This window comes from Sorex fumeus, unplaced genomic scaffold, assembly GCF_029834395.1.
Source record: "Sorex fumeus unplaced genomic scaffold, SorFum_2.1 ptg000008l, whole genome shotgun sequence".
Taxonomy (NCBI): domain Eukaryota; kingdom Metazoa; phylum Chordata; class Mammalia; order Eulipotyphla; family Soricidae; genus Sorex; species Sorex fumeus.
This window is the reverse complement of record NW_026606065.1, coordinates 89483974-89591197: the sequence shown is the minus strand read 5'-3', so window position 1 is coordinate 89591197 and position 107224 is coordinate 89483974. Positions and strand designations below refer to the sequence as shown.

The 107224-nt window shown below is 41.9% G+C and overlaps 1 protein-coding gene across 1 annotated transcript; it reads right to left on the bottom strand.

Annotated features, from left to right (window-relative positions):
• Nucleotides 1-263: 263 nt before the first annotated feature.
• SOHLH2 (spermatogenesis and oogenesis specific basic helix-loop-helix 2) lies at nt 264-50383 on the bottom strand. Its single transcript, XM_056109814.1, has 11 exons — nt 50301-50383; nt 35250-35464; nt 23639-23700; nt 23459-23563; nt 21735-21834; nt 18417-18527; nt 9033-9180; nt 7691-7782; nt 6935-7056; nt 1400-1656; nt 264-664 (listed from the first exon to the last, which is right to left on the bottom strand). Exons 1-11 carry the CDS (start codon nt 50346-50348, stop codon nt 644-646), a joined length of 1281 nt encoding a protein of 426 aa, XP_055965789.1. The 5' UTR covers nt 50349-50383; the 3' UTR covers nt 264-643.
• Nucleotides 50384-107224: the final 56841 nt, after the last annotated feature.

Genomic DNA, 107224 nt, shown 5'->3' with positions numbered 1-107224 from the left:
TAAGTAAATGTTCAGGAAAAAATTACCTCTTAGATATCCTTTCACTCAAGGTATTGTGAAATGCAAAAACAAACGCAATTAACAAATTTTATTAATTTGTCATCAAGTGATCATCACAAACTAAGTTATCTTAGTGTTACGCTGAATAACAATGGAATTCTGTAAAATGTTGAATCTGGGGGGGAAAAAAAACACCTAAAATTAAGTGACAGCAATTCACAATTATACTAAAACTTAAAGAATTAAAATGCATGATGCCAGAATTATCAATGTTCCTCCCCAATCTCATCACTTTGTCAAGTATAGTATATTTTTATAGTGATATTCCTTATAGCAAACAGTTTCATAAGCTGGAATAACTTTTGAGCAGAGTCTGTATCTAGCCATTAGTTCTTATTTCTTTGTGGCGGGGGCAGACCATTGGATGTATGAAAACAAGCGAAAGCTGTGTGGCTAATGTTCCCAATCTTTATCTTTCTACCTGCAGAAACTTTCAACCCGTTTACAGAAACCATATATTGCAGACTCTTACAATACTGAATCTCTGGATGTAGTTTTCAGAATCATTCTTTATTCCATTCTTCCTGTAATTTCAAACTGTTCCCTATAGGTGGTCTAGAGTGTGAGTTTCAAACATGTGCTATTAATATGCCCAAAACTGTGGCTGCAAAAAGAAAAAAAAGCATTACTTGAATTCTAGTGTATTTTACTCATAATATTACAAATATAATTTCTGTGTTCAAACGTGATATAAAATAATTTGCAAAACTATCTCCTTGATGCCTGCAGATGAATACACCTACAGGTTTTAAGGAATGTAATATTTACTGATGTTAAAACTGCTTTATTAAAACAATTTTACCACAGGGCTATAACCAATGGATAATAGTACAGAGATGTTTATAACTAGTTTATTAATAAACATCTCGAAAGGGTGGAAATTGTACTCCTAAAGTCTCCATTGAGAAATAAGACAAAACAACATATAGTGAGTACATCTCAATCTGGAACTGGGCAGGCTGCTGGTGAAAGAACAGGTTTCCAAGTAGTGTGACTACTGCCATCTAGGAGTCAGTTATGTGGTCTACTGGGGGGAATGATGGTGGAAGGGGACATGGAACCATAGGAGCAGAGACCCTAGTGGGAAGGAAGGGGCCCAAGAGAATATCAGGTTTCCCATCTAGACACTGAAGATTAGCCCAGCTGAGTCAAGACCAGAGACACTGATCTGGGATCTCTAGATTCTGCTCCTATGATAGAGGAAATGAGAAACTGGACAGGACCAGAGTTCAACCTAAGATACTTTCTGTTCCTAACATCAACAACAAACTGCAAGTCAGAGACACCTGCCAGCTGGAATAAAAGTGTCCCATCCGATCCAAGACCCCAGAATACTTACCAGACAATTGGGATGTGCTGTGCATGTCTGGCCCAACACAGAATTGCAGTGCTGAGGAAGAAACTTTGAGGTTCTGGGCATGGCTGATGGAAAATGAATAGACATGTTCTGATTTGTTACTGCAGCTGCATCGTAAGAAGGGATGCCTTTAGAATAGGAACTGACAGAATGGAAGGAACTGAGAGACAGAGCTGGGCTGGGGATGAGTGTTTTAGACATATCTCCAACAGAAGTCTCTGCAGTGGAGCTGGACTGAGCTTTAACAAAAAAAAAAAAAAAAAAAGAAAACATCTGTCAGCATACACAAATCTGCAACCGAGCTACTAAATGCACGTGCAATCAATGGCTCTCTACTCCATCCCCTCCTACTATGAACTTACACTCATACTGCTGGAAAACAAAGCACAGTTTTCTGCAGTGTTCTTATTACTCTGCAGGCTGGGAGTGGATAGATCTTATACCATGAGAAGACAGAGTATTTAGAGGAGTATCAGATCTCTGTGCAGCTGGCATGGGTGGTTTGTTGTGTTGCTTTCTTGGGTCATACCCAGAGATGTTCAGGGCGACTCCTGACTCTGTACTCGGAATTACTCCTGGTGGTGCTTGGGGGACCATATAGGATGCCAGGGATCCAACCTGAATCAACCGCATGCAAGGCTAATCCCTACGCGCTGTACTATTGCTCTGGCCCTGGGCACGTGTATTTTTGATCATAATTAAAACAGGGATCAGCCTGACAAAGCAAGAAATATTATAAAAAAGGTTTTTCAGTCACAATAAGGTTAGCTGATCAATAAAGTGCCTCATATTATTACACATCTACACTCTGCAGAATAACCAGAAAATTTTTAAATATATAATCTTTATATATTTTTTTCTTTTTTTATAATTTATTTATTTATTGAATCACTGTGGGAAAAGTTACAGAGCTTTCGGGTTTAGGTCTCAGTCATGTAGATACCAAACACATTTCCCTTTACCAATACTCATTTTTAACCCCGAACCCCAATAGACCCCCACCTCCCACCCCTCCCAATTCTTGTGAGGCAGATGAGTTCTAGTTAATACTCTATCTACTTTGACTAGATAGATTATTTCGATAGAAGATGCACAATTATTGTTTAGAGTTTAGGACCCACCCACCCCCCCCCAATCAGACATGCTGAAACAGCGTTGTGAAATGATTTGCTTTCTACAACGTGGTTTAAGAATAAAATGATGTCGCGCGGCCGCTATCGCGGCCGCGCGGTTTTGAATTTCTGCTATTTTCCTTATTGACCCTGGAAGAATTTCTATTAAAAGTTAGCTAGTTAAGAGATTGGTTTCTGTGCCCTGGAGTCGTGGCCGTGCCGGAGAGCCGCTCGTGGGGGGCAGCTGGCGACCTCGGTGGGGCGTGGGGGACGGCCCACAAAGCCCCCCTTCCCATGAGGTCCCCGCCGCTCCCCTGAGCCCGGCTCAAGCCTGCTTTCCACAAGGCTCCCGTGCGGCCGCCATCTTTCTTTCCAGAGAGGAGCGGGCGGGCTGGTCAACGCCCTTCCCCCTCCGGGCAGGCTTGGTGGCGCGGATCAACACAAGTCCATTTGCTTTTCTGCTCCAAGCGGCTGGTTCTCTGTGCTAAGTCCTTGTGCCTCCGGGGCCGTGGCCGTGCCGGAGAGCCGCTCGTGGGGGGCAGCTGGCGACCTCGGTGGGGCGTGGGGGACGGCCCACAAAGCCCCCCTTCCCATGAGGTCCCCGCCGCTCCCCCGAGCCCGGCTCAAGCCTGCTTTCCACAAGGCTCCCGTGCGACCAGCCCGCCCGCTCCTCTCTGGAAAGAAAGATGGCGGCCGCACGGGAGCCTTGTGGAAAGCAGGCTTGAGCCGGGCTCGGGGGAGCGGCGGGGACCTCATGGGAAGGGGGGCTTTGTGGGCCGTCCCCCACGCCCCACCGAGGTCGCCAGCTGCCCCCCACGAGCGGCTCTCCGGCACGGCCACGGCCCCGGAGGCACAAGGACTTAGCACAGAGAACCAGCCGCTTGGAGCAGAAAAGCAAATGGACTTGTATATAATCTTTATAAATATGAATATTTATAATGTAATCTCAAATAACACAGCAAATTCTTTCTGTACATTAGTAAGAATGAAAACATCATTTGTTCCTTTGTGGTAGGGCCCATACCCAGCAGTGCCCAGTGGCCATTCCTTGCTTTGTGCTCAGCGTGACTGCTGGCCAGTGCTCAGGTGACCATATGTGGTGCAAGACTGGGAAACCAACCAGGACCAAGGTGAAGGAGCTGCTTAGAAGGCAAGTGCTTGCCTTACGAACTAGCCCAAACATAGCACAAGTATTACCCTACTTAAATATATCCCTATTATTTGTGAAAAATATTTTCACAAATGCACAGTGCACAGCAATTTATAAAAAAAAAAAAAGAAATGGGAAGGCAATACAATGACATCGTAACAAGGACTGCTTCGTACAGGCTGACTTCAGCACAGAAACCTGGGGGCTGTTTAACTTCTCCAGTCTTCAATTTACTAATATAGGTGATGAAAGTGTAATATCCAACACATGATTTGAACTGCTCCAGTCTTTCAAACACAATACAGCAACATACATTAGAAGAATTCACATTCTCTAACTTACTTGTTGCATACTTCAAGTATCTGACCCCCCAAAAAATCCAAAAAATAAAGTGAAAAATATCTATTACTACAGAATCACTCTTTCTACAAAACTGGAAATACAGAGACTGGCAAAGAAAACAATTCTATAAAATATCTGACACACTACTGACAACAGTGAAATGATGGTATGGCAGCTGCTCAGTAAAAATTGAAAGTCACTGTCACTGTCCTCCTGCTGTTCATCGATTTGCTCGAGCGGGCCCAGTGACGTCTCCATTGTCACAATCGTTACTCTGTTTGGCATATCGAATACGTCACGGGGAGCTTGCCAGGCTTTGCCATGCAGGCGAGATCCTCTCGGTAGCTTGCCGGGCTCTCTGAGAGCGCCGGAGGAATCGAACTCGGGTTGGCCATATTGGCCACTTGCAAGGCAAACGTGCTACTCGCTGTGCTATTGCTCCAGCCCTGAGATAAAATGCAGGAGGCAAACTTGGCTGTCCAATATAATTCTACTACTGTAGCAAAGCACACACACACAAAAGCCTGAAGACAACATATAAAAACTGAAGTTGTCATTTTAGCTGAATTAATAACAGACTAATACTGCTTTTCAAGTACAAACAAAAGTGTCTATGAATAAAGTGAAAATAAGTGTTTGGACCTCCAAGGCATCCTTCGGTCTGCAGAGGCTCTGTGGTCCTCAGAAACCCGTGTCTCCCCAAGAACAATCCCTTTAGGTGCTGCAATACCAAGAGAGACAGGGGCAGCGTCCTGAATTCACTACCATGAAGAGAGATCACAGTTTCTGCAGAACGTAAATGGCGAGAATGCACAAGCATTGCATTTAAAATGAGCAATATGGACAGGCAGATATATACCTGTAGCTGGGTTTCCATCTAATTTCATCTGGGTGGAGCTGGTCAACCCCCATGACATACAGTCACAGCTAACTGAGGATATTAACCACGATGGCTACTTTTCCTCCTATCCATCCGAAGCCAGAAGAAACATTTAAACTGATGTATGAAAACGTCCCAAGGCTGTGTTTGTTTTATGAGCAAGAAGGCCAAACTCTTTTTGCACTTCTTCCATTTTAACTTCAGAATGCCTTCCTCGGTAACTTCACACATGCCCACAGCTTCCACTATAAATCCACGACATACCTGGCATCTCTCAAAATACTGCAGTAACTGTAGTATGCTTTAGGACTCTAGATTGAAAACTTCCCTAAGAATATGAACTGTGTCTCATTTGTTATGTGTCCTCATCTTTGCAGCAAGGGCACTTAAGCTGAGAACTCAAGAACGAGCTGGAAGTTAAGCGGGACCATCTTGAGAAAGTGCTGGGCTGAGAGTAGAAGTCCCCCAAGAAGTCAGCAGAGGGAGAGGGAGGTGACCTGTCGTGTAGCATCCAGCATATCGGTCAGCAACCCCCAGCGGGTTTCTCGGCACAGTGGCCTTAGGAAATACTGGGAGTACATACTGGGAGCTCATCCTTTTTACTGTTTGCATCTTCTATTTCTAGAAGTTCTAGGGCACGCTTAGACATTAACATGAGTAATAAAAACGCTTCACACTGGGTGAACACTGGCTTTACAATGAAGTCGTATGATGAAGGTTTCCTTTCAGTTTTGGGGCTTGGGTGCCAGGAATTGACTGAACCCAGGTAGTCACACATTCGCAGCAGGTGCATCCCCATGCACCACATGGTTAACCCCATAAATCTTTCTTGATAACCTATGTGTGGTACTAGAAATACAGTAATGAACAGGCAAAAAAAAAATAAGAGTTCACAGGCTAGTTGATGGGTGATAACATTTGCAAATAAAGAATGATAGATGGTAATAAGTGCTGTGAAGAAAAATACAGAAGAAAGGGAAAGTTTGTGCCGCTGGGAAGGAATATGCAGTCTTAATTGGGTGGCTAAAACTTGATGAGTCTTTTTAAAAATTTTTTATTAGTGAAACACCATGAGGTACAGTTGTAGACTTACACAAATTTTTGTGCTTGGGTTTCAGTGATACAATGATCCAGTACCCATCCCTCCACCAGGGCCCATTCTCCATCATTTACATTTTTTTCTAAATTTTTGTTAGTGAAACACCATGAGGTACAGTTGTAGACTTACAAATTTTTGTGCTTGGGTTTCAGTTATACAATGATTGAGTACCCATCCCTCCACCAGTGCCCATTCTCCATCATTTACATTTTTTAAAAAATTTTTTTAGTGAAACACCATGAGGTACAGTTGTAGATTTACAGATTTTTGTGTTTTCAGTTATACAATGATCAAACACCCATCCCTCCACCAGTGCCCATTTTCCATCATCACGGGTCCCAGTATCCCTCCCCCCCAACCCCCCCCATCTCACCCTGCCTCTTTGGCATTTTAAACAAATTTTAAAATTTTATTTTCATAAAGTTGTTCAGAAACTTGATGAGTCTTGAGCAAAAACATGATGAAAGCAAAGAGACTGATCTGTGAAGTGCTCTGAGCACAGTACTGAGTCAACATGAATATTCCCCTTCCCTTCAGATCCTCTCCATACAATAAAGTCACCAGTATGCTTCCTGTCCATAAGGAGAGCCTCTGGTAATGTAGACCAATTCGGAGTCCACTTTGACTTGGGGCTCTGTGCTCAGGGATCACGCCTGGTGGGCTCATGGGACCATATGGGGTACTGGGAATCAAACTCAGGTCTGCTGTGGGCAATGTAAACCTCCGCGCAAGCCCCCACTTTTAGGGATAAACTATTTCAATGCCTATGGCCACTTGAGAATGTCCAGCTGATGGCACCAGGGCTCCGGGAGCTATGTCGCAGCAGTGCTCTCTCGCTGGGCACAGGAGCCGGGGGGGGGGGGGGGGCAGAGGGAGGGGGGCACTGGCACATGGGCCCAGACACACGACACAGCATGTGCAGTGGGGTGCTCACCTCTCACATCTTCCTCCAAGGGGTCCCCTGAGGCAGGAGCAGAGAATTTGTTCAAGCAATTCTCAGCCAGGAATCTGACCCCTCTCGCAGGCGACGGAGAGCTTGTCAACACACTGTCCTCTCTTAAGAGGAAAGAAAAAAATGCACATTTCTCAAGGACGATAATACGAGCACTGTGGGATTCAACTGGTCTTCTACCATTCAAGCTTTAAAAATGAACAGGGCTGAAATTGCATTCTTTAAGTATATGGTTGCTCAAAATGACAGACTAAGTGATGATGGAAGGAAATTCATGATTATTCTTTAGGACTGATTGCTTTTCTGTTCTAAGTCTATCTTTGCTTATATAGTCTAATAAATTGAGATAAGGGTACATTTCTGTGGCATGTTCTAATTTAATGATTTCCTTAAGAATGCTGAACTGAAACAGGCTGGAATGCTGTAGGGCTTGTGACCTCATGATGGAAATTGCTAGAGTCCTCTGTGCCCCCATGGATGGCCACAATCTAGTCAGCACCAGAAAAAGCCCCATTTGAAGATCCTCCAAAACCACAAAAGAAAAGACGATCAATGAAAGAAGGATCATGGGGCCTGAGGACATTACCTTTTTATTACTATATAAAATGATGCATACTGGCAGAGGGAAGCAGCTCACCGGTTCTCTAACAAATACCAATGTTTTTCGTATGTGGTCTGGAGCCTGTCTACACATCCAGAACAGACTGGGAAGAAGCAGCGGCTGACTTCTGTCCGTACCTTCGTGCCACAATCCTGCTGGCCAGAGAGCGCTGCCCGGGAGCCTGCTGTTTCTTACAGAACCTTAGACTGCTCTGAAGCGCTTCTGTAATCTTAGAAACAGAAGATCTAGCTATAATTTGCTTTAATCTTTGCGAACACACATAGAGTTCCAAGACAAAAAGTAGCAATGAGAAATGTAGCTTTAAAGTGTGTTTCTTAAGAGTGGCCGAGATTAGAACCAGGAATTTTGCTCCATGGCTTGGAGGCCAGCCACACATGCTAGGGGAAAAGGGAGGTCAGACAGAAAGGGAGCACCAAATAAAGGGTGTTGGGAGGATCCTCCCAGGATGGAAGAAGCATGCTGAAAGTAGACTATAGACCAAACATGATTGCCACCCATTGCCTCTTTTGCAAACCACAACACCCAAAAGCAGAGAGAGAACAAAAGGGAATGCCCTGCCACAGAGGCAGGGTTGGGTAGGGAAAGATGGGGGAGTGGGAGGGATACTGGGATCATTGGTGGTGGAGAATGGGCGCTGGTGGAGGGATGGGTACTCGATCATTATATAACTGAAACCCAAGCACAAAAATTTGTAAGTCTACAACTGTACCTCATGGTGTTTCACTAATAAAAAATAAATAAATAATAAAAATACTATAAACAACTACGTGAGCATTCTAATGTCTTTTCAATAAGTACATCAAAATACTGATATCTAATGACGAATTTAATATGTTTAAATTTATTAAAAATTGTCAAAGTATTTCCCACAGAAAGTACACTATTATATATTCACACTAAAATATTTTTATGTTACACTTTATCATGTGTTAGTAATAATCCTTGTGTTTTATTTTTTTATGCTAAATAAGAACTTCTCATTTTTGTTGAAGAACACCAGGTAGCTAAGTTCCTGATGACAATGTTTGAAATTGAGTCTCTAGAAAATGGGAACTTTATGATCTTAGTAATACACCTTCCTGATTTATTTTCTTCCTTTCTTAGGCTTGTGTCAAATAAAATATAGTCACTAAAAGAAAAAAAAATTATCCTCAATGTCCACATTAACAGCAAAACTAAATAAGTAGCTTATTTAGGGGGCTTGAAATGTTAAAAAAAAATCTTACCCAATCTTTTACTTACTAAATATTAAACTTAGCAATCAAATACAGGTTTGCCTGATTCTAAAGTCTTTTCTCTTGACAATATGTTCTCCTAAAGTACTTGCAAACAGCTTTTATCCCTGTTAGTAAGATGAACGTTAAACAGCCTTCCATATAATTTTTTTTCTTGCTTAGTGAAAAAAAAAATAAAGTGTGTTTGATAAGGATAAAATCCAGGGGCACAAGGGTTCCATACCTGCTCCATGAGGGCTGGAGGGGTTTTGTCCCGGACGTACTTTACATACTCAACTGTTGCCTCCAGGATGGACGCCATGTCATTTTTTCTCCCTTTTACATATGGCAACAGATTGCGCAGCTGTTCATAGCAATACTTGATACGTTCTCTGAGAAGAAAATTTTCATAAGGAACAACCAGTTTCATCTGATGTCCTGTACCATCCTGGGTTTATGTAGAAACCCCCCCCCACACACACACACACACACTCCATCTAGTCACCTCCTTAGAGGAAGGTGGGGTCCCCCAAAGTTTGTACCTCCCAGTGTCTGGAAGCAGTTTCCTGGTGTGTCTGCACACAGTGCAGCCAAGGACAGTGCTGACAGCCCTACGTCACTGTCCCCAGGCCTGTCCAGGGTGCAGGATACAGCTATGGCAGAGAGCAAAGATCCCAGCAGCCTGCAGACACAGCTTCAGCTGAGAGGATCAGGCACACGCTTGAGCACGCTCTCTCACTCTCTCTCTCTCTCTCTCTCTCTCTCTTCCTTGCTCGCTCTTTCTTGCTTTCTCTCTCTCCCCCTCTCTTCCTTCTCCTGTCTCTCATGTATCTCTCAGTATATATAAATATGTATACATTTTGGATAATGTATATAAGAGAATACAAGCAAGTATGTTAAAACCAAAAACAACATTATCCATCCCTCTCGGAGAGCCCGGCAAACTACTGAGAGTAAACACACGGCAGAGCCTGGCAAGCTCCCCGTGGCATATTCGACATGTCCAAAACAGTAACAACATGGGTCTCACTCCCCTAACCCTGAAAGAGCCTCCAATATGGCAGTGTTGGGAAAGACGGGTAAAGAGAGGCTTCTAAAATCTCAGGGCCGGGATGAATGGAGACATTACCTGCACCTGCTCGAGCAAATCAATGAACAATGGAATGACAGTGGTACAGTGATACATTTTGGACACTGGTGCTCAAGAGGTTGGAGAATGCAGTTCTACTCAGAGCCTCCAGCGCTGGGGATTACGCAGAATGCCTAGCAGGCAAAGAGCAGTCAGGATATTCATCATGACCTGAATCCTTTTTCCAATAACTGACTAGTGAGCATCTTGGCATACATGGGCACCCATAATTGTGCGTTCTGAATCACAGGAAACCCAGAGACTGCCTCTTTACATGAGATAGGTATGGGTAGGAAAAAAGAAACCAAACAATGTCCTGCCTACTTTCAGGGAAAAACAGCAACTTAAAGTCTTTTATAATTTTAATGGAAACACATAGGAAATATATAAATATATATTGATCTAAGCCTTTGGTTTAGCTAAGCCTTCATTTACCTTTGTGGGTCTTTAATAAACATGACTGAGCACCTGTCTTGTGCTGAAAACTGTCTTGGCATATAGAAGTTCACAGCATTCTGCAAATACTAGTTACTAATCTCTTCAAGTCCCATATTGGTAAAGGAATAAAATGATGATTAAAAGTTTGCTATATGCCACTAAGTAACTGAACTATTCAAAGTAGAGTTATCAATGGGATGTGTGGAACTCTGGAGATTCTGTTGAGATGTCTCATAGACTATTGTGGGGAAAAGAAATGGAAGAAATAAACTCTAAGTATAAAGGGCTTTGAAGCTTTTCCCACCTTTTGAAATACTTCTTCCAAGGATATAAAAATATATCCAGTTCATTAGTTAGATATAAAAACAATCTAAACACAGAGTGGATACTTTACTATACATAGCTCAGAATAATATATCATGTCCTAGTAGAAATGAGCTAGTATCAACTCTTATGGAAAAAAAAGCGTAATATTTTTCTAGGATATAACTACAATTTTATCAATCATTACACGAAGTAAAAGTAAATTTTAAAAAATTATTTATATTTTTTATTGATGGTTACTGCTGATGGTTGAGCTAAGGATATTATTTCCATTGCTAATTTTCTATTTTTTCCAAATATCTCTTGCTAACAGTCACATTTATAATGATATATCACATTAAACCTTTTCCAATGTTAATTAGAAAAATGTCAAAAAGAACACTGAACAATGTAGAAAAGTCCTTAATTTCCTCTGGGGGAATGGGGACGGAATTTGGGTTAAACTCAGCACGCTCAGGGGGACTGTGCAATGCTGGGAATCGAATCTGGACCTTTAGCTTGCAAAGTGTCACTCTAGCCTGCTGAGGTATCTCTCCAGCCCAAGAACTCTAAATTCTTAAACAATGAAAGAACAACTACATAGGAACACCCATATATTTACAACCTAGAGTCCTTCGCAAACATTAATGGTATTTGTCCCAGATGATCATCCCACTGGTCATGACAGAATGAATATCCTTACTTTGTTCCAGATCTTTTCAAGGCACTGATAGCTACAATTTCATCTTTAAATGTGTCGGATACATGTTTTTCCCAGATGTTCTTATCTAATTTGCTGGAAGGTTGCATTTTATACTGCCTAATAATTTTTCAGATTTGTTCATTACAAGTGAACGTTAAAGATGTTTGACCTCTTTATTTGATGTAGTGTAGAAAATAATATTCATTTATCAAGCAATGAATTTCTAGATTAAACTGGTAAGGCTGTGATGCATTATATCTTTATACATTACTTGATTCAATTTACTATCTCTTCAGTCCATCTCTTATATTTAAATGCTTACAAGAATCCGAGATAACAATTCCTCTTTTGTTTTTACGATATTCTTAAAATATTTTCAGTCTCTGGCCTATCTGCTCCTCTTCTTCTATTCATCCCAGACCACACTGTTTGCTGTCTTCTTAGGATGAGCCCGGGTGGCACTGACTTCCAGGTCTTTCAATGTTTTTGATATAACCACTTAAAGCCACATTATTTCCCCTAGGATTTGCTTTAGTTGCCTCTCACATTTTTAAATACTCCATTTCATAACCACTCAGTTTGAAACATTTTCTATTGTTTTTGTGTATTATTTTTACCTATGAATTACTTAGAAATGTGTATTTTAATTTCAAAATGTCTTATTTTTCTTTCATATCTAATTTTGCTGGTTTCTAATTTAATTCTGTTGGATTAAAAAAGATATTCCTTTTGAATACGACTTTTAAATATACTGAAACATATCGCATCATCTAGCATGCAACTTAAGTGAACACGCACTGTACCCTGGTTAAAAAAAAAAAGAGTATTATTCTGAAGTATTATTCTATAAATACCTTCAAAATCAAGGTGGTGATTAGTGTTCACATCTATATCTGACTGATTTCTGGGTGCCTTTCTGTTTCATCAGATGCTGCAAGAGGAATGCTAACTCTTTAACATTGCAGATATTTTTAATTGTGTGAGACTTAATTTGGTCCTTTTGCTTGGAATAAATAACCACAATCTATCTGTAATTGTTTTATCATTCTGATAAGTTGACACTTTCATCATTATGAAATACTACTGATTACTTCGAGTGATACTGTCTGTTCTAAGGTCTATTTGAAAAGAAGACAGTCAATCAGGTATTCTTATACTTACTTTTCCATATATATGTACATGTAAAATTAAATATATACAGCTCTGCATTGATTTTCATTGCCATGTATTTGTATTTAAAGTTGGCCTCATATAAGCAGCAGATAACTGTCTGTTTTATTATTTTCTTTAATCATTCTGGTAATTCCCGTCTACAAATTGAATATAGTTAAAGTCCTACCATATTTGTTGTTTTGGGGCCACACATGCTGGTGCTCAAGGATTACTCCTGGCCCTGTGCTCAGGGATCACTTCTAGCAGGACTCAAGGGACCACATGCCAGGTATTGAACCCGGGTCGACCCTATGTAAGGCGAGTACCCCACCAGCTATATTATTGCTCTGGCCCAAAGTTCTACCATTTTCAAGTAATCTCCTTGATTTTTTTTGGTTTTCCCTTTCCTATTTTCTTTTAGAATAGTTTTGATTCGTGGGACCACTTTTGGCTATTTTCAGGCCTTACTCCTAGTTCTGTGCTCAGGGAGCACTTCTGGTGGGTTTGGGACATCATATGGTTGCCAGGAATCAAATACAGCCATCTATGTGCAAGGTAAAGTGCTTACCCAATGTACATTTCTCCTGAATAATTTTTAACATTTGGTTTTGTCTATTAATTCTGCCTACTGACTGGTTACAACTGTTGCCTACCTTTTATCATTAATCTAGGAATTACAACCTCTATCTGTAACTTTTTACTGTCTATTTAGATTTCATATTTTAAGAAATAACCTATAATATAAATGCTGCATCATAAAAGAACATTTATCTCATTCATACTTCATGTTACAGTTGACATATGTATTACATTTGTGCAGATAATTACAAACTCCACAATTCAACATTATAAACTTTGATGAAAGATGGTTGAGGCATTTTAAATGAAAGAAAGGGTAAAATGTTTGTTCTGAACCTGTATACTACTTTTGATGCTAACCAGTCTTTTCTTGAGACAAGAAGTCTCATTTGTTCTTATTTTCCTTCGGTATAGAGAGTTTCCTTACCCTTTAGGTCTGCTGGTGTCAAAATATCTATGATGTCTTTCATCTAAAAATGTCTATATTTAAATGTTTGCTGTTGGGAAATCATAACTGATGTAAACATAAGTTGCACAACGCTTAGGGCACCAGACATGATAAATATGGTGATATATACAAAATGGTTTCCTAATTTGTTGGCATCTTAAAAAAAAATCAATAGTGTGTATCAATCTGATAGACCTGGAATGGTTGTGTCTGCCGCTAAGGTCGCCTCTACAGGAATAAAGGTAGAGAGTCCCCACACTTTCTGTTTGGTTGGGACAGACAAGACTGAATGGATGGGAATGGAAGAAAACTAGAAATACTCATCAAACATAGAAAGATCATTTCTGCAACCCAGAAATAGCAGTGAGCAATGAAAAGTCAATTTTCCTTACAATATTAAATGAAATAAAAATAATACAGATCAAAATTACTAATCCTTATTCATAATTTCTTTCCTGAAGAGATAAGGGTCCATTTCCACTTATTTTGAATCTCTGCTGGCCTGTGCCTGCTTTGGGTAAAAGCTTTCAGAAGAGCCTCTACAGAAGTTATACTCAAGAAGAGGTCACTTCAGTGTTAGGGTCCTGAAATCCTGAGCTGTAATATCAAAGGTCTGTCCAGTTTGCTGGAAAGATGACTCCACTCGCAAAGAAAACAAAAGCAGCAATAACAAATGAAACTACACCAAACTAAACAGATTCTGAAGAGTGAAGAAAAGATGCCCCAAATAAAAGGACACTGCTAACAAATAGGAGAAAATGTTCACACACCACATGCCAGACAAAGGATACATAAAACATTCACAAACTTCAACAAAAACAATTCAAGCAATCCTATCAATGGGAAGACAAGTAGGACAGATACCTCTTAGTGATGTGACGTGGAGAAGATGGGCACACTTTATAAGGCTTGATGGGAAGAGGAGCAGGACAGACACTTCTCAATGATGACTAAAGCTTGATAAACAAGCATTTGAGAGAGTGCACATCATTACTGAGCATCAAGGAAATGCAAACCAAAACGATGAGCTGCCACCTTACATCAGTGAAAATGCCCAGCAGAAAGAAGACCGAAAACAGCTCGTGTTGGTGGAGATGTGGTGACAAAAGGATTCTCGTTCACTGCTGTTGGGATTGTAAAGGTTCAGCCTTTACAGAAGACAGAGACTTCTCAAATATCAAAAATCTTTTACTTGCTAGTATCTCTCAAGAAAAACTCTAAAGGTCCTCGTAATAGTTTTCACTTTTGGAAAAGAAATATTTCTAGATCTTTAATGCCACAGGGATAGAGTGGCCTTCTGATTTTACATTTTTCTCAACTATTAAAACTAAAAAATCAAAACCTGAAATCTTATGATTCCAGAAAAAATGGCCGACATTAGATCTGAACATGAAAAGTAATGAAAGAAAGCTACTATTTTCCAATACCACTCTGTGATAACTATTTACTAATACCACTGTAATTTTAGCACAAAATAAATTACAGAGAACATAATCATTTTTTGTACTTTGTTTTCAGAAGAACTATTTTTATTTCCAACAAATCCTTGTAAGGTGTGCCCACTATCTACATTTTATATATTAATAAAAACAGATGATAAATGGAGTCATGCAGTCCAAACTCAATGCACTAAAGGCACAGGCCAAGATGAATACCGGGACGTCTTTGATCTGAGCCTAAGACGTTTTGAAAGAACCTAATCTTAGAGCATAAACTGTATAATTATAGCTTCTCTTACTCATCAAATCTTAGCTCATCAAATCTGTGGGATAACACATTTCCTTTGGACAAAACCCATGAATGAAGGTATGTTGACCAGACTAGCCCATCTTCTAGCACCTTTTGCCAAGTTCCACAAACCCACCATCTTCCAGCTAATCTTCAGCAGATGATGGAGACCATTTGGCAGAACTTGCTCAATTTTTTTCCCCTCACTGAGTTCCATTCAAAGGGCTCAACTTTCTAACCACATTTAGATTCTGATCCTCTGCATGTTGGTGGACATGATATTCTTGCGTCTAGTTCTAAATTCCATGGCCTCTGCCTCCTCAGAAATGGCTATATCTGTCACCAACCCTTTCAACAGCTGTAGGGAATTAACATTCCTGGACATTCATCTCACTGAGGTGGGGTCCGCGCACACTCCCACTGGATCTGATTAGTCTCTGACTGCTTTGACCAACAACATATGGCAGAAGTGGCTCTTGGCCAGATTCCGGTCCTAGGTCTTAGGAGGCTGAAAGCTTCTTTTCTGTACCTCAGGGAGCCTTATCTCTAGCAGCTCTGGGCTACCTGGTTAAGAAAAAGTTCAACCCCAGGATGACTACACTAGAGAAGTACCAGTTGACAGTCCAGTCCCATCTGAGCTCGGCCTTCCAGTCATCCATGTGCTTCAGACATAATACCTTGGATCTTTCTGGTTGGACTGTCACTGAATATTAGCAAGAAATGTCAAGCAGGAAAAACTGCTGAGCCAAGCCCAGCCCAAAATGTGAAAGCATAAAAAAACCCTAGGTTAATACTGGTACTTTATAAATTTTAATTTGGAAATTTGCCAAGTTGAATTTTTTGTTTTGTTTTGGGGCAACACCTACAATGCTCAGGGGTTACTACTGGATTTGTATTCAGTAATCATTCCTACAGTGCTCTGGGGACCATATGGGATGTTACAGATTACACCAGCTGGCCATGTATAAAGAAAGAGCCTTACTATGTCTCTAGTTCCCACTAAGTTGAATGTCAAAAATTAAATACAACTGTTACAAAGTTCAACTTAAGTTGTTAATATTTAAAATACAATATAAATAAAACCATGTGTGTATCTTCAAGACTCCTCCCTTCCTTGAGGTTGGAGTGATAGTTCAGTGAGTAGGGTGCTTGCCTTGCATGCACTGGCCCAGGTTCAATATCCAGCATCCCATATGGCCCTCTGAACCCACCAGGAGTGATTCCTGAGCATAGAGCCAGGAGTTATCCCTAGAAACCACTCGATGTGACCCCCAAAGAAATACAACCAAAAACAAACAAGAAACCAACAGCAACAAAAAGACTTTTCTCTTTCAGCTTGTTTTCTCTTCAAATATAAAGATGAATATTCAAATCTGGCCTCGTCTCATCAAGATGTCTAATTTTTCTCTAACCCCCCCTTCACATGGCATACATCTTCTCCTTTTCATCTATCTCCCATATTTGTCATTTTTATCAACTTTTGGCAATAGGGAGCTTTCCCTTAAAAGTTCAAATGAAATTACTTTTGACAAGATCAGCAAGGTTCAGGTTTTGCTATACACAAATACTTTATTATTTGCTAATACCTTATTTGATCTCTGTGTCACTCTTTGAGACTCATCCCTTTAGAAGTTTCTCTATCCCCATCTCCCCCATACACTCCCTCAAGATTTTCTTCTTATCTTCCTCAAAACGTTTTCTTCTGATCTCTCTTCTGTTCCCTGTTGCCTAAATGTTGAGATTTCCTTTCGGGCAGTTTGATCCAATTGTATCTTCTCTACTTTTTTTCAGGTATTGCATCTAACCCTACAGTCACTGTGTCAGGTAGATGCTATGTTCTGATAGTTCTAAATCTAGATTAGATCTTTCTCTAGAATCTATGGGTAAACTCCTCCTCAGGCAGCTCCATCTAAACCTACAGATATTCAAATTCAACAAGAGCAGAAATATTTCCCACTACAAGATTATCATTTCATTCCACATCATAGGTAGTCCTGGTTCCACCACCTACTTGGAAATTATACTCAACTCCTGCTTCAACCATATTCTACCAATTCCACCTACTAAAATTATCTAGAGCAGGCTTATTTCTCGCCGTCCCATTAACACCTGTCACTGTCACTGTCCTCCCGTTGATCATCAATTTGCTCAAGCGGGCCCAGTAACGACTCCATTGGAGACTTTGTTGTTACTGTGTTTGGCATATTGAATACCGCAAGGGTAGCTTGCCAGGCTCTGCCGTGCGGGCGAGATACTCTCCCATGTCTCACAATTTCATTGCAGACTCCACTGGTCTCCAGGTTCAATTCACTCTCTTATTATCCTGCCCTGGTCTTCAGTTTAAAGTAAAATATGGTCCTATCACACCTTTGCTAAATCCTGCAGTGCTTCCCTAGAAATTCAGGCTGAATTTCAAATTACTTAACATAATATACCCTGTCCTTACCAACTATCTCCCATCTAAGAGCCAAGTTAATTATCTGCAGTTCCACAAGTTCACTGTTTTCTTGTGTTGTTTTTGTTTGTTTTGGGCCATACTTAGTGGTGCTCAGGGATCACTCCAGGTAGAGCTCAGCGGACCATATGTGGTACCATGGATTGAACCCAGACCAGCCATATGCAAGGTAACTACTCCACCTGTATTTTTCCAGGCCCTGTTTTCTTATGTTATCAGGCTTTGTACCTATTAGTCTCACCATATGAAATATAAATAGGTTCCCTGACTTCCAAATCAAATTAATTGTGACTTTTTTGTTTAAACTGCAATTTAGCTATCCAATGAAATTTCTCAGAAAACCTCCTATTCCCTCATTATGTCTTAAACAACTTTCCAGGTGGTACTGTGTTCTTCAGCACCATAAAATTTATCAAAAACGTATTTTTATTTAATATCATATTTATAAAGAGTCTGGGTATTAGAATAAGATTCTTGAAAACAAGGATTTCTTTCTTAGGTTTTCTTTGTATTCTGGTGCATTACAGACATACATAGTTCTTTTAATTAAATAAGTGAATGGCATATATTTAATTTCCATATTTCTAATTTCACATAAACCTTTAATAATATTTAAAAATGCTATGACATTAATGAAAGTAATTTCTTCCTGTAAAAGAATAATTCTAGAAAGGGGCTTGTATCAATATTCACCTCCTTTGCTTTTCCTTGCTTGAATGAAGAAGAGAAATCTTTTTGCTTTTCTCAAAATCTGATAGTGGAGCCTGTAATTCCAAACCAGTGCCAGTTTTTGGAGATTCAGAACTAGAATCAAGAGGGAAAATCACACAATAAAGAGATAGGCAATTCTAAGACTGCTCTAAGTACCAATATACTCATAAAAATATGCTTCTCAAAGTTTCTTGTACCAACAAAGGACTGGTATATATTTGTTAATTCATATGGCTTTATGATTTCAATTGAGGATGCTTTATTTCAAACAGTTTTTATCATATTGCCATAAACTCTATCACTGAAAAAAATCCCAAATATACAAATTCTGTTCATATCAATTGTGACAATTCCAAATCACATGATTCTATCTTATGGTGCATTATAACAGGAAAGATACAAAGGATTAAAAAGGCTAAGTTACACTATTCCATCTTGGTCAGCAGAGGGAAATTTCCAGTACTTAATAAAAAAAAATTTTCTGGCTCCAACATTTTTTATTTTTATTTTGTTTTGTTTGGGGGCCAAACCCAGTGATACTTAGAACTCTGCACTCAGGGATCATTCCTGATGGGGCTCAGGAGACTATGGGATGCTAGAGACTCAACCCAGGTCACCTGTGCACAAGGCAAGCATCCTACCTGCTGTACTATAGCTCTGGCTCCCTCTACCAATTAAAAAAAACTTCTATGCATATTTTGAATACTTAAAATAATATTTCCCGAAGAATCTTACAAAATAATAGTATTTCCTTATCCCATAAGCTATAATTTGATTTGAAGTTTTATTTTTACTTATAGTGGTAAAAACTACCACTTTGTTTTTGAAGACAACTAAATTTTAATCAGTAGATCTTTAAAAGCAGGTACAAATAATACCAAAAAATTTACAAAGCCTTCCAAACCCTATCTAACCTCTTATCCCACAGAAAACTTAATAAGTTTTTTTATGTTAAATGTTATATGAGGTCAAGGATGCAGGTATCTCCATACTGCTTCAATGAATGTATATTTGATTTAACCACATTTGTTAGTTGCCAAGTCTCTTTCTTGTTCAAAATTGTATATGGTCACATTTCCACAAACAGGTGATGGTTACAAGGTACAAATTCTGGAAGTGACAGACTCAAATTGTCACAGAGGTCCTCATTTAAATCTGTTTTTTCTATAATTTATTCTAAATTTCCTTAAATATCAGCCCAAATTGAAGGGAATAATTTATAGAAATGAAATTTTTCAAAACATATGATATAGTAATCAAAGGATATGACCTCTAGTTGTTCAAATGTCTATTTTGAATGCCAGTTCTAAAATCTCAGTGAAGTCAGAAGAAAAAATATCAGATGATCTTATCTGCCTCGGATATACAAAATAAACAGATACGGGAATGCCAGATATCAAGTGTGTGTAGGGGGTAGAGGGCACTTAGATGACCTTGACCCTGGATTCTAGAAATGAGGACAGGAAAGGAAATAAATCAGGAGCAAAGACGCGGCAGACAAGAGGCAACAGAGGCAGGAATCAGAGACCTTGGCCCCCCCATGGTGGTAGATGTATCTATCGAAATCACAGAGTCCTGCAAGTGTGATTCCTAAATAACAATAACCAAACTTAAAAATATGCCTGTTAAAGAGGTGTATGGGGAGGGGGTAAAGCTGGGGACACTGGTGGAGGGACCTGACACTGGAGTGGCTTGTTGCTGGGCAACGTTTGCATGAAGCTCAAACAAGAGTAATTTTCAAAACAACAGTGTTTCAAAGTAGACTACAGACCGAACATGACTGCCACTCAATGCCTCTTTTGCAAACCACAGCACCCAAAAGGAGAGAGAGAACAGAAGGGAATGCCCTGCCACAGAGGCAGAGTGGGATGGGGGGATGGGGGTGGGAGGGATGCTGGGACCCGTGGTGGTGGGAAATGGGCACTGGTGGAGGGATGGGTACTCAAACACTGTCTAATTGAAACCCAAGCACAAAAATTTGTAAGTCTACAACTGTACCTCATGGTGTTTCACTAATCACGGTCACAGTAACGGTCCTCCCGTTGTTCATCGATTTGCTCGAGCAGGCCCAGTAACGTCTCCATCGTGAGACTTCTTGTTACTGTGTTTGGCATATCGAGTACATCACGGGTAGCTTGCCAGGCTCTGCCGTGCGGGCAAGATACTCTCGGTAGCTTCCCGGGCTCTCCGAAAGGGGCAGAGGAATTTAACTCGGGTTGGCCATGTTGGCTGCATGCAAGGCAAACGCCCTACCGCTGTGCTATCGCTCAGCCCACAGCAGTAGGGCGTTTGCCTTGCAAGCGGCCAACATGGCCAACCCAAGTTTCACTAATAAAAATTTAAAAATAAAAAAAAATAAAAAATAAATGTTTCAATAAAAATTAATATAAAAAAATAAAATCTTCAAAAGACACTGTCCACTGTCACTGTCCTCCCATTGTTCATCGATTTCCTCAAGCGGGCCCAGTAACGTCTCCATTGTGAGACTTCTTGTTACTGTGTTTGGGATACTGAATACTCTCGGTAGCTTGCCAGGCTCTCCAAGAGGGGAGGAGGAATCGAACCTGGCTCGGCCAGGCTGGCTGTGCGCAAGGCAAATGCCCTACCACTGTGCTATCGCACCAGCGAAAAAATTAAAAAAATAAAAAATAAATGTTTCAATAAAAATATAATAAAATCTTCAAAAGAGACAAAAATATTTTATAAGGTATTATAAACAACTGTCAAGGAACCAGTTCACTGATTCAAAAACAGGCCTCAGGAGAAGCTTAGTGGCAACGGGTAAGAGCTGAAGTGTTGTTTAAATATTGGGAGATTATATAAAGGTTTCTGTTCAAAGAAAAACTCCAGTGTTTTTTTTTTAGTTTGGGGGTCACACTTGGTGGTGCTCAGAGCTTACTCATGACCCTTTACTCATATCACTCCTGGAAGGGTGCAGGAAGATACATGCAGTGCCACAGCCTGAATCCAGACTCAATTGTTTTTAAAAAGTTTGAATATATTATCTAGTTTTGATTAGCAGTAACCCAGACTCTAACGCATCCAGTGTTGGGGACTTTTATCTTGTAAGCTTACCTACTTCTCCATAGTACACTATGATTATTATTAAATTCTTCATAATAAGTTGAATGCTTCTATAATGTATTTCTGCTGTCCATACCCAGGATTTTGAAATGCAGAAAAAAAATTATATCCCTCTTCCATAAAGAAAACTTATTTTAAGTGTTCTATGCAATAAAGTGTTCATAATATTTACTATAATGTACTACCAAAAAATGCTATAATGAAAAAAAAACTAACCAAGTAAATAGATCAGTAGAAAAATGTCCCAGGTGGTCACTGCACGACTTCTGCAAGGGCAAACCAAGTTCTTCAAGGTTTAGAGAATTTTCATTCTTAACTGCAAGTTTTCAAATAGAGACCATTATCACTGGGAAGGATGACACTCATTCACATGGATTAGTCTTAATCAAGTCACACATATTAGTCAAAAGCAGTTGTCACTTTTTACTGAGTAGATTTTATAAAGCAGTACATATTTTTAAAAAGAAGATAATTTCAATCAGTGAAGCAGGAAACAGGCCACATTAGAAAGCAAAACTAAAATATTATTTTCCCAGGACATCCTCTTCCAGCCATATTTTAGTAACTTAAGAGATGGGTGTGCTGAAAACATATTCAATGGAGTTTCTTATTAAGTTCTATTAAGTTCTTATTTAAGGTAAATGTCAGTCAGTGATAGAGAGAGAAAATCTGAATCTTCAGTAGGCAGCTGTGATGTCAAAACATTGGCATCAAAACATGGGCTTGCTGGGCCTTTTTTTTTTTTTTTTTGGCAGCTGCTTAGCTGATGACTAGAAGCAAACAAGACTGTGACCAACAAGACAGGATGGGTCCTAGACAGGTGGCCATAACCACTGAGATCCAAACAAGAAGATGTAAAAAGGACTCTGGTCACCATGGCTAGTCATTTCCAGAAAAACTCTAAAAACCGCAGAGGCTGGGAGTCAATAAAATGTTTCAAAACAGACTCATGAATATTCCCTGAATATCTTAAAAGACTTTTAAGGGGAGATGGGCACCTTCCAGGGGTAGGGTGCAAACACTTTGTATGACACCATAAACATGAACACTATTGTAACCATGTTAAACTATAATAAAAACAAATATTGAAGGAGGTATGTACAGAACTACATGTGGAACGTGTTTGAAGAGGACACACATGACTTAGAAAAACCAGGAGTTGTTACTGACCAACAATGATTCCAGCAGAATTTAATTTAAAAATTGTAGCCTGTCCTTTCATAAGACATATTAAACTACTGTTAATTTGCTTACTTAGGTGCCAATGATATGAAAAAAACAATACAGGTGACGAGTTTAAAAATGTCAGGTCTAACTGAAGCACTGATACTAATAATCTAAGTCTAAAAATCTGAAATGGAAAGGAAAACCACTTTATTAATTTGAAGAAGTAAAATAATTTATAGGCAAGCACTTGGGAAAGCAGAAAGTACAAAAACGGGGTGGGGCACACCAAGTGCTGCTCAGAGCTCACTCCTGTCTCTGCACCCAGAAATCACTCCTGGCAGGACTTAGCAGGTGATATGGGAAGCCAGGAAGCTGAAGCCTGGTTGCTCGCAGGTAAGATAAGCACCCAACTCACTTCTTCCTTTCCAGCCTCTCAGTCCATTTTAATGACTAAGAAAAAAGGTAGACTACCAAAAGCAAAATCTCTGAATTTATCAGTGCATCGTACTCATCTCTGTGAGATATTTTATAAACCCTAACAAGTGAAAATTTCCCTTCAAAGATAGAGAACATGTTTTCCTTTGTTTTATTTATATTTACTTCTTTGGGCTATGATTAATACAGACATGTTCTTATTGTACACAGCATACACTATAATCTTTAGGAAGCAAAAAGAACAAATGTAAAACCAACTTAAAATTTTACAAATATAGCATGCTAAAAAGAATTTTAATTAAAATTTTCAAATCTTTGGAAATCTGTTTTCTACTCACCAGTATTTGAGAAATATGCTATCCAGTATTTCACCACAATATTTATTTTTTCCATGGTCATTGGTTCAGTTAAAGTAATATCAGCTCCATAACCTGAAACACAACCTAAGAATCTCTGTATTAAATATTGATCTTACTATTTCAACTTGGAAAAATGTAATCTAACCAGCAGGCACATACCTTTAAAATTTTCAGGGATTATAGAAACAAACAGCAATTGTGAATTTTTCATCTTGCCAAACCTGAAAGGAATAAAGTAAAAATGAAGAAAAATGTTCAATGGAAAAATTGCAATTTACCCATTCTGTTTTTTTAAGAACTATAGTATTTTCTTTATTTAGAATTTAAAATGGTGGCATTGGGCTTGAGTGATAGCACAGAGGGTAGGGCATTTGCCTTGCATGTGGATGACCCGGGTTCGATTCCCAGTATCCCATACGGTTCCCTAAGTACCACCAGGAGTAATTCCTGAGTGCATGAGCCAGGAGTAATGCCTATGCATCGCCAGGCATTACTAAATTTATGTGACCCAAAAAGCAAAAAATTAAAAAATTAAAATTAAATGGTGGGATAACATATAAATTTAGAGTAAACAGCATCTGAAATTAGTAAGTCAAAAGAGAACATTTATTCATACTTTTTTTTAAAGAGTTTAAATCTTATCCAAAGACTAGATATAGCCACCAATTTATAAGAAATTTAAGAGAGGACTATTTTAAACAACAGCATGAAAATTAAATCAGCAAAATCCAGAATACAGGAAATCCCATAAGAAAAATGACCCTTATTAAAAACACATGTATATAAAGACAATAACAGAGGGAAAATTAAACCCTGATTTCTATGACAACAACAACTTAGAAAGAAAATCATAAAATAAGCAGAATATTAGTTCCTTGGTTATTTTTAAAAGATACCATCTCTTATTTGGCACTCAACAAGGTTTCTACGACATGCTTTAAGCCCAACCACCAGTGAGCGGGAGGCAGAGAGGGCCAAGCCGAAACAAGCCTGCCTCAGACGGAGCTGGAGACGCACCATGGTGCACGGTGTCCATCATGCTCTCTGCTCTCCTTCACATGCCTCAGAATTCACAGAGCAATCTTGTGGCATTATTGTTCATTACATGTAAGAGTGAAGTAATTCTAAATTTCTAGTAATCTTATACATATAAGTATTGGAAATAGTTGCTTTTTTTTTTAAGGGACTTCTACAGCATTGTATTCCTGTAAACTGGACTTCAAAAAGAGCAGGTGAAAACTGCTTAAGAAAAAGAAGATTTTTTTTTTTTTTTGCTTTTTGGGTCACACCCAGCGATGCTCAGGGGTTACTCCTGGTTCTGCACTCAGGAATTACTCCTGGCGGTGCTCAGGGGACCATGTGGGATGCTGGGAATCAAACCCGGGTCAACCGCATGCAAGGCAAATGCCCTACCCGCTGTGCTATCACTCTAGCCCCAGAAAAAGATATTCTTAAGGTATTAGTATGCGGTGTATGTAAAATAAGAGAGAAAAAGATAACTGTTATAAGGTTATTGGTTTTCTGGGGAGGATAGCACTGTGGCACTGTCCTCCCATTGTTCATTGATTTGCTCGAGCGGGCCCAGTAACGTCTCCATTTGGCATATCGAATACGTCATGCATAGCTTGCCAGGCTTTGCTGTGCAGGTGAGATACTCTCGGTAGCTTGCCGGGCTGTCCGAGAGGGGCAGAGGAATCGAACTTGGGTCGGCCGGGTCAGCCTCTTGCAAGACAAACGCCTCACCTGCTGTGCTACGGCTGTGTGTAGAAAGCACAGCAGGCAGGGAGGACAGAGGCAGACAAATTGCTGTAGATAGTTAAAGAAGTGGGCAAATAAGTGTCCAGTGCTGTTGCAGAGAAGCCAAGGGACAGATGGGAGCAAATAGCTGGGTATCACCTGTTCTGGAGTCTCACAGTGTCCTCAGCAGAAATACCGAGAGGGTAACAAGAGCTAAGAGTGAGCTACAGGAAAGATGGGCTTGGGAGAAAGAAGCAAGACGAGCAATCAAGTACACTCCAGTGACACCCCAGATTAAGCCAAATGAAATACCTGAAATTTAACTGAAAAGGGGGAAATGGACACTAATAACCTGAGAAGTTATTATACTAATGATATAATATACTCAGAAGCTAATATACTCAGAAGTAACACAAGTCTTCGCATTTCAGAAAGACTCTTTGTGGCCTGCTGGCTTGGTGGAATGTAGCAAAGGGGACTGAGATCAAACTAGAATCATGCAGACAAGAGCTGACGTTCAAGAAAAGGAAACAGAGCACAGGACTTTCTTTAAAAAAAAAAAAATCAGAACTATGGACTAATTACTTCAAACAGGCAAGATGTTGCTAAACTGTGACGTCCACCCAGTTGGCGTCTAGTTAAACTTAATTCTGTTCAATGAATTCTGAGGAGTTTGGGCTGAAAGAGAAGAAAGGAAAGACAGTCTGGTTTCTAACAACCAAGCAGCTCAGGCAGAAACACTACCATCAAACAGGTAGAAAAGACGCTGACTGGATGGCTAAATGTGGTGGTAAATGCATGAGAATGAATCTGCTGAAAAACCTAGATAAGAGGATCTAGTGACTGAAAACTCCAGGCTACACGGAGTTGGAGAGGGTGACCTCCCCCGCATCTCCTGTCCCTTCCAGTTCCTGGCAGTCACAGCCAAGGACTGCCTCCAGGTGCCATTTAAGCGCATTACTGTCCATGATTCAGAGACTCACAAATGAATCTCAGATGAGAGCAGCACTCTGCAGAGATACCTCCAGATTCCAAATATTTAAAAATTTTAGAATTCCAGGAATGTGCAACCGCTTTTGCGGCCACACTACATTTCATACTATTCATAACAAGCAATAAAGGGTAAAGGCCCTCCCGTTGTTCATTGATTTGCTCGAGCGGGCCCAGTAACATCTCCATTGGAGATTTTTGTTGTTACTGTGTTTGGCATATCGAATACATCATGGGTGGCTTGCCAGACTCTGCCGTGCGGGCGAGATACTCTTGGTAGCTTGCCGGGCTCTCCGAGAGGGGCGGAGGAATCGAACTCGGCTCGGCCATGTTGGCTGCTTGTAAGGCGAACGCCCTACCCGCTGTGCTATTGCTCCAGCCCTAACAAGCAATACAAAATAAATTATTTAGTATCTGCCTGGACTGAGCGATAGCACAGCGGTAGGGCGTTTGCCTTGCACCCAGCCAACATGACTGACCCAAGTTCGATTCCTCCACCCCTCTTGGAGAGCCCGGCAAGCTACCGAGAGTATCTCGCCCGCACGGCAGAGCCTGGCAAGCTACCCATGATGTATTCGATATGCCAAACACAGTAACGAGTCTCACGATGGAGACGTTACTGGGCCAACACGAGCAAATCGATGAACAACGGGAGGACAGTGACAGTGACAGTATCTACCTATGGAGCAGGCTTGGGTGGTGGTGGGTTGGTGTTGAAATATTAAATGTAAACAAATATTGTGAACAGCTTTATGACAATAAATTTTCTTAAATGGAAAATAAATAAATGTGGTGGTAAGAAAAGCACATCAGTATAGTGGTGTGCTGTGGAGTGAGCAAGTGAAAAGTAGGCAACTGCCACACTGCAAGCATTTCATTCATATATACAGTTATATTGTTGTTGTTTGTTCAATTTCAGGGATTGAATCTGGGTTGGTCCATACACACCAAGTACCTTTACCCACTACAGATATGGGCCCCCACATATATATTTTTAAGTGATGAAAGAGTGCGGGATATAATGGAAGTATGGATAACAAGAGGAGGAAAGAAAGGTGGAAGAAAGTGAGTGGACAGGCCCACTGAAAGAAATATTTTTTTTTAAATTGAAAAATACTGTGGGGGCCAGAGTAATAATATAGCGGGTAGGTTACTTGCCCTTCCATGGACAAGTCAGGTTCAATACCTGGCACCATACAGAGTTTCCCAAGTACAACCAGAAGTGATCCCTGAGCATTGAGTCTGGAGGAATTACTAAGCACAGCCAGGTGTGACCCAAAAACAATCCCCGTTTAAAAAAAAGGGTGGATTCACAAAATGTAGTAAGTTAAAATACTCTAAACATTAGAGAAATTTTAAAAATCCTCTGATTTTACAAATAATTTTATTTTTTAAATGGCTTGAATTGATTTGTCAAAAATGGATAATATCTGAAAAACTGATCAGTATATCAGTATATCAAATTTCAACCTTTACCTCAGACAGAACTCAAATTACTGGATTTTTATCTTAAACACAAACTTAATTATCAATCCAAATACTTTGTCTTCTGGTGAACCCTAACTGTACAGGAATTCCAACAATCAATTTAAGCAGCTGTCTGATTTCCATGATCACAAAAAAGAAAGAAAGAAAAGAAGACAAAAAAAAAAGTCTCCCTTAGTTTTCCTTTGTGACACTAAGCGACACAAAAACAAAACCACCTCCTTTACTCAGTCCAATTAATACTTAACATACCAAAATCAAATTGCAGGTTTTAAGACCTTGAGTATCATCTCAATTGAAGTCTCTTCAGTTATAAAGCTTGACAATTCTCTGGAAACAGAGAAAAGATTTCTCCTCACATTTTACAGAAAACACTGAATGCACGTGTCCCTGAAAATACGAGTGTTCGGGGCCAGAGGAATAGTACAGCAGGTAGGGTGCTTGCCTTGTGTGTGGCCAACACAGGTTCGATCCCCAGCCCTCCCCTAAGTATTGCCAGGAGTGATCTGTAAGTGCAGAGCCAGGAGTGACCCCCGAGCACCACCAAGTGTGGCCCCAAAACAAAGCAATCAAAGAAAATATGAAGGTTCCCAACTTTACTCCACATAGGAGAGAGGAGACTCACCGCCCCCATCTGTCTCCTGTGCTCTCTGGAAGTGGAGGCAGCCAGAAGCTCGCTGTGGCTGCACCCCTCTCCAGCCCTGTCCCAGTCTGGAGTCTGGTCTCTAGTAGTTGGAACAAATATAGAAGTGCTTGGGGCTAAGCGCTATATTCTACTGACCTAAGAACCTTAGGAAAGCCCTGCCCTTAAAAAGCTATCGTCATCTAATTAGACAAATAAAGATTTGTGTAAAGGTAAAGGTAAAGGCCCTCCCATTGCTCATCGATTTGCTCGAGCGGGCCCAGTAACGTCTCCATTGGAGACTTTGTTGTTACTGTGTCTGGCATATCGAATACGTCATGGGGAGCTTGCCAGGCTCTGCCGTGCAGGCGAGATACTCTCGGTAGCTTGCCGGGCTCTCCGAGAGGGGCGGAGGAATCGAACTCGGCTCGGCCATGTTGGCTGCGTGCAAGGCAAACGCCCTACCACTGTGCTATCGCTCCAGCCCCTATAAAGCCAGGAGGAAACTTTTAAACTCACTTCTTTTCAAGACATAATAAACTTCACAGGTCAAGATCAGTGTTATTTTGGGGAATTGGTCTTCTTGAGGAAAATTATCCATTATGCTGTCTGTGGGTCAAAGGCAGTCAAACTTAACTTTGGGCAGTTTCTTTGAGATTTGTTTTAAAATATATTGTATTTCTGGTATACCTATTTAATTTAAAAGATCTTTTTAGTAAGAAAGTGGTGTTTGCCAGTAAACCCGAAAACACTATTTTACTTACTACTAGCAGGCAGTTGTGTTCTAACATACTAAAGTCCAAGAGTGTGTCCCAGTGACAGGGAAGGTTCCACATGCCCTGCTCCAACGACATTGCTTGTCAAAGGTGACCCTCTTAGGTCCGTCCACTACAGGCTACAGCACCAGAAGTGAAAAGGAATTTCCTATCACATCATCAAGTAATAGAATCATGTTTTCAGAAAACTGTTAACTGACAGGTACCAAGGGCCAAGTCCACACAAAATGACTAGCAAGATTGCCTGGGCAGCACTGTCAAATTCAGGAAGGTTTTAAATCGGGGTCTCTACTGGATAGCGTGTTCGATCTCTGTGGGTCATATGATTGGGTTTCCTAAGTATCAGGTTAACTGCTCAGAAAACTGAAACGGCATGAAAGAAACTGCAATCCAATCCATACATGATCTGCAGACTGTGTGGATGGAGCTGCATGCATGCTACATTCCTTTCCTGTGGTTCAATTTTCGGAACTCAAGAGAACCACAGAAGCTTAAAACCTCAGAGCCATTTTATGGGATGAAAAATAGCACAAATTCAGACAGAACGTACACGTTGATGAGTTTGAAACCTGTTTAATTTTCTGTCTCTACCTTTGGAAGACAGACTGGATAGGCTCGAGTTGCCAAACATCTGCCCTTTCCATGTGGTTCAATTTTGAGAAGGGATTTCAGCCAGGAGTCAAATATCCCTAGAATTCTGAAGCCAAGTGTATGAATTCTAAGACTATCTTAAAATATTTTACCACTGGGAGGATTTTAGTTCATCTGACTCAAAAATGTATTTTTAAAATAAAATCAAATGGGGAAGCATGCAAAGAATGTTAATCTGAAATTCAGATGTGCCATGATTCCTTAGATTGTCACTTGGGAAAGTACCAATATTTTTATAAATAATTAAAAATGATCAATGATAGTCTCTAAGCTAAAAATTGTATTTCTTCTATAAGAGTAAGTGTAAGAAAACTTTTAAAGAAACTGCTTATAAATTTTAAAATCACCCTGGTAAGTTAATAGGCTCTATTTCTTATTTTCACTAAAAATCAATGTCTTATAAGCATATAAATTTGTGACCCACCTCTAATACTGAAGATAAATGTGGATGTTTCTGATCATAGAGTTACTGATCATAGAGTACACAGAGAAAAATACAAGGTAAATGGTTATAAATGGTTATATATTTTCTTGGATATTTCCAGGTTTTGAAATATTATATAACAACAATGATCTAAGGGGAAAATATAAAATAGAGCAGAAGAAAAGGTAAACAAATACTCTTAATTTTAGTAAATTATAAGTTAGTCCAAATTCAAAAGAATAGTCCTAAATGAAGGCTTCAATGCCTTATAAATGAGGCCATTCATTCACAAGGTAAATACTCTACGAAAAACTATGAGTTTGAAATAAAAACATGCTTTTCAAATATTTAAACAAGTTTGTGACAGTAATCTATATCATGTTCTCATAACAGTTCTGAGAGCAAGAAAGGATCACAAAAGGCAAAACTCTCACAAAGAAAACTATCCATTCTTCAGAGAGAAACACAAAAGCTAGTTTTCATTCTCTGTCCCTGGTCAGTATTTCTCGCTCACATTCATAGCAAGAGTTTACCACCTGCTGTCAGCCAAGACCTAGATTGGGTATTGGGAATATCATAATAACAGATGAGAAAAACAAAACCAGGTGTTCCAAAAGCTATTTTTCTTTCTCGCAAGAATTTTTACAACAAAATTAAGAACTACCATATGCACAGCTATACATTTAGTGCCTTTATGTACTTTTTTTGCCTGATAAGAAATCTTAAATTATGTCATTTGCTTAAAGAAGGGGGCAGGGAGGAGAATTCTCACATGGACAGGAAGCCCTCTCCTTAAACCTCCTTTTAACAACTGAAAAAACTCCTCCTCTTCCATTATTCTTAGAGTTCAAAATGTAATTTCAATAATGATCAAGTAAAATCTTTTGGATAGGTACACAGGGATCCTACCCATAGAATGGAGAGCTTTCCCCTTTTGGAAAACAGTATGGACAATTCTCAAAAAATTAGAAATTGAGCTCCCATTTGATCCAGCAATACCACTCCTGGGAATATATCCCAGAGAGGCAAACAGGTATAGTCGAAGTGACATCTGCACTTGTTTGTTCATTGCAGCACTGTTTACAAAAGCCGGGATCTGGAAAAAAAAAAACTTGAGTGCCTGAGAACAGAAAACTGGTTAAAGAAACTTTGGTACATCTACACAATGGAGTACTATGTAGCTGTTAGAAAAGATGAAGTCATGAAATTTACATACAAGTGGTACAACATGGAAAGTATCATGCTAAGTGAAATGAGTCAGAAAGAGAGGGATAGACACAGAAAGATTGCATTCATCTGGGGGATATAAAGTAACAAAATATGAGATTAATACCCAAGAATAGCTGAGATCAGCACCAGGAGGATTACTCCATAGTTTAGAGGCCAGCCAAGCATTCTAGGGGAAAGGGCAGCTCAGATAGAGAAGGGAGCACTAAATAAAGGGTGTTTGGAGGATCCTCCCAGGAGGGGAGATGCATGTTGAAAGTAGACTTTGGACTGAACATGATTGCCACTCAATGCCTCTTTTGCAGACCACAACACCCAAAAGGAGAGAGAGAACAAAAGGGAATGCTCCTTAGTTTAAGATAGTCCCATTTATCTATCTCTGTTTTCACTTGCTCGGCCAGTGGCGTGGCATCTTTGAAGATACCATTAGCTTCAATGTCATGGAGGGTTTTGCCAACTTTATCTTCAATGTACCTTATGGTTTCTGGTCTGATGTTGAGGTCTTTAATCCATTTTGATCTTACTTTTGTACATGGTGTTAGGCAGAGTTCTGAGCCTATTTTTTTGCATGTAGCCGTCCAGTGATGCCAACACAATTTATTAAAGAGGCTTTCCTTACTCCACTTTACATTACTTGCACCTTTATCAAAGATTAGATGAGCATATGATTGAGGAGAGATGTCAGTGTATTCAACCCTGTTCCATTGGTCTGCAGTTCTGCCTTTGTTCCAGTACCATGCTGTTTTAATTATTACTGCTTTGTAGTACAGTTTGAAGTTCGGGAGGTTGATTCCTCCCATTTTCTTTTTCCCAAGAATTGCTTTAGCTATTCGTGGGGGCTTATTGTTCCATATAAATTTCAAGAGTGTTTGCTCCATTTCTTTGAAGAATGTCATGGGTATCCTTATAGGGATTGCATTGAATTTATACAATGCTTTCGGTAGTAGTGACCAAAATACAAAGACAGTCTACAGAATGGGAAAGGATATTCACCGAATACACATCTGACAAGGGGTTGATATCCAGGATATACAAAATACTGGTTAAACTCCACAAGAAGAAAACATCCAACCCCATCCAAAAATGGGGCAATGAAATGAACAGAAACTTTCTCAAAGAAGAAATCCGAATGGCAAAAAAGCACATGAGAAAATGCTCTTCATCATTAATCATCAGGGAGATGCAGATCAAAACCACAATGAGATACCATCTCACACCTCAGAGACTGGCCCACATTCAAAAGAACAAAAGCAACCGATGCTGGCGTGGATGTGGCGAGAAAGGGACACTCCTTCACTGTTGGTGGGAATGTCCACTGGTTCAGCCCTTCTGGAAAACAGTATGGACGATTCTCAAAAAATTAGAAATTGAGCTCCCATTTGACCCAGCAATACCACTCCTGGGAATATATCCCAGAGAGGCAAAAATGTATAGTCGAAGTGACATCTGCACTTGTTTGTTCATTGCAGCACTCTTTACAATAGCCAGAAACTGGAAGAAACCTGAATGCCCAAGAACAGATGACTGGTTAAAGAAACTTTGGTACATCTACACAATGGAGTACTATGTAGCTCTTAGAAAAGATGAAGTCATGAAATTTACATACAAGTGGTACAATATGGAAAGTATCATGCTAAGCGAAATGAGTCAGAAAAAGAGGGATAGACATAGAAAGATTGCATTCATCTGGGGGATATAAAGTAACAAAGTATGAGATTAATACCCAAGAATAGCTGAGATCAGCACCAGGAGGATTACTCCATAACTTAGAGGCCAGCCGGGTATCCTAGAGGAAAGGGCTATTCAGATAGAGAAGGGAGCACCAAATAAAGGATGTTTGGAGGATCCTCCCAGGAGGGGAGATGCATGTCGAAAGTAGACTATGGACTGAACATGTTTGCCACTCAATGCCTCTTTTGCAGACCACAACACCCAAAAGGAGAGAGAGAACACAGGGGATTGCCCTGCCACAGAGACGGGGGGATGGGGGGATGGGGGTGGGAGGGATATTATCCATGGTGGTGGAAAATGGGCACTGGTGGAGGGATGGGTATCTGATCATTGTATAATTGAAACCAAAGCACAAAAAATTGTAAATCTACAACTTTAAAAAAAAAAAAATAAAATAAAGGGGAAAAAAAAAAAAGGGAATGCTCTGCCACAGAGGCAGGGTGGGATGGGGGAGATGAGGGTGGGAGGGATTATTATCCATGGTGGTGGAAAATGGGCACTGGTGGAGGGATGGGTATTTGATCATTGTATGATTGAAACCCAAGCACAAAAATTTGTAAATCTACAACTGTACCTCATGGTGTTTCACTAATAAAAATTAAAATAAATAAATAAAACTAATGGAAAACAGGCCAAAAAAAAAAGAAAAAGAACGGAGAGCTTTCAGCCTCACTGATTCTGTCCAGTGCTGTATGTTCAGTTTACACCGAGTCTGATCTATGATGAATCACAGAGATGAGAGGTGGCAACTCTAACACAGAAGCCAAATAGTTAGAGACCCTCAGAAAAAGGAAAAGCAGAAGAAAGAGATCTAGTCCAAGTTTTGTGAAAATAAATTTTACGATCCCAAGTGAGACAGGTAATTTCACTGCTTCTCCTGACTCTATGCTCAGGGATCACTCCTGGAAGTGCTCAGGGGACCACACGTGGTGCCAGGGAAACCACCTCGGGTTGTACACATGCAAGGCAAAGGCCTTAACTACTGTCCTCTCAGGCCCACCACTCCAACTTCTCTCTGCTCCTAATAAAATGCACTTGTTCATTTTGAATCAATGATCACCATATCATCTCTAAACTTTCTCTTATGGTCCATGCTGAGACCACTCTCCACACGCATGAAGGTACCGGTAGAGGAACAAAGGCATGCGGGTCCCAGGGCTGAGATCTCCAAGTCTGCTCGGATCGGGGCTGAGCATCCTCCACCCAGATCCTCCACCTTCCAGTAGGCAGGGGTCACACCCACCAACTGGCTCCCTGGCGCCGTGTAATCCCATCAACGACCAAGACCCAGAGACTATAAAACCCAGCTCCCGGAAGCGCATGGCCGCATTCGTGGCTCAGAGACATCTTATTATCTCATTCTTATTTTGTACAACCTGGCAGGCTACCGAATGTAACCTGCCCACACGGGAGAGTCTGGCAAACTCCCCGTGGCTTACCCAATATGCCAAATACCAGTAACAATGATGGGTCTCATTCTCCTAACCCTGAAAGAGCCTTGAATATGGCAATTGAATATGGCACTTGAATATTCAAGTGGTTCAATATCCCAAGCAGGCAAACTAGAAGAGCCTAACTCTACCCCACTAAACTCCACTCTCTGGAGCTGAGTGGGTCAAACAACACAGAAACTTCCGCAGATCTACCAGATGAAGCAAGAGCAAGAGGGGTGGTGCTGATGAGACAAAATGGACACAGAGGCCTCCTGGTTCTTTCATATGAGGACGTATTCTGTAAGAGACACCTTCAGTCCACAGCTAACATAACAGAGCAAACTGTGTTCACCTGCTTTAGTACCTATAGTAATAGTTAATGAACTCTGAAAAGTGTGCCATTTTAATGACATACTTATTAAAAAGGAATACCCAGGGAAAGAAGGTGTCATATTGCAAATAAATTCCCATGACCAATTAGTTCTTACATTGGCACGCATCCCTATTTTTAAGTTAAAAATAGTCATAGTATATTAGACTGCTGACAAAAACAACAAGATTCTACTCGTGAAAATGTACCTCCTTTTGAAAAATATAGGAAAAGTTATACCCTCTTTGAAGGGTATTTATAGAACTAGGCAGTAGCAACAACTTTCCTGAAGACAAGGCTTTAGTAAAGATTTTAGAGATTTACCGAATTAAGTCAACAGCTTCCAGTTCCTCGGCCATTGGTAAAGATGTCATCTTCAGGAAAACAACATTGAAAGTCCTGTTATCCCAGAGTGCTGCTACCTTTTTCACCTCACTGATGGTGATGGAGACTTTGGCTATACCCAAGAACGCTTCCTGGACAACATCAGCAAGGTACTGCATGGTGACATCGCCAGCTAGTAAGAGGTCAATCTGTACCTGGAAAAAAAAAGGGGGGGGGGGGGAAGCAGCACATATTTAATAATGTGTGAGCAGAGTATATGCTATGCATGAAAGGAATAAAGATTACAAACAACAGGATGGTTTACAACAACAGGATGGTTTACAATATAATATTCCTCCATCTCTCTCGGAAAGCCCAGGAAGCTACTGAGTATCCCGACCGCATGGCAAAGCCTGACAAGCTACCCATGATGTATCCGATATGCCAAAAACAGTAACAACAAGTCTCACAATGGAGACATTACTAGTGCCCGCTCGAGAAAATCGATGAACAAAAGGAGGACAGTGCTACAGTGCAGTCCATTTTAAGTTCCTCAGAGGCAGAAACTTAATTCTCTGTTCTTAATACCGAGGGTGGGCTGGAGCAATAGCACAGCGGTAGGGTGTTTGCCTTGCACGCAGCCAACATGACCGACCTGAGTTCGATTCCTCCACCCCTCTCGGAGAGCCCGGCAAGCTACCGAGAGGATCTCACCCGCACGGCAGAGCCTGGCAAGCTACCTGTGATGTATTCGATATGCCAAACACAGTAACAACAAAGTCTCCAATGGAGACGTTACTGGGCCCACTCGAGCAAATCGATGAACAATGGGAGGACAGTGAGTGACAGTTTTAATACCTAGGGTAGTAAACAGAGTTGAAGGTCAAGCTATTTTTTCAAACTTTTGCCTACAAACTCAGCCATAGTTCTCCTGCACATTTCTTTCTTGTCCTATGAAAAACAGAACTGTTTAAATTTTTTTGTGTGACTAGATAGTCAAAAACCATGACCCACTTTCCCAATCATACATCATGCTGGAAAATCTATTTACTCAGAACAAAACTGTTAACTCTCCCACATCAAAACATTAATTTTGATGAAACACATTCCATTCAATAAAATAATGAAAGACTTAAATTCCTAAATCTGAACACTGAATTTCCTTTCTTTGAATGGATCATACATGCTATTCAAACAAACCACAGCATTAAAGTCAAAAAAGGCTCTCTGTTTCCATTTGGGCATACTTTCAAGCACAATCAATTAGGAAAATAAAACTTCTATCTTCACCTTTTATTTCTCTATATTTTACTCCCTACTGCTATTAAACACAATCCACTGAAAATGTCAGAGAATGGGGATGCTTGCATTTATAGAAACACTCAGTAGACAGGTGGAAATGCCAGGTCACAAGAAAAGTCAACATAAGAAAATAAACTCTGGATTTTACTGGAGTTGAAACCAAAAGACATAGCGAGAGGAGTTGAAAATGCCTTTATAAAGAGAATGCTGCAGTCAGACAGCCACTACACAGGGTGGGATGCAGACACAGATGTCCACCGGGAGCTTCCCTCCCCTTCAGCCTGGTTCTCTAGGGTTTCTGGAAGGACCAGGTGTGATGCAAAGAAATGGGGCAAGTTTGAAATAAGTTATGAGCCAGGGACATAGCTCAAAGGGCTAAGAGCATGCTCTGCACTGGGGAGTCCCAAATTTGATCTCAGCGTTCTCTTTTTGTTTGTTTGGAGGCTATTCTGGTGATGCTCAAGGGTTACTCCTGGCCCTGCACTCAGTAATCATTCTTGGTAATGCTCCAGGAACCATAAGGGATGCCCAGGACTAAATCTGGGTTGGCCATGTGCAAGGCAAGTGCCTTCAGCTCTACAGCCAATTCTCTAGCCCATATAGAATATTGTCTTTTCAAAGTAAGCTGCTTTTCTCCATTAATAAGTCAATAATTTCTCAGAAACTTCATCCTACTAGGGATATTTCTTTTTAATTCTCCAGGCAATTACTTTTATCCCCTTAAAAAACACATTCATTGGGGCCAGAGCACAGTGGGGAGGGCATCTTCCCTTTACAATCTTTACAACACCTTTACAATATAAACAGATGAAGATAAATCCTTCAGACAATGCAGCAAAAACAAGTGCTTACTTTTGTTTTTCAACTCAGATACTGCTAAACTGCTATCTCCCAAAGACAAAAATATACATCTCAAATAAGGTCCATTTCCCCAAATCTTTTAACTAATTGTTCATGCTTTTTCCGCCAAAATTGTGTGTGTGTGTGTGTGTGTGTGTGTGTGTGTGTGTGTGTGTGTGTTTGGGGGTGGGGGGAGGGAAGGGAAACTATCACAATTTTCCTTTTCTTTTTTCTAATTAATAGTGAGATTGAATATCATCATCTGCCTTGCACAGTCAACCCAGGTTTGATCCCCAGCATCCCCAAGTACCTCTAGGAGTAATTCCTGAGTGCAGAATCAGGAGGAATCCCTGAGTACTGCCAGGTTTGGCCCCCAAACAAAAACTAAACAAAACACAAAACACATTTTCCATTATTCATTGGGATCCAGAGTGGAAGGAGAACAAGTGATCATTTGAAATCTTAGTTCAGTCTTGCTCAATTATGGTAAGTGAACCATTCTCTGACGCTAGGTTTGATGTTATAACAACACCTTTACAACATAGCAACACCTTTACTATATAAACAGATAAGGATAAATCCTTCAGGCAATGCAGCAAAAACAAGTGCTTACTTTCGTTTTTCAACTTAGATACTGCTAAACTGCTATCCCCCAAAGACAAAAATAAACTTCTCAAACAAGGTCCATTTCCCCAAATCTTTAGACTAATTGTTCATGTTTTTCCCCCAAATTGTGTGTGTGTGTGTTGAGGGGGGGGGAGGAGACCATCAAAATTTTCCTTTTCTTTTTTCTAACTGAGATTGAATATCATCATTTTAGTGGCAATTTCCATTCTTACCCACAGCATACACTATCACAATTGCCTTTTAACTTTGTTCACCTTCCTACTTGTTATTTATCTTTTACCTACTTATCCATAGAAGTTTGGGCTAGAGCGATAGCACAGCGGTAGGGCGTTTGCCTTGCACGCAGCCAACATGGCCGACCCGAGTTCGATTCCTCCGCTCCTCTCGGAGAGCCCAGCAAGCTACCGAGAGTATCTCACCCGCACGGCAGAGCCTAGCAAGCTCCCCGTGACGGATTCGATATGCCAGACACAGTAACAACAGAGTCTCCAATGGAGACGTACTGGGCCCGTTCGAGCAAATCCATATAAGTTTATATATTCTATATATCAAGCCAACTGGAGCGATAGCACAGCGGGTAGGGCGTCTGCCTTGCACGCGGCCAACATTGGCCGACCTGAGTTCGATTCCTCCGCCCCTCTCGGAGAGCCCGGCAAGCTACCGAGAGTATTTGGTATGCCAGACACAGTAACAACAAAGTCTCCAATGGAGACGTTACTGGGCCCGCTCGAGCAAATCGACGATCAACGGGAGGGCCTTTACCTTATACCTTATACTATAAGCTGTCTAGTCACCCAAAAAAAGTTTATTAGTTACAAATCTACCTTTTCTTTGAGCACTTATATCTCTTTACAAACCATCTCTATTTACATTACTAAAACATGCTTTGATAGTTACATATTCTAATACTTCCATAGCACTTAACTTTTGTCCAACCTGAAATTTACTATGACTAATATGAAGTAGCTATTTAATTTTACCTTTTTTTCAAATAAAGGTAATTACTTAATAGCATTATTGAAAAGGCTAAAATACTCCATATTTTCAAATGCCACAATGTATTTGTTATTTATGTATTTTTCCCCACTTATGATATTTTGAAGTTATGATAAATTTATCTAAATATAACCCCATTATAAGTGAAAGAAAGTCTGTAGTTCAATTTTACTTGAATGGGCTGGAGTGATAGCACAGTGGGTAGGGCATTTGCCTTGCATGCAGCCGACCCGGGTTTGATTCCTTTGCCCCTCTCGGAGAGCCCAGCAAGCTACTCAGAGTATCCTGCCCACCCGGCAAAGCCTGACAAGGTACCCGTGATGTATTTGATATAACAAAAACAGTTTACAAGTCTCACAATAGAGACGTTACTGGTGCCCGCTTGAGCAAATCGATAAACAATGGGAGGACAGTACTACAGTGCTATGTATTTTTTACATAACTGCTGCTATAATTATAGATCCTATAGTTATTTCTCTGTGTTATTCTGATCCATTGATCAATTTGCCTATTCCTAATCAACACCACCTGGTCTCATTTCTCACTCTTGTATTTGAAGGAAACACACAGCTCTCCCTTGCTGGATTTGTTTTTTTCCTTTTCTGATAGTCCTTAGATATTTACCATCAGTTTCCTTTCTAACAGGATTTTAGCATCAGTTTGTACTTGAACTTAATTAGGTAATACCACCATTCTCAATTTTTTTACTGTTACGATTGAAATGCTTATTGATCTTCTTCCAAAGTCTCAGGATTGGAAGTAAATTAGCAGCAGTAAAGATATAATGGTGTGAACACCCTGCAAAAATACCAAGTCAAAACAAAGACTGAATATTGAAAAGTCAAAAGAAACACAGCAGTTAGCTCACCAAAAGGAGGCTGGACAAATACATTTAAGGGGGAAAAAATCGCTGGAAATGTATTTACACTGCTTAATGAAAGTTTTACTCGAAAAAGACGGGCATTAAAGTGAATAAGCCAGGATGGTAATCAGAGCCCCGAAACGAGCTCAGAGGTGCAGCAGTGTCTCACTCAGGCCAGGTCCCTCGGAAATTCCAGCCCAAGAACTAAGACTCCCCATTTAGGAATGATAACTCAGGAAATAGAGGCATTTCCATACCCCTGCCCCTCAGTTTTCCAGTAAATTTCGCATAGATTTGGCATATGTCCTCAGGTATTTCTGAGATTTTCAAGGTTTTGGTATCATTGTGAGGGGGATAGCATAACTCACTATTTTCTGCGTATCAATTTCTTTATGAGGAATTTGATGAAAGTAACTCATGGTCCTCTTTATTTAGTTCCACTGTTTTCGTTGACCCTTCTGAATTTTCAGGGCAGGAGAATCACACTGACCTCAAAAATGATGCTCTTTCAATTTCCAAACTTTATGCCCTTCATTTTTTGATCTTAAAAGATTGACTGAACAGCCAATAAAACCATGATGGACAACAAATAGCAAACTTAGTGCTTTGTCCTTGACTTAATGGAAAAATTTCAAATATTTTTACCACCAGAAATGAAGCATGGGAGTTCCAATCAAGACCCTTTAGAAACTTTAAAAAACTTGTTTCTACAAGGAAGCTAAGAATTGTCCATCAGCAGTGATTGCTGAAACTTACCAAATTTTTTAGTATCAATTTAATCATATTTGATTCAACTTATATCTGTTGAGTAATGAAATTTTTGCATTTATATAATAAAATTATACAATTCTATTCTATAATATAGTTTGGGTATCAGAATTATGCTAGCCTTGAACAGTGAAATAGAAAGCTTCAGTATTATTCCATGGTGTGGACTGTTTTCATTTTTTAAATATATGGTTATAGAAAGTGTAATGATGATTCAGAGGATTCTTTTATTTAAAGTTTAAACCCACCATTTTTCTTTTCTTTAGCAGCTTTGACTTATTTTTATTAAACATTCTCATGTTTACAACACATATGAATGATAATCAATACACTTCTGCTTTCTCCACTTTTTAATTGAATCATCGTGAGCAACACTTACAAAGCTTTCATGTTTGAGTTTCAGTCATACAATGATTGAACACTCATCCTTCCACCAGTGTACATTTTCCACCACCAATGTCCCCAGTATCCCTCCCCACCCCCGCATCCCACCGTCCTACCCCTCCCCCTGCCTCTAAAGCAGACAGTTTTCCCTCTTACTCTCTCTACCTATGGCATTACAGTTTACAATACAGATACTGAGAGGCCGTAATGTTTGGTCCTTTATCTACTTTCAACACACATCTCCCATCCCGAGGGAACCCTTCAACCATCATTGACTTAGTGATCCCTTCTCTATCCCCGCTACCCTCTCCCCCAGCTCATAAGGCAGGATTCCAGCCATGGAGTAATCTTCCTGGCCCTTGTATCTACTGTCCTTGGGTGTTAGTCCACGAATGAGTAAAGTCATTCTATGTCCTCTCTTTCTCACTCATTTCACTTAACATGATACTCTCCAGGACCACCCACTTATAAACAAATGTCCTGACTTCATCTTTCCTAACAGCTGCATAGTATTCCATTGTGTAGATACACCAAAGTTTCTTTAACCAGCTGTCTGTTCTCAGGCACTCAGGTTGTTTCTAGATTCTGGAACAGTGCTGTGTGAACATTCTGGAACAATGCTGTGTGAATCCAGCACTATTGTGAACAGTGCTGCAATGAACATACAGGTGCAGATGTCATTTCTACTGTGCTTTTTTGCACCCTCGGGATATATTCCAAGAAGTAGTATTGCAGGGTCAATTGGAAGCCCAGTTTCTAGTTTTTGAAGGAATGCCCACATTGTTTTCTAAAAAGGCTGGACCAGTCAGTATTACCACCAACAATGAAAGAGAGGTCCTCTCTCCCCACATCAGCGCCAACACTGGTTGTTCTTGTTCTTTTTGATGTGACCCATCACTTTTTTTATACCCCTCCATCTTTTCTTCTCCTTACAGTAAAATTCATCCCTTCATTTACCTTAATTCTATTGTCAGTGTCCACCGACATTTTTTCCTATTAGCCAGCATTATATCATCATATTGCAGATGGGCAAAATTATCCAATAATCGTGTTTTCCCTCCTGACATATTGATTCACATAATCCCCCTTGAGTTTCTTTCATTCTATTGTAATGGAAAATGTTCATGCTTTTAGAGCTGAGAAGTATTCCACGCTATATACCTATCTTTGTTATTAAAACATCACAGGCATTCCATACATCACAGGTTTCCATAGCTTAGATACTATAAATAATGCTGCACTAGACATAAGAGGGCATAACTCTGTTACTGTTTTCACATTTTATATATAGATACCAAGAGTGGAATTACTGGGGGGTCAGATGGTAGCTCTATTTATAGTTTCTTGGGGAAGCTCTGTGATGTTTTACAAAATCTCTATATTGGTGCCATTTCCACTGACTTGAATACTTTATAAAACACAGAAATTACCTGCTTCTCGAAGTTTGGGTAAAACATGTCTGTGAGAAGCCAGAGATAGTACAACAGGTAAGGTTCCTTCCTGCCTTGCATCAGCCAACCCAGGTTTGACGCCTGGCACCAGATGGTCCCTCGATCCTTTGCCTGGAGTGATTCCCTGAGCACAGAGCCAGGAGGAAGCCCCGAGAACTGCCACGTGTGGCTCAAAAACAAATCCAAACAGACAACAAGATGTCTATAAAATCTGAGCCTAAAGCCACTCAGATGGGTTTTACTATTTTACCCTCCCTTGATAACTTAGTAATTCGTCTACCTGCTCAGAAATGAATTTTGTTTTTATTAAAAAAAAATCTCTTTTGGATGGGGGAGATACCTCAAAGGGATAAAGAATTTTCTTGGTACGCAGAAGGCCAGAGGCTTGACCCCCAGTATCACATGTTTTTTTGAACACTACTGGGAAAGATACCCCCAAATAGTCTATTTCATCTAGTCTTAACTTTTAATGTAATATTTATGATCTGATCTGCACTGAGTTCATCTTTCTAACTTGAGGGCTATATATAATAATTTTATTTCTTGGTAATGCTTTACTAAATCCTGTAAGAACATTATGGCTTTATTTATTGCAAATAAACGTATTTCAAATAAAATCTCAAATAAATTAATAAATCCAATATTGCAAATAAAATTAAACGATATTTGCCGGTGATGATTGGACTAGTCACATTTGAAGAGTTCAATATCCACATATGGCGGATGAGCTTAATTATAGACATTTTCATCACTGCAGCAAGTTCTCCTAGGCTCCGAGCGTCAGTGGATTGTACCCACATTATTTTGATATATACTGTTTATGTCCATCTGTTGTAAGTAGAAGTTTAGTTTATACTTCCATTTTATCGGCTATATTAAACACCTATATAAAGATGCTTTTAATTTTCAAGAAAATGATATTTTTGTTCCTGGCTTTTTTTCTTGAGTCTTCTTCACAAGTTGCTTGTCATTTAGTGTAGTACTTCTCAACCAGTGGGGTCCCAGGATAGTTCAAGGGGGGCGCAAGTGAGAATAAATGGGGGGTGTCACTGTATGTGAGGGGCCAACCAATAAGACTCTAGAGGTCTCAGGAAAGAAGCAGGCTGGGGACAGGCGTGGTGGAGACAGGCTGAGAAGCACGGACACAGTGTACTGTGAATGGGATTAGATGTCATACGGAACCTCATACTTTAGAATTTGCTGATAATTTCTGTGGTATAACACATTCTTTGTTTATGTCCAAGGATACTGAAAATGTGTTCTGTGAGCTTATACTTTTTGAACTGCTTTCATAATTTAGGTCTACTTAATCTTTCAATTTATGATGGGTTATGTTTATCCTCTAATTATGGTTCATCCATATATCAACTCCTCAGATTAATTATGGGTTAGGTACCTAAAGGTTCTTCATAATTATATGCAAATAATATTTAGTATATACTATGTAAGAACCTATAATCTCAGAACATGCACTAAATACATATGCTGTTATCTATATATGGAAAATTAAATATCAACTTTTAAATTTTTTATGCTTTTGCCTGAATTTTATCTTTTTATGACTTTATTTTGAGCCTTTCACTATCATTTCGATTCTGTGTGAAATTTATAAATACCTTACTTTAAATTTTTGGATTTTCTCCAGTCTTTTATGTTTTAACATAGGAACTTAAGTAACCATATTAATGGAATTAACTAGTCACTGATGTAAATAACACTCCGTAACTATAAAATATATACAACTTAATGCGAAATGCCCTTATTCCTTTTGTCTCCTTATTTTATTTTGGATTTAGGGCTACATCCAGAAGTGATCAGGGCTCATTCCTGGAGGGTGTGGGGAGGCCAATGTGATGCCAGGGACTAAGCCCAGGTCAGCCACATGCAAACCAAGGACCTCACCTCTTATGTTGTCTCTCTGTTCCCTACTTATCTCAGCCCTCACCCCACCCTTCAAGCCTTCTGTTAAATTTTCCTTTTCTCTTCATGCTGCATCTGCAATAATTTGAGAGCAAAACCTTTATTCGGTGCTAGTTTTACGTTATCATGTACTTGGAAGATCAAAATCACTTTGGCCCTGAACTCGATAATGCTAGACATTTTCTACTAGGATCAGGGTTAAAAATAACAAGCAGGGTCATTCTTCTCCCTTTGGTAAGTTACTTTCTCTTAGGCCGTGGGTCCTGATCATTTTCTAAGGTGTGTTGCTGGGTATGGTCTCATTCAGCTGGGACTCAGTGACTCTAGTTTGTTTCCTTCCATTATTTCTTTGATTATTTCCTCCTCCTTGCTGTCTCTGTCTCCCTGTAAATTTGTCAGATGTCAAGTATCCTAACTTAACCCTGCATTTCTGAACTTCTAAGAGACTTTCTAGCTCACTAACCTAGTCTTCCAGAGGTTTTTATGGTTTGTTGATTTAAAGTGCATTACTCATTTAAAGCTTAAAAAGGGAATTGGAATATTTTTATAACCCATTATTTTAAAGATAATTACTTAGGATCCAAATTAGAACTTTGAAAGTACTTTTCTATACACCTAAATAACCACATCGATGAAATAGTGGCATCCAGTGTCTGAGTTCAAGTCTTACTTGTGTCTGGTGGCTCTCAGTTATCCAAATACATATTTAATTCAAAGAATAAGTCAACAAATATTAGCATCTTCCTCAGGGGCTGCTGCATTTTGTGTGTATCGAAACAGTAGAGGAAAAGACTGCAGACCAGCACAAAGCCTGGGAACACGTATTAGATCCAAAACCAAAAATAATAGTTCATTTCCTCCCAAGCAGAACTGACTTTCCTTCGCCCACTGAAAGTTATAGACGCCTGAAAACCATCAACACCAGAAATGTAGCTTATCCCCTTTGCTCCAGCTACAGGAGCGAGCCAGGCGAGTTTAAAGGAGAAAGGAATCTAGAGGTGCAACTGGCCCAGGAGTTCTGCATCAGCCCACTCATCCCCAGGGGAGCACCCTCTGGCTGATTTTTCTCTTTTTCTGGTGCACAGGCTGCACCAGAAAGCTTTACCTCTGCCTTTTCACTTCATGTCGGTGGAACTTTTTCTACTTTGTCTCAGTAGAAGTTTAATACCATCTGCTTTCTTAAAGTTTTCCTGGGGATAGTCTTTTTAATGTTCAAAGGCATTATTCAAACAAAGCAGAATTCTATTAAGTACCAGAAGTTGCATTTGATTATTGCTATCTATCTGTACTTTTAATTTGTAATATCCATTCCACGTTCTTTCTCCCGGGACTCCGCGCCAGGCCGTGGGGTGGATGAGAGCCTTCCCCACCCCAAGGGACCCAGCCCTGGCAGCCGACCTCCACTGATGGCCCAACCACCGCTGCGCTCCAGGCCGCTTTCCGGATGCTCAGGTTGAGCTTCACACAAGAATGAAGTCCCACAGAACCCAGATAATGCAGAACTTTGTGACCTTGGACATGGACTCAACAGGACCCGGAACAGAGAACCTCATCCTGCTTCCCAGTCTCTGGTGATTCAGGGATCACACCCAGAAGCCACACCCTGCCTGCCGGCACCAGATAATCTCCTCATCGGCCACCCTCCAGAACTCACCGATGCTTCTCCCAGATGGGAGTATAAAGTGAGGCTCCCAGAATCATGCCACTGGACTCCATGCCAGGCTATGGGGCGGGTGAGAGCCCTCCCCACCCCAAGGGACCCAGCCCTGGCAGCCAACCTCCACTGCCCAACCACCGCCACGTTCCAGGCTGCTTTCCAGACCGTGCGGCCACAACACTTCCTACCCATTTATACCTCTTGGAGAGCCGGCAAGCTACCGAGAGTATCCCGCCTGCACGGGCAGAGCCTGGTAAGCTCCCTGAGGCATATTCGATATGCCTATACAGTAACGATAATAGGTCTCATTCCCCTGACCCTGAAAGAGCCTCCAATTGTTGGGAAAAGACCATTAAGAGGCTGCTAAAATCTCAGGGCGAGGAGGAATAGAGACATTCATTACTGGCACCTGCTCGAGTAATTCAACACCCAATGGGGTGATAGTGATAATAGTTTTTTTCCCCCAAGACATTCACTTGCTGAGGTGTCAACACCTATTCTAGTATCATCAGTAATGGCATCTAAGCTGGACAGGGAAGTTCACATGTGTGTTCAATTCGCTCTTGTACATCAGCCTCACTCACGAGCCCCAGCTAGTTCTAAAGATCATTAAAAGCCTAATTCGAACTGGAGAGAGACTAAGGTGGTTAGGGCGCTTGCCGTTCACATAGCTAACCTGGGTTAAATCCTGGGCATCTCATACAGTCCCCTGGTCTCCACCTAGGAGTGATTCCCTGAGCATAGCCAGGAATAAGCCCTAAGTGTGTGGGGTGTGTCCCAAAAACAAACCAAAAAGTCGAACTGATTCACCCACATCACCAGCTTTGTTTCCTTATATGTGCCCCAAATACCCTACTTCTAAAAAGACAAACAACACAACACTTTCAAATGAGCTTTAAAATTTGGGATTTCAACAGCAGAGAGTGTTGAAATCCTTCTGGAGTGCTTCCTTTTCATTTTATAAACATTTCTCCTTTCCAAGAGCACTTTAGGAGCAACGTGGGACTCGAAGCCCCTCTGATGCATCTGCCCGAGTGTGAATTTCCACAGCTGCACAGGCCCCCTGTGAACCAAACACCAGGCACTAAAACCGCCTTTTACCAAGGGATCAAAGAGTGATTATATTTTGTTTTTTAATTAGCCTGGTTAACTGAAGCAAACTAAGAATGTCCCAAAATGCCCAAAAATAATCTATCAAGTGGCCATTTCTCTTCCAAATTGGAACAGTTTTGATAATAAAGAGGGATGTTATTAATAATTCCACTAAAATGTGGGCCAAGAGATCATACAGTGGGTAAAGCACTTGCCTCACATGTAGCTGACCTGGGTTCAATTCCCCAGTACCACATATGGTCTCTCCCAAGCCTTGCCAGGAGTGATCTCTGAGCACAGATCCAGGAGTAAGCCCAGAGCACTTCCAGGTGTGTCCCCAAAACAGCAACAAAAACCCACTAAAATAACAGATAGCCCAGGTGTTGTGAACAATTAATAGGGCTGACATGACGCTTGGAACACACAGACTAGCTCCCCTCAAGGAGCTTACATTCTGGCTGGCTTTTTCTCAGTATCCAAGAATCACTCTCAGTCCTGAGAACGCAGTAACAACCTCGGATGAGGCTCAGTTCCACCAAAGCTGCTACAGATCCTTATTAGCTTCATTCAATGGGAAAAGGGGAAAGGCTTCCCAGGAGACCAGACCTGAATCTCCCGCCCTCTTCCAGCACTTGAGTTGTCTAATGGGCAAGATACATATGTGACCCTCAGCTGGGGGTAATACTTGCTAGGCAAGGCCATTCTATGGCAACTGTCTGCACAATGCCTGTAGGTACTAGTTACTGCCATGTTTTCTCATGTACTATCAAGCCTGAGCACCAAGAAGACAAACCAACAAGATGAGGGAAGGGGAGAGAGTAAGAAAACAGTGTCCATGTAAGGCAGTGTAGCCCACTGAGGAAAGGTCAGCTCTGAAGAACAGACACCAGCAACTAACTCAAGAGTTTCCTTAGGAAGCGTCTTATAGCAGTATTTCCCTCACAGGCTCAGTTCCAAATTCCCTGCAAAGTTCTCAGCTGATCTTAAGGAGAAAACTCAGGAATAAAGCATGAAGGGAAAACTATCGGGACTGGATGGTGGAAAAGAGATTCAGAAATTCAGAGAACCATGGACAAGACTCTGGTTTCCAGGATGAGGAGCCAGAGGGTTGGTACCGTGAGTAGGGTGCTTGCCTTACACACAAGTGACCTTGGTTCGATCCCAGCATCCCATATGGTCCACCAGAAGTGATTCCAGAGTGCAGATCCAGGAGTAACCCGAGTACCACCTAGGTGTGGCCCCAAAACCAAAAAAAGAAAATTAAGTTTTCCAGGGAGAATCTATACCAGGACAATGGAGCATGTGGACAAATGCAGCTCTAAAAAGAATCATTTCTGCTTTCTGAAGAAAGGCTGCCTTCACAGTTCTAGAAAAATCAGTCACAGCACATTGGAATGTCATTATGCACATTAGGATAGTTCATAATTAAATGAAATTCACTTGTAAAATTTTGACCGTGCAGTACAGACCAACACAGGCGGTGAGAAATATTAACAGGTAAGAATAAAAGAAAGGGGTCTTTTCATACATCCTGCTTTGGAAAACTGCATGTTAGGACGCCTAAGATTCTCAGGTGTAATGCACTACAATGCAAATTACTGCCAGGCTCCATTTGGTGGTAATTTTTTTTCCTGCTTGAACTGTTTACCTAAAAAATATTTAAAGCACTTTTTAAAAAAGCAACACATATCCACTGAAAAGGATTTTTTTAAGTGAGTCCGGAGCGATAGTACATCAGGCAGGCCTTGCGCAGGGTGTAGCAACTGGCGTCCTTTATGATCCTCAGAGCCCACCAGGAGTGATCCGAGTGCAAAGCCAGCAATAAGTCCTAAGCACTGCTCGGTGTGTTTCCGCTCCCAATCTAAAATAAAACAAGCATCTCTAATGCCACCAATAGGGAGTAAACACTAATACCTTTCAGCGCTACTCTTTTAGGCACAGGAAATTTTTACAATGGAACATCATCCCCAGCAATGCTCTTTATCCAGCCATTTGATTGCTGAGATCGCAGTAACTCACAAAGCACACCAGTCAGTTAACAATTTTTAAAACACGGGATTTCCATTTGCAATTGATGGCAGGCTCAACCCTTCATTAGCGACTGCAGGTGCGGAAGGCCTCAAAGCAAACCAAGCCTGCACCTGCACCTGGGTGAGTGGTTATTTATGTCACTCACCCCTGAGCAGCACCCAGCGAGGAACGGGCTTCCACTTCTCCAGGAGAAAAGGGCTTGTAAAGGGCTCCACGGGGCCCCTCGCTTAAGAGGACCCATGATTGCTCACGTAGTCCTAAATGACTGAGATGTTTTGAGTTCCTTGCATAAAACGCTCTTTTTCCTTTGCCTCCATTTCGAACTTACTCCGAAAACCTTCTACCCTGGTTCATTTCCAAGTGGTGACGGTTTCTCATTTCTGAGAGCTTGTTCTGTGGGTGGGCAGGGCCGGGGGCTCGTGCACGGGACCCTGCAAGAGGGAAGGGAACCTGCACGCGCGGAACCACGGTGGCCCCTGCAGGCCCCTACGGGGTCCCACCTGGGCACGGCTGGCTCTGGTGGCTCGGAGGGATGGGGGAGGTTTGGGCTGACGAAAGTCGCCTTTCGAAACGGTCTCGGGGGCGACCGTGGACTGCGGAAGGGCAGAGAGAGAAATCGGGGGTGGTGCAAGAGAGGCGGGGCCGGGGATTTTTGTTGTCTCGTTTTTTTTCGCTTTCGTTTTCTGCGTGCCTCGGAGGGCGGGGGCAGGTTGGAGGAGGCAAACGAGGCCTCTGGCTGCCACCAGGGTGGGTTTGGGGCTGGGGGTGTGAGCGGCGGAACCGCGACGCCCCGGATATCCCGCCCGGTGCCAAGAGTCGCCGCGTTGGCGGGAAACAACAGCTCCAGCCACGAGCTCGGCGCCCTCCGACTCCGAGGCCGACTCCAGCCGCGTCCTCCGCCCGCAGGTCCGGCCACCGAGTTCCCGGCGCCCCCCGCCCGCGCACCGCCTCTGCCCCGCAGCCGATGACGGGGAGTTGCAGGCGCGCCGGGCGCTCGGCGGGGCCGTCGGCGGAGCCTCCCAGCGCGTCTCCGCCGGCCGTGCAGTTCCCGGGGTCGCGCCCAGGGCCCCTCCCCCGCCCCGCACCCCCTCCCCCGGGCTCCCCGCGCCACCGCCTCGTACCTGCCCGCAGGCCTGGCCGCGCTCGGGCGCGGGAGTCGGCGCCGCCATGGCCCGCTGCTGCCCACGTGCGGCTCGGGGCCGCCTCCCCGCCCGCCCCCGCGCCAAGGGCACGTGCGCGCCCCCGACCGCCCCGAAAGCCGCCCCCGCGTGGCGGCAGCCCTGGGGGAACCGGCCCTGGGCCAGCGCGGGGATGCGCCTCCTTCTTCGCTCTGCGGCTCGGGCGGGGCCTTCCGGGCGTGCGGGTTCCAAACCACGACGGAAAGCGCGATGGCGTTCGAAGCGTCCCCTTTCATCCCGGTGACTCTGGGGCACGTGTCTCCTTCTCCTCGTCGCAGAACGGGGCGGTGGAAGAGTTCTGGGCCGGAACGAGGGCGTGACCGCGGAGGCACGTGCACGAGGGTGCCCCAGGACCTTCCCGAGGCCCGCAGAGCAGCCCTGAGCACTACTCTTGAGCACCCTCTCCTCTCCTCCTCTCCCCTCCCTCTCCCTGCCGCCCCTCTCCCAGCAACGGGACGAAGGTCTGCTGCGACTGCTGCTAGAAAAGCCCCTTTATTCGACCACCTCTAGACAGTCTCTTGCAGTCTGCGGTCAGCTCAGCAGAGCATCCTTCGCTCTTGCACTGGAAGTTCCCCGCTGCTGGACCAGGTGGAACGAACCAACATCGGAGGATGGCGTCTGAGTTTGTCGCTTGGGTTGGAGTCGCCCATAGACGACAGCCGGATCCCCACTCAGCCCACAGACCTTCCGTCACACTTAAACACATCAGCCCGGGCCCCCCTGGAATGCTGTTGCCCGTGGTGACTGGGCCCGGCGTGCTCCAATATTCTGAGCTGGGGACGCTTCTTCCCGGAGTCTGATTGGGAGCGCAGGAGTGTGAAACATTCTTCTGGCTCTCTATGATTTTTGAAGGGAAGAAAACTTTCTGGCGGAACCATCCTGCATTAGTTTTGGAAGTAAATGCAATTTTTTAATACAAATAAATTATGACTTCTCTGCTTTTCCAGCTGGGAACTGAGTATTTAGAGACCTGTCAAGGAGGGAGTTTGCTCATCAAAACAGAGCCGAGGCCAAATCATCACAGGAAAATGTGAATAGAGACAGCTTTGAGTATTTCCCCGTATGGAAATCAGGTTTCTATTGCTCCAGAGGATTTGAAAAGTAAATCTGATGCTGGTAGTGGCAAAGATCAAACCGGGGTCAGTAGTGGGCAAAGAAGTACCTTAACCCTTGTGCTATCTCTCTGGCCCAGGGGAAAAGAATTTAGGCTGAGATCAGGACTAAAGAAGACCGAGGGATGAATGAGTTAGCAGCTAGGAAGGATCAAGGGTACTCTAGGGCAATTTCCAAACCAACGACAGATGTTTGCTGGTAAATATTACAGTTTAAAAGCAGCTCAGGCCTTCTGGAGATGTCAGGTGATTATTCCCATAGTTTCAAAGGAAAAGTTCCTCTACTTGTGGCAAATCCTATAAGGAGGACTTGGAAATGCCAGGACACTGTCAGGGAACAGAAATGATCTTGTCCACTTGATTAAAGGTTTAATCTAGCGGGTCAGATTGGGGCAAGATAACGTAGACCAAGGTGTCACACTGAGAAATTTGAACTTAACTTTGTACGCAAAGGAGCACTTAAAGATTTTAAATTGGGGAAAGATGTCATTAAAATGGACCTTTCCATCTTCTGGTGCCAGCACCAAAACAATTTAAACTAGTACCAGCCTCAAGTTGTAGATCTTATTTTGGTGCATACATTACTTCTCCTTCTAAATGCAACCTTTTATTTCGTGACAAATGAGTGGCTTTAAAACATAGAGCACAGATCACAGGTTTTAAGTCAGAAAGTCCCGAATCTAAGCACGCGCGCACACACACACACACACACACACACACACACACACACACACACCAATCTACTGCACTAAATTTAATTCTTTCAAATAATTTAATGTGCACTCAAATAAAGTGTCTGCTGAGAGGCACTTTTCTGGGTCAAGGTAACAGTAGTGGATAGAACAAACAAACTCCTAGAGAGAGAAGACAATTAGCAACAAATACTTTTATGATACAACACTAGAAAAAAAAGGTTAAAATACCCAACAAAGGGGTAGATTATAAAAGGGAGTTTCAAGGAGATTATATAATTTGAGAAATCAAAATGAAATGGAGAGGCCTGGGGGAATAACATTCCAAGCAGAAAGAAGTTCAAGGCAGGGCTGGAGAAATAGAACTGTGGGTAGAGCCAGGCTAGGAGTAATCCCTGAGCACAGAGCCAGGAGTAAGACTTGAGTACTGATGGGTGTGGTCCAAAAAACAGATACAAAAGCAAAAAGAAGTTCAAGGGAAGGTGTTATTCTAGCATTATACTCACTTTTTTTCCCTTTTTGTTTTGTCTCTAAAACATCTGGTATTCTAGAAGGTGGCAGTGGCAGTAGAACAAGTTTCCCAGACTTGTTTGGACTACTACATGGATGCTAGTGGGGTACCCAAGAGGCTTATATAAAGTGGCAGCATTAAGGAGGAAATCTGCTATTTTCTCTCCATCCACCTCTGCCACCTGGGGAACTCTGGGAAATCTAAGCCTTGCTATTTGCTGGAAAGGAAAGTCAGTTTTAGACTTTACCCTATATACTCTTTCGGGTCCATTGCCTATGCCTTTCAGAAAAAGAATTTAAAGAGGAGAGGAGCAGTGAGGATGACATGTCTTATTTGGAAGAATGAGGAAGGATGAAGCGGGTGGTGGGGAGGTGGGTAAATGCACTCAGGAGAACGCAGGACCTTCTCCAGAGTAGAGAGTCCCAGCACACACCCCAGCATTACAGTAAGAAGGCATTAAAAAATTTGTGTTGGCTATTTCACAAGGAATTGCTTGAAAGGATATGTGGGAAGATGACAAAAGAGCACGCCAAAGTCCTCTTAGCACTATAACAACAATATATTTGATTACATTGCAAGACTGACTCTTAATCGTAAAGTTCTGGTAGACTCTTTTCTTTTTTAATTTTTATCAGTGAAACACCACGAGGTACAGTTGTAGACTTACAAATATTTGTGCTTGGGTTTCAGTCATATAATGATTGAGTACCCATTCCTCCTCCAGTGCCCATTCCCCACCTCCAATGCTCCCAGCATCCCTCCCAACCCCCCACCCCTGTGGCAGGGCATTCCCTTTTGTTCTCTCTCTCCTTTTGGGTGCTGTGATTTGCAAAAGAGGCATTGAGTGGCAATCATGTTCATTCTAGAGTCTATTTTCAGCATACATCTCCCATCCTAGGAGGGTCCTCCCAACACTCTGGTAGACTCTTGAACAAAACATTGCAGGATAGTGCAAGTACAGAATGGTAAATATTAGGAAAATTAAAGATGCTGATTAAGTTGCAGGTCTACGGAGAGGAGAAACATATCAAAAAACTGTTTTGCCCTCATGGCCTACAGGTGGTTGAGAAGTCTGGAAAAACATTTTTGATGACGCTTCCCTTGGGGAGATGGGAGAGGATGAAAAAGAGCAGCTGTGGGGAGAAAGGGCGATTGATGATTGGAGGATTGGATTGATGGTTGGGGGATTGATTGAAGGAGATTGATGGTTGGAGAAAGGGATTGATTGTTGGTTGAATTGATTGATTGATACAGAGATAGCAGGGAGAGAGATAGAGGAGACAGCTACAGCAGGAAGAAAGAATTGTGCGGTAAAAGAGAGATAGACACAGAGGAAGAGGACTGGGAGAGACGAGGAGATGAGAGATTGAATAAACAGCAACTAATCAGCAACCATCTTGGCCCTCATTCTTCCTTCGTCCATCCAAGGCAACAGCCTTCCCGGGTGAAGAAGCATCTTGAGAGCACCGAACGTGGCCAGCGAGGCAAAATTTGTTTTTATACACAAGTGTAGTTGGCAATTGGGAATGAAAGGAAAGAGCACCAGCGAGTGGCTTACTATACTATAAAAATAAAAGCACCAATTTATAGGACATTATCTGGAACGATTTAAGTTCCATTTCTAGATTTATCTACCCATCCACTCAAACATCACAAAATACCTATGACGTACATGCTGTTGTTATTAGCCTTGCCAGATAGATGAGTAATACTTGTTATATAATTTGTAAATAGATCTGAAATTTGAATTAGAGCAGACTATGATAAAAGTTCATGACTTTTAGTACTATTCTATATGCAAGGTCATTAAAACGTAGATCCATACTGCTTCCTCTTTTAAACTTTCTTGACTTTTAGTTCTAATATCTATAGGTCAGTTGAATCTCTTGTTCTTGGATTTATTTCCATGGGGAAGCTTCCCAAGGAAAGCATTCCAGCTGTATCATCTCCCTGGTCCAAAGATTATGATTTTTGATGTTATTGAAGCTATGGGGAAATATATGGTTATCATACTCTGCTAATGCAGTGCCAATTAATACAAACATTTTGAAGTATTTTTCAGCGTTACTTTCTACATTGAGCTGAAATGCTCTCTAAGCTCTATGACTCATTAAATTTACTCCTAAGAATGGTACACATAATTATGCCAAAAGAGCTTTACAGGAATAGTCATAGCAGCTGTATTCATCACTTAATCACTTAATCACTTAATCCCTGTTATTCATCGATTTATTCGAGCGGGTGCCAGTAACGTCTCCATTCATCCCGGTTGCGTGCTAGCGTAGCCCAATGGTATCTGTTCGTTTTAGGAATATGTAGAGCCTCAAACCGATCATTTAGGGTCTTGACGAAGAAGTCTGACCATCTTATAGGTGGGCGTCCACGTGATCTTTTGATGTCTCGTGGAATCCAATCAGTAATGGCTCTAGTCAGCGGTTGTCTGTAAACCTCATTACGTGTCCAGCCCATCTGATTTTTGATGTCTTGGCAAATGAGACAGCGTCCCTGATTCTTGAGCGTTGACGAAGATCAGAACTCCGGATTCTATCTCTCATTTGAGTGAATCGTGATATTCCAAGCATAGTTCTTTCGATTCCTCTTTGAGAGACCCGAATAGTGTTCTCATCCTGTTTTCGTAGGGTCCAGGTCTCTGAGGCATATGTTAATGCAGGAAGAATAGTGGAATCAAAGAGATGTTCTCGTAGCTGGAGGTTCTTTGTCCTTTTAGTTATTTCTTCAATGCTCTTGAAGGCATTCCAAGCCGCTCTCTTCCTCCTGCGTAACTCAGGTGCCAGGTCATTCATCATGTTGATTTCTCGACCTAGGTATATATAACTGTTGCATTCGGAGATGGTGGTTCCGTTGAGAGCGAATGGAGCGTCAGGAACAAGGCTGTTTCTCATAAACATTGTCTTCGTAAGATTCAGCTGTAGTCCGACCTTTCCACATTCACGGTCAAAGTCGTTCAGCATTTGTGCCGCTTGGTTGATGTTTGGTGTTATTAGAACGATGTCATCAGCAAAGCGGAGGTGGTGTAGTTGCCGACCATCTATCTTCACTCCCATGTTTTCCCATTCCAGTCGTCGCATGATGTTCTCGAGGGTGGCACTGAAGAGTTTTGGTGAAATGGTATCACCCTGCCGAACCCCTCTCTTGATATGGATGATTACTTCTTTGTAGAATGGTGAGATCTTGGTAGTGAATCCGCAATAGAGCTCACGAAGGATCCTGATGTATTGAGTTTGTACGCCCTAATTGGCTAGGGCTTCCATGACTGCTTCCGTCTCAACAGAATCAAAGGCCTTCTTTAAATCAATGAACGTTAGACAGAGCGGCATCTTGAATTGCCGAGATACCTCAATGAGCTTGGTTATTGTGTGGATATGGTCAATGGTACTGAATCCTTTTCGGAATCCGGCTTGTTCACATGGTTGTCCTTCATCTAGTGTTCTGCTGATCCTATTCAGGATGACTCGAGTGAATAGTTTGTAGATGAAAGACAATAGGCAGATTGGGCGATAGTTGCCAATGTCGTGGATGTCTCCTTTCTTGTATAGTAGTACAGTCTTGCTGGTTTTCCATTGGGATGGAACCTTGCATTCAGACAGGTAGCGTGTGAAGAGTCGAGCCAATGTATTGATGAGTACTGATGGTAAGTTCTTCAGGTGTTCAGGTCTGATCTTGTCTGGGCCAGGTGCTTTTTGTTTCTTTACTGACGAGATGGCATGTTGGATTTCGAAAGGGAGAACATTGGGAACGACATATCCATCATGTGGTATGTGGTATGTGGGCAAGTGGATGTGGCTATTAAAGAGATCTGAGTAGAAGTCATGAATAATCTTCTCCATTGCCCTTCTGGAAGATGTGATAGATCCATCATGATGTCGGAGGGCAGTCATCTTGGTTTTGTAGTTGATGAAGGACAGGCGGGCATTACGAATGTTTTTCCCAGCTTCTGCTGCATCTACCAGTACTGCTGCTCTCCTGTTTTTGAGGTCATCCTTGATGGCTTTTCTGCACTGTTTTGCCAGTTCGGACGTTTGCTTGTGGTTGCCTGAGGCACGTGCCAAGCCACGTTGGCGAATAAGTTCAAGAGTGTTCGAAGAAAGACGGTTTTTTGTGGTTATCTCTCTCTTGGCATTCCTTGCACAATCATGGAGGTGCTGAATCATTCGATCGTATTCCTCATCAATGTTGTCAATGACGGCATCTTCCCATGTTGCCGCAACAGAGCCAAAGAGTTCCCAGTTGGTGGTTGTTCTGGGAGTCCTCTTCTTAAACCTTGCATTCTTTTCTCCTCGTTCTGTGAGGTAGAATTTTGCACGAAGAAGACGGTGGTCTGATCCCGTTTGGAATTTTGGGACAACAGCAACATCGGTTAGGCAAAACCGCCGATTGAATATGATGTGGTCTATTTCATTGTGGAACCGTCCATCGGGAGACTCCCATGTCCAATATTTCAGGGTACCTTAAATATCCTTAAATATCCAACCCGCATGGCAGAGCCTGGCAAGCTATCCGTGATCTATGCCAAATAGACCAAATTGATATGCCAAATCCAGTAATAAATGGATCTCATTTCCCTAACCCTGAATATGCAGAGTCGAGAAGGATATGGAAGGAGAAGCTGATAAAACACCAAGGCAGACATAGGCTGCCAAAACGCAGAAAAACAAAAAAGATTGTCTGTACTTTTAATGCTCGTACGCTGGCATCTGCTGCATCCATTGAAGACCTTATGGTACAAGCACGAAAGATCAAGTACGACATCATTAGTCTGACCGAAACGAGAAGACATCAATCCCATCATGCTGTTTTCGACACTGGAGAAGAACTGTTCCTTGGAACATGTGATAAAAGAGGCGTCGGTGGTGTCGGTATCCTTGTCAACACAAACTTAGTCACGAGCATTGATTCATTTGAATGCCTAACAACCCGAATTGGACGATTACACTTGAATAAATGTGGCTCACTACCGGCAGTTTCTATCTTTGTTGTCTATGCACCAACATCCAATTATGGTGAAAAAGAAACTGAGAAATTCTACATGGAGCTGGAGAAATTCTATAAAGAAGATCACACCTTCTACAAGATCATTGTCGGTGATTTTAATGCCAAGATAGGACCAAGAAGATCAGTCGATGAACTCCACATCGGAACCCATGGCCTGGAATGGAACGAACAGGGTGACAGACTGTCTGAGTTCATCATGTCAACCAAAACCTTCCATGGTAACTCACAATTCCAAAAGGCTGAATCTAAGCTGTATTCATAGCAGCAGTAAAAAGTAAAAATTTTACACATGTGAATACATATGAACAAAAACAATAAAAATAAACTGCAATAATATTGATAAATATCAGTTGGGTATAAGAGTGATAAAATATATGTCACATGATTCCCTTAATATGTAATTCAAAGAGACAAAACTAAAGAGACAAAACTAAACTGTTTCACTTATAAGAGGACAGGGTAACTATTTACCAACAAGAAAGAGAAAGGAATTAATAATTTGAAGGAATACTGGAGGCTTCTCAATCTGATGGAAATATCCTATTTGTTGATCTGTTATATAAATGTTACATGAGTATTTGCTTTCTTATAAATTACAGTTTTATTTATTTTCATACATTTGTTTTGTGCTTCTATACATATTATACTTAAAGCATCATTTTAAAAATCAAGTTTTAGTAAAGGTAAAGGTAAAGGCCCTCCCGTTGATCGTCGATTTGCTCGAGCGGGCCCAGTAACGTCTCCATTTGAGACTTTGTTGTTACTGTATCTGGCATATCGAATACTCTCGGTAGCTTGCCGGGCTCTCCGAGAGGGGCGGAGGAATCGAACTCGGGTCGGCCATGTTGGCCGCTTATAAGGCGAACGCCCTACCCGCTGTGCTATCGCTCCAGCCCAAGTTTTAGTAGTTTTTAATATTTTAGTAGTTTTTAATATTTGCTCTTCAAAATAACATATGCTATAATTAAAAACTCAGTTTTCCTAATGTTCAGAATAAATCGAGTGTGAGAAAATGCTCATTTAGCTAAAATTCTATTTTATTGTCAGAGAGAAAGATTACCTAATTGTATAATAATTATTATGTGCCTATCATGTGGAAGCATGACTACAATGAACAAGATATCTACATTGTTAGTAAAAGGGAAACTCTCTGACAGTACTTTCTCTCTGTCTCTGTCTCTTTCTCTCCCTTCCACCTTCCCTCTCCTCTCCCCCTCCCCCCCGCCCCAACTTCTAGGCATTAATTTGTAGTACAGGTACCGAAAGGTTATTATGTAGAGGGAACACTCTTACAATCGGAGTTGGAAAAGATCACTTTGGACAAGAATTGAGTGCTAAAAGTAGGTAAAGGGATATACATGAACCATGCACTTCAATACTAGTAAAAATCATATTCCTGTGAACAAAGAACTCAAGATAACACAGGAAATTTTTTCTAGAAGTAGAAATCTATAAAAATGTCTTATTTTCCCTATTAGGCAGCTTTATGTTTTTTCTGCTTTATGAGGAGTTTTTGAGTGAATATAGGCCCTGGAGGAAGAAAATCACATCCTTAGTGCTAGGAAATAAACACACATGAGGGAAATTATTTTAGGGATGATAATGAGATAGTTTGCTTTGTCAAAATCATGTATTGATAGGAAAAGCCGTCAGAGTGGATAAAAAGCAACCCAAATATCAAAGAGGGAATAATAAATTTTGATATCATAGTTATGGTTACTTGAGTGATAGCACAGCGGTAGGGTGTTTGCCTTGCATGTGGCCGGCTTGGTCAAGCTGGCTTCAATTCCTCCGCCCCTCTCAGAGAGCCGGACAAGCTCTCGCCTGAAGTATACAAGAAGTACCTCGCCTGCACGACAAAGCCTGACAAGCTACCCATGGCGTATTCGATATTCCAAACACAGTAACAAGAAGTCTCACAATGGAGATGTTACTGGGCCCGCTAGAGCAAATCAATGAACAATGGGAAGACAGTACTACAGTGCTATTATAGTTACTTAAAGAGTAAGAAGAAGCTGCAAAAATCTCAGGGCTGTAAGGAATAGAGACATTACTGGTGCCCACTCGAGTAAATCGACGAACAATGGGATGACAGTGATACAGTGATACAGTTATTTAAAAAATATGTTCTACATAAAGTAACAAAATGGGAGACTAACACCCAAGAGTGGCTGAGATTAGTACCAGGAATTTTTCTCCATTTTTCTCCCTGGCTTGGAGGCCAGGGTAAAACACATGCTAGGGGAAAAGGGAGCTCAGATAGAAAAGGGAGCACCAAATAAAGAGTGTTGGGAGGATCCTCCCAGGATGGGAGAAGCATGCTGAAAGTAGAATATAGACCAAACATGATTGCCACTCAATGTCTCTTTTGCAAACCACAGCACTCAAAAAGAGAAAGAGAACAAAAGGGAATGTCCTGCCATGGAGGCAGGGTAGGATGGGGGTGATGGGGGGTGGGAGGGAGACTGGGACCCGTGGTGGTGGGAAATGGGCACTGGTGGAGGGTTGGGTACTTGATCATTGTATAACTGAAACCCAAGCACAAAACTTTGTAAGTCTACAACAGTACCTCATGGTGTTTCACTAATAAAAATTAAAATTAATAAATATATTTTGCATGAAGTAATAAATAAATAAATAAAAAGTGCTACTAAAATTTTTTAAAAAAGTAAAAAATATGTTCTAGAAAAAATGTATAACTAACATAGGAAAGTATTTACTTATAGTCACAGTCACGGTCCTCCCATTATTCATCAATTTGCTCGAGCGGGCCCAGTAACATCTCCATTGTGAGACTTGTTGTTACTGTGTTTGGCATATTGAATACGTCACGGGGAGCTTGCCAGGCTCTGCCGTGCGGGCGAGATACTCTCGGTAGCTTGCCGGGCTCTCCGAGAGGGGCGGAGGAATCGAACCCGGCTCAGCCAGGCTGGCTGCGCACAAGGCAAATGCCCTACCGCTGTGCTATCACTCCAGCCCTTTACTTATAGTAATAAATAAAAATTATAAATATTAATCATAGGGTTAAATGACTTATAGTTACTTTTGTAAATGTTTTCCATAATAATATGTATTTTATAGTCATTCAAAATTACTCTATTGTAGAAGCAAGAAACAGGGAACTTGGGCATGTCTGTGTTGAGAGGCAGATACCAGTATACATCTGAATCACTAGACCCAACCCCACTGAAACTCTGTTAGGCCCAGTTGTTGGAGAGAACCTGGGGTTACAGGTGGAGAGACGGGGTCACAGGTGGTGGGATTAAAGATGTGAACATTGTAAGCCTAAAGCCCTATTATAAACTCTTTGTAAATCACTGGGTCTATTAATTTAGAAATGATTTAAGAAATGTTTTTAAGGAGCAGAGGTGGATACAGCCAGGACCATATTTTTTAAAAATACTTTATGTTAAAAGAGAAATATCAAGGGGCTGGAGTGATAGCACAGTGGGTAGGGCATTTGCCTTGCACGTGGTCGACCCGGGTTCGATTCCCAGGATCCCATATGGTCCCCTGAGCACCTCCAGGAGTAATTCCTGAGTGCATGAGCCAGGAGTAACCCCCGTGCATCACCGGGTGTGGCCCAAAAGGCAAAAAATAAATAAAAGAGAAATATCAAGAGAAATTTGTTCTACTATAGAAACCCTCAAGTCAAAATAATAGTATTTGTTCATAGCTAATGCAGAACAGAACAATATTTTTAAACCTGCAAGGTAGCACTGCACTGTAACACTGTCCTCCAGTTTTTCATCGATTTGCTCGAGCGGGCACCAGTAACGTCTCCATTGTGAGACTTGTTGTTACTGTGTTTGGCATATAGAATACGTCACCAGGAACTTGCTAGGCTTTGCCGTGTGCGCAAGATACTCTCTGTAGCTTGCCAGGCTCTTCAAGAGGGGGAGAGGAATCAAATCCGGGTTGGCCGCAAGGCAAACACCCACCCACTGTGCTATCGCTTCAGCCCCACCTGTAAGGTAACAAATGAAAATCTGCACCGACTTTGTAGCAGACATACTTGAATCCATTTTCGCCTCCACCAGTGGTTCATGTAGCTTTATGTGAACAACTTCCCTCGGGGTCAGTTTACTCTCCAGTGAATGGTAGTGGTGAAACCCAACCTGAATGATTAATGTGAAGTGAGAGTTCATTAAAAATTCCTAGTTTAATAAAGATTAGCGGGCTGTGGATGGCTCAGAGGCCTAGAGTCATACTTTGCGCCAAAAGCCGGTCTCCATCCTTGGTACTCCATGGTGGTCCTCTGAGAACAGCGAGGAGTGACCCCCCACGGCCTGATTCTGAAGTGACCCCAGAGCACCCGTTGATATGGGCCCCAAACAAAAAACAAAACTTAAAAATAAAAATAGCCATTATTATCGCTCTTCTTCAAAGGATACTTTGTTGAGTTAGGACTTGACTGAATATAAAGAATACAGTAATGTCAAAAGGGAGGGGGCACGGAGCAATAGGACAGTGGGGGGGGGGGGGACTCTTGCTTTGCAGCTGACCCGGGTTCAATCCCTGGCATCCCATGTGGTACCCTGAAGCACTGCCAGGAGTGACCCCAGGGCCTGCTAGGGGTAATCTCTGGGACAGAACCAGTAGTAAGCCCTGAGCTTACTTTGCAGTGGTCCCAGAGCACCAGGTGTGGCCCCAAAACCAAAGAAAGGAGAAATTTAGTCCCCTGAGGATAGAGCCAGAGTGGTTCCGGAGCATGGCCAGGTGTGTTCTCCATGCCAATAAAAGAAGAAAATCAGGGCTTCGGAGACAGCTCAGCGGGCTGGAACCCAGGCTTTGCAACTTGGTCCCTGGCTTTGATCTCGGGCACTGTTTGATCTTCTGAGCACTGCAGTGAGCAAGCAGGGAGTCAGGTGTGGCCCCCAAACAAATAATTTATACTAGAAGACAAGCATAAAAATTAAAAGAAGAAAAATATTTTAATAGAGGCTACAGAGATAGTAAAGGGAGTTGGAGTAAGGTGCTTGTCCCGCACGGGGCTGACCCCAGTCCGATCCCTAGCACGGAGTATAGTTCCCCCAACACTGCGAGGAGTGATCCCTGATCACAGAGCCAGGAGTAAGCCCTGAGTACAACTGGGTATGCGCCTTCCCCTAATAATAGTATTTTAAAATAGGTGAGATGCCTAAAGAGAAGCACAGTAGACTTGCCAGGAATTACAGCTGAAGAGTGGAGCATCTGCCCGAAGGCATGGGATCTCCTTTGATCCCGTTCCCAGCACCCTTGTAGGATATGCGGGCACTGCCTCTGGGGTCCCTGGGGTCTCCTTACCCTGTGCACAGCAACCTAATTGTGCAACTTTCAGACATTTTCATAACAACAAAAGGGAGGGAAAGGCCAAATACAGCAGCCCCAAGACAGATATTCTTGATGCAGGCAGGAAAGGCCCCTCCCCAGGCGATGGCAGTAAATTTCTTGGGAAGTAATAGCTCTGAAGTGGCCAAGGCCAACCTTGCAAAAACACGAACTAAGACATGATAAGACCCTCAGCTGGAGCCAGCAACAGACCCTGAGGAGGCTGGACCCGCCTGGACAGAAGCTCCTGCAGAAACAAAACGCCAAGAAAGGAATTTCAAAGAAGACCATCACCACTCCCAACCCCTGTGGCAACCTCCTTAGCAACAAACCTTTACCTAGGTAGAAACCCCACATGGGGGCAGTTGGGGAAATTCTATAAAGGCCACCTTGAACAAAGGAAGTCCCTGCATATGCTGCCCGAGGCCGTGTGCTGCGTACCTCCAAGTGGCCGAGCGCATGTGGTGCCTGAGCACACGTGTCGCCCTCATCTCCCCTCTTAAGATGTGGACTTTCATGTTTTCTGTCTAATGCTGGGATGTGTGTGGGGGGACTCTGTCCTTGGAGAAGCCCAGTTCTCTCTTGAGCAAGATGCTCTCCACTGTCCCACTTTCTCTTCCGTCTTCCCTTCAAAACCTCTGATGTCAGTGGGTCCCATGGGTGACTTAGGTGAAGCGGGGAGGAGAAAGATGGTCACTTTCTCCTCATCTGCCTCTGCCACCCGGGACCCAGGGTTACTGGGTTCTTGTCTTGCCGTGCAGGTGAGGCTTCTACCTAGGCCAAGGTCTGTTGCTAAGGTGGTTACCAGGGGGCTGGGAGTGGTGATGGTCTTCTTTGAAACTCCTTTCCTGACTTTTGTTTCTGTAGGAGCTTCTGTTGGAGGGGTTTGCTCCAGCCTCCTCAGGGTCTGTCACAGACAGGCGTGTTCTCTCTCCATGAGGTCAGCGCTATTACTTCCCTGGAGATTTACTGCCATTGCCTTGGGAAGGGGCCTTCCCTATCTGCCTGCCACATCACCTCCCAATAAAAACTGTCATTTCACTGCTCGTCTGCTCCTGAAATTCCTTTCTGTGAGGTGAGACAAGAACCCAGTAATCCTGGTGGCAGAGGCAGATGGGGAGAAAGTGACCAATTTTCTCTTTCCTACTCCACATGAGCCAACCATGGGGCCCACTGACATCACTTAAACAGGCCTGCTTACAGGATTGACCCTTTGCTGATGCTGGATTGATCAGGGTGGCTTGCTGGTTTGCTCTTTTGTGTTTTTTTTTTTGGGGGGGGGGGGTTGAAGGGTGGGAGGGAGGCAAGGCACACATGAGGGTAGTCACCAGGCAGTGATCAGGAAACTAGGAGCTGCTGAGACCAAACTGGTATCAGCTGTGTGCAAGGTAAGTGCCCTGGCCCCTGTATTATCCCTCCCTGTGTTATTAAATTTAAAAAAAAGATAGTTTATGCTAAGAATTTATTTTTATTTAGCTTTAGGGAATCTAAACTTCTAGTATTGACACAGACAGGATAGGGAAGGCCCCCTCCCAAGGAAAAGGGCAAAATTTCCTGGGAAGAAATCGCCCCGAAGTTGCTGCGAGAGCCTGATACACTCAGGAAAAATAAAAACAAAACAGGAAAAACCAGGAACTAAGGCCCAGTAAGACCCTCACGCATCTACAGCAACAGACCCAGAGAAGCTCCTGCAGAAACAAAAGGCCGGGGAAGGAATTTCAAAGAAGACCATCACTTCTACTCCCAATCTCCCTGGTAACCGCCTGAGCAACAGACTTTGACCTGGGGAGAAGTCCCACTTGGGGACAGGTTGGAGAAACCCTAGAAAGGCCACCTTGAACAAAGAAAGGGCGCACATATGCTGCCCAAGCCCATGTGCTGCTTGGTCCCGTGTGCCCGAGCACATGCGGCGAGCACATGTGTCCCCGGAGCACTTGTGTCGCACTAATCTCTCTTGAGACATGTGCTTTCATGCTTCCCTGTCTGGGATGTGTGTAGGGACTTTCTGCCCTCGAAGAAGCCCAGGTTCTCTCTTGAGCATGTTACTCTCCACTCTCCCACTTTCTCATCCACCTTCTCTTCAAAGCCTCCAAATAAAAACAGTATAATTTCATCGCTTGTCTACTCCTGAAATTCTTTTCTGCAAGGTGAGACAAGAACCCAGTAAGCCTGGGTCCAGGGTGGCAGAGGTGGATCAGGAGAAAGTGACCATCTTTCTCCTCCCCACTTCACACGAGTCAAGTGTGAACCCACCGATTCATTCCCACTTCACTGTGGGACCCACCGACATCAGTACATTCTACAGAGAGGGTATCTGTGCAACCAGACCCCCATAAATGAAACCTTAAATGCTAAGATCCATTGACCTTTCGTGAAGGTAAAAAGCTTCATGTGTGGAGGAATGAAGGATGTTCTATGTGGCTCTCCTAGGGGGAGTTGGAGGAGCACACAACTCGCTTCCTATAGATTGTGTCTTCCCTCTCTGTTTCCTACGACCAGTTTTGCTTGGAATCATTTTGTTGTGATAAATATAGATTGAGTCAAAACTTATCCTAGAGAATCACTGAGCCTGGGAGCAGCATAGGCTCTCAATAGTTTTTAGAGGGAAGCCCTTTTTCAAAGTTATATTGTATTTGCATCGATGAAAATTTACAAACAGAATGGTATTTTTTTAGTAGCAAAACATTTTAATTTTAAAGTCTTATTATTTATTTATTTTTAATGAATCACCGTGAGGTACAGACTTACAAACTTTTGTGCTTATGTTTCAGTCATACAAAGATCGAGTATCCATCCCTACACCAGTGCCCATTCTCACCACCGATGGTCCCAGTACTCCTCCCAGCCACCCCCCAACCCCCTTCTGTGGCAGGCACATTCCCTTTTACTCTCTTTCTCCTTTAGGGTGTTGTGGTTTGCAATGCAAGTATTAAGTGGCCATCATGCTCGATTTATAGTCTACTTTCAGCACACATCTCTCCCATCCCGAGCAGGCCTCCAAGCACCCTTTGGTGGTCCCTTCAATAGCTGAGCTGCCTTTTCCCCAGCATGTGAGGCTGGCTTCCAAGCCCTGGTGCAATCCTCATGGTCCTTATCTCTACTATCCTTGGGTGTTAGTCTCCCATTCTGTTACTTTATATTCCACAAATGAGTGCAGTCCTTCTATGTCTGTCCCTCTTTTTCTGACTCATTTCACTTAGCATGATACTCTCCATATAAACCACTTATATGCAAATTTCATGACTTCATCTTTTCTAACAGCTGCATAGTATCCCACTGTGTAGATTTACCAAAGTTTCTTTAACCAGTCATCTGCAGAAGGATATTTTAAGGCAAATGTTTTCTAGGGGTAAGAAAACTTCTTCGCCTTGTGCCTTTTATTGATATTTCTAATATCATTCTCAGGCCATACATGATGAAGGCCATACATGCCTGAGGGAGCCAGGGCAGCTGATGAGAAGCATTAATGTCTGTTTCATCATGTACCAGAATCAAACCATGGAATTTGGGGGCCTTCTGAAGTCTGTGAGCTCAAAGTTCCCCACCCTTGTAAGTATTGGAGAAAAGGTTGCTATCCCTTGATAGCAAGTCCACCCTATCAACTTGCTGTATTCCATGGACCTTCAGAATCTGTATTTGAAAGGACATGTGTTTATGTTATTTTAGATATTGATTTATTTTTATACTGTTAAGCTATATATGACTATATTTTGCTCAATGGAATAAGGTTCACAAATCACAAATCACAAATCATCCTGTTATTCGTTGATTGCCTCTAGCAGGCCCCAGTAACGTCTCTTTCATCCTAGCCCTGAGATTATATTCAAGGCTCTTTAGGAGAATGAGACCCATCATTGTTACTGGTATTTGGCATATTGGGTACGCCACGGGGAGTTTGCCAGACTCTGCCGTGTGAGCAGGCTACATTCGGTAGCCTGCCAGTTTGTCCAAAGTAGGAGTGAGATAATAAGATGTCATAGTAAGATGTCGCGCAACCTACCCCCATAAAACATTCCTTTGATTCTTTATTCTTCTTAAATTGGTTATACAGGAAATCATGATATTAACTGCATAGACATCTACATTTATTTTTGTGCCCATATTTCCCTGTAAGAAGGAGATTATTGTATTTATGTTATTAGTTGCGGTTTTGTTTTTAATTTAAGATGTTTTTCTTTGTTTTTTGTTTTGTTTTTACTGACAATGTAGTGTTTAGGGGCCCATAGGCCATTCCTAGCAATACCTGGTTCAAATTGAGTGGTTCAGTTATGGTACCAATTTTGCAGTGTTTTGTTTTGGTCTAGGGATGCTGGGGGCCACTAAGGTTACACCTATCAAGCTTAGGGGTCCATGATGTGGCAGGACTCAAACCTGTGGCCACCACATACAAACTATGTGTTCCATCCCTTTGGGCTATCTCCTAGTCTTTAATGAAGTAGTTTAACTTCTCCTTGGACACCATATTTTTTTTAGCTTAAAAATAAGATCAAACTGTGTTTGAGGATAATAGATAATCCTGAGATATATAGAAATGAATATAAACAGTGAATGTTGAGTACAAAACAGCTTTTACTCTCCTACCATCTGTTATTTTATATTGCTGCTATAAAATCTAGAAGTTCAACTTTCCAAATATAAAGGACACCTGCGTTGTCAATACAATTCAACAGGAAAATAGAATTAATTAGAAATGAATGATATAGTTAAACTTACGTTTACACTAGATTTTCTTTTATTATAGGCCTATTGGACACTTGGTATGAGCGAGAGAACTGAAATACAAAAAGTTGAGCATTTATCCTTATATTTCATTGCTGGTTTCCAAGACGGACAGTCAATTCTCAATTCACCATTTCATAACTATGTCCTATAGTTGTATGTTTAAGAGAAGATGAAGTACACTTGGCTATTCTGGCTCTCTCCAGTATTATTTAATGTCTGAGGATTGTGAAATCCCTCTAACACATACAGAAACTAAGAAAATAGTATCTTCCATGTAGCACAAGGTAAATAATTTTTTATTGTTGTTTTTTAAGTCTTTTGGTTTTTAGGCTAACCCAGTGGTGCCGAGGTTACTTCTAGCTCTGTACTCAAGGATTACTCCTGATGGTACCAGGGGAACCCTATGGGGTGCTGGTGATCAAAACCAGTTGAGCCGCATGCAAGGCAAGCACTCTACCCACTGTCTTACCAGTCCCTGAGATTATTATTAATACACACTAAATATAAATAACACATACATACTTCCACTTAGGTAAATAAGGTTTTAGAAGCTGTAGGTTTATTGAGCAGAAATGGGGAGACAAGACCATTTTTTAAGTTTTTGTCAATCTTGAAATTTCTCCAGAATACAAAAGAGGAAATAATTTTGTGGGTAGAGCAAATATAATATAAATTTCAGGAACAATAGGTGCTGATAACCTTAGTGATCACAATTGCAGAGAGAAGTAAATGAGCCCATACGGAGAAAAGAGTTGATAATTTATGGGAAAGCAACTTTTACAGGAGAGGAGTCTCACTAAAGATAAAACTCGGGCCATCTTTTAAACCAGAGAATCCAAAGCTTATTTAGTTTCTACCCCCCTTTTCAGGGAAAAAACCCTCAAACAGTTTCCACCTGGAAATCCGTTTTCCTTAAGCTAACAGACAGAAATCCTCTTCCCACTTGCATGGGAAGCTGTTAATTAGGCCACCTGAATTGTTCTAGTAGCTCTCAAACCAACCCCACCCTGCCTTAAGGGGGTGGTGGGGGCAGCGCTATCATTCACTTTGGAAACACTTATTAAACAATAGAAAAACATACCAAAATGTATCATCCAGAAGACCAAGTAAATATCCTGACCTTTTGTAAAACCTTTGCAAAGGTTTTGCTTGAGTACTTAAGTATACAACGGATTTGACTCTCTCAGGATACTTAGGACTCTCAAACTAAGAAAAAGGCATTCCAGAAGAAGGAGCAGCAAAGGTCTAAGGTAAAACACAGCTTGAGGCTGTCCTGAGCTCTGACCCTAACAACAGAATCAGGAATTGCATGTATTGTCGCTGCAGAACGGGGTGATGTAGGGTAAGTCTGGAGTGGCAAATGGTGTTGATAAGAAAGAGGCTCAAGAACGAGTGAGTTTTCCCGAGATTCTCTGGACGCTGCTCAGCAGAAGTTTTTTGTCGTTTTGGTTTGGTGCGGGGGCAACATCAGCAGTGCTCAGGGCTTACTCTTGTATCTGCACTCGGAGATCGCTCCTGGATGTGGTGGGAGGACCATATGCTGTGCCAGAATCAAACTCAGGTCAGTGACATGCGAGGCAAGTGCCCTATCCACTGGACTGTCACTCCAGCCCCTCAGCAGAAATTATAATCAGACACACTACCGCAATATCTGTATTTCAACAGGAGTTCTCAGGCAAAGAAAAAAAGTGAGAATGATGAAGATAAGACTGTAATCGCCGTGCAGTTGACATTATAGCTCAATCTAGATGTAAACGTGGTTCTGTCTTTAAAAGGACAAATCGTTGTTCGAAAAGGTAAGAGAAATAGTCGGATGGCCTGATACCTATGTCACAAGGAATGACTAATGCAATTTAGTGTTTTAGCTCAGAAAAAAAATCACAAATCATCCTGTTATTCGTCGATTGCCTCGAGCAGGCCCCAGTAACGTCTCCTTCATCCTAGCCCTGAGATTATATTCAAGGCTCTTTAGGAGAATGAGACCCATCATTGTTACTGGTATTTGGCATATTGGGTATGCCGCGGGAAGTTTGCCAGACTCTGCCGTGTGGGCAGGCTATATTCGGTAGCCTGCCAGTGTGTCCAAAGTAGGAATGAGATAATAAGATGTCATAATAAGATGCGAATGCGGCCACGCGGTTCCGGGAGCTGGTTTTTATAGTCTCTGAGTCTTGGCCGCTGATGGGATTACACAGTGCCAGGGGACCAGTTGGTGGGTGTGACCCCCGCCTACAGGAATTTGGAGGATCTGGGTGGAGGATGCTCGGCCCTGATCTGAGTAAGCTTGGAGATCTCGGCCCCAGAACCCGCGTGGCTTTGTCCCTCTGCCAGTACCTTCATGTGTGCGGAGAGTGGTCTCAGCATGGTGGTGGCTGGTCCTGGAGGTCTTCGGCTGCCGGACCCCTGGTCGGGGCGGGGAGGAAAGCTCAACCTGCTCCCCTCCAAGGGACCCTGGCGGCGAGGACAGTCAGGCGCGGGGGCAGGAGACTGCACTGTTCTCTGCACAGAAAAAAAGAATGGTTGTTTTCAAATTTCTGAAATATAGGAAAGAGACTTGGTCTGTGTTCTTCAGCGCATGAAACTAAAACCAATGAGTTTTTAGAATGTTCTAACAAGAATAAGCATTTTGATTAATGGTTTAACAATTCTAACAATTAGAGTTGCCTAACAATGAAATATAATGACTTCAATTTCCTTATTTGTAGATTCATGCTGAATAATCATTTAGATCCTTGACTAAATTCTCTATCGAAGTTGGTGTGGGCAGGTAGATTAGGAAAGTTCCCCCATGGCAGTGAAATTCCTGGGAAGTAATGACCAGCTAGTCAGGACCCACCTTTCGAGCTCAGGAACTAAGACCTAATAAGACCTTTACTTGAAGCTAGTGCATCCTCCAAGAGAAGATCCAAAGAAAAGCAGTTTCAAAAAAGACCATTGTAACTCTATCCCCTTGGCAACCATCCTAACAATGGACTTTTACCTAGGTAGAAAGCCATATGTGCGGCAGCTTAGAAAAACCCTAGAAAAGCCAAGTTGAACAAAGAAAGTAGGAGCGTATGCTACCCAAGCCCATATGCTGCTTGTGTCCACGTGGCCTGAGCGAGCGTCTCGCCCACATCTTCTCCAATCTTGAGATATGTACTGGGGCTCTCTCTGGAATGCATCCGTGTTCTCTCTTGAATGTGTCTTCTCTCTCTCTCTCTCTGTCTCTCTCTCTCTCCCCCCCTTCCACCTTTCTCTCTCCCTCTCCCTCTCTATCCCCTTCTGTCCCTCCCTCCCTCCTCCCCTTTCCTCAAAAGCCTCCAAATAACTGTTGTTTAACTTCACTGCGCATCTTCTCCTGAAACTCTTTTCTGAGAGAAAGGCAAGGGCCCAGAATGCCTGGGTAAGGGCTAGGATTGATTTCCTTTCCTGCGAAGAGCAATTCCTTCCTCCAGCCTGAGTCCACAGCTCCCCAAGAAATAAGGCGGGGATTAACTCTTGTGCCAAGCCGACTGAGTGGATGTCAGGTGCGGCTTGACGCCTACCTAGTGGGGCTGGCGGGGCTCTGTCCCGTGCCACATGGGCTTCAGGGACTCGTCACAGACTTGATCAGTATAGCCTGCCAGCCAGTCCTGGGGTGGCAAAAGTGTGGGGAGAAAGAGGCTGTCTCTCTCCTCTCTGATTCACATAAGCCACCCGCAGGGGGCCCACTGGCTTCAGTGGGAACAGACATTCAGGTCATTATGTATTACAAAAGCTTCAGTCTATTGGAGGGTTTATGTACACGCAAATATACCCCATCCAACTAGCTTCAGTTCCCAAATCTCTGAGGGCCACACCCAGAGATGTCTGCGGGCTACTCTGGCTCTACAGTCATGGGTTTCTCCCAGCTCTGCTGAGCACCAGGCAGTGCAAAAACCACCTTTACCCTGTAGTCTCCAGCCTTCTCTGCAGTATATTTACATAGTCTTCAAAATCAATGATCATGGGCCTGCAAACTAGCTCAAAGGATTGGAGCACATGCTTCGCAAGCTGTAACTGTGGGTGTCATCCCTCACACAGCATGGTATCTGGAACACCGCTAGTAGCTGAGCACTGAACCTGAGCACTGAGCACTGAGCCAGGAGTATCCCCAGAGCACTGCTGACTGTCCACCACCCAACACACACAACACACACAAAAAATAGGCAGTGTCCATACACAAACTTGTGATATGAAAATACAATTCCGGTAAAAACAGTACAACAGCTGATTTAGCAAATTACTCTAGTCATCTGCCAAAGACTCAATTATTTATATATTCCATATGGAAAGAAATGCAAATCAGTGATTGACCTCTCCAGTCACCACAGTACCCACATGGGCAGGACCACCTTTGACTCTAAAGATTAACAATTCACTCCAGAGTGAAAAATCCTTATTAACATTTAGACTGGGAAACGAGATTAACATCTTCCTGGGAAGCTGTTTAAGCAGGCTCTAGTAGATTCACTGATCCTGTATAATCAGGGGAGAGACTGTTCCCTAAATGTGATTTTCAGACACAAAGCTAATGGAGGAAGCCTAAGGCAAGTAGAAATTCTGATTCCCCTGTCACAGAGAAAGGGGCTAGTGAGGTCAGGAACGCAAAATGGGAAAATAATATTCACCATTTATAGGAATATAGAAGCTATTAAGTGCCAGGCATTTCACTCAGCCTTTTCCGTACATTATCTCTTAACATGCACAAACCCCTGCAGGATACTGCTATTCTTTCCCCCTTTAAGGAGAGGAAAGAAATTAGGACCCAGGAAGGTTGCCTAGCAGTGAGTACTGAGCTGGGATTGAAATCCAAATTTGCAGTGAGTTCAGAATCCGCTCTTTCTTCTAGTCAAGCATCAGAAAAGAGATCCCACTTCCTGTTTGGAGGAAACAAAGAGCAGGACATGGAACAAAGCAGAATACTGCAGGTGGAAAACATAGTCTGAAGAAAACAGAAAGGTGTGTCCTTCCAACAAAGTCTCAGGTGTCAGCTGACTGTCTGCCTGTCTTAGGGGTGTGAAGCTGTGATGACATCCCATTTTGGCTCAGTTCCTAGCTCTAAGTTCAAGCCTCCCTATTTTCCCATGACTGCGATTTTGTTCTCAGTTTGTTTATGTACACCCATCCTGGATCCAGTTCCCAAATCTAAATACTTTCCTCTTGATCCATTCATTGACCTTTGGATATTTAATATCAGTGATTATTTTGTTGAGATATATATGTATATATTAAACCCTTTCCTGAAGATCCTCTGCATTATGCCTTACCATTCTGTGTCTCAAGGACTATAAGCCTATTTTTTTCCTCTTTCTCCCTTAACTGATATTGCTGAAGTTCTTCAGAACTTTATACTTGAGTATCCTTTCTTTTCAGCATGGATTTTTGGTTTATACCATTTATTCACACAGTCTCATTTATAACCTATATGCCAATAATGCCCATATCTTATATTTACAATCATTATCTTTTCTTTCCCGAAACTTATATATTCAACTGACCTTTGGACAATTCATTTGAGCAATGTACACGGAAAATTATATTTATACTTTGATATTAAAGCATATGCCAAAATAACTTTATTAAGGATAAAGTATTTTAATGCCAAAGTTGAATAATGCACAGTCATAAAAATCTGATTGATAGTAGAAAAATTAAAATTAGGTAGTTGGTTTTTTTTTTTTTTTGCTTTTTGGGTCACACCTGGCGATGCACAGGGGTTACTCCTGGCTCTGCACTCAGGAGTTACTCCTGGCGGTGCTCAGGGGACCATATGGGATGCTGGGAATCGAACCCGGGTTGACTGCGTGCAAGGCAAACACCCTACCCGCTGTGCTATCTCTCCAGCCCAGGTAGTCTTTTTAACTATGCTATTAAAAGCCATAAGTAAAAGATATCGCTGACAGTATCAAAACAAAATCTCTAGTACCAATAACACAAATAAAACTGAAAGACAAATAAAAAGCTATGGAAAAGAAATGCAAACTCCAAGACTTGTGTCATTGTTAATGCCTTTTCTATCAATACCAATACTTTTTTTTAACCTTTTCATAAAGACATGTATTTTCTTTTTAACCTTCCATATTTAGATATTCCAACTCTTCACCCTTAATTTGATCACTCATTTCTCAAACACACCAAGAAATCCATAAAAGTTACGTATACACACACACACACACACACACACACACACACACACATAGTCACACACATATATATGTGAAACTCTTAGAAATTTGGAAGTAAAATGAAAAGTTACCAGGGACATTTCAGCTAAGTATTGTGTTCCTTGTTGATCCTGTGGTAAGCCTGTGTAAGAGACACAAAAGGAAAATAATCCAGTGGCAGAGAAGATTAGTAATACTAGCAAGTAAAAAAAAATTGTCTGCTTTTAAAAAAAATGTAGAATATGTAGAAATTCTTATTAAATATTTAGTGATAGTAATATAGCAGGTTAATAGATAACATATTAGTGATCAAGGCAGCTTCAAAAGAATTTCTTGCTCGATTTGCTCAAGCGGGCCCAGTAATGTCTTCATTGTGAGACCTCTTGTTACTGTGTTTGGCATATTGAATACTCTCGGTAGCTTCCCAGGCTCTCCAAGAGGGGGTGGAGGAATCGAACCCAGCTTGGCTGGACTGGCTGAGCTCAAGGCAAACACCCTACTGCTGTGCTATCACTCCTAGCGGAGAATAATTGCCAACCTTTGGCTCTTGTTTCAGCCTCAGTGCACAGTCTTTCACTTGATTTTCAAGACTTCTTTCTTTTTCTAACTGTTGAAGTAATGAAGTCAAGGATTCCTGAATGTATAAGCACACAATTTTACATGAACTCATGTTCTAAGAAATGACCATCAGTGACTTCCCCCCATAATGTTTTCACCTCCATAATATTCAGTGAATTTTATAATTATTTTATAGGTATGAAGATAGTTACAGTGTTTCTTAAACCCTAACAATACACCATGTTTTACTTACTCCTTTTTATAGCCCTGAAAATGTCTAATATATTTTCATTTTAATGTTGAGAACACTGTCTCTGGCAGGGGTTTAATAACTGGCCTAAAGACACACAGCTGAACAGTAGAACTAGAACTAGAACCCAGGTATTGGACGATCCAAAGACTGTGCCGGCTAAATAATTATTCTTGAACAGGCAGTAAAGTGGAGCCAGATGAATTTGGAGAATAATGTAAATAAAGCAATTCTGGAGACTGGAACCACAGTCTAAATACCCTCATCGCGTATAACTGAAACCGAGTAGAGAAGAAAACCAGGTGCCAGAGTAGTAATGCATTACACAAGTTTGATTTAAAATGTTTTCACCAACCACTGATTACTTTTAGTTATTAGATAACTGAAAATATTCTTATAAATTACATTTAATTTTTCTAAAAAATTATTTTTCTTACAAATTATATAGTTTTTATATTCTTACAAGTTCATTTAACTCTCCAAGTTGAATTCTGCACAATTGTATTGATCATTATGTAGATCACTGTCAAAAGAACATTCAAATAAAAATGGAAACGTCTGATTTAAATCCTCATAAAGCAAAACTACAAGGCATTTTATAGCCCCTATCTTACACCTGAAATACACTCTACAAAATAGGTTTCTTTCCCCTTAGATGCTTGTTAATACAATGTTAGAATTTAAAAAATTTTAAGAGAATGATTAGGTCAGATGAAACAGGGGAAGTTCTGACCTTCAAAACTAACATCAGTGATAAAACAAATCCCTTGAAATGACATTCTGTAATGTGTATATTTGATTAACATCCCGGTTAAAATGTAATATTCAACATAATTAAACATAATAATGCCTCATACAGGCATTATTTACCTATGAAAATTATGTACTTTGTCAAAGATGAATTTAATACCCACAAATATAATCTCACTCCAAAAGAAAATTGATTATTTTCATTAAAAAATTAAACCCTTATCAAACAAACCATTATTCAAGTATGAAAAGCTTTTGAAGGGATTCAGGGTGTGACAAAAATATAAATTTTCTGCACTTGCTCTGAGTATCCAAGTTTAGCCAACCATAATAATATGATTCAGTTATATCACTTTCTAAATACATATAAGTGAATATAAGCTTTTAAATATTATTTCAATAGAAAATATACTTTAAGTTCTAAAAGAAATTAGCTTACAAATAAGTGACTGAAATAACAATTATCTTTGTATCACGGATTATGTGGAACAAGATATGATCAGAGAAATTCTGGAGGCTCAAACAAGAAATTATAGAAGTAGAAGCTCAAACAAGAAATATATATATGACATAGGTAAAATTCGGGCTGGAGCACAGCAGGGAGGGCATTTGCCTTGCATGCAGCCAACTGGACCAACCCGAGTTCGATTCCTCCACCTTCAATTCCCCTGCTCCTCTCGGAGAGCCCGGCAAGCGACCAAGAGTATCTTGTCCACACGGCAAAGCCTGGCAAGCTACCCATGATGTATTCGATAAGGCAAATACAGTCACAACAAATCTTACAATGTTACTGGGCTCGCTCAAGCAAAATCGATGAACAATGGGAGGACAGTGACAGTGACAGGTAAAATTCAAGGCAATATATGTTTAAATTCCAAAATGTGTAACATGTATAATAAATGCTGGACAATAAATCTTTCAGAAGTTTTTTAAAAAGGTTGTGGATGTGGTAGAACATTCAGGGTCTCAAAACTGGGACGGACTTGGGCAGGTATGAAATAGGGACTTATAAATTGCCAAACAGAAGTGACTAACTATTGGTACTGCTGGAGCTAAAACAAACATTCGAGCAATAGGTAAGAAGAGTGTGTATGTAGGGAAAAACACTATTATAGAACAACTGGAATGCTAGGGCCATGGACAAAAACACTGATAGCAAATGGAAATGATTTTAAAAATTGATATGATAAAAGCAGGGGTTACTAATCAGTAGCAATATCAATGATGGGTGGATATTTTTTGTTGATACTGGTGTATGTTCAAGACTTAAATATCTTTAAAACATTTTCTTTGTGATTAGCTATTTCTTCTGTCATTTCCAGCCTGACTAGATTGCTTGCCACCTAATTTTTTATAATCAATTTATTTATTAAAAATATTCATCAAATACTTTCCATGGGACAGATATCATGCCAGGAAAATCATACAGTGAAAGTTATGAACTTCTCCAAAACAAACTCTTAGGAATCACTATCACTATAACCCCATTGCTCATTGATTTGCTTGAGCGGGCACCAGTAACATCTCCATTCGTCCCTGTCACATGCTAGTGTAGCCCGATGGCATACTGGGGGCTCTTTCAGGGTTAGGGGAATGAGGACCATCATTGTACTGTTTTTGGTATATCAAGTATGCGATGGGTAGCTTGCCAGGCTCTGCCGTGCAGGCGGGATACTCTCGGTAGCTTGCCAGGCTCTCCAAGAGGGATGGAGGCTTTTGGGGCAGCCTCTAATCACCTTTACAGGTGTTCCCAGTCAGACATATATGCGGGCAGGATACTCTTGGTAGCCTGCTAGGTTCTCTGAGAATGGAAACTAGACAATAAGAGGTCAATTCACAGCCGTGCACTTCCGGGAGCTTGGTTTTATAGTCTCTGGATCTTGGCCGTTGATGGGGTTACGTGGTAATTGGTGGGTGTAACTAGCTACTGGAAGATGGGGGATCTGGGTGGAGGAGGCCCAGTCCCGAGCTGAGCAAGCTTGGAGATCTCAGCCCCGGGACCCGCACACCTGGGTTCCTCTGCCGATTCCTTTATGCGTGAGGCTGTCCTAGTGTGTGGAAAGTGGTCTCAGCATGGCTGTGGCTGGGTCCCGGAGGTCTTCAGCTGCTGGGTCTCTGCTCAGGGCAGAGAGGGAAACTCAACCCGCCCCCCCTCCAAGGGGCCCGGGTGAGGACAGCCAGGCATCGGGGAAGGAGACTCTGCGTTGTTCTCTTCCGAGAGCTTGGTTTTACAGTCTCTGGATCTTGGCCTTTGATGGGGTTAGACGGCAGTTGGTGAGTGTAACTTAGAAATAAATCTAACAAAATAAGTTATGAGATCTATGTGAGAAAAACTACAAAATTCTGATGATCTAAGCAAGTGTAGAGGCATTTCAAGCTCACAGGTAGGAAGATTAAATGTTGCTAAAATTCCATTTCTTCCAAATTTTATTTATAGAGTCTAATTTCCCTCTCACCCAAACTTCAGAATTTATTTTATGATGCTGTCAAACATTCTAAAATTTATATGGAGGAACAAAAGATGAAAAATAGCCACAACAATATTTAAAGAAAAAAATTAAGGTGGGGAACTAATAATACCTAATTTTATCACTGTATCTATCACTGTATCACTGTCATCCCGAATTACTCGAGCAGGTGCCAGTAATGAATCTATTCCTCCCAGTCCTGAGATTTTAGCAGCCTCTTCTTACTCGTCTTTTCCCAACCATTGGAGGCTCTTTAGGGGCCAGGGGAATGAGATCTATTGTTGTCACTGTATTTGGCATGTTGAATACGCCACAGGGAGCTCGCCAGGCTCTGCCTGTGCAGGCGGGATATTCTCTGTAGCTCCTGGGCTCTCCGGGAGTCATAAATGTGTAGGAAGTGTCTTATAATGTGTCGTGCAGCCACTTCACGACTGCACAGTCCAGAAAGAGCCCTGGAGGGTGACAGTGGTTGGGCAGTGGAGGTCGGCTGCCAGGGCTGGGTCCATTGGGGTGGGGAGGGTTCTCACCCCACCCCCCCAGCCTGGTGCGGAGTCCAGTGGTTCTGGTTAGCAGAACCATGCCAACCTAATTTTAATATTTATTAAATAAGACAGCATGGTACTGGCAAATGGATAGACAAATATATCAATAGAATAGTAGAATAGAGATCCTAGAAATAGATTCATAGGAAAATTTATTCAATGTCAATTGTTATTTGATAAAGGATTAAATTGATGTAAGAAGACATAGATTGAGGGTAATAATGCTGCCAGCAGGTCAACCTGTACCTGCGGGGCATGTGTATGAGCAGCCTGATGGTGCCTTCAGGCTTCCTGATACCCCAGAATTGCTGCTGTGCCTTTGGCCGAACCTCAACAAATTAGGACCAAGTTTACCAAGAAATTAAATGACCAAAAGTTAGGTATGTGTGGGGCTGGAGTGATAGCACAGTGGGTAGGGCATTTGCCTTGCACACAACCTACCTGGGTTCAATTCCCAGCATCCCATATGATCCCCTGAGCACCACCAGGAGTAATTCCTTAGTGCAGAGCCAGGAGTAAGTCTTGTGCATTGCCGGGTTGTGACCCAAAAAGGAAAAAAAAAAGTTAGGTATATGGAACCATGTTCACAAACCACCTCTGGCTCAGCTATACAAGCATATTTATCGGTCTTATTTTAGAGACCCATACATGAATCTCGAAAGAGATCAAGAGCTGCAATTAATCTTGGACCCACACATGACTGAACAGACGGGCAAATCAGAGGTGGGAGGGTCATCCTGATGCCCACTCAAGCAGAGCCCCCCATGGCCACTTGCTTCCACAATCCAAAATCACCACCATACCCCCCCCCCCCACCTGACTCCACCATCTCAGGATGGACCTCACACAGATATAATCCGCTGAAAATTTGGGTACGTGGGTTTTGTGACAAATCTCCAGGCATTCTTGGAGTTGGGATGGGCAACCTCCTTCCACTTCCAGTACTCCTGGAAGCACTGGCAGTCACCCCCACAAACAAACTCCAGCGTCACCATGTAAGCTGTTCTACAACGTTGCTTCAGAGACTGTCACTGTCACTGTCACTGTCACTCCCAATTTTGCTCGAGCAAAATCGATTGTTCATCGGTTTTGCTCAAGCGGGCCCAGTAACATTGTGAGACTTGTTACTGTGTTTGGCATATCGAATATGTCATGGGTAGCTTGCCAGGGTTTGCCGTGCGGGCGAGATATTCTCGGTAGCTTGCTGGGCTCTCCAAGAGGGGCGGAGGAATCGAACTCGGGTCGGCCATGTTGGCTGCATGCAAGATAAACGCCCTACCATCTTGAAAGGGATCAAAGGCCACAGTTAATGTTCAGTTTTGTGACTGAAATCTCCAGGCTTTCTCCGGGGTTGACATGACTTTCCCCCACCTCCCTTTAATTCTGGAAGCCTCAGCAGTCACATCCACACCCCAAAGCTGCAACCCAGTTAAAAAGATACTCCAGCCTATGTATGCTCTTAAAAATCAATAACTGAATGAATAAATTATAAAAACAGTCCTGACAAGAAAACAGAAGTACATTCTAGATTCTTGGACTATTAAAAGCAGAGATACTTTTGTGATTTTCCATTTGTAAAATTATTCTTACTCAAGAAGTTCTTTAAAACTAAAAAAGGGACCGTCCATACTGTTTTCCAAAAGGGCTGAACCAGTTGGCATTCCCACCAGCAGTGAAGGAGGTCCCTTTCTCGCCACATCCACGCCAACACCGGTTCCTTTTGTTCTTTTGGATGTGGGCCAGTCTCTGTGGTGTGAGATGATATCTTATTGTTGTTTTGATCTGCATCTCCCTGATGATTAGTGATGTAGAGCATTTTCTCATGTGCATTTTAGCCATTTGGATTTCTTCTTTGAGAAAGTTTCTGTACATTTCATCAACCCATTTTTTGATGGGGTTGGTTGTTTTCTTCTTGTGGAGTTCAACCAGTGCTTTGTATATCCTTGATATCAGCCCCTTATCAGATGGGTATTGGGTAAATATCCTTTCCCATTCTGTAGATTGTCTTTGTATTTTGGTCACTGTATCTTTTGCGGTGCAGAAGCTTCTTAGTTTAATATAGTCACATTTGTTTATCTCTGTTTCTACTTGGTTGGTCAGTGGCATGTCATTTTTGAAGAAACCATTAGCCTCAGTATCATGGAGGTTTTTCGCCGACCTTGTCTTCAGTGTACCTTATGGATTCTGCTCTGATGTTGAGGTCTTTAATCCATTTTGATCTGACTTTTGTGCTTGGTGTTAAGTCGAGGTCTAAGCCCATTTTTTTTTTGCATATGGTTGTCCAGTTATGCCAGCACCATTTGTTAAAGAGGCTTTCCTTGCTCCACTTCACATTTCTTGTTCCCTTATCAAAGATTAGATATTCATACATTTGGGGTTGTGTGTAAGGATATTCCACCCTGTTTCATTGGTCTGCGGCTCTGCCTTTGTTCCAGTACCTCCTGTTTTAATTGTTACTGCTTTGTAATGGAGTTTGAGGTTGGGGAGGGTGATGCCTTCCATCATCTTTTTTCCAAGAATTGCTTTAGCTATTCGTGAGCACTTGTTGTTCCAAATGAATTTTAGGAGTGCTTGATCCATTTCTTTGAAGAATTTCATAGGTATCACCATAGGGATTGCATTGAATCGGTATAGTGTCTTGGGGAGTATTGCCATTTTGACAATGTTAATTCTTCCTATCCATGAGCAGGGGATATGTTTCCATTTCCTCATATCCTCTTTTATTTTGTGGAGTATTGTTTTATAGTTTTCTTTGTAGAGGTCCTTTACCTCCTTAGTTAGGTTGATTCCAAGGTACTTGATTTTCTGGGGCATGATTGTGAATGAGATTGCTTTTTTCATGTCTCTTTCTTCTGTCTCAATATTTGCGTGTAGGAAGGCCATGGATTTTTGGGTATTGATTTTATAGCTTACAACTTTACTGTACAAGTCTATTGTTTCTAGGAGTTTCTTGGTAGAGGCTTTAGGATTCTCTAGATATAGTATGATTCTCAAAAAATTAGAAACTGAGGTCCCATTTGACCCAGCAATACCACCCCTGGGAATATATCCCAGAAAGGCAAAAAAATATAGTCAAAATGACATCTGCACTTGTTTGTTCATTGCTGCACTGTTCACAGTAGCCAAAATCTGGAAAAAACCAGAGTGCCTGAGAACAGATGACTGGTTAAAGAAACTTTGGTACATCTACACAATGCAATACTATGCAGGAGTTAGAAAGGATGAAGTCATGAAATTTATATACAAGTGGTTCTACATGGAAAGTATCATGCTGAGTGAAATGAGCCAGAAAAAGAAGGACAGACATAGAAAGACTGCACTCATCTGGGGAATATAAAGTAACAGAAAGGGAACTGAAAACCCAAGAATAGTTGAGATAAGTACCAGGAGGTCTGCTCCACGGCTTGGAAGCCAGCAGCCCATGCTGGGGGAAAACGCAGCTCAGATAGAGAAGGGAACACCAAGTAGAGGGTGTTTGGAGGACTCGCTCAGGATGCGAGACGAGCACTGAAAGTAGACTATAGACCGAACACGATGGTCACTCAACACCTCTATTGCAAACCACAACACTCGAAAGGAAAGAGAGAGCAAAGGGGAATGCCCTGCCATAGAGGTGGGGCGGGGTGAGGGGATTGGGGAGGTGGGAGGACTACTGAGTTCATTGGTGGTGGAGAATAGGCACTGGTGGAGGGATGGGTACTTGATCATTTTATAACTGAAACCCAAACACAAAAATATGTAAGTCTACAACTGTACCTCATGGTTTTTCACTAATAAGAAAAACAATTAATTAAAAAAATAAGTAAAACTAAAAAAAAGGAAAACTAAGAATCATTATAGACTCTATGATTTCATCGTTTCCAAAATGAACTAAACATTTCAAAATTTTTTTACCAAAGGAATATATATGCTCTTTCACAAAATATCACATGGAAGAGACTTTTGGTCTTGATACTAACGTGTCCTCAGAATTCCAAGAAGTATCATATTTCTTAGGAAAAAACCTATGTTCTTTTTTTTTAGCACATTTAATGATTTGTTCTTGGGCCATACCCAGAAGTACTTCTGGCTCCATGCTCAGGGATCACGCTTGGCAGTGTTCAGGGGACTATATGTGGTTCTGGGGTTTCGAACCCAGGTCAGCAGCCACATGCAAGGCAAGCACATTAATGCTTTCACTGTCTCCCCAGCCCCCTCTGTTTGTATTTTAATTTGCTAATATAGGGTAACTTTCTAACAGTAGAGTGAACCAATTGTGTGAAATGAAGAAATGTCAGGATACCTGAAATCATATATGCTTAGATTGGGGGGCGGGCAGGAGGGGGGAGTCTCTTTCCTATACCTTAAAAAGGAAGCTGTTCATTCATCACCTGTCTAAAAAATAAATAATAATTACAACTAGAAGGTGTTTGCAGTACTAAAGAACACAGAATCTACAAGTGAAAAAAGAAATCACTCTATTGAATGCTTATACAAGGAAAAACATGAGAAAACAATTAAGCCCCTCTCCAAGATAGGCAGTACATCTCAATGAAGGCATCTGAAACAATGAATGAATTCAACATTCTATATGATCAAATTCCAAGTGCCCCCTTGTGGACAATCCAATAACCTTAACTAAAAAATCTGTTTAACTTTTCCTCCAGTCTTCCAGCCTCAACCTCAGGGGCCTCCAGGGGGGTGGGACTGAAAGTCCCAATTCTCCAATTACAATGTCTGCTCCTCTGACAACACACCCCTACCCTTTGGGACTTTTCAGAAGTTCCCTCACTGCCATAACAAAAGACACCTTTTATGACACAACAGCTAGAAAATCTGATTTTTCTCATGTGAGAAACCGGAACTGTGGACAAAAATAACATTTATATGAGAACTATACGTGGTCTCTCTGAATAACCACATACACATTTTCCTTATAAATCAAAATATCACATGTAGGATACAAATTTGTCCATGAGGTAAGGTGAAATGTATACTTTAAAAATATACAGCCCCTTGGGGGCTGGAGCAATAGCACAGCGGGAGGGCGTTTGCCTTGCACGCGGCTGACCTGGGTTAGATTCCCAGCATCCCATATGGTCCCCTGAGCACTGCCAGGGGTAATTCCTGAGTGCAGAACCAGGAGTAACCCTTGTGCATCACTGAGTGTGACCCAAAAAGAAAAAAAAAATGTACCGTCTTGAGGCTGGAGTGATAGCACAGCTGGTAGGGCGTTTGCCTTGTGCTCAGCTGACCCAGTTCGATTCCCAGTATCCTATATGGGCCCGAGCACCACCAGGAGTGATTCTTGAGTGCATAGCCAAGAGTAAGCCCTGAGCATCACCGGGTGTGACCCCCCCAAAAAAAAATGTACAGCCCTTTGGGACCAGAGCACTTGCCTTGATCGTGGCCTACCTGGGTTGGACCCCTAACACCCATATGGTCCCCTGAGCACTACCAGGAGTGATTCTTTTTTTTTTTTTCACTTTTATTAGTGAAACACCATGAGGTACAGTTGTAGACTTACAAATTTTTGTGCTTGGGTTTCAATTATAAAATGATCAAGTACCAACATGGAAAGTATCATGCTAAGCGAAATGAGTCAGAAAGAGAGGGATAGACATAGAAAGATTGCATTCATCTGGGGGATATAAAGTAACAAAATATGAGATTAATACCCAAGAATATCTGAGATCAGCACCAGGAGGATTACTCCATAGCTTAGTGGCCAGCCGGGCATTCTAGAGGAAAGGGCAGCTCAGATAGAGAAGGGAACACCAAATAAAGGGTGTTTGCAGGATCCTCCCAGGAGGGGAGATGCATGTCGAAAGTGGACTATGGACTGAACATGTTTGCCACTCAATGCCTCTTTTGCAGACCACAACACCCAAAAGGAGAGAGAGAACACAGGGGATTGCCCTGCCACAGAGGCAGGGGGCGATGGGGGAATGGGGGTGGGGGGGATATTACCCATGGTGGTGGAAAATGGGCACTGGTGGAGGGATGGGTATCTGATCATTGTATAATCGAAACCCAAGCACAAAAAATTGTAAATCTACAACTGTACCTCATGGTGTTTCACTAATAAAAAAAAATTTTAAAAAAATGATCAAGTACCTAAGTCTCCACCAGTGCCCATTTTCTACCACCACGGGTCCCAGTATCCCTCCCATCCCCCAACCCCCCACCCCACCCTGCCTCTGTGGTAGGGCATTCCCCCTTGTTCTGTCTCTCCTTTTGGGTGCTGTGGTTTGCAAAAGAGGCATTGAGTGGCAATCATGTTCGGTCTATAGAATACTTTCATCATGCTTCTCCCATCCTGGGAGGATTCTCCCAACACCCTTTATTTGGTGCTCCCTTCTACCAGGAGTGATTCTTTAGCACAGAGCCAGGAGTAAGCCATGAGCGCCACTGGGTGTAACCCCCCATAAGAAAATAAAATACTGTGCTTTTTCTTTTGTGGGGCAGGATCTGACTTTTTTTGTTCAATTGTTCTTTTTATCAATATTAATGAATTCAAAATAGTCTGCTTAATAAAAATCACCCACAGATATGTTTCTTCAAATAATTTCAGTGTCTTTTCTTTTAAGAAAAAAACATTAAATAGACAGTATTTTTAAGAGAAAGAGAATTCATTTTAAAAAATTGTTTTTGACAAGCACTGTGATTTACAAAATAGACAGTTGGGTTTCAGGCAAAGTTCCAACATCAACCCATCATCAGTGTCAGCTTTCCACCACCAGTGTCCCCAGGCTTCCGCCCACTGCCCACTCTCCCTTTGTGACAGGCACATTTAAAAGTTTGATTATTATAATATAGATCTCAAGCTTTAAAATTTGTTGCTATAGAATAGGAACACTATACCTCTGCACCATCAAGGTCAAGATGGTATACCTCTAGACTATCAGTGTAATGGATACAGAGCGTACCTCTATTCCATTATTTCCAGTCCATCTATACTTACCCCATCTATTTCTCTCCTCCTCCATTATTCTCAGTTCTGTAATTTAGGGACCTGGGAACTGTAGATGCCCCCACTTCAATACCTTGCACTCCCTGTCTTGTAATTCTATATAATAGCATTGTAGCACTGTCCTCCCGTTGTTCATCGATTTGCTCAAGCGGGCACCAGTAACATCTCCATTGTGAGACCTGTTGTTACTGTTTTTGGCATATCGAATACGTCATGGGGAACTTGCCAGGCTTTGCCATGCAGATGAGATACTCTCAGTAGCTTGCCGGACTCTCTGAGAGGGAATGAGGAATCAAACTCTGGCCGGCAGCATGCAAGGCAAATACCCTACCTGCTGTGCTATCACTCCAGCCATTCATTTTAGGTGACCTGTGGGAAATGGAGTTAAGTGCATTCCCGTAACCCTATTTCCCCTCTCTTATTCTTTCTACTGTGCTCAGTGAAACACTACATTTCCTCAGCTTTAGTACAAATACAGTGACCACATGACTGTTCTAGTTAAGGAGAATTGTTGGGTGGAGACCCTTGGGAAGCACGTTGAAATAATGCTGTCTTGAATGGCCCTCAATCTGGTCCTTTTTCTTTCATTTCCTGCTTCCTTTCTCCCTTTGAGTGACAGCTGAAGCCTGTGAGCAGATGAAGCCACCTTATGCGCATGCGGGGGAAAGCCACTCATGAAAATATAGCAGAATGGAAAGCCAGTAAGTCTGAGTCCTAAAGGAATTATCAAACCACAGGACCAACCCTGGAGACTACTAACTCTTCTTGTTACAGTACACCAACGGAACACCTTATATGGTTAAGTCTTTATACACAGCCTCACGTAATAAATCTGTTCATGTAAATTTTAACACTGTGTACTGATAAAACTCACTTTACAGATAATTTGATCAATACTACCTTCATATGAGAAAAGCAGTCCTCAGGAAGAGTGTATGACGCTCATCAACTATGATCACTTTCACTTTAGGACCTTTCTAAATATTAAAAATCAAGTCCTCTTGAACAACCTAGTATGAAATAATTTAACATTTCATGAGATAAATACGGATATTTTTAGTCTGGGGGTCACATTCCATAATGTTCAGGGCTTATCCTGGCTTTGTGCTCAGAGATCACTCCTGGCAGTGCTTAGAGATCATTAGTAGTGCACGGGTTAGCCCCATGCAATGTAGGTACCATATTAGCTCTCCACCCTGATATTTTATATAATACACATATTTTAAAATGATAACATTTGAGGGACAGAGGGATAGATAGTACCAGAGAAAAGGCACTTAACTTACACGTGGCTAACCCCGGTTTGATCTCTGGCACCACATATGGTCCTCCAAGGACCTTCAGGAGTGATCCTTGACCACTGAGCCAGGAGTAAACATGGGACACTGTTGAATGTTGCCACCAAATAGATAACATTTGCAAAACACATAGGCTCTGGTCAAAAACTAGTTCTGTCCCCTTTGCTGTCCTTAGACAAATTTGTAATTTGAAGTCACTCAAAATTTGTATTCAAATTAGCTAATAAGCAATTTCTGTGGAGACATTACTGAGAATTACCCTATTTTTCTAAGTTAGATTTTGGGTAGTGGTTTCTGTTTATTGCTTTTGGTTCACACCCAGAGGTGCTCAGGGCTTACTCCTGGTTCTGTACTCAGAGATCACTCTTGGCACTCAGAAAGGCAAAAATCCTACCCACTAGATTATTGCTACAGCCCCTGAGAATTACTATTAAAAACTAAACAGTCTAAAACATAAATAGAGAATCAGAAAATTTACTGAATTTCTAAATGCTAAAATGTTAAGACTCTATTAAAATAAAAAAACTAACTTAAGCTCTCTTCTCTAATTATCAACTAAACAGAAAAACCAAATCTTGAAAAACCAAAATCTTGACATCACACAAATAGTGTATGCTAAATTTCACAAGTATTATTTGGTTTGGTTTTGCTGCTGCTTGGGGATCGTACTCAAAGGTAATGAGTGGCCACTGCCTATCTTGATTCTTGGGGGTCGTACCCAGTGGTGTTCGGGGTTCTGGGCAGGGCAAGCAATAGGATCTAAGCTTCTGTAAGTATGTAAGTATGCTCTCTAGCCCTTCCCCCTGTCCCCACAGAGACTGGGTTTTGGGTTTTTGTGGCATTTTTTGTGGGGTGGCACACCCAGAGATGTTCAGGAATTACTCCTGGCTCTACACTCAATAATTAAACTCCCGGTGTTGTTGGGGGACCATATGGAATGCCCGGGACCAAACCCAGTTGGCCACGTGCAATGCAAACACCCTACCACCTGTACTGTCACTCCAGGCACCCCACAGATATTGTTCTTATGTAAAGAATAAGTTCAGTGTGTCTTTGTCTTTGACTAGGAGAGATTTCTTGACTGGATACGGGACTCCTAAACCCCAATACTATTATTCAGGAGTTGACTACTTTCATGCCAGCTCCTTGGCTGTACTCCTATTCCCTGCTGTCCAGGCAAACCCCTCTGGGTTGCACTGTATAAGCAAATCCAGAGACTTAGATTTTCCCAGGTAGCAGACAGGGGTGTTCCATACGGGCCAGAATTTTTTTTCTTCCTTTCAGCTTAGCAAGGGGACCACACTCTTGTTTTTCAAAACATTTCTTTGGTCCTTTACCAAAAAGAAATACAATTCTCTGCCTGCAGAGTTAAGCATCTGATTGACCCACCCCTGGGAATTAAAACCAAAAACTCACCAAGGAAAATAAATGCATTTTCTTCCAACACACATGAGTTCCAGTGACCGGACAGCAGTTAAAAAACAGATTAGAGTGTCTTAGATGCTTTAGTGTCTTCTCATATCACAACAGCATCGGTCAGTCCCCTTCAAGAGGCTGAAGCTAAAGATACCTAATTTCTTCTTAAATTTAATACTGGAGGTGGGTTAATGAAAAAGCACAGTCAAGCTGTTTTATACTCTGTAGGTAGTACTTTCTAACTGACACGTTGTGCGTAATCTAATACACATTATATGCCATAAATAATACTATAAGGTATTATAGTTGTATTCTACAGATTGCAATTTTACTCCACATTAGCACTGTAGCACATTAACCTTAAAAATAACCTTTGTGGTGTTGGGAGGATCCTCCCAGGATGGGAGATGCATGCTGAAAGTAGACTATAGACCGAACATGATAGCCACTCAATGCCTCTTTGGCAAACCACAGCACCCAAAAGGAGAGAGAGAACAAAAGGGAATGTCCTGCCACAGGGGTGGGGGGGTAGGGGGGATGCTGGGAGCATTGGAGGTGGGGAATGGGCACTGGAGGAGGGATGGGTACTCAATCATTGTATAACTGAAACCCAAGCACAAAAATGTGTAAGTCTACAACTGTACCTCATGGTGTTTCACTAAAAAAATAACCTTAGTAGCCACTTGTAAGTACCACTAGATGGAGACAGGACTCCAGCAAAGCAAAGAGGGGACCAATGGCCTTTTTTTTTCCCCCTCATAAAAACAGAAACATTTTTATTTTTCCAACTTTCCTGGACATAGAAACAAGGGCACCCAACCCCTGGAAAGAGTAGAGACGTGTGCAAAGAAGCATGATTTATCCCCCAGTTCATTTAAAATACGACTTCTCTGCATCTTGCACTAGGTGTTTGCAGTCATTCAAAGAGCAATTTCTATAAATGTTCTATGCTTGGGACCTCCATGAACACAGAGGTCAGTGTAGTGCTCCTCTTACAGGTATTTTTAGAAGTTGTTTCTAATAAGATAGGAGGGCTGTCAGCATGGTGCAGTGCAGTCACATGGGCAGAGGGAAGAAATTGGCTCCCTAATTCCAAACCCTCATGCAGAGAAAATCATGTAAATTCCCTCTCCTCTCCTCACACTCCTCCCCTTCCCAGCCACACCCTTCAGTGCTGAGGGCTTACTCCTGGCTCTGCACTCAGGAATTACTCCTGGTGGTGCTGGGGAACCATCTGGGATGATGCTTGCTGGAGTTCAAACCTGGGTTGCTGAGTGCAAGGCAAGCACCATAGCCGCTGAGCTCTCTGGCCCCAAGAAAAGCATATAATCTCTTTAAGATTAGTGTCAAGTTGTAATAAAATAAATAAGATTAACTTTTAACAGGATTATTGAAAAACTCAGATCTCACATAAACTCCAAAAAAATGCATAAAAACACCTGAAGATATACAGGTGCATTTGTAAATCAAAGTGCCTAAATTTTTAAAAAATGATTTGAAAAAAATTAAGAACAAGATATTTTTGTTAGTATTATTTTAACTGCTTCCAATTCAACTGAACATTTTTTTTCAAAAGTGCTCTTATTTTTTACAAGATTTCCATGTTCTCTGATTATTTTTTATATAAAAATTTAGCAAACACTCGGAGGATTATTAGTTTTGGGGGGTTGTTTGTTTTTTAGGTTTGGGACCACACCTGGCAGTGCTTAGGGGTCACTCCTGGCTCCACGCTGAGGAATTATTTCTGGCAGTGCTCGGGGGACCACATGAGATGCTGGGGATCAAACCTGGGTTACCCGTGTGCAAGGCAAATGCCCTACCCTCTGTACTATCTCTTCCAAGATAAGCATTTTAGGGGCCAGAAAGATAGTACAATGGATAGGGTACTTGTTTACATGGGATGAACCAAGTTGAATTCCTGACACTACATATGGTCCCCCAAGAAATGCCAGGAGTAAACCCAGAGTGCAGAGCCAGAAGTAAGCCCTGAGCACAGTGTGGCACAAAAAACAAAACAAAACAAACAAAAACCTCAAAGATAAGCATTCAAAAGATAGTTGTTTCCCGGTTAAATAGGTTCTTTTAGGTTGCAAGTAGGAGGCACAGTAAGTTTTCTACTCAGCCTGAAAAAGAAAAAATTCTTTTTCATAAGTAAGCTGGTTTTCTTTCCTTTCATTAGAAAATGACACTTTTCTTGTTCCTTCTTAGTTTTTACTTTCCCCTTATCCCTTTTCTGATTACAAATATCACTTCCTGTATGCTTTGGAAATATTAAAGCATTTTCCAACACACACACACACACACACACACACACACACACACACACACACATTCTTCTTCCATTCTTCTACAGCAGAATTCCTGCCCAGCTTTGTAAGGGGAGACAGAGTTTGGAGATTTTTTTAGAGGATAGTTCTTTGTTTTGTTTGGGGGCCACACCCAGCAGTGCTCAGGGGTTGCTTCTGGCTCTGAAATCAGGAATTACTCTTGGAGAAACTAGGGCAGGGTGGAGTGAGGAGTGGGGGGTGTCACCATGTAGGATGCCAGGAATCAAACCCTGCTTGGCCCTGTGCAAGGCAAATGCCCTACCTGCTAGACTATCATTCTGGTCCTCTTTTAAAGAGAATTTAAAAATAAATAATAAATTAATAAATTTTTTTTTAAAAAGGGATTCTTTATACTCTGGCAATAGTCCCACTGAACAAAATATTGTATTTGGGCCTTGCCACAGCCCTTAAGTTCTTGCTTAGAATATATCTGGAAATATGTACATAATTTCCTTCAAAGCCTTTTTTTTTTTAAGGGGCGAGGGTTAACTATGTTTTACTCTCCAATATTCCTCTGGTTTAACTATCTTACCACTGGCATTAGTTCATAGACCTGAACAGAAGAGAATCTACCTACAATAAGGCAAAAAGGAGCAACTGGTTTTTATTAAAAGTTATAGATAAAATTTATAGCATTTACCAAAAAAAAATTATAGCATTTACACATATGATTGTTCCTGTACCTGAAGGCTTTCCACAATTTTTTTTCCAATTTCTCTGTAATAGAAAAAATTTTCTTTTCTAGTTCAAGCTGAATAAAATAACAGGTTTTCCATTCACCACCTGAGAGAAAACTCAAGGTTATCACCTCTCATTTTCCTCCAAAATAACATTAATCAGCTCAGTCTTATTTTTATTTTACTTGACTTTATTAGCAATACAGATGAACTAGAGTGAATTAATTTTTAAGTATGCATTTCTATCTTTCAGATTAGAGACTAATTGACATCTGCTTTACATATTTTAACCTTTGTAATCATTTTCAAAACTTCATTAGTTGCCTATTTTAAATGAGAATTCCACAGCTTAGAGTCAAACAGTATTTTAAAGGTTGAGCTAATAAATGCAAGAATTGGGATTTGAACCCTGTGACTTGAAAGTAGATCTTCTTTCAAAGCAAAGTTTCAAAGCAAAGTTTCTTTGCTTATTTTTTTTCTGGAAAAGCCTGTGCTCTTTCTTGAACGTGTACTTCTCTCTTCTCTCTTTCTCTTCTCTCACGTCTTTCTAAATAAGTTTCAATGAAAAAACTGTCTTGCTTCACTAAAGAAAAAAAAGAAAGAAGTTACAAGAAGTGATAGCACAGAGAATAGGGCATTTGCCATGCACGTGGCTGACCCGGGTTCGATTCCCAGCATCCCATGTGGTCCCCTGATCACCGCCAAGAGTAATTCCTGAGTGCAGAGCCAGGAGTAACCCCTGAGCATTGCCGGGTGTGACCCAAAAAACAAAAACAAAAACAAGTTACAAGCTTTCATGTATGAATTATAGTCACACAATGATCAAACAGCCATCCCTCCACCAGTGCACATTCCCCACCACCAATATCCCTAGTATACCCCCCCTTCCCACCCTCCTCCTGCCTGCATCACTGTATCACTGTCATCCCGTTGTTCCTTGATTTACTTGAGTGGGCACCAGTAACATCTCTATTCCTCCCAGCCCTGAGATTTTAGCAGCCTCTCCTTAATTGTCTTTCCCAACCATTGGAGGTTCTTTCAAGGTCAGGGGAATGAGACCTGTTATTGTTACTGTTTTTGGCATATTGAATATGCCGTGGGGAACTTGCCAGGCTATGCCCATGCAGACAGGATATTCTCAGTAGCTTGCTGGGTGCTCTAACATATAAGGTATAGTTTGGTGTCAGTTAGAATTGAGTCCAAATAAAAACCCTCAGTACAATATAAATGGCAACTATGCATTCACCCTGGTCATTAAACTTGTCCATGACTCATTAACATAAAGGTTTGGGGGTATAATTTTAAATTTTGATTTTGGACACACCGATGGTGCTTGGGGTCACTCCCAGCTCAGTGCTCTGCCTTTTCTATGGAGACGGAGATATGTCTGTTATGGGTCAAATCTGAGCCTTCTGCATATAGAGCTTTAGCGTCAGTGCTTTGGGCTTTCTCTCTGGATCAAATCAACAGTTTTTTTTTTAACTCAACTTAGAAAATATATATTTTTAAATTTAACTTTCAATATTGGCAAAGTTGTGACAAAACTAGTACATGGTGGTCGGAAGTCCAGGCTGGTACTGGCTTCTAGTGACATTTTCCCAACCAACCCCTTTCCAGGTAGCAAGCTCCCGGAGTGTAGGGTGGGTGATGCACTTTCCCGGGCTGGGCCGGGTGGGCAGTAGCGAGAGAGTAGTGCAGTGTTGCACTCCGAGTCTGCACCCTTTGCTCGGCTTTCACAAATTTCGGACTGACAGCTGACACTTTGCACTCACCGCAAGTCTCCAAGAAGGGATGGAACCTCCTGGGGCAGGACGAAGGCCTGTAAGTGGAAACTGGAAGGCAAGCAAGCGCAGTTGCCCCTGCCTGCATGGCAGACAGTATCCCCATACCCTCTCTCTACTTCTGGGCATTATAATTCGCAATGCAGATACCGAGAAGTTATCATGCTTGCTCCTTTATCTACTTTCAGCATACATCTCGTGAACGACGATCTTTTATTGGTATGTTTCATTGTGGCAAAGATCACACCTTATCTTTTACTTGGATTGATTTCAAGTGATTTTGAATTTCCTTTCATAAGGTGTGATCTTTGAGACTGCCACAATGAAACATACCAATAAAAGATTGTCGTTCACGAGATGTATGCTGAAAGTAGATAAAGGAGCAAGACGATAACTTCTCGGTATCTACATTGCGAACCATAATGCCCAAAAGTAGAGAGAGGGTATGGGGAATATTGTCTGCCATGCAGGCAGGGGGAGGGTGGGAAAGGGGGGGGTATACTGGGGAGATTGGTGGTGGGGAATGTGCACTGGTGGAGGGACGGGTGTTTGATCATTGTGTGATTGTAACTCAAACATGAAAGCTTGTTACTATATCTCATGGTGATCCAATAAAATAAATACATAAATAAATAAATGAAAAAGATTGTACCTCACCTTGAGCACAGCAATTGCCCGCCTAAGTGTGCCTGACATGCAGTAACCAAAAGCCATTATTTAAAACACAGGTAATGAGGATAAAAATAAATTTAAAACCCCTGTGTGTGTCTGGGGGCATTGACGGGAGAAGGATACTCTGAGCAGTAAGTTCACAAAACTATTGCTTCTGCGGTCATCAAGCAAACAGGAACAGCACTACACTTTTACAAGGAAAAACCAAATTGTTCTTCAAACTTGAAGGATTTGGGCTAGGAACAATGGAGGGAAAAAATCAAACACTAACCTAAAAATTCCAGAAGTATGATTCATGTTCAATGAAATCAATTTTATGAGTTTATCTTAGAAGAAGTCTATACTATAAGAAAAATGTTAACAAGGAAAGGAAAAAGTATAATATGTGGCTCTGTAAGGTATACGAAAATAAAAGACAATTCTATCACCAAGCAACCCTAGGTCCAGGGCGGGGAGAAGACACATAAACTTTGAGACAACACATAAGGGGGTCCTATGGAATAATCTGATCTGTAAGATGATAGAAAGGAATATGACATAAAAAGATCAAGATTAGTGAAGTGGGGCCAGAGAGATAGCACAAGGCACAGGTGCTTGCCCTATGTGTGGTAGACTCTGGTTCAATACCTAGCACAACACATGGACCCACAAACTCCACCAGAAGTGATCCCCGGACACAGAGCTAGGGTAAGCCCTGATGACAGTCACCTATGGCCCAAATCTCCCTCACCCTTGAATCCCAAACCAGTGTGCCTCCCCAAATCAAATACACAGGGCTATAAAGATAACACAACTTGTAAGGTTTCTTGCCTTGTGTGTGACAACCCGAGTTCTATCATTGGTACCACATATGGTAGGAGACAAAGCAGAGTCTCCTACCCCCGTGACTGACTGTCCTTACCAGGGCCCGACAGCTGAAGACCTCCGGGACCCAGCCAAAGCTATGCTGAGACCACCCTCCACATGCTTGGATGGGCCTCACGCATGAAGGAACTGGCAGAGGAACCCAGGTGTGTGGAACACGGGGCTGAGATCTCCAAGCCTGCACGGTTCAGGACTGGGCCTTCCAGTAGCTAGACAGTTACACCCACTAACTGCTATGTAACCCCATCAACGGCAAGGATCCAGAGACTATCATACCAAGCTCCCTTATTCTCTAATTCTCGCACTCAGAGAACCTGGCAGGCTACTGAGAGTATCATACCAGCACATATGCCTGAAAAGGAACACCTGTAAAGTTTATTTGTGTTTTCAGGCTACCGAGAATATCCCACCCACATGGCAGAGCCTAGCAAGCTATCCATGGTGTATTTGATATGGCAAATCCAGTAAATACAATGGATCTCATTCCCCTGACCCTGAATACGGCAGTGTTGAGAAGGATGTGGAAGGAGAGGCTGATAAAATCTCAAGGCCGAACTAGGCTGCCAAAGCTAAGAAAGACAAAAATGACTGTCTGTACTTTCAATGCACGTACGCTGGCATCTGATGCATCCATTGAGGACTTGATGGTACAAGTGCAAAAGATCAAGTACGACATCATTGGTCTGACCGAGACAAGAAGGCATCAATCACATCACACCATTTTCGACACTGGAGAAGAACTGTTCCTTGGAACATGCAACTAAAGAGGTGTCGGTAGTGTCAGTGTCCTTGTCAACACGAACTTAGCCATGAGCATTAATTCATTCAAATGCCTAGCAACCTGAATCAGATGATTACACATGAATAGATGTGGCTCACTGCCAGCAGTTTCTATCTTCGTTGTCTACGCACCAACATCTAATTATGGTGAAAGAGAAATTGAGAAGTTCTACATGGAACTGGAGAAGTTCTATAAAGAAGACCACACCTTCTACAAGATTATTGTCAGTGATTTTAATGCCGAGATAGGACCAAGAAGATCAGCTGAAAAACTCCACATCAGGACCTATGACCTAGAACGGAATGAACAAGGTGACAGACTGTCTGAGTTCATCATGTAGACCAAGACTAACCATGGTAACTCACGGTTCCAGAAGGCCAAATCTAAACGTTGGACATGGGAGTCTCCTGGTGGACGGTTCCACAACAAAATTGACCACATAATATTCAGTCGATGGTTTTTCCTGACTGATGCTGTTATCCCAAAATTCCAATCAGGATCCGGAGGATCCCAAAATTCCGATCCGGATCACCGTCTCCTTCATGCAAAATTCTACTTCACAGAGCGGGGAGAAAGGAATGCAAAGTTTAAGAAGAGAACTCCCAGAACAACCACTAACTGGGAGTTCTTTGGCTTTGTTGCGGCAGCATGGGAAGATGCCGTCATTGACAACATTGATGAGGAATACGATCGACTGGTTCAGCACCTCCATAATTGTGCGAGGAATGCCAAGAGAGAGATAACCCCAAAAATAAAACACCTGTATTCGAAAACTCTTGAGCTTATTTGCCAACATGGCTTAGCACATGCCTCAGGCAACCGCAAGTGAATGTCAGAGCTCGCAAAACAGTGCAGTGAAGCGATCAAGGAAGACCTCAAAGAGAGAAGAGCAGCAGTGCTGGTAGATGTGGCAGTAGCCAGGAAAAGCATTCGTAACTCCCGCCTGTCCTTCACCAACTACAAGACCAAGATGACTGCCCTACAACATCCTGATGGATAGATCACATCTTCCAGAAGGGCAATGGAGAATATTATTCATGACTTCTACTCAGATCTCTTTAATAGCCACGTCCACTTGCCCACATACCAAATTCTGCAGGATGGATATGTTGTTCGCAACATTCTCCCTTCCGAAATCCGACACACCATTTCGTCGGTGAAGAAACAAAGAGCACCTGGCTTAGAAAAGGTCAGACCTGAACACCTGAAGAACCTACCATCAGTACTCATTAATACACTGGCTTGGCTCTTCACATGCTACCTGTCTGAATGCAAGTTTTCATTCCAATGGAAAACCAGCAGGACTGTACTACTATACAAGAAGGGAGACATCCAAGACATTGGCAACTATCGCCCAGTCTCCCTATTATCTGTCATCTACAAGCTGTTCACTCAAGTCATCCTGAATAGGATTGGCAGAACACTAGATGAAGGACAACCATGCAAGCAAGCCAGGTTCTGAAAAGGATTCAGCGCCATCGACCATATCCACACGATAACCAAGCTCACTGAGGTTTCTCGGGAGTTCAAGATGCTGCTCTGTCTAACGTTCATTGATTTAAAGAAGGCCTTTGATTCTGTTGAGATGGAAGCGGTCAGCGAAGCTCTAGCCAATCAGGGCATTCAAACTGAATATATCAGGATCCTCTATGAGCTGTATTGCGGATTCACTACCAGGATCTCACCATTCTACAAAGAAGTGATCATCCATGTCAAGAGAGGGGTTCGGCAGGGTGATACTATTTCACCAAAACTCTTGAGTGCCACCCTCGAGAACATCATGTGATGACTGGAATGGGAAGGAATGGGAGTGAAGATAGATGGTCAGCAACTACACCACCTCCGCTTTGCTGATGACATCGTTCTAATAAAACCAAACATCAGCCAAGTGGCACAAATGCTGACCGACTTCGACTGTGAGTGTGGAAAGGTTGAATTACAGCTGAATCTCACAATGTTCATGAGAAACAGTCTTGTTCCTGACGTTCCATTCACTGTCAATGGAACGACCATCTCCAAATGCAATGTGTACCTAGGTCGAGAAATCAATATGACGAATGACCTGGCACCTGAGTTGTGCAGGAGGAAGAGAGCGGCTTGGAATGCCTTCAAGATTGTTGAAGAAATAGCTAAGAGGACAAAGAACCTCCAGCTCCAAGCACATCTCTTTGATTCCACTGGTCTCTCTGCATTAACATACTCCTCAGAGACTTGGGCCCTATGAAAACAGGATGAGAATGCTATTCGAGTCTCTCAAAGAGGAATCGAAAGAGCTATGCTTGGAGTATCACGCTTCACTCAAATGAGAGTAAGAATCCGGAGTTCTGACCTCCATCAATGGTCAAGAATTAGGAATGCTGTCTTGTTTGCCAAGGCATCAAAAATCAGATGGACTGAACTCGTAATGAGATTTAGAGACAACCGCTGGACTAGAGCCATTACCGACTGGATTCCATGGGATGTCAAAAGATCACGTGGACACCCACCTATGAGTTGGTCAGACTTCTCCGTCAAGGCCCTGAACAATCGGTTTGAGGATCTTCATGTTCCTAGAACGAGCAGATACCATTGGGCTACACAAGCATGCAACAGGGATGAATGGGTATGTTACTGGCACCCGCTCGAGCAAATCGATGAGTAACGGTATATCAAGTGATCAAGTGATGGTTTCCAGAGCATTGCCAGGAGTGATTCTTGAGCACAGAGCCAGGACTAAGCCCTGAGAGTAGCCAAGTGTGACACCCAAACAAAACAACAACAAAAAGATTGACAAGAATCAGGAAAGGATTCTCAGTGTACATAATACTTGTTCCAAGTCAGAGAAGATGAGAAAGAACATATAAGCATCATACACAAAAGTACCAACACATCCCCCAAAGGGGATGGCACAACTGCGTGAAGAGAAGCCCTTGTGTATAAAATGAAAATGGTTTGCTGACAGAAATCTCTGGAGACCTTAGGAGAAAAATTAGTTCTCCCACAGGAGAACAATTAGTTTCATTCACTTATGTAATCACTTTCTAGTATATTTATGAGATCTTGAGCTAGTTACCTTTCTGTGCTTTCACTTCTTATCTGTAAAATAAGTATAATTAAATTTTGTACTTTATAGGATGTTTGGAAGGTTAGCTGAGAAATATTAGAAACAGAAGAGTGCAGGATACATAAAAAGTCTATAGTTTCATCATTTGTATCACCACCATCATCCTAACAACTTTCCTACAAAATTATTTTCCAAAAGAGTGGCACTCTTCCAAAAAAGTAAACAAGAAGAAAAATTAGCTTCTGCTGATTAAGGTCCTGGTCTATGGTATTGTATTATAGTGTCCTTTATTATTATAAAGTATAATAAATATACTTTATTACTAAAGTAGCTATTTTTACTTTTTAAAGAATGTTTTCAGTTCTGGGCCAGAACGATAGCTCAAAGGCTTTTCATACTGGAGCTCTGATCCAACATCCTGCCCCAAGCCTCAGCACTGTGGGGAATGCTCCCTGAGCACTGAGTCAGGAGTAGTCCCAGATCACTGCCAGGTGTGGTTCAAAAACTGAATGAGAAAGAGTACAATCTGTGTTTGTTTCCATTCCATTTAAATTTATTTGATGCTTAAGAGCTTTCTGGGGAGGGTGGGGGTTGGTTTGGGCTACACCTGGCAGTGCTTGGGGGTCTCTTCATCCAGGGTGGGCCTGTATGCAAGCAAGCACCAAGACCTCTGTGCTTTCACTCAAATCCAGCTGAACATTTATCCATGCTTATGAATAGATGTAGGACTCATATTTATGGTCTACTCGGATTTGTCTATTGGAACTTAGAATTTCAGGGGCTATTGTAAAAATGTAGACCCTTTGTCATGGCTATTGATACCTTTTCCAGATTGCTCTTCGACTTTTCTGGATTTTTCCCCCTCATAAAAATACGCTATTTTGTAATAGCACTGTAGCACTGTCCTTCTGTTGTTCATCGACTTGCTTGAGTGGGCAGCCGTAACATCTCCATTGTGAGACTCGTTACTGTTTTTGGCATATCAAATAAGCCACAGGGAGCTTGCCAGGCTCTGCCGAGGGGGAGGGATACTCTCTGTAGCTTGTTGGGCTCTCTGAGAGGGACAGAGGAATCGAACTTGGGTCAGCCATGTCCAAGGGAAACGCCCTACCCACTGTGCTATCTTGTCTTTGTGATACATTAATCTTAAAGGACTTTTTAAATTTATAAATAGATATACTTGTCTATATTATTATAAATTTATATATTAAACTCTGTAATCCATCTGGAAGGTTTTAGGATATAGAATCAAGACTCAAAGGAATTTCTTCTCTAGGTATCATACCAATTTTCCAAACAGAACTTGTTGAACAATACAATCACAACTTTTCTCTTAGCCCCTTTAAGATTTGATTCATGTGACACAAATTCCAGACAGGTCCAACTCCCTGTCCAGAAGTCTTTTCTCTAAGTTGGGCCTACAGACTAATTCTTATGTCTGGTTGGTGGGAGAAGGAGCAGAAATGAATTTAAAAGTGGATAGTTTTATGATTATGGATGGAATATCGGTGTCTCCTTAAAATTCCTATAGTGAAGCCCTTGCCTCCATGTTCGTGTATTTGGGGGTGAGACCTGCGAAGGTGATCAAGGTTCAATGTAGCACAGACAACCAGATGGGAAGAAACACTATTCTGGGTGTTTCTCTGCTCTTTGCTTCCTCCTCTTCCTCCCTCCCCATATACTTTCCCTCCTCTCTCTCCTTCCCCCAACCTCAAAGATAAGGACACACTGGTAGGCTTTGTAGCTACTGCAAGGCTGGAAGTGAACTCTCAATAAGAACCAAACAGACTGGCCCCTTGATCTTGGAATTTCTCAGCTTCTAGAGCAAGGAGAAAAACTCGTTTCCAATGCCAAGAACAGATGACTGGTTAAAGAAACTTTGGTACATCTACACAATGGAGTACTATGTAGCTATTAGAAAAGAGGAAGTCATGAAGTTTACATACAAGTGGTACTACATGGAAAGTATCATGCTAAGCGAAATGAGTCAGAAAGAGAGGGATAGACATAGAAAGATTGCATTCATCTGGGGAACATAAAGTAACAAAATAGGAGACTAACACCCAAGAATAGCCGGAATTAGTACCAGGGATTTTGCTCCATGGCTTGGAGGCCAACCACACATGCTAAGGGAAAAGGGAGCTCAGATAGAGAAGGGAGCACCAAATAAAGGATGTTGGGAGGATCCTCCCAGAATGGGAGAAACATGCTGAAAGTAGACTATAGACCAAACACGATTGTCACTCAATGCCTCTCCTGCAAACCACAACACCCAATAAGAGAGAGAGAACAAAAGGAAATGCCCTGCCACAGAGGCAGGGTGGGATGAGGGGGATGGGGGATGGGAGGGATAGATACTGGGATCCTTGATGGTGGGAAATGGGCACTGGTGGAGGGATGGGTATTTGTATAATTGAAATTGTATAATTGTATAATTGTATAATTGATCATTGTATAATTGAAACCCAAGCACAAAAATTTGTAAGTCTACAACTGTACCTCATGGTGTTTCACTAATAAAAATGAAAAAAAAAAGAATAAATGTATTTATTATTTAAACTATTTAAAAAGTCTTCGCCTTACAAGTGGCCAACATGGCCGACCCGAGTTCGATTCCTCCACCCCTCTCGGAGAGCCCGGCAAGCTACCGAGAGTATTCGATATGCCAGACACAGTAACAACAAAGTCTCCAATGGAGACGTTACTGGGCCCGCTCGAGCAAAATCGACGATCAACGGGAGGGCCTTTACCTTTACCTTTATTAAGATCCTTGAGTATTTTTTATTGGGTTTTTCTATCTTTTTTTACCTTTTTTGTCATTTAATTGTATGTGTTTACTGGATATTTATTTGGATGTTAGCAGCTTTTTGGGACATGTGATTTGCAGATATGTTCTTTCCGTGTTTCCACCCCACTATTGTGAATGCTTTCCTCTGAAATACAAAAGCTTTTAGTTTGGTAAAAAAACAAAAAACAAAAAACAAAAAACCCCACTAGTTTCCAAAGTTTAAGGCCCCAGTCTCTCATTTTGTTTTTGTTTTTAGGCCACACCCAGCAAGACACAAGGCTCACTCCTAGTTCTGCCCTGAGGAATGATACCCGGAGGGCTCAGGGGACCAAATAGGGTGCCAGAGATCCACCCCTGTTGGCCATGTGTAAGGCAAGCTCCCTACCCTCTGTACTATTATTCCAGCCTCAGTTATCACTTTTTCATTATGGCATCCCAAGCTAATTAATACAATGATCACTTGTTACTTTCACATCTCTGTGTATGATGCAAGTTCTTGTGAAATAGTCTGTAACACTGTTATCCTGTTGTTCATCGATTTCCTTGAGCAGGCACCAGTAATGTCTCCTTCGTCCTAGCCCTGAGATTTCAGAAAGTGCCACATTCGAGGCTCTTTCAAGGTCAGGAGAATGAGACCCATCATTGTTACTGGTTTTTGGCATATTGAATACGCCACAGGGAGTTTGCCAGACTCTGCCGTGTGGGCAGAATACTTTTGGTAGCCTGCCAGGTTCTCCAGAGTAAGAACTAGATAATAAGAAATAGTCTATTTGCCACAAATCTTACAGATGAAAATGTATCTCCCCTATTGTCCCCCTAGGTATCTTTCACAGTGTTTTAAAAAAAATGTTTAAAAATTCCTTTACTATTGTCCAATGTTTTTAGATAAACACAAAATCTGCACTGCACTGCACTGCACTGTCCTCTCATTGTTCATCGATTTGCTAGGGCCCAGTAATGTCTCACACAAAGTCATTAGCCTCATATTAAATGCCACTTGCATTCATTTATTTTCTCCATCAGCCTTAATCTCATTTCTTACCACATTCTCTTTTTTAATTATTATTAGTGAAACACCATGAGGTACAGTTGTAGACTTACAAATTTTTGTGCTTGGGTTTCAGTTATACAATGATTGAGTACCCATCCCTCCACCAGTGCTCATTCTCTACCACCCCTAATCCCAGTATCCCTCCCACCCAACATTCTCTTTTTTTTTTTTTTTTGCTTTTGGGTTACACCAAGCAATGCTCAGGGCTCTGCAGGAATTACTGCTAGCAGTGCTTGGGGGACTATCGGGGATGCCAGGGATTGAACCCAGGTCGACCATGTGCAAGGTAAATGCCCTACCCGCTGTACTATCACTCAGGCCCATCTTGCCACTACAATCTCTGTTCTATTACTTTTAATCACTTAATAGTCTTTTCAAATGACATTATGGATGTGGCAGGATATATTTTCCAATGATGACCGCAGTGATTGATCCTGTCTGGCATGCTCTTCTGAAATGTGTTAATAACCAGACTCTATCCTCCTCTATCCCCTTGAATCTATGGTAAGTATAGTGGAAATGACACCCAGGCAGTTGTGGGAATGGCTTTGAGCTGTCCTGGGCATTTTCTTCCTCTTGTACCTTTTTGAATACTTGCTCTTGAGTGCCAGGCACCAGGCTGTGTGAAATCCAAAGCCACGAGCTGGCATTTCTGATAGGCAGGACCAGCTGTCCTTCCAGCCTGTTGCTGGGATTAGGTTCCAGCTGCTTGAGTTATGTCTTTTTGTTATGTCCAGTCAAGTAGAACTTTCAGCTGTTAGCACTCCACATATCTGACTGAAATCATGTGAGAAACCCCTAGAAAGAACCCCTCAGGGAGAAATTCAACCAGATTACGTGGCAGAACACAGTTGTCATAGCGGTAAGTGTAATGAAAGTGGAGAAATGACCTATGACGAGATATGGGTTCTGCCACTTCCTGTTTCCATGGCTCTTGCATTGAAGGAATAACTATTTCATTTTCACTCCTGCATCACTTTTCTATAAATGAAAATAATCACCACCACCACCCCAACCCCTACCGTAGTTCCTGGACATAATTCATAATTATGGAAGAGGAGTGCAGGTGGCAACGACGTTAACGTTGTTCTGCTTTTTACAATACACAGCCGATTGGACATATAGAATAAAAAAGTTTCTTGCCTACCATTCTACTGGACGCTAGATCCCCAGGGCCTCACACATGTAGAGCGAATGCACTGTCACTGGGCTTCAGTTTTGGCCCCCAATTCTACCTTTTCTCTTTCACCGATACTTCCTAGGACAAGAGTTGTTAACATAACTTGCTGGGCCAAATTTTACTAGTGAGCAGAGTGATTTCACTGCATCAATCACTGTGAACAGAACTTATTTTGTCTGTTAATTGTGAGACGAGGAAATTCCAGTACCTTGCCCATGCAACAACTCCGACCCCCATCAGTGCTAGTTTTATCTAAAATGTAGATATGGCCACACTGGGGGCGACTTCTGCCTCAGGAGCAAGCAGTCCTCTACAGATAACCTTTAGCAGAGCATTGCATATTTATGGAAAAGTGCTTTATAGTTCCTATAGCTAACTAGTTGTTTTGTTTGTTTGTTCTTGGCTTCTCCGATATGAGAAAACATGGGATGAAGAACCAAAGCCCACATCGATAAAACCCTAAACAAATCTTCTTTGGGTTTTAATTAAGAACTGTCTATTCTGGAAAGACTGTCTTCTAGACCTGTTTTAGGTTTCCTCTATCTGAGTTTTCCAGTTCTCCTAGCACCAAAGGGTTATCACTTCTCACATTTATTTTCAGTATGACACTGTAATGCTGTCCTCCTGTTGTTCGTGGATTTGCTTGAGCGGGCTCTGTAACGTTTTCATTATGGGACTTGTTGTTACTGTATTTGGGATATCAAATACATTACAGGTAGCTTGCCAGGCTTTGCTGTTTGGGCGAGATACTCTCAGTAGCTTGCTGGGCTCTCCGAGAGGGGCAGAGGAATCGAACTCGGGTCGGCTGGACTGGCTGTGAGCAAGGCAAATGCCCTACCGCTGTGCTATCGCTCTAGCCACTGTACTCCAATAAATTTCTTTCCAATTCTTTCAAAATTCAGCAAATTTCTTCCAAATAGGGAAATGTTAGGTCTCGCATTCATCATGAGTATTTTTATGAAGCAAAATAGTTTTTATTGAAAGAAATTTACTCAGGTGTGAGGGAAGTAAAAGAGAGCAATACGTGTTCAAGAGGGAACATGGAGTTGGAAAACAAGCACACGCATGCATTGTGAGTTTTAAGGATATAAGCTTATTTGTGATATGTCTGTGTGTGTAATATTCACCTTCCACCATCCACATTAGTTCAACATACATAGTCAACACTCAGGTAGCACTGCACTGCACTGTCCTCCCGTTGTTCGTCGATTTGCCCGAGCAGGCCCAGTAACGTCTCTATCGTGAGACTTGTTACTGTGTTTGGCATATTGAGTACGTCACGAAGCACTTAGGTAAGGATTTAAAATTTATAGCACAAATCCCCAAAGACAAGAAAGATATGAGAAGCATTATTTGTGTTAAAACCTGTGACATTTTGTTACTAAAAAATTCCTAAGTTGATGTCACATAACAAAGACTTGGTTGATTGATAAATGAACAATGTAAACTTGTATGTAGAAGAATAAGTATATAGTTATAAGTTTAAAAAACCAAAATATTAGCTTTTAAATCCTCTATTAAAATTATGATTTTTAATGTTGCCAGAAAACAATATTGAAATCTTGGTACTATTACTCCAGATGGGCTGGTCACGTAATGAGATTTAAAGACGACCGCTGGACTAGAGCTGTTACCGACTGGATTCCACCAGATGTCAAAAGACCGCGTGGCCGCCCACCTACCAGATGGTCAGACTTCTTCGTCAAGATCATGAACGATCAGTTTGAGGCCCTTCATGTTCCCGGAGCGAAGAGATGCCATTGGGCTACACTAGCACGCGACAGGGACAAATGGAGACGTTACTGGCGCCCGCTCGAGCAAATCGACGACTAACGGGAAGTTAAGTGATTAATTAAGTGATTACTCCATAATGTAATTTAAACCACTACGGATTCTTGGTAAAGTGAATACTAATTACAAAGAAGTAACTGTAACACTGTAGCACTTTCCTCCTTCGATTTGCTCAAACAGGCACCAGTAACGTCTCCATTGTGAGACTTGTTACTGTGTTTGGCATATTGAATATGCCCCCGGGAGCTTGCCAGGCTCTGCTGTGCAGGTGGAATACTCTCCGTAACTTGCGGGGCTGTCAAAGAAGGGCAGAGGAATTGAACCCGGGTGGGCCATGTGCGAGGAAAATGCCCTACCCGCTATGCTATCGCTCTAGCCCAAAGAAGTCATGTATAATAATACTTACTTATATACCTCCATAAAATAGTTGAGTTTGGCTTCCAGTTCTGCTATCTTCTGTTTTATTTCAATCATTGAGAGTTGTACTAGATCCCTACTATAAAAAACGTTAAATGTGATTCAATTAAAAACACAATAGTAATAATGCATAATAACACACTACTACTTCAGAAACATGAAATCTTACCGACAGAAAGTATGGCAGAGAATCAGGATTCAGGCAAACAAGGATTTCTGATTATCTAGCTCCATAAAGGGCCTAATCTAAACTAAAGCTCAAGGCCTCCCAGACAAACACTAGAAACCATTTATGTACTTAGCTAATATAATTCTAGGAAGTTGGTTATCTGGTTTCTCAAAGCCCAGTGAATAAGCTTCATATTATTACCAAAAGGAACAGCTAGGGTCATAGATAACATAGATAACACCAATAAAAAAAAATGCAAACACTCATACAAAGCTTTCCAAAACAGAGCAATTTAGGACATCAGTAAATAGCACATTATCAAAATAGAATAACAAATCATTTTTTCAGTGCATTTTTTAAAATTTTTATTAGGTTCAAGGCATTGTGTGTGTAGTGAATAAGCCGATACCTTGAATAAATGAACAGAAAACCAACAATAGTAGCATCTAAATTCCACTGAATCCATATTACGAGGAGGGTTAAGTGCTTTACATTCATTTCACTCAACCCGAATACTAACTGCAGGAGGCACAGGATGATGACCTGCATGCCAATTTTACACTTGGAAAAATAGCTTAAAGAGACTCATTAATTTGAGCAACATCAAGGAGTTCCTAATAAGGAATTGGATTTGTGGAGGATTCCTCCAAAGCAGTGGTTTTCAACTGCCAGACAGGCACTCGTTTGCAGAAGACTGAAAACCACATCTAAAGTACTTGGCCATCTTCAGACAATTATGTGATTGCAGCTAGAACACAAGAAAACAGGACGCTTTATAGACAGGGGAAGCTGATTCTCCTGGGGCCTAAAAGTGCACTTGGCTTATTTTTTAAAGTAGACTTTGAATTTTTCAGTCTCTAGAAAAAGTGCTTATAGGTGGGACATATTTTTTTTCGGCATACACACACACACACACACACACACACACACACACACACACACACACACCTCAAACATTGCATTTAATTTGCTTCTCTAAGACCAAACATCCCACCTTCAAAGCTGCCTGTTTATAACAAAATCATACTCAGAGAGGCAAAGAAAGTCTTTCCTATGCAAGTTTTCAGATGTCGCTTGCTCTTCCTGGGTATTCCAAGCGTGGTCTCACATCTCAGTGTTCGAGACTCCAACCCGCACTCCAAGCACGCACAGGCTGCAGGTGTGGGGGCGTGGGTGGGAACTCAGGGGGCGGGGGCGGGGGAAGCCCGCTAGCACCGCCTTCTAACTCGCTTCATATGGATTCCGTCCAGCAACTGCACTTTCAGTAGGTTAGTGCACACACCATCAAAGCTGACGAAGTTGTCACCTTTGTCCTCTTCCGTAGCGTCAGCTCTGGCGCTTTCCTGGCTCTGCTCTTTGCACAGCTTGACCCACCAAGCCGCACGGGGAGGGACCTTTGCCCTGGGCATTGCCACGGGCCAGTTGACTCACAGTTGCAGGGTCCGTGGTGTCACAGGGGCCGGCCCTGCTTGCAAAGTACCCCTCAAGGCCCAGAGGCGGTGCCATTCTTTGCCCCCGACTGGTGGAGCTCAGGCAAGCCTTGCCCCGGGTATTGCAGGCGAAGA

Coding starts and splice junctions, on each gene's coding strand:
- SOHLH2 (XM_056109814.1), bottom strand. CDS start 50,348: ATGGCGGCGCCGACTCCCGCGCCCGAGCGCGGCCAGGCCTGCGGGCAG. Junction 23,564..23,638: donor AATCCCTGAAAATTTTAAAG/GTATGTGCCTGC, acceptor AGAGATTCTTAG/GTTGTGTTTCAGGTTATGGA. Junction 7,057..7,690: donor AGCAGGATTGTGGCACGAAG/GTACGGACAGAA, acceptor TTTCCTCTTAAG/AGAGGACAGTGTGTTGACAA.